Here is a 116,003-nt window from a genome sequence, read left to right as displayed (position 1 = left end):
TGATTAAAACATTCCAGGATTATTCTCCATATAATGGACTTCAACAGGCTCCAAACGGTTCAAGGTCCAAATTACAGTTTTAGTGCAGCTTCAAAAGGCTTTAAACGACACCAGATGATGAATAAGGGTCTGATCTAGCCAAACCATCAGTTTCTGAGAGAAACCCAGCAGTATTTATGCTATTATTTGACCTCTTATCAGACAAACGTTATCATCTCTGAGCTCAGCCATAACTTCAGCTAAGTGAGGTCAAAATACGAGTGTGGTCATAGATGTTTACGTAGATGCCTCATTAGCGACTGCACGGATCAGTAGAATGAGGCATCTACGTAAACATCTATGACCACACTCGTATTTTGACCTCACTTAGCTGAAGTTATGGCGGAGCTCAGAGATGATCACGTTCGTCTGATAAGAGGTCAAATAATAGTTTGGAGTCCATTATATGGAGAAAAATCCTGGAATGTTTTCATTAAAAACCTTAATTTCTTTTCGACTGCAGAAAGAAAGACATGGACATCTTGGATGACATGGGAGTGAGTAAACTATCAGCAAAAGATTATTTAAAAGTGAACTAATCCTTAAATGACTGGTGACATGTGTTGCAGGTTAGTATTCGGATGAGAGTGAACGAGTGGTCATAGGGTTTGGTACTGATGACATGGTTAAATCCGGAACAGAAGGGGGTATTGTCACCAACCATGCCATCAGCACCAGACCCTGATGACTGAGATGGCCGTGATGGGGATGACCTCTACCTCTGGATGTGGATCGGTTTGGATGACTGGCATGAAAGTCAAACAGAGCAGATCCAAGATGTCCTCTCGTGGTACCCAAGATCTTTAGTCTGGTCCGCAACCCTCCCAGTCAACCAGATACTCGATTTGGTTGCCCTGTCGCCGGGAGTCGAGGATAGTACGGACAGTGTAGATGAGGCCCACATCACGTCAGATGAACCAGACCTGGAAGGAGGAACAAGAGAATCATGGTGAGGTTTAAGGAGGGAAACATGAAAGGTTGGTACAATTCTGTGTTGTGGGGGTAGGTTTAACGGTACTTGACTTTGTTGATTTGCCTTTGGATAGTGAATGGTCCAATGTAGTGGGGACAGGGCAGCCGGAGGCGGATGTCCCTGGTGGAGAGCCAGACCTTCTGTCCTGGATGGTAAGTAAGAGTGATAGGTCTATGGGTGCAGGTTAGCTCTGCTGGTGGATGTGTGCTGACTCCCAAACCTTCTTGCTTGTTCTCCTCCTGGGTCACAGCTGGAACACCTGAAGGTTCACCTGACCAGGGAAAGAGGGGCTGTTGGTAACCGAGTATTCACTGAAAGGATGTGAGACCAGGGGTAGCATGACGGAGTAGTTTTGTATATACAAGGAAAGTATCTGTTCCAGCTGTGCTGATGATTGTGGCAGTATGACCTCAGGTAGCATCCAATCTCTTGAAACTTGTGCTCTGTTTGGCCCTGATTAAGAACATGTAGGGCCCTGGGGCTATGACAAACCCAAGGGCCCCTGTCACAGGGTAAGCCTGTGACTATGCATGGACTATACACACACATACACATGCACATTACGCATACACACCGGCGTCAGGTATGTCTGTTAGCCGACATATATTTATGTATGCATGGACCTTCAATGTCACTGTTGTAAACTGGAATGATGTCCTGTATGTAGTGTTACCTGAGTTATGAGAACTAGTAACCATAACACGAGTGCATATGATAACATGATAGAATTGTCTAGAGTTGGGGTACTCGGACTTGGACTCGGACTCGAGTCCGGACTCGAGTCCAATTTTGAATGAACTCGGACTTGTCACGCACTCGGGTGAATTTGTACTCGGACTTGAACATTTTGGACTCGGAAAATATCCCGAGTGCAGTCGAGTCCGAGTCATGTGTAACAACAAAACCGCCATAAAGATAAGAAATTAATGAACGTCTCCCCGCTTATGATTGTACTGCACCACACCGGCAGGCAGCAGTAGCATCATCTTATGCTTGCAGACAATACACACATCACACGGATGCAATGCGTGGCTAGGACAATGTCTTCAGAGTCAGCAATAATTTGTTTTGCTTTTGAAAATCATAAAGAATTTTTTGCAAGAAATCTAGTAAAAAGAAGCACAAATATTCAAGGCTTGACTGGGATAGGGGTTCAAGAAGAGCTTAAAAAACAGGAACAGTTAAGCAAGGAATCATGGTCACAAGATTAATTTTATTGTTAATTTTAATGTTAGTTCTTCAGTGGAATGCAAGGAGTCTACTGTCGAATGGGCAAGAATTTAAAGGATTTCTTGAGGCGTTAGAATACAAACCTGACATAATATGTGTTGAACTAAACCTAATTTAGATTTTGTGATACAGGGATATGTGTCTATAAGAAGGGATAGAGAAGGAGGTAATGGGGGTGGATGTGCTACTTTTATCAAGCAAGGGGTTTCATATAGAGTCATAGAAAAAGGGAAAGAGTTGGAGTATGTAGTTGTTGAAGTGTGGGTAGGGGATGGTAGGTTGGTTATTGTGAACTTCTATAATCCATGTCAGAGGTTGGAATTGGAAAAATTGGAGCATATAAAGGGACTAGATAGTAAAAGAATAATTTGGTGCGGTGATTTTAATGCTCACAGTACTCTTTGGGGAGGGGAAAGGACGGATAGGAATGGTTTGATAGTGGAGGATCTGATGGATACATTAGGACTGGTGTGTTTAAATGATGGGAGTTTTACAAGGGTTAATTGTAGTACAGGGAGTGAGTCATGTTTAGACTTGACATTAGAGTCACAGTCCTTGGCAGGTATTTGTGTGTGGGAGGTTATAAAACAATCAACTGTAGGAAGTGATCATTACCCCATTTTATGTAGAGTAGGTGGTATTAGAAGAGGCATCAGAAAGGTGGATATTTGGTAAAGCAGAGTGGGATAATTTTAAAGAAATAAGTGAAACAAGTTTTAAAAATATAAATAAAAAGCAGGATATAGAAATATTTAATGAAAATGTGAGGGAGGCAATAATTGGGGCTGCTAATCAGACAATTTTAAGAAAAGATGTTATGAAAAGGCGGAAGTTAGTTCCGTGGTGGAACGATGGGTGTAGTAAAGTAATAAGGAAACGCAATAAGGCTTTTAAGGTATTAAAAAATACCCATAATTTCCAAGATTTTATAGAATACAAAAGAATGCAAGCAGTGGTTAGAAAGACTATTAAAGAAAATAAAAGGACGTATTGGAGAACATTTTGTGATTCAATAGGGAGAAGCACACCAATTGAGAAAGTCTGGACAATGATAAAGAAAATGAGTGGAGTAAGACGGGAGTGGGGGTACCCAGTATTAGAAAATGGGGGGGTGGTGGCTAGTAAAGATATAGAGAAAGCAGATATGTTAGTTAAAGCATTGGTTGAGGTGCATAGTTCTAGTATTATGTCAGAAGAGGAGATAATAGGAAGGGAAAAAACTAGTAAAGATAATAAAGAATTGCTGGAAAGAGAAGAAGAGAGGGATAATGCTATTAATTCTCATTTTACATTAGAGGAATTGAAACGGCCTATCTTTAAATCAGGATTAACTGCTCCAGGAAAAGATCAGATCTGCTATATCATGTTGAAACATTTGTCAGATGTAGGGTTAGAGGTCATTTTACATTTATATAATACGATTTGGAAGGAAGGGAAATTACCAGGATGTTGGAAACAAGCAGTTATAATACCCATCAGGAAACCAGGGAAAGATCCAACGAATCCATCTAACTATAGACCAATAGCATTGACTTCTCATATGTGTAAAATAATGGAACGTATGATCACAGACAGATTAACATATTATTTGGAAGCAAGGAATATAAGATCAATATTTCAAAGTGGATTTAGAAAAGGTAGGGGAACAATGGATCCGATAGTATGTCTAGAATCAGAGGTGAGGAAGGCACATGTGAATAAAGAGGTAGTGGTAGCAGTGTTTTTTGATGTGGAAAAAGCGTATGATTTATTATGGAAAGAGGGATTATTGATTAAAATGAAAAGATTAGGAATATCAGGAAACATTTTTAGATGGGTGAAGGAATTTTTATATGAACGCTCAATAGAGGTGAGAGTGGGAAAAACCTTGTCAGCAAGCTTTTTGGTGGATAATGGAACGCCACAAGGAAGTGTTATAAGTCCATTATTGTTTTCAATAATGATAGATGATGTGTATAATAATATTGGGCAAGGGAGATCTCTGTTTGCAGATGATGGGGCACTGTGGAAAAGAGGTAGGAATGTTGAATATGTTGTGAAACAGATGCAGGAAACAATTAAAAGAGTGGAGCAATGGTCCTGGGAATGGGGATTTAAATTTTCGGTGGAAAAAACAAAAACACTTTTCTTTACAAGGAAGACAATTGGAGTAGAGGTCCAACTGTATTTATATGGCAAGAAGCTGGAAAGGATAGAATCATTCAAATTTTTAGGTGTGTGGTTTGATGCTAGGCTCACATGGAATGTACATATTAACAGTATTGTAAATAAGTGTAAAAAGGTATTGAATGTGATGAGATGTTTAGTGGGAACAGAGTGGGGAGCCGATAGATCTGCTTTGAAAACTATATATATATAGGTTTAATAAGATCTGTTCTGGATTATGGATGTGTGGTGTATGGGTCAGCAACTAAAACCTTGTTGAAAAAATTGGATGTACTTCAAGCACAAGCATTAAGGATATGTAGTGGGGCTTTTAAAACAACATCTGTGGCTGCATTACAGGTTGAAATGGGGGAAATGCCATTGGAGTTAAGGAGACAGCAAATCATGACAACATACTGGGTTAATTTACAAGGACATAATAACCATCCTGCAATAAGTGCAATTGAGCCGTGCTGGGAACATGAAAAAAGGCAAACAAAGAGCTTTGGTTGGGTTGTTAGAAAGAAGGCAGGTGAAATGGGTATACTAGATAGGAGTTACTCTCCAACTGTAGTTCTGCCAGCTATACCACCTTGGTTATTGCCACAGCCAGAGATAGATCTAAGCCTCCTTGAATTGATGAGAGATGTAAATGAGGGAAATTACAAAAACATTTTTAATGCATACATCAGAAGAAATTACTATGGGTATTTACAAATCTATACAGATGGTTCTAAAGACCCTACGACAGGTAGAACAGCAGCAGCAGTAATAATCCCTGATTTTAATGTGGTATGTGGAAAGAGACTCACAAATGATATATCTGTCTTTGCATGTGAAATGATTGCCATTGTTATTGCATTGCAATGGGTAGAGGAGGTCAGGCCAGAGAGAGTGGTCATTGCATCAGATTCATGTGCAGTATTAATGAGTTAAACATTTTGCAACTCCAGAAGTAGAGAGGATTTATTGTATGAAATACTACAATCATTATTTAGAATTCGACAAATGCACTTGTATGTTAGTTTTGTGTGGGTCCCTGCACATGTGGGGGTTGATGGGAATGAAAAGGCAGATAAAGTAGCAAAATGTGCATTAAAGAATGGGGATAAAAACATAAATGTAAATATTAGTAGGTCAGAAGCTAAAGTGCTGATTAAAGGACAAATAAAAAACATGTGGCAAAATCAATGGAACAAAGAAAGTAAAGGAAGATATCTGTTCAAAAATAATCCTTTAGTTGGGAGTACAGGGTATGGAGGACGAAATAGAAAAGAGGAGAGGGTTATTACAAGAATAAGGAATGGGCATACTGGGCTAAACAGTTCTCTCTACGTGATTGGAAAACATATTGATGGGAAGTGTGAATATTGTGGTGAGCAAGAAACAGTAGATCATGTTTTATTACATTGTCTGAAGTATGAATCAGAGAGAGAAGTTTTAAAGCATGCATTGAGAGAAAATGGAGAGGAAAATATCAGTAATATTCTTAAAACATCTGCAGGTGATAATGGTTGGAAACTTCTTCTAGAGTATTTAGGATCAACAAGATTAATGAATAGAATTTGAGTTATAATTTTATTTATATTTATATAGGTTTGTTTATTTGTTATTTTATTTATCAGTTTTTGTTTGTTTGTTTTTAATCTAATTTAAAATTATTCTCTTTGTCCTTATAATTTGGGTGTTTATATAGATCTTTAGTCCATACTCCAGATCAGTGGGTGGCGGTAATGCACCTGAAATTTGTTTGCCAACCGCCAATAAAAATTAAGGAAGAAGAAGAAGAAGTTGGATAGTTCAGAGATAGGAGGTGAGGAGAGGTCTAGGCAGACCATGGACAGTCTGAGTCTGCGACTGGAGACTCTGAGAGACTGTGAGAGTCTCTGAGAAAGTGCTGCTTATGTAGTGCAGTTGCACATACAGGTCAGGTTATGTTTTGTTTATAAAAATTGTTTTGACCTTATGTTTTGTTCCGTTCATATTCTGTTGCATCTGAGTTTTGATTTTTTGTTTTGTTTTTGTTTTCTTCCCACAAATTTGGAGTGACTGTTACTGTCAAACATAATAAAAGCACTGTTAACCACAGCAACTGTTTCCTCTGTCAATGGGAGCCTCCAACCGCTCAAGGCGTTCGTAACAGCCCCGTTGTAGCCGATCTTGGTGCCACAACGTTTTCTACTACAGAAATAATTAGTATTTTTAAAAACTAAATCTAGGGATACAATGAGTATATACTGTCTGAATTTTCCATATTAATATTAAGTAGGCCTATATATAAATATTCCAGGCTGCAACACATTAACAGCATAAATGCATTAACTCCAGATATGAGGTCAAACAAGCAAACTTTTGAGCATGCAACTGCCTTAAGGAGTTTTAAAACCTGTGAGGTCTCAAATTTGTGGTATTTTGGGGGGTTTGGGGGGCATGGTTTTTATTTCTCTGATCTATATATGTGCATTTTAAGATGTTTGAAGGCTAAAAAAATAAAATAATAAATAGCTTTTAAAACCATGTTAGTGGGTAGTAGATTATCTGTCATACCTACTCTCTCCTCATATCATCACTCTCTCATTCTCATTCTCATTTCCATCACTCTTTCACTCTTTCTTTTTATCTCAGTCTCCTTCTTTTGCCCTGTCTCTTCCCTTCCTAAAGCTGAGCTCTGGCTGATAGTCTCATTGTTTAACATTTCTATCCTAAAACAGCTGTCAAATATGAAATGTTTAGTTTAGCTACTTACATCTCACACCGTTTACTTAAAGGGTTAGTTCACCCAAAAATGAAAATTCTGTCATTAATTACTCACCCTTATGTCGTTCGAGACCCGTAAGACCTCCGTTCATATTCGGAACACAAATGAAGATATTTTTGTTGAAAGCTGATGCTGAGAAAGGCTTCAGATAGGCCTCCATTGGCATTCAGTACACTTATACTCCCAAGACCGATAAAAGGCACTTAAAATGTCGTTACAAAGTCCATCTCACCACAGTGACTCTACAATAATCTTACGATGCGACGACAATAGTTTTTGTGCGCAAAAAAAAATCAAAATAACACCTTTATCCAGCTTGTTATTGCCTTCCGCGTGTGCCTCCACGACGCATGCGCGAGAATATGACGTAGCGCCGGGGTTCGGGAATCCATGAAATGCACACTCTAACCCCATTTTGAGCACTACGCCGAGACCTAAAGCACGATCAATGTAGAATTCAACAGCTGAGATACGCGCGTCTTCCTCTGATTGTAAACAAATCACTTCTGGGTCATCTGTGCGAACGCCGGATCTGCGTCATATTCTCGCGCATGCGTCGTGGAGGCATACACGGAAGGCAGTAACAAGTTGGAAAAAGGTGTTATTTAGATTTTTTTTGCGCACAAAAACTATTGTCGTCGCATCGTAAGATTATTGTAGAGTCACTGTGGTGAGATGGACTTTGTAACGATGTTTTGAGTGCCTTTTATCCGTCTTGGGAGTATAAGTGTACTGAATGCCAATGGAGGCCTTTCTCAGCCATCAGCTTTCAACAAAAATATCTTCATTTGTGTTCCGAATATGAACGGAGGTCTTACGGGTCTCGAACGACGTGAGGGTGAGTAATTAATGACAGAATTTTCATTTTTGGGTGAACTAACCCTTTAAGCGTTGTGCGACTCGCGCAAGCAGCTTCTGTGTACATAAAGCACTCTATTGGTCAATTATTTCACAACATTTATTATGTAGTACTCCTCGGAAAAATACAGAGGTCCGGACCTCGGAGACCTCATAGCTGGCTTCAGCCCCACCTAGCCCTTAGGTTAATCCGGCCCTGGTGAATGGTACCTAGAAGATAAACTCAATGATACACCTAGGAATTGAAAAAATGCTTTCCACACTCAGGAAATTAACTGTGGTCTTCGATCTGACACAATGCCCTCAGGTAATCCAAAGTTACGGAACACATGGTGGAACAAGGCTTTAGCTGTCTCCATAGCAGAGGGGTTAGGGTTAGAGTCGACAAGCCTTCGAGAAGCAATCCACAGCAACTACGACGCAGGTGTATGAGTTGGGTGGAGGTAAGTTGAAGTTTGAAGGCCTCCGTGGCAGACGGATTCTAGGATAGAGACTTGGGTCTGTTATGAAGAAGGGTGGTGAGTGGAGAGGTAATCTTGCTGAAATTGGAGATTCATTTGTGGGATAAATTGGCAAACCCTAGGAATTGCTGTAGTTCTTTGATAGATGTGGGTATTGGCCCATTCTTTACTGCTTGTAGCTTCCCCTGGTCCATGGTGATGCCAAATTCATCAATGACATATCCCAGGAAGTGAATAGAGGGACGATGAAAGTCCATGGAACATTTCTCCAGTTTCAGGTAGAGTTATAAACTCTATGTTATACACAAAATAAAAAATTCACAATATATTAACATTCAGTGTTCTTTTTTGCAAACATACTTTGCAGACATTTTTTACAACTTTGAAGTACTTACTCTGCTCAGTTATACAGTACAATAAGTACAAATAAGTCGACCTGCCATACCAAACAAGATCACAGGGAGATGCCAAAGGACCGCAAAGAACTACTATACTTAGCCATCTGAAGTCAATGTCATCAGTGAACAGTTCCTCTGTCAGAACAAACAATATATGGAGCTGATGCCCGTGTGTCCTTCTCCAAAACACACTTCTTCGGCGAGCATCCGTTATAAAACTGTATGACTATGACTAATGTATGACTAATGTATGACTCCTGCATGTCACTGTAATCGTCTTTACCTTCATTACAATCGTCACCCAAACAAAACTTTATTCAGTGAGCAGAGAGCGCACATTCACGGTTTGCGCATCAATTATAACGGACACACGCGTGCCTATGTAGGCCTATGTCACTGTATGTCGTCTTTACCTTCATCAACCATCATCCATTAAAACTTTTTAGCGACACTGGTTTGCTTTATCCAACTGAAGTGTGTAGTTTGCGTATCCTGTGTTCATGAAGCGGATGTTTTGATCCGCCGTTCAGTCTGCATTTCACACAGCTCGATTAGAAATGCCTTGGGCCGCTCCGAATCCAAAACAATCACAGAATACGTACGAGAGAGGTGGTTCTTTGTTGTAATTTATATTTTATATAATTTATCTTTTATTATTAAATATATCAATAATACAATTATTGAATTATATTAATTAGTGCTGGTAATTGATTAAAAAATTAACTAATTCATCAAAATTAATCACAAGTGTGGCGAGGAGGGCGTGGTTTTGCGGGGTCTGCACGGACGGAGAGAGTGAGGAGACGAGCGGAGAGAAAGTAGGTCAAGTGCATAACAATGAACACCTGTGTTTGATTGCAGTGATTGGCGCGGAGAGACCGGATAAAGCCGCTCCCAAACAGAGTGAGGGGAGAGAGAGAGCTGGAAGGACACGGATGTGAGAGACGAGCTGCAGAGAGGAACTGCCGGAAACAAACCGTTGAGAAACCGAGAAGCAAGTTTTTGAGTTAAAGCCGTGCAAGGTGCACGCACGTTTAGTGAACTGAAGTTATATACAAATAAAGAGTGAGATCCGTGTCCAAACCAGCCGACCCCTTGCCTTCTTCCTCTCCCACACACGAACCTTACCACACTGGTGCCGAAACCCGGGAGGAAGAAGAGGGACGCCGCCGTCATGCAAACTCCGCCGGCAATCACGCCATTGGCGAGCCTCGTTGAGTCGCTCGCGGTCCTGCACCAGGAACACCATCAGGCCCTGCTGGACATGAGGGGGGACCAGGAACGGCGCTTCCAGTCCATCGTCAGCGCCCAGCAGGAGGACCGCGAGCTGTTCCGGGGCTGGTTGAGCCAGGGGGTTCGGACCGGGATACCAGCCACCGCTGCCACGCCGCCCGCGCAGGTGCCTTTGTTGAAAATGGGGCCCCAGGACGACCCTGAAGCCTTCCTGGACCTGTTTGAGCGGGCGGCCGAGTCCTGTGAATGGCCAAGGGAGCAGTGGCCAGTGAGGCTGATTCCCCTCCTGTCAGGAGAAGCACAGCGGGCGGCGCAGCAACTCCCGGTCCAGAACCTCCTCCAGTATGACGACCTGAGGAGGGCCATCCTCCAGCGGGTCGGCCTCTCCCCCGAACAACATCGGCAGCGATTCAGGTCCCTGGATCTGGGGGAGAGTGGCCGGCCCTTCCTGTTGGCTCAACAGCTCCGGGACGCGTGTCGCCGATGGCTGATGGTCGAGGGAAGCGACGTGGACCAGATTATCGACCAGGTGGTGCTGGAGCAGTTCGTGGCACGTTTGCCACGAGAGACCGCGCAATGGTTGCTTACTCATTGTAATCCTATGGCTGGGCATTTGGGTCAAACGGGCACGTTGAATCGTTTAATGGCCCGATTTTTCTGGCCGGGCATTCACGAGAATGTGCGCAGGTGGTGTGCCGCTTGTCGTGAATGCCAGTTGGTAAACCCACCGGCCACTCCAAAAGCGCCATTGCGCCCTCTACCGCTTGTGCAGGTCCCCTTCGAGAGAATTGGTATGGACCTCCTTGGGCCATTAGAACGATCCGCACGGGGGCATCGCTTTGCATTAGTGATAGTGGACTATGCAACGCGATACCCCGAAGCAGTAGCTCTCCGCACCATTTCGGCAAAGAGTGTGGCGGATGCGCTGTTTCGTTTAATCTCCCGGGTGGGAATCCCGAAAGAGATTCTCACCGATCAAGGCACGGCGTTTATGTCCCGCACCATAAGCGAGCTGTACGGATTATTGGGCATTAAATCCGTTCGTACCAGCGTTTATCACCCACAAACAGACGGTCTGGTAGAACGATTTAATCGCACGTTAAAAACAATGATTCGTAAGTTCGTTCACGAAGACGCCAAAAATTGGGACAAATGGTTGGAACCCCTGTTGTTCGCTGTGAGGGAGGTCCCCCAAGCCTCCACGGGGTTTTCCCCCTTCGAGCTACTGTATGGACGTCAGCCCCGAGGGGTCCTTGACGTCATGCGGGAGGTTTGGGAGGAGGGACCGTCAGAAAGTAAGAACGAAATTCAGTATGTCCTGGACCTGAGAGCAAAACTCCACACCTTGGGGCGGCTATCAATGGAGAATTTGCTACAGGCCCAGGACACACAAAGCCGGCTGTACAACAGGGGAACCCGACTGCGAGAATTTACACCGGGAGAGAAGGTACTTGTGTTATTGCCCACGTCCAGTTCAAAGTTACTCGCCAAGTGGCAAGGACCGTTTGAGGTCACACGACGAGTGGGGGATCTCAATTATGAGGTGGTCCGAACGGATAGGAACGGAGCACATCAGATTTACCATCTCAATCTCCTAAAAACATGGAATGAGGCGGAGTCAGTGTTGCTGGCGACGGTAGTCACCAACGAGGATGATCTCGGGCCAGAGGCGAACCTCAAAGGCCGATCAGTCGCGCTGGCCCCGGGGGGAGATCACCTCTCGCCCTCCCAGCTCACTGACGTTGCTAAATTGCAAGCAGATTTTGCGGATGTGTTTTCGTCCCTGCCCGGTCGGACCAATCTCATACAGCACCATATTGAGACCGAGCCGGGCGTGGTAGTTCGCAGCCGGCCATATAGGTTACCGGAGCACAAAAAGAAAGTGGTCCAAACAGAATTAGAGGCGATGCTGGACTTGGGTATAATAGAAGAGTCCCACAGCGATTGGGCGAGCCCGATAGTTTTGGTTCCTAAAACGGACGGCTCTGTGCGATTCTGTGTGGATTATCGCAAGGTGAATTCCGTGTCGAAATTCGACGCTTATCCAATGCCGAGGATTGACGAGTTGCTTGATCGGCTAGGTTCGGCTCGTTTTTATTCGACGCTGGATTTAACAAAAGGATATTGGCAGATCCCCTTAACTCCCTTATCCAAAGAAAAAACTGCTTTCACAACGCCGTTCGGATTACACCAATTCGTCACGCTTCCGTTCGGGTTGTTCGGGGCACCCGCCACCTTTCAGCGACTGATGGACCGAATCCTTCGGCCGCACACTGCATATGCCGCTGCTTACTTGGATGATATAATCATCTATAGTAATGATTGGCAGCGGCATGTGCAGCATCTGCGGGCAGTGCTGAACTCGCTGAGAGGGGCGGGGCTGACGGCCAACCCGAAGAAGTGTGCGGTTGGGCGGGTGGAGGTCAAGTATCTGGGCTTCCACTTAGGGCACGGGCAGGTGCGTCCCCAAATTAACAAGACCGCAGCTATTGCAACCTGCCCGCGTCCAAAGACCAAAAAGGAGGTGAGGCAGTTCCTGGGGCTGGCGGGATATTATAGAAGGTTTGTACCTAAATATTCGGACCTCACCAGCCCGCTGACTGACCTCACTAAAAAAGAGGCACCAGATACGGTCCAGTGGTCGGAGCCGTGCCAGCAGGCTTTTACCCAAGTTAAGGCTGCTCTGTGTGGCGGGCCGCTCTTGCATTCTCCTGATTTCTCTCTGTCATTTCTGTTGCAGACAGACGCGTCGGACAGGGGGCTGGGTGCGGTCCTGTCTCAGGAGGTGGAGGGTGAGGAGCGGCCGGTGCTGTACGTGAGTCGAAAGCTCTCCAAGAGGGAGACCAAGTACAGCACCATCGAAAAGGAGTGTCTGGCGATTCGATGGGCCGTTCTCACCCTCCGTTATTATCTCCTGGGGCGGGAGTTCACCCTCTGTTCGGACCACGCCCCCTTGCAGTGGCTCCACCGCATGAAGGATACCAACGCCCGGATCACCCGTTGGTATCTAGCTTTACAGCCTTTTAAGTTCAAGGTGGTCCACAGGCCGGGTGCACAGATGGCTGTGGCTGACTTCCTCTCCAGGAGGAGGGGGGGGGGGGGGGCTGCAGGCCGGATGGCTCCCCGGCCTGGAGCGGGCGGTGGGGGTATGTGGCGAGGAGGGCGTGGTTTTGCGGGGTCTGCACGGACGGAGAGAGTGAGGAGACGAGCGGAGAGAAAGTAGGTCAAGTGCATAACAATGAACACCTGTGTTTGATTGCAGTGATTGGCGCGGAGAGACCGGATAAAGCCGCTCCCAAACAGAGTGAGGGGAGAGAGAGAGCTGGAAGGACACGGATGTGAGAGACGAGCTGCAGAGAGGAACTGCCGGAAACAAACCGTTGAGAAACCGAGAAGCAAGTTTTTGAGTTAAAGCCGTGCAAGGTGCACGCACGTTTAGTGAACTGAAGTTATATACAAATAAAGAGTGAGATCCGTGTCCAAACCAGCCGACCCCTTGCCTTCTTCCTCTCCCACACACGAACCTTACCACAACAAGTTTTTTATATTTTAAGTTTTTTATATTTTGATATTGTAATAATTTCAGTTACTCTCCAAATTACTGTAGAAACAATTAAAAAGCGGTATATTTTTGTCACGGTTCACAGATGTATTGTTTCCTTCTTGTCGTGTGCTCTGTGTTGTGACAGCGGTGTGGGTGTAGTTGTGTGTGTGTCTGTGTTCAGGCCATGTGTGTGTGTGTCTGTGTTCAGGCCATGTGACTCATCAGTGGATCCAGCTGCCACTCATCATCTCACCACCTGCTGCTCATTCACTCACCCTTTATATACTCACCTTATTCTCATCTCCCCTGTCAGATCGTTGTGTGTGTGTGTGTGTGTGTGTGTGTGTGTGTGTGTGTGTGTGTGTGTGTGTGTGTGTGTGTGTGTGTGTGTGTGTGTGTGTGTGTGTGTGTGTGTGTGTGTGTGTGTGTGTGTGTGTGTGTGTGTGTGTGTGTGTGTGTGTGTGTGTAGCTGTTCCTGTTCCTGTTCCTGTTCCTGTTCCTGTTCCTGACCGGAGTTCCCGTGTATTCGTCTTCAGTTCCAGTTGGTTGTCTTTGTTCGTTGTCTGGATTTGGATCTACTTTCAGTTCCAGTTGGTTGTCTTTGTTCGTTGTCTGGATTTGGATCTACTTACCACTTCACTTCTCTTCACCACCACGAACCCACAGCCGATCATCTCAGTCCCTGCACCATTGATACCTGCACTTTAATGACGGTACATTACAGTATAAATGAAAGCTGCCAATCTCAACATTTATTAGGCTTTAAAAAACAACTTTTAATTTAAGTAAACTTAAAACAATCTTTACATAACCCCATTATAATAAGTGTTACATTTACCTGTGGCCTTCCCTGTTAGACATATACAGAAATGCAATAGTTATCAAACACCTTTCTTAACTGCATAAATAATAAATTAAATATAGATTAATCTTCATTAAAGCTACACTTTTCTTTGTTCCCGTTGTTCTGTGATGAACATTAATGACATCATCATCATCATCAGTGCTACTGTCACTTTAAGAACAGCCGCGCATCTCATCTCCTCACAACTCTAAGTTCATTTAAGACGTTATTTAACTAATTTAAGATTCCTAATATGAGAATACTCATAATTCTCTGTGTTGTTGTTATTGTTTGTTCAAGAGCAAAAGAGAACTCTATGTGAGCAGGAGACTGACGTGAGTCTGTCTGTGCGTCGAGTGTGTGTGTGTGTGTGTGTGTGTGTGTGTGTGTGTGTGTGTGTGTGTGTGTGTCAGAATGTCCCTCGATTAGCTGACATGAGACGCAACCACACACACAGGACATTGACATACAGCGAGTTCTCTTGTGTCTTGTCGCGCTTGGAAGCATTTACATGAATAGAAGCGTGATCATGTAACGCTGGGCAAAAATGGAAATAAAAACGGATGCTGCGTTATTTGCGTTAAATAGTTTTAATACGTTAAGCTGAAAAGATGAATCGCCCACGTTAACGCGTTAATTTTCCCAGTCCTAAAATTAATATATTCCAATACATTTTTGTTATCTCTCGGCCCACCCGGAGGATCAGTGAGGCCCTTAGTGGACCGCGGCCCACAGGTTGGGAACCACTGCTGTAGATGATGACGAAGTGATGGGAAAACTCCCAAAACACCTCAATCGTGAATCCCTGGAATACAGAAGGTGAGTTGGACTGTATTCATAGTGGCCTGATTTATTCTTTCCTTCCATTCATCACCCTTCTGTCTCCGGATGAGGTTGTAGGCACTAGGCAGGTCTAACTCGGTGGGCCTTGCAGCTGTTTGAGGGTAGCAGTACTCAACAGTCTGAACCTTGAGAACTCGGTAATCCATACAGGGCTTTAAGCCGCCATCGTTTTTTGGCCATGAAGAAGAAACTAGAAGAGGCAATGAGATCAAGGGATGGATGATATCTTGATGAAGAGCCTTCACAGTGTACTCCTTCATAGGCTTCTGCTCTTGGATCGATAGTGGATAGATTTGACCCTTAGGTAAGTTGGCACCAGGCAGCAATTCGAGGGCACAGTCCCATGGCTGATGAGGTGGAAGTTTGATTGCAGCTTGCTTACTGAATATATCCTGGAATGCCCTATATTCCCACAGGAACCTCTGGTTGGGATTCAGGTAGAGGACTCTTGGTGGTCATTGAGGAAACAGCTGTGGTAGTCGTAGTTAGTTGAGGATGTTGGAAGCAGTTCTTGAAACATTGTGGATTTCTCCTGTCGACCAGTTGACATGTGGTGAGTGGATCAGCATCCATGGGCATCCCAGGATGATGTCAGCGGTTGAGCCCTCCAGCACCAGAAAGGAAATCTTCCTCTTGATGAAGTAGGCTTCAGATGTAATAGTTGATCATGCAGCTTAAGCAGTTTGACCAAACACTTCCTTTAAAAGAACCACGGGTCACAGCAGGCTCAATTAACTGGAAGTTATGGCAGCCAAGAAAGATGCTATTGAGCAATCGGACCATAATAAAAATGATCCACACATTCGCTGCTCTCACGAAGAGAAGACACAGGTGATGCTCCTCATGAAAGACCATTAACTCCAAAAGAAAAACTTCCCTGATTCTCACAGGCTGCCTAACAAACAAAGACAGTGTAAAGTTACATGGGTTTGTAGTTTGAGTAAAGGACAGGATTTTCATTCAGCAGTATCACTTTTTATTAAAACTAATGTTTTATTTGCAGCACAGTAGTTTCTCAATTAAAACATATATCCTTGAATGACAATGAGGAAAACAAAATTGTAAATGTAAATGGGAAGCCACAAACTGGACTGCATCTGGTGCATCTGGATCCAGTTAGTTTGTCATATGAAGCAGCTGTTATCTTTTGGGAGCCGTTCTCACACTCCATTCCTTTCTTTCTCACAGTTACAATCTTTCATTCTCTCTCCTTATGCTACGTTCTTGCCAGTATTATATGTTTATATGCATGTATTATATATGCCTTACAGCACTGAAATGTGCTTCACGGTTCATCTCTACTCTTCCTTTCTCTTCATGAAGTTGGCCATTGTTTCTGTTTTCTGAGCATTCGGCACAGATTTGACCTCTTTCCCCAAACATCCTGTAGTGACGCCCCGTCCTTCCCTCCCTCTGTTTTCTTCCCTCTCTCATGTTTCTCTTTCCTGTGCTCTTGCACAACTGCCTTGTTTTCATCGTGGTGGTTCATTACAGACACATGCAGGTATTTGACAAGCTCTCACTTTCACTGTTTGATTAGTTGCTTGTTTTGATACGCATGACATGCTCATGAACTTCAGTTACAGTTTGCTGATTTTTTTATGAATGAATGTCAAAAATAGGAGAGTTGGTACAAATTGACTGGCAAACAGAAAAAGAAAAAGCTTTGAGGTGGGTATACAGCAGGAGCGGTTCTAGACCAATTCTGACCCTAACCCTGCCTCTCATATCAGCCCCCCTAAAACTATAAACTATCAAAATTTGTTGAAAGTACAATTTTTCATTTTTAAAATGAAAATGAAAATACAGGACATTGATAAGTACGGTTGGGTCAGCTGTGGAGTAGACCAGTACCTGAATGTCTCGTCATAGACTCAAACAGAGAGAAGTAGCTCCGGTTACAATGACACACGCAGCTCTGTTTATTAACCACTAGAGCGCCAAGAGCTTTAATAATCATCATCCAGTTTATAATTCAACATTGCTTTTGCTTAAAATTATACATTTCTTGAATACAAAGTCTATATTTTTTGCATTTAGTTAGCTAACAGTAATAGGCTACTGGTTGATGATAATAATGAGAGGGTGACCAACTGAAATTTCATGATTCTCAATACCAATTTTAGTACTACAGAATTTTTTTTAAGGCAAATAAATACATAATTCATTCATTCATTAATAATTGACACAAAAAAATAATGGTTTATGAACAAGTAAATGAGTGAAAAAGAAAAAGAAGGACTTTATAAGCAATAAAACAAAGACTGCAAAGTTTTAAAGCCATGAAAGTAAAGTAATTCAGCCATGAGCACTGATTTTGTCTTTATCTTGTGAATATTGCTTCATTAATGACTGCATTCATATTGTAACTACATATATTATATTAATTATATATTCACATATGTGATTGTTTGCATTAATATTTGTGCTTTCAACATTCTGCAATGCACAGCCACAACATTAGGTAGCGTTATCAGCAACAGCTGCAAGCAAGGGCTATACAATCCTAGATCCGCCCCTGGTATACAGTCTTGAGGTTTGAAGGTTGTAAGCATTAGAATACTTCAGTGCTTGTGTAGCATTCATGACATGTTATACAACCCCAAATCAGAAAAAGTTGGGACAGTATGGAAAACGCAAAAAAAAAGAAGTGATTTCTAAATTTACTTTGACTTGTATTTCATTGCAGACAATATGAACACAAAATATTTCATGTTTTGTCTGGTCAACTTCATGTCATTTGTAAATATGCATCCTTTCCTGTCATTCAGACCTGCAACACATTTAAAAAAAAGTTGGGACAGGAGCAATTTAGGGCTAGTAATGAGGTAAAATGGTTAAATAATGATGTGATTTGAAACAGGTGATGTCAACAGGTGATTGTAATTATGATTTGGTACAAAAGCAGCATCCAAGAAAGGTCTAATCCTTTAGGAGCAAAGATGGACCGAGGATCGCCAGTTTGCCAACAAATACGTGAGAAAATTATTGAAATGTTTAAAAACAATGTTCCTCAAAGAAAGATAGGAAGAGATTTGGATATTTCACATTCAACAGTGCATAACATAATTAAAAGATTCAAGGAATCTGGAGGAATTTCAGTGCGTAAAGGACAAGGGCGCAAGCCTAAGCTGAACAACCGTGATCTCCGATCCCTCAGGCGGCACTGCATCGAGAATCGTCATTCATCTATAAGCGATATCACCACATGGGCTCAGGACTACTTTGGCAAACCTTTGTCAAGTACCACAATACGTAGTTACATCCACAAATGCCAGTTAAAACTGTACTGTGCCAAAAGGAAGCCCTATGTTAATGTCACAAGGTGACGAAGTGAGGCGGAACTAAGTCCCGTCAGAAGTTGTTCCCCCCCGGAACGTTGTTGGTGTAACACCAGGCCGGTTCCGGTTGGACATGTGCCCCTACAAAATGGCGGCTAATGGCGGATGATGAGCAGGTGTGGGAGATGACAGAGGATAGTATAAAAAGGAAGTAGAGAGACAGTTCAGCGTTCTTCCTTCCCCGAGAGAAGTCATTTCTTCATTGGGTGTGTTGGTTCACGGAAGTTTCTGGAGGGTGCGCAAAGGCTCGGATGTACAAAGGGTGAAGTGGCATTTGTATGGATACGTTTGAAAGGAGTTACAGAGTTGAGTACAGACTGGAGAAACGCCATTAACATCAGAACGGAGATAAGTAGTATGAGTATCGGATTTCATTGAATGTATGCACCTGCACTGAACTGAATATGAAGTTGTGAAGTGTACTGATCACGAGTGTCATTGTCACCTGAGAGAGCGTTTGAACCAAGTCATCATTGAACTATTGCCTCTTCTTCTGAGTGTGATCGAGTGTTAAGGGAGTGTCCTCCACGCTTCAGTAAAAAGGCATCTTAATCCACCCAACATCTGAAGATAACGGATTCAGTACGACAGTGGAGGGATCGACCAACGGGTGAGTGCTGGCCTTATTGCACTGAGTGAGAGTGGATATGCAGTGCCTGAATTGATGTGTTGCACAGTATTGCGTTGAAGTGAGGTCGCAGTGTGTGGGGATTAAATTAACTGCTGTTGCACTCCCTATTTTTCCTATCCTTATCCGTTGTCACTGAAGAAGGATTTCAGGTGTTGAATGTGAATACCCCCTTTATGCAAATGTGGAAAGAAGATATGCATTGTATAAGGTACTCTGTCTGTCAGTAGAGAAATCCCTCGATCAGTGCTCATCTATGTGATGACTGCCCGAGACGAAAGAAAGTGAGCCACCCATTGAACCTACCTCTGCCTGTTGGATAGAAACACACCCAGCCGTAAGCCTGTTCTCTTGTCCCCTGGGGAAATATGTGTGCAGTTGAATAACCTATCCTGTTGTTAACAGAGCATTCCTCCGCCAATGGCCTTCCATGTGATGTCCGCCTAAAGTGAGCCACCCAGTGAACCTACCTCTGCCTGCTTGATAGAAGCACACCCAGCCGTAAGCCTGTTCTCTTGTCCTATGGGGAAATACGTGTGTAGTTGAATAACCTATCCTGTTGTTAACAGAGCATTCCTCCGCCAACGGCCACCCATGTGATGTCCGCATAGAGTGAGACACTCAGTGAACTTTCCTCATCTGCTGACCAGAACACGCGTCAGCCAACATTCTTCCGCCTGAAAGGGAGACCCTTAGTGAGCCTACCCCTGCCTGCCCTGCAGAAGTATACCCTAGTGGTAAGCCTTTGGCTTGTACTGAAGAAACACGTGCATGCATCGATAAAGTGACTCTGCTCTGTTCGATGTTCTAACAAATTCTACTTACCAGGAGACTCACCTGTCCGTCCAAAGGAAGGCCCTTCCCGATTAAAATCCCTGTTCTGTTCAAATGTTCTAACAAGTTCCACTTACCAGGAGACTTACCTGTCCATCCAAAGGAAGGCCCCCTTCGTCTAAAGACTCTGTTCGGTCCAAATGTTCTAACAAGTTCTACTTACCAGGAGACTCACCTGTCCGTCCAAAGGAAGGCCCCCTTCGACTAAAGACTCGGATTTGCTCACTTGTCCTACACCGTTCTTCTTACCAGGACACTCGCCTGCGTGTCGGACAGGTGACCGACTTCCCCTCCTCTGGTCAGTGGTTCGGCCCCCACATCGGTGGGTGGACCCAGAGGCCCCATTGAGACTTTTTATATAAAACTTTTAAATAAATAAAACTTGTTTTACTCTGATTCTTTGTCTGTCTGGTCTCTGGCACGCTCCTCGAGGTGGTCCTGGGTTTTAGGGGTGGGTGTAGACTGGTTTGACCCCCCCGACCTGTGACATTAACAGTGTCCAGAAGCGCCGTCGACTTCTCTGGGCTCGAGGCATCTGGGATGGACCATCACACAGTGGAAACGTGTACTGTGGTCAGATGAATCAGTATTTCAGGTAGTTTTTGGGAGGCAACAAGTCCAAAAGCCAGGGTCTGTCATGGTATGGGGTTGTGTCAGTGCCCTTGGCAAAGGTAACTTGCACTTCTGTGAAGGCACCATTAATGCTGAAAAGTACATAGAGATTTTGGAGCATAATATCCTGCCTTCAAGAAGACATCTTTTCCAGGGACGTCCATGCATATTTCAACAAGACAATGCAAAACCACAGTCTGCACACATTCTGCAGTCCTGGCTGAATGACAGGAAAGGATGCATATTTATAAATGACATGACGTTGACCAGACAAAACATGAAATATTTTGTGTTCATATTGTCTGCAATGAAATACAAGTCAAAGTAAATTTAGAAATCACTTCTTTTTTTTATTATTTGCGTTTTCCATACTGTCCCAACTTTTTCTGATTTGGGGTTGTAGTTGGTTCATAATCCGTTGCTAGTGTGTTCAGGTTGGCAGTCAATTCTATTGTCATGCGTTACAATATTGCATTACATTTAACAATTAATCATTAAGCAGATGCTTTTATCCAAAGTGACTTACAAATGAGAGCAATAGAAGCAATCAGACCAACAAGGGGCAACTGTATACAAGTGTTTTAGCAAGTCTCAGTTAATCTAGCGCAGTACACATAGTACAGTACAGTATCTGTTTTATAAATAAACAAACTTTATTTAACAAGATTTAACAAGAATTGTTAAGTGCTAGTCTTAATTAGTCAGGTGCTGCTGAAAAAGATGTTATCATGACCTATACCATTATTTGTTAATATTTGCCATTTGTTTGGCAAATCTTGAGCTAATGCCTACTATCTTCTCTAGAAAAGGCCTTGAGTAAAGATGTTATTGTAATTGTTGTGCAGTGATGGTGGAGGATCCAGCAGCCACAGGAGCACCAGAGGCGATCAGCATGGAGACGGGCGGCAGTAAACCTGTGCACCGCTTCCTCAGAGGACAACCCAAGTGCATCGGAGTGAGACACACAACACCTTCCTTTCAGATCAACAAAACTAATCAAGATCATTCAGGAACCAACAAATTAACAACTATTTGATTGCATCTCACATATGTAAAAAAAAAACAAGTCTGCATGCAAAAGTATTTGTCCACTGCTGTTTCCCTCCCATTACTGGTGAAGATGAGCAACATTATTTAGGAGCATCTCCTGAGAGGCGTCTCATGTGTGTTTGTCTGCTTCCATGTGTCCGGTGTAAGATTGTGCTGGTGATGATGGGCGTATGTCTGGTCATGTTTGGATTTAGCATTGTTTCGCAATCAGAAGCGTTCCTCTTAGATGAAACGTGGAGCCCCTTCTGGCTTGGAACCCTGGTAGGTTCTCTTGTGACTATATTAGCATGTTTTGCCTTGAAAGATCTTTAATTACATCAGAGAAAACTTCTAAGCCACAACAAACTACACCTCTACATTTGAAAACCACTGGTCTACAGATTATATGAGATTATTCCACTCAAAAATGTTCTAATCGTTATATTACTTTTACAACTGAACTTAGTTGGTACATATCATGCCCTATTCACTCATTTTAGTCCATTTTGCAATTCAACTGAAATGACATATCATTCAAATGACCATTTCACTCACAACAATGCCTTTCTTGCAGTTCTTTATCTGTGGCCTTTTGTATATACTGTCTGAACGCAACCCCTCCAAAAAGATCGTAAGTGTCTGTTTAGCCTTTGTGTGTCACTGTTTGTTCTCATGAATAATTTTGAGAATGCTTGCATCCTAACTACACAATTTTCTCTATGAATTAATCATTTTGAATGTGTTTGATATTTTGTTTACGCATTGCTGTTTTCTGAACTGATTGCTCACAGATCACAGCCAGCCTTGCTTTGAGTATCATCTCAACCATTGGAGTAATCTATGCTTGTGGGGATTTCATCTCTTTCATCACGATGATACATGACAAGACTTGGTTTCATTTCAATGAAAATCAAACAGTGGAGGAGAGACATTATCAAGTACAACGTTATGTGAGGGCTTTTATTGATTTATTTGGTAACACTTTATAATAATGCTCTGTTCTCAATGAATAACAACACAGGAACAAATGAGTAACACCATATTAACACTCTAGTAACTGCTATTTACTAACAAGAATCTCTGATTTAATGAATTAGTAAGTTGTATAGCTCAGTTGAATGAGGTAGTTCACTATTGGCTAATCAGTAACTTGTATTTTTTCATATCTACCAGAGAACTACTATATACATAATTAATGAGAGTAATGCACAATGTATAATTAATTCTAAAGTGAAGACCATGGTACCCTAAAAGTAATTACTCAAGTATTACCAAATCCTTCAGTAGGAATTACTAATTATTTGGAACAGCTTTCTAATGCTGCCCTATGGATGGGTGCTTTATAAGTCTCTATAGCATGACCCATGTTCAAGAACCTGCCAAATAGAGGTGGACTACCTGAGGGGTATCCCTCCTCGTTATCTGTTGCATATTATAGATAGCTCTGGGTTCTGGAGAAATGTCTTTATTTTCAACCCGTTCTCACTCCCAAGGCGTCAAAATCCGAAGCATGGTCAAGTGCCTTCCACATCACAATAAAGACGCTAAAGGTGCCCCTAGGCGTCACTATATCGACGCACTGGTGCTCCATTCATTTCAGTTGTTTACCTAATGCGTCAGATCAAGACACATTTTATTCTTTGCATTTGTAAAAGCAGACGTGATTTTATTAATGTTTTATTAATATTTAAAGGCTACTTTTATATTTTGGAGCAACTAACCCAACTCCTACCCTAAACCTACCCACTTCTAAACAATATAAAACACGTAACAGACAAATACAAGTACAGTCACAGGTATTTATTGCAAAAACTGTCCAAAAACAGTATAAAACTATTAACTCATGTTGCATTCCAAGTCTTCTGAAGTGATGTCTTCATGTAAAGAAAAAAGTTGATCTTAATGTTTTAATCACTGAGATGAACACACACACACACGCACTAATTCATTCAAATAATACACACAACTCTTGAGCATGAGGCAATCGGTCACGAGACATACGAGAGCCAATGACATTTTACAATCAAAGCTGACGTAATGACGCAATTGGTCACGAGACATACGACAGCCAATGCAATTTCAATATGAAAACTGACGTAATGAGTGGCAATTTTTGAAATGTGTGCATGATCTTCAGCGGATGGAGACGCTGGTCACTTTTGGGGATTTCCTTCACACAATTCAATCGCTTAGCCTCAGAACACTTGGAATATTTGTACTTTTTGAATAAATTGTGCATGCAGTCGTATCTGCCTGTTATATCTGTGTTTTATATCATATAACACACACATGAGTATGTTTAGGGATGGGATGGGGTTGGGTTACATGTTAAAACGTGTCTAAATAGCGTAAATGTAGATAAAATTATGCTTGCTGGCTGATTTAATTGAGAATCACACTCCAACTTGTCATAATGGCAAATCATAACCCAATATATGATCATCATGACGATAACGGTCCCATGCCCAATGCGTCTGTGTATGACGGCAAAAGTTTTTCATTGAAATGAATGAAGCACCAGTGCGTCGATATAGTGATGCCTAGGGGTACCTTTAGCGTCTTCATTGTGACGTGGAAAGCACTTGACCATGCTTCGGATTTTGACACCTTGCGAGTGAGAACGGGTTGTTATTTGAGTCAGTTGAGCTGCCCTCCCTCAGTCTATTGGGGTTTTTAAGTAGGGCATAAACTCTCCTGCTGCCTCCTTGGATTTGGAGTATGGTGGATGAGTAATTGGCAAACAAACAAACTTCTTTTATTTGTCTCCCTTCCTGAATAGTACTTAGGGTGTCCCTAAGAGTTGAAGCGGGGTAAACTTAAAGCTTCCCTCTTCTTCATTTACCTCCCTCCCCAACTACTGTTGGGTTTTGAAGTAGGAAGACATGCCACCTTTGGATGGGTATGAGCTGCTCTCCCCCAGTTACATTGGGGTTTTTAAGTAGGCCCTAAGCTCCTTGCACATCCCTTGGGGTTTAGAACCTGGGTGATGAGGGTTTTTGGGCAAACAGCATTATGTCCTGGTCTTGTTTGCCTCCCTTTCCTAAATAAAGGTAAGGATGTATGCTATCCCTTGGATGAGTGGCTATCCTGAAGGTTTTAGCCTGTGCAGGAAAATAAGTCACTCACTCTTTGTCTAAGCTGAGGTGCTAATTATTGAGGTTTTTAGCACTTTGCATGCTCCCCTTGGTAGGATGTATTTCCATTAGAGTACTGCCTATTATGATGGGTAGTTCACAAGAGTCCCTTTACTGTTGGGTCTTGAAGAAGGGATGTATGCTCCTCTTTGGATGGGTGTTTTATAGGTCTCTCCAGTATGATCAATGTTCAAGAACTGATGAGTAGAGGTAGATCACCTGGGGCGTCCCTCTGTTATTGTTGCATTCTATAGTTTAGCCAATAACTATAGTGGGTCCACCAGAAGTTCCTTTACTCAAGTGAGGGTATGAGCAGCTCTCCCATAATTACACTAGGATCTTTAAGTAGAGCATAATCTCCCTTGCATTTTCCGTGTAGTTTTGAGTTTGGGTGACAAGAGTATAATATGCCTTCTCTTGTTTGCCCCCTTCCTCAAAAGTGAAGGGTTGTATGCTCCCTCTTGAATGAGTGGTAACACTGAAGATTGTAGTTGGGAATGCTCCCTTCAGTAGTCGGCTCCCTAAGAGCCATAAGAGCTGAGGCTAGGTTGGGTATTTTTCCCTCAGAGCTCTGATATCTGTCCTGCATGGGAGGGAGGATATAGGTATGGGTATAACAGCCGGGACTTTCCTTGCTATGGAGTATAGAAGTTTGGGGATTTTCTCCTAGTATCTGGGGATATTGGCTTAGGGAGAAGCAGCACTATACGAGTCACATGGGGTTGAAGCGCTTCTGACTCAGATGAGTATCCGTAGAGTCAATTTATGCTATGCTCACTTTGTGCATATTCACAGCTTAGTGAAGCAGGCATTTCCTCTGCATTGTGTAGTGGGTTTTGGTTCCCGATAGCATCAACTCCATGACACAGCGTCAAATGCTCCACTTTGAGAGGGAACGTCTCCCTTGGGCTTATTCTCCTTCAGATAAAAGAGTTGATGACGTGTAACTCAGGAGCACTCCATGTGTGACACCATGGACTGTCATCTGTCAATTTTTATTAGTGTTGGTTTGCATGTGCATCAGACACATTATGAGAAATATAAATCAAAATATGAGTGTAACACCATTCGTTCTTACGGGAAGAAGGAGGGGTGTAGGTTCTTTATTTGCATTGACGGTTCCATGAACATCCATGGAAACTTTTGATTCCAAATCACTTTATTATAGAAAAAAGTTTCTTTAGGTTTTTAAAATGTTCTTCACACTAAGAAAAAAGCAGTTATTTTATGATCTGTTCACTGAAAATTTCTTTGTGTATCACTTTAGTTTAATCTCCATTCTCACTATTAACCAGTAGCTTATTATCATGCATATTCCTAGGATATTGGCTGTTTATTCAGACTTAAAAAGCACATATTAATGCCTTATTCAGCATGATCATATTCTACATCCCTTCATCCCTAAACTTAACAACTTTACTAACTAGTAATAAGCAGAAATTCGGTGTTTATTGAGGCAAATGTTGTAGTTTAATAGTAAGTTAATAGTGAGAATTGGACCCTAACCTAAAGTGTGTTTTGTTTATTGCATTGATGTTAAAACCCCCAAATGAGTGATTATGCCTGTGCAGTTTTAATACATTACTATATGAACAGAAACTCTCTTGTTTCTTTCCCTCAGATGGCCATTGAGAGAATGGAGGGAGTGTTCCTCTGTCACAGCTTGATAGGAGGGATTCTGCTTGTGACCATGACGTTCTTTGCCCGGGCAGCGCTTAAATCCAGCAGGACTCAGGTAATCTCACCTGCTCAGCCTCTGTTCAAGGTCCAACGCCAAAGAAGAAAAGCTTCTATATAGAGGGTTCTGTCAGGAGCTTCATATATAGAACCTTTTAGGGGTTCCCATAAAGTGATCACTTTATGGATTTAGTTTTAATTCATTAATTTAGTTTTAATTCACAGCTCGTAAACATACAACCACAAATCAGAAAAAGTTGGGACAGTATGGAAAACGCAAATAAAAAGTGATTTCTAAATTTACTTTGACTTGTATTTCATTGCAGACAATATGAACACAAAATATTTCATGTTTTGTCTGGTCAACTTCATGTCATTTGTAAATCTGCATCCTTTCCTGTCATTCAGACCTGCAACACATTTAAAAAAAAGTTGGGACAGGAGCAGTTTAGGGCTAGTAATGAGGTAAAATGGTTAAATAATGATGTGATTTGAAACAGGTGATGTCAACAGGTGATTGTAATTATGATTTGGTACAGAAGCAGCATCCAAGAAAGGTCTAATCCTTTAGGAGCAAAGATGGGCCGAGGATCGCCAGTTTGCCAACAAATACGTGAGAAAATTATTGAAATGTTTAAAAACAATGTTCCTCAAAGAAAGATAGGAAGAGATTTGGATATTTCACATTCAACAGTGCATAACATAATTAAAAGATTCAAGGAATCTGGAGGAATTTCAGTGCGTAAAGGACAAGGGCGCAAGCCTAAGCTGAACAACCGTGATCTCCGATCCCTCAGGCGGCACTGCATCGAGAATCGTCATTCATCTATAAGCGATATCACCACATGGGCTCAGGACTACTTTGGCAAACCTTTGTCAAGAACCACAATACGTAGTTACATCCACAAATGCCAGTTAAAACTGTACTGTGCCAAAAAGAAGCCCTATGTTAACAGTGTCCAGAAGCGCTCGAGGCATCTGGGATGGACCATCACACAGTGGAAACGTGTACTGTGGTCAGATGAAGCAGTATTTCAGGTATTTTTTGGGAGGAATGGACGCCGTGTGCTCCGGACCAAAGAAGAAAAGGATCATCCAGACTGTTACCAGCAACAAGTCCAAAAGCCAGGGTCTGTCATGGTATGGGGTCAGACCATTGGCAAAGACAACTTGCACTTCTGTGAAGGCACCATTAATGCTGAAAAGTACATAGAGATTTTGGAGCATAATATCCTGCCTTCAAGAAGACATCTGTTCCGGGGACGTCCATGCATATTTCAACAAGACAATGCAAAACCACATTCTGCACACATTCTGCAGTCCTGGCTGCGGAGGAAGAGGGTACGGGTACTTGACTGGCCTGCCTCAGTCCCGACCTGTCTCCAATAGAGAACGTGTGGCGCATATTGAAGCGCAAAATGCGACAACGAAGACCCCGTACTGTTGCCCACCTTAAGACTTGTTTGCAGGAAGAATGGGACAAAATTACACCTGAAACACTTCATCACTTGGTGTCTTCAGTCCCTAAACGTCTTTTAAGTGTTGTGAAAAGGAATGGCAACATTACAAAGTGGTAAATGCTTTACTGTCCCAACTTTTTTTGAAATGTGTTGCAGGTCTGAATGACAGGAAAGGATGCATATTTACAAATGACATGAAGTTGACCAGACAAAACATGAAATATTTTGTGTTTATATTGTCTGCAATGAAATACAAGTCAAAGTAAATTTAGAAATCACTTCTTTTTTTTTTTTGCGTTTTCCATACTGTACCAACTTTTTCTGATTTGGGGTTGTACTTTATAGCTAGAAAAATGGAAATAACCTGTTAAACTACTTATTTAGAACCTTTTTGGTATAAAGGATTCTTTAAAATTGTGTCAAGAACTCTAGAGTTCTATATAGAACCTTTTTTCTAATAGTGAAATCTGGGTTGTAGCTCTTTTCTGATTAGGTTGTGTTTTGATCAGGAGATTCTGTTCTCTTTCAGAAGATGTGTAATAGTAGCCTGGCTCCGCCCTCCTACGTACTTCCGCTCAATTTTCATTTTCCTTCAGTACTACGTCTGGGACTGCGGTGTATGCTTAGGTTTTCCCCCGAACAATTTTTTACCGGTCCAATCAGCGAACAGAGGGAGTGGCTGAGAGCGATGACGTTAATGTCGTGCGCTAGTTTGAGTTGTAGTTCAGTAATGGCGGCGGTGAAAGATGCGAGTGTGTGGCAGCGCTGACGAATGTCCAGAAGTTAAAACCGGAGTGTGGCGAGGTGGACGAGCGAGCGAGATCGGTGTGCGTGATTGAGACACACCGGTCTCGAGTCCTCTCATGAGGGAGCACGGAGGCATATAAGGGCGAGCGACACCGGTGAAGGACGAGAGAGGACCAAGCCTGGATTTTAAGATGCGTTTTGTTATGTTTGTGCGCGGCAGTCGTCCGTGAGGGGCTGCCGCTTTTACTTTCATTTTGTGTTTATTATTTGATTAAAAGTTGTTAAACGTTCGCCGGTTCCCGCCTCCTTCTTCCCTGAACAAACGAACTCCCGTTACACGGAGCAAGAACAATCACTGCTGTACTGCTGATGTTGTGGTCCGGGAAAAGTATTTTCCAGCTCACTCCGTTAGTGGTGAAGGAGTTGCTGAAGCCGTCCGTCTCCCACCACCCGCGAGAAAAACCCAGGCTGAATTATCGACTGCTTTTGACAAACACCAAGGTCGTGTGGTAATGTAATTGCTGTCCGAATCCACATCTCTGAGTTTTGAAGTGATATATTCTTGAAAACTCACTGTTTATATCCTTTATAGACCATTTCAGAGCACTGTACGGTTGCGTGAGCTGTAATTTGCATTTCTAGACTTGTATTTCTTTAAATACTGGCAAGTGTTTACAAGAGCAAAATATTTCATCACCGCTCAAAAAATGAAAGAAGAAAAGCACGTAAACATTTGAATTGGGCTGTTATTCACGGCAGTATTTATTCTTATCATACCAAGCATATGACATTTTATTGACAGCATACAATCATGTTATGATTGCACGAGATATGCACCACGAGAGCAGCGCGTTCAGATCACAAAACTCTCCTCTCCACCGTGAATAAATAACAATCCGAATTTTATCACTGATACTGAGGTGGTGTGCGCAGTTAATGTGAGAATCAAAGGCGAACGGCGCGTGACATTCGTCACGACCAAACGTTAGCGATTGGTTAGGCAGATCCAGAGTGACTCTTGGCAGATCCAATAGTTTTAAACTTCAACAGAGAACCCGCCTTCAAGGAAGTAAACGCTTGTCAATGGAGAGTGGCCAGACTCTATGTACAAATGAAATGTACGAGAGTCTGGTAAAACCAGGCTAGTGTAATAGCGCCCCTACCGTAAAGCAGTGAAAACATGGATTGCCAAAAATTGTCCATCAGTGGCAGGGAAAGAGTTAATAGTCACGACAAGGGTAACACTTTAACCATGGGTTAACATGGGTTATTTCATTAATGGACTTATAATGAACAATATATATTTTTACAGCATTTAATATCTAATGTTAATAAAACAACCCTTATTGTAAAGTTAATTCACAAAAACTACATTAAGACGTGAACTATAGAGTGTAAAACAAAATTCCTTTCCTTTACATTAATACAATGTAGACTTTATAATATAATACACAACTCTCTGGAATACTTGAATCATAGCATTCATCAAACAATAGTTCAGCCGGGAAACCTGTGTTTGTGTTCCATCTCTACACGTAAACTAATGAATTAATTCAACTCAAATCAATATTTCATGTCCTTTTAATTATATAATGCATCGTGATCACCTTTTTCTGTATTTTGCCATAATGACCGTCTGGCTGTACGCTTTCCTGACACGAATGACCGAATGTTTTTGGGTGATTTCCTCATCTCTACAGGCTGTTGTTGTCATGAGGAACCTGCCATCAGTGGAGTGAACAAACCCAGATCATCTGAACATCCACCTAATGTACCTGAAGAAGGAGCCGGGACATTTCTCTGATAATTTAGTGATGATTTAGTGTTATTGATACCAGTGTTTTGTACTGAGACCTACAATACAACTCCTTGGACTTCATGGCTTGGTTTGTGCTCATGCACTGTTAACTGTGGGACCTTATATAGACAGGTATGTGCCTTTCCAAATCATGTCCGATCAGCTGAATTTACCACAGGTGGACTCCAGTCGAGCTGTAGAAACATTTGAAGGATGATCAGTGGAAACAGGAGCACCTGAGCTCAATGAGTGTCATGGCAAAGGCTGTGAATACTTATGTACATGTGATTTCTTTTTCAAACAAACTTCTTTCACGTTGTCATTATGGGGTATTGTTTGTAGAATTTTGGGGAAAATAATGAATTTAATCAAATTTGGAATAAGGCTGTAACAAAACAAAATGTGGAAATAATGAAATGCTGTGGATACTTTCCGGATGCACTGTACCTACAATATCTTGTTTTCCAGCACAAATATCTAAACATTCTTAAATCAAGATACATTTATACAATAAACAAAATGTTTTCCTTTGAGTTTAATTCATTTACGGACCCCATTGGCAGATATTTGTTCTTGTTTTAAGACTCAATTAACTCAATTTTAATACATTTTTCATTAAAAAAGACTTAATATCTGAAGTCATTTTGCTTCTCCAGTAAATGTATCTTGATTTAAGAATGTTTAGATATTTGTGCTGGAAAACAAGACAAGAGGAAGAACATCATTGGCAGTGTGAAAAGCAAAGCAATTGGCTATTTTTCAATTCTTTGGCACATTGACCAAAAACACATTGAATCTTAGATATATACTGTGCCCAGGTAGCAAAAATTGTGCAGGCCGAAAGCGGCCCAATTAAGGCTAAAACACTCGGCCGTTCCTCGGCTTGAATCTAGGTCCGATTGCTCTGCGAGCGCTCGGTTTCAAAGCGGCCCGATTGCGGAACCCCGAGTGAGGACGTAAAGCCCCCCCTCCTATCCAGTTCCATGTTCGGGCTTATTTAAACTTTAATTATTTACACTCATGTCAGGTTAATAATTACATTTCTGAGCAGCCGTTCATTATGCAATATAAACTGAAAATAAAACAGCACAAGAGAGACAGTTTTCATGTTCAATGAATTTTTTTATTGAAAAAGGTAAAGTGTGCTTTATTTAAAAACGGGGCTTGTGATTCAGACCAAAAAAAATATATATATATTTTTAATAACATTGAGATAATCACAGAATTATTGTAAATTCAACATGGAGTTCAAATAGCTACTATTTTACAATATTTAACTTTAAAACATTTAATTCTGGCACTCCGTTTGAGTTGTCTCTAGGTGGTCTGCCTGTGTTCGCCCTCTGGCTTCGGCCACCATCCCGATCAGAGGCTCGCTGCAGCCACCTGGTGATGAGGAGCTCAATTTCCTTTTCAGTAGAGTCTTTGGTCAGGGCATTCCGGCGGACTGCATCTGAGAAAAACAAAAGACAGAAGAGGGCAGCATGACCATGATGTTACTCAGCAACCACCAAAACTTAATTTGGATGTATATTATTGTTCAGGATTCTTTGGGGGGAAAAAATTCAATGAACAGCATTTACTTGTATGTATCAAAAATATTACATGTATTAAAGCATTGATTAAATATACATTTTGTAACATTTTAAAGTCACTTATCACTTTAATGAATGATGAATTAAAGTATTAATTTCTCTCTTTTAAATCTTTCTACAAATGTTTGATTGTTAGTCTATCATTGTTTCCACAAATTAAGCAGCAAAAAATGTTTTTTTAACACTGATAATAAATAGTAAATGTTTGAGCATCAAATCAGCATACGAGAATGATTTCTGAAAGATCATGTGACAAACTTTGTTAATACCAACATATTTATAAACGATTCTAATGACGAAATTCTGATTAATGCATCATTTAACTCACCAAATTCTGGATTCTTTAATGTCTCTTCCAAACGTTGTAGCTCCTCAATAGTTGAAAGTGGGAGCCCAAAATGTGTTGGGTCTGGCATGATGTCTGCAACCGCTTGACTGCTGGACATTTTTTTTGGGGTGTGCTAAAAGAAAAGAAGAAAACTATTTTTTAATCTCATCACACATATACCAAAGTGTCATCACAGTTTACAACAACGTCTAAATCATGTACAGTGTTGTCATCAGTCAGATCATCATCAACAAGATTATCAAAACCTTGCAGCAAGTTAGACACAGATTTAACTGCCTTGCGTCTCAGATTAGATTTGAAAGAATGTATTTGATCAGCCATTCTTACCTTAGAAGTGTTTGTTAAAATGGAACAGCAAAAGCAAGATTACCTGAGGAAAAAAAGAAATTGTCATTGATTTAGTCCATTTAAAAGATATTAATTTGAACTAAATAGAAAATTTGAATTGAATAAGTTAACTTCTTATTCATCAAGACTTTGTTTCATTATTGGATTGAAACAGTATTTGTTAATACATTTTTAAAAGTCTGCAAGGTGCAACAAAAAAAATGCAGTTAAAAGTAAAACGTCTCGGTTACGTATGTAACCCTCGTTCCCTGAGGAGGGAACGGAGACGTACGTCAGTGACTGACGAATGGGGGTTTCGCTTAGAAGCCAATCATCTTCGAGTATTCAACAGCGCCCAATGGCAGTGCCAATGCCATGGGCATGCGGAATTTGCATGCGTAACTCCGCCCCACCTGGTGGGTATATAAGGAAGTACGCTGGCAACATCGCATTATGTTACTGCTGCAGGAGCCAAGACTGAACTCCGCGTTCCAGTGCAGCACAGCTGACGTGGCAAAGGAACGTACGTCTCCGTTCCCTCCTCAGGGAACGAGGGTTACATACGTAACCGAGACGTTCCCTTTCGTTCAGTCACTCCGACGTACGTCAGTGACTGACGAATGGGGGTTCCAATATAACCGCGCCACTCAGCTGTCGTCCAGTGCCCTGCGTAAGTGTGAGATCCCGCCACTTAAGGCCGTAGGACTCCCACTTATCACAGGATTACCAAGGTACACTGGGAAGCATATCCCAGTGAGGGAATGCCAAGATGCCTACCGTAGGGAGGACTTAGAGAGTACACATATGACCCGCTGCGGGCTGAATATGGAAGAACTCTAGGGTACCAGCCGAAGGTGGATTTTTAACCCTAGGGGTGGCAGGGCTTGCCAAGGGAAAGACACCTGCTCACTGAGGAGGCTTACGGTGGAAATACGGTGTGGGGGTCGCCGGAGGGAACCATGCACACGGGGCACCTGGCCGGACATGAGGGTCTGGGCTCGAGAGGGCAGACTGAACTGATGTCGGCGTCGACAGTGCTGGAGGAGCTCAGGGCTCTCGGGGAGATTACCTGAGGAATATATCGCACGTATCCAGTCCGTGGAGTGGAGTGGCGAGCAAGCGAAGACACCTAAGCCTGGTCCATTACCGGCCCCTCGGGGGGGCGAGTACATAGTCGGACACTGGCTCCACTCGGAGATTGTAGAATCTGGCGAATGTGTTGGGTGTCGCCCAGCCTGCAGCTCTGCAGATGTCTGTTAGCGAGGCGCCATGCGCTAGAGCCCAAGAGGAGGCCACACTCCGGGTGGAGTGTGCCCTCACACCAAGGGGACATGGTCTACCTTGCTGCTGGTAAGCCAAAACAATGGTGTCTACTATCCAGTGAGACAACCTCTGCTTTGAGAGAGCACTTCCCTTCCGCTCTCCACCATAACAGACAAAGAGCTGGTCTGAGGTCCTGAAACACTGCGTCATGTCTACGTAAGCGCGGAGAGCGCGTACTGGACAGAACAATGCCAAGGCTGGGTCTGCCTCCTCCAAAGGCAGCGCTTGCAGGTTCACCACCTGATCTCGGAACGGAGTGGTGGGAACCTTGGGCACATATCCGGGCCGGGGTCTCAGGATCACGTGAGAGTTAGCCGGCCCGAACTCAAGGCACGCTTCGTCAACCGAAAATGCTTGCAGGTCCCCGACCCTCTAAAGCGAGGCCAATGCGGTCAGCAGAGCCGTCTTCATAGACAAGAACTTAATCTCAGCCGACCGCAAAGGCTCAAAGGGAGGCCTCTGCAGAGCACTTAAGACTACTGAGAGGTCCCAAGAGGGAACGAGAGGAGAGCGAGGAGGATTCAGTCTCCTCGCCCCCCTCAGGAACCTGATGATCAGGTCGTGCTGACTTACCTTTTTGTCTCCCAGGAGATCGTGGTAGGCAGATATTGCGGCCACGTACACTTAAGGGTGGAAGGAGACAGCCTTCGCTCCACCCCCTCCTGGAGAAATGAAGCACAGACCCGATCGGGCATTTCCAGGGGTCTTCCTGGCGGGAAGAGCACCATGTGACGAAGAGGTCCCACTTCAACGCATAGAGGTGTCGAGTAGACTCTGCCCTAGCGGAAGTGATGGTAGCGACCACCGCAGGTGGAGGGCTACTCAAACCAGCCGCGTCCCGTCCAGAAGCCACACGTGGAGCTTCCAGAACGCTGGACGCGGGTGCCAAAAGGTGCCCCGTCTCTGAGTGAGGAGTCTCAGAGGAATAGGCCAGGGAGGGGCTGTCGCAAGGAGTAGCAGTTCTGAGAACCAGGTCCGGCCGTGCCAACGGGGCGACCAACATGACCTGCTCCTTGTCCTCCCTGATCTTGCACAGTACCTGTGCGAGAAGGCTCACTGGGGGAAACGCATAATAGCGTAGCCCCGACGACCAGCTGTGCGCCAGTGCATCCGTGCCGACCATAGGTCAGGGAATAATACAGGGAGCAATGGGAAGAGTCCTGGGAGGCAACAGGACTACCTGTGCGTCGCCGAACCGTTCCCATATCAGCTGGGCCGTCTGGGGATGGAGTCTCCATTCTCCAGGAAGTGGCTGAAGCCGTGAGAGCTCGTAGGCTGCACGGTTCAGGACTCCCGGGATGTGGACAGCATGAAGGGACCTCCGATGCTTCTGACTCCATAAAACGAGATGGCGGGCGAGTTGAGACATACGGCGGGAGCGTAGACCGCCCTGGTGATTGATGTACGCTACTACGGCCGTGTTGTCTGTCCTGACTAGTACATGTTGACCCTTCAGCAACGCTCGGAAGCGGTGCAGGGCGAACCGTACTGCCAGTAACTCGAGGCAATTGACATGCAGAAGGCGCTGGGGTCCTGTCCAGGAGCCCGCGGCTGCTTGTCCATTGCACATGGCACTCCAGCCCGTGGATGATGCATCTGTTGATACAACAAGATGCCTGGAAACTCGTTCTAAGGACACACCGGTCCGTAGAAACCTGAGGTTCGACCACGGGGTGAGAGTCTGTAAGCAGGCCCGAGTCACTTGTACCCGGAGCGTGCCAGACCGCCATGCCCATCTCGGGACTCGATCGCGTAGCAAGTGCTGGAGCGGTCTCATAAGTAGCAATCCGAGCGGCGTCACCGCGGCTGCAGATGCCAAATGCCCAGGAGCCTCTGAAATAGCTTCAGTGGGACCGCATTCTCGCCCTCGAATTGACGAAGGCAAGTCAGCAGAGACTATGTGCGCGCTCGCTGGTAAGCAGCACGCACCTGCGACCGAGTTGGAAACCAGACTGAGAAAGGAGATCCTCTGCACGGGGCAGAGTCGCTCTTCTCCCAGTCGACCCGAAGGCCCAGACGGGCTAAGTGCCGGAGCACTTGGACTCTGTGTCCGCAGACCTGCTTACGAGAGTGACCCAGTATGAGCCAGTCATCAAAGTAGTTCAGGATGCGAACCCTGTGCTGCCGAGTGGCGCAAGGGCTGCCTTGATAGACTACGTAGAGTCACGAGGGGACAGAGCTGCCCGAATGGGGGGACTGCGTACTGAATGTCCGCCCCTCGAAGCAAACCGTAGGAACGGTCCGCGTCGAGGAAGGAGACATGAAGTAAGCGTCCTTCAGGTCGATCGCTGCAACCAATCTACCGGACGAACGCGTCCAAAGAGGCGTTCGCTACCGACATCCTGAACGGAAGCCTGAGAAGGATCGGTTCAAGACGGGCAGATCCAGGATTGGCCATAACCCACCGGTTTCCTAGGGTACAATGAAGCAAGGGCTGAGAAGCCGGACTTCACTTCGGCTGGAGGGACAGGCTCGATCGCACCCTTCGCCAGGAGGGTGACGACCTCCGCACGCATGACAGGGGATAGGCCCCATCATAGCGGGCGGCCTCCCCAGAGCGGGGAGGAACCTGCGCGAACTGAATCGCATAGCCGCACCTGATGGTCTTCGCGACCCAGCGGAACAGTCCCAGAAGCTGAAGCCAGACTCCCAGGAACTGCACCAGCGGGGTCATTCGGACCACAGACGTACCCAGGGTGGGGCAGCGAGGCAGCGTTACCGGCCCGGACATGGGAGGCTGTTGGGCGTCCCGGTGCGGGGGCACGGTTAACTGCTGCGTCCTGACAGAGGAGACCAGGGAAGGACGCACGTTCCACTGGGGTCTGCTCTGAGAGGAGGCTGGCGAGAGAGAGGGACGAGAGTGGCGCGGCCCGGAGGCGGCACACACTGCCATCGCCGGTCTCTGGGTCCTCAGAGACAGGGACATGAGTTCTTCCCAAGCACTGCTAGCCCGGGGGCCAGCAGTGGAAGGATTTTTCCCCCGGCCCTCCACCGGGGGAAGGAGAGGTCCTGCTACCATCCCCTGGGAAGAACTGGAACCCATCTCTGAGTTGTCCACCTCCAGCCTGGCGTTTAACCAGGCTGGGGAGCGGACTGGGCGTCATCCTCAACCACCTCCACGGTGCGGCCTGGGTGAAGGCTGCTGCTGGGGCCGGGCGGGAGGAGGGAGGGCGCCCTCGGCGGCGAGCGGACTGAGGCGACTGAGCCGGCGGCTGGTGCAGCAGCTGGCCGCCGGGGCAGTACGTGTTACAGCCTCAGTCTGCTCAGGGTGCGGCCGAGAACCGTTGGGCGCAGTTCTCAGCCGCGCCGCCGAAGAGGCCAGCCTGGGATATGGGTGAGTTGAGGAGGCGGGCCCGCTCAACGTCCTCCACATCACCAGGTAAGGCCAGGTGTTCTCCCGGACCACAGCTGTGGACATCTCCCGACCCAGGGAGCGTGTGGCCACCTTCACCGCCCGGGGTAGGGGTCAGTTGCGGCACGCAGCTCAATGAAGAGCCCTGGGTCGGCTCCACCCTTGTGCATGTGCAAAGGGGCGGCGGCCTGCCCGTAGCTCTGCAGGACCACGCCACCGAAGTAGACGAGCCCACAGGCTTTGGGAGGGTGCTTAGGACAGCCACACCACGCCACGTCAAGCCCTCTGTGGACACCGTAGTGCGCAACAGAGAGTTCAACAGTGGGGGTGAGGGGGCCCCAGTGTACCCTAGGCCGCGGCCCCATCAAGGGCAGAGAAGGCGGAGGAGGCCACCAAACGATCGCGGGAAGCACGGGGACTTCCAGGACCGCGTGATCTCCTCATGCACCTCGGGAACGAAAGGCATTGGGGGCGGGGCCCAACAGCTGTCGGGTGCCTCCCCCAAAACCAATCGCGCAACCACGAGCACTCGCGACTGGGCGGAGTTCCACACCAGCGCGCGACTCGCGGCTGCCCGAGATAACATGGCTGTCAACTTTAGGTCGGATCAGGCAGCGCTGACACACCCGGAGGCGGAGCACAACCTAATCGTCATCCCCAAAGGACTCCAGCCCACCTTGGGATGCGGCGATCGACATCTCACTGCTATCTGGAGCGTGAACGAAACGAACGAGGCGTCAGAGACGGGCCGCTGTTTCAGTCCAACACTCGCGGGTTTAAGCAATGTGCAAGAGGGGGCGTGGCCCGAGGAATGATCGTCGGGGTTCTTAATACCACGGCACCGCACTCAGGTCACCCTGGCCACCAGCCAAAGTACCACCTCTCTCGGAGATGGTAGATTGGGGTGTGGCAGAGGGGACTCTCTCTCCTCACGGAGATAGAGTCTCGACCGCGACATCGCGATGGTCACGTTCCCGCAGTGGGAACATGACGCATCCACAAACACTGCCCGAACGTGCTGAAGTGCCCAAACACGTCGAGCAGGGAATGTGCCCATAGACAGCAACGGAGATCGATCGCACCCGGAAATGCACGGGCGAACCGTCTTGAAAAAGACGTGCCACGCGCAAGCTCTTTTTGTGAGAGGAAAGCTCTGCAGAGTGCCGAAGCGCCCAGGGAAACACACACACAGCTGTTGCAGATCACTGCACAGATCAGCAGGCAGTAGTGCTGGGCGGTATGACCAAAAATGTATATCACAGTATTTTTCTAAATTATATCGGTTTCACGGTATATGACGGTATTTTTTCCCCTGCTATGCATGACCAGGTGTTAATCACATTTTCTACTGATTGAGAGAGGAAATACTGCAGTAGATTGACTAGAATACCCTATTTTACTGTCATGACGAGAGAATTGTAGAAGAATTCCACACTAGAGTTAATACAGGTTTGCAAAGCCCCACAAAATAATGCTATGGAGAGACAACCAATAAAACACAGACCTGCAACACACTCATTACAGGCACATGAATATTAAAATATGACCACGGAGAGAAAATAAACAGAGTTGAGGGCACCGTGAGCATTTAAAAAATCTTATATTGTTGTTATAAAAATCCTATTTAAGAGCACTCTCTGAACAAATGACACACTTCAGAAACACAGAAATAATAAAGCAGTTACTTTTTTGCTAATTCTTCTTTGAATTGTCAGTTTATTTATTAACTTACATCATTCATTGTCTTTTGTATGGCAGAATAATCCATCGTGTCGTGATCAGATGGTTCAGTGTAGCCAAATCAGTGCACATTTCATTTGAAGAAGACGTGATGAAATATGTGCGCATACACGCTTCGAGTTCACGTTTAAGGCACTATAGTATATGAAATATGTCCATAAAAAACTTAAACGCGCTCGCTCTGGTCTATATCAGATATATGACCCATGTGGTGAGCGTTGTTAATCTCATCACGGTGCTCCGCGCAGAAACCGCTCTCTCGCGCGCCGCGTGTAGTTTGAATTCTGCACTGTGATCAAGGGCTGAATCCGAAATCGCCCCTTTTAACCTCAAATAGGGCATTATTTGGAGGGGACAGCACTTAGTGGTGTCCGAAACCATAGTGGACGTTATTGAGTGCACTCATTCTATCCCACATCGCACCGCGATAACGAGTGTACAGCTGATGTACACACAACGGTTGTCCGACTTCACGCACTCATTTTCATTCACTCCTTCAAATAAAGTGATAACGTAGGGAATAGTGAATGAGGGTATAGGAGGCGATCTCGGATTCTGTAATGTAATCTCAGCGGTGCTCTGACTGCTCAGTGCTCTCACTAGTACAGTGCAACAGTGAAATGTGTCCCCTCTCAAACAATGACGCGCTGCGCCGCGTTCCGAACGTTGTTTAAGCGACATACCGGTATTGCGGTATCATCAAAATTCATATCATAACAAAAATAAATACCGGCATTCGGTATGAACCGGTATACCGCCCAGCACTAGCAGGCAGGCAGCATGAGATCGCTGGAACGCGCCGTAACACCAACACCCTGGAGAACCGCTGGTCTCGAAGACTGAAGAGAAGACTTCAGAATTCAGGCTTGTAGGAGTGAAGAGATCCTCTTGGCTCCAAAGCAGAAACATAATGCGATGTTGCCAGCGTACTTCCATATATACCCACCAGGTGGGGCGGAGTTACGCATGCAAATTCAGCATGCCCATGGCATTGGCACTGCCATTGGGCGCTGTTGAATACTCGAAGATGATTGGCTTCTAAGCGAAACCCCCATTCGTCAGTCATTGACGTACGTCGGAGTGACTGAACGAAAGGGAACTGAAATATCCGAATGTAAAGCAGCTGTTATCTATGTGAAGAGTTAAAATATTTATAATTTATTCCTGTGATGAGCTGAAATTATCATCATTACTCCAGTCTTCAGTGTCACATGATCCTTCAGAAATTATAATATGAGGATTTGATTATTAACAAACATTTATGATTTTTAGTGTTGAAAACAGTTGTGCTGCTTCATTTGTGGAAACCTCGATACTATTCAAACATTTGTAGCAAGATTAAAAAAATACATTATTCAAACATGCATTAAATTGATCACAAGTGACAATATTACAAAACATTTCTATTTAATGTTTAAATAAAATGAACTTTGTTCATTAAATCCTGAAAAATAAAATGCATCATGGTTTCCACAACTTAAGCAACTGTTTTCAAATCAAATCCTCATAGGAAAATGATTTGTGAAGGATCATGTGACACTGAAGACTAGAGTAATGATGAAAAATTCAACTTTGATCACAGGAATAAATAAATTACATTTAACAGCTTTTTATATTTGTAAATATATTTCGCAATATTACCGTTTTAATCATTTTTGATTAAATAAATGCAGCCTTAGTAAGCAGAAGATACTAAAACATTAAAAGGGCTGTCAGTTAGCACTGATTTATTCATATACTTTGTCAATAAATACCTTGAGATGGCTTGAAAAACACAAAATATATATTGTCGCAATCGTGCGCCAATCAGTCATAACGAACATAACATGCGGAACAGCTCCATCTAGTAGCTAGTCTTTAGCTTCTGGCCAAAAAATCCTCCGATGACGCAAAATTACTATATTTGCGTCATCGGAGGATTTTTCCCAGAAAAAAAATTGCATAATTCTCTTGTCTCAGGGGGATATGAGGGGGGAAAGTACCATAATTTGAATAAACTACCGGGTTTCTACTGATACTAAGCCTAATGCTAAATCACTGAAGTTACCCTTTAATGGTTGCCGTCTTTAGTGCCGGTTCGAATCCCGGCGACCCGCTAAAAGTGTGGGGAACTAGTTTGTTAAAATCTCGTCCCCGTAATCTACGCCAATGGGCAGCGGCAAAATATGCACTGTCCATGCATGATCACAATGTGAAATACGAGCATAAAAGACATAGGCCTAAACATTGTCATTTAAGAATATTTTAACCAGATAATCGTGCAGCTACTTAGCGAGTGCGACAAATTCTTTGCCAAGCTAGTCAATGTTTGCCACGTGCTAAATAGTGTTAGCTAGCTTCGTTCGCGTCAAGTCGGACTACTTTACTCTCAACTTGCACTACTTTACTCAGACATGATAAACAAGTGTTCTGTTGTTGTTTTAATAATTAGATTTGTGAATCATTTCTTTTCGTTTCATCTGGAGGGAAGGACATGTCGAATTGAACTAACGTTAACGTTACACGAACAAATTTAAACGGATCGATAATCAACATTTAATAAGCAACAGTTCGAAATACGTACAATTCATAGGATGTTAAGAGAACTCTATTGAAACCATGCTTGGCGTGAAATATTGATGTTCTCTTAAGGAAATATGGAACACAAGACTTACCTCAGTTCACCGTAATGGCGCAGGATCGAAAAGGGAATCCCGGATGATTTACGGATGATTCACGTCTGTCGTTGAGTTTTATCCAAGCCTGTAGTGCTCCTGTCAGAAACTGAAGCCTCCGCGCCTCGATCGCCCCCTGGTGGCCGGTCCCAGTATAGCTCATAAACCCCACCCCTCCATGTATTAGAATGGACGCGAGACACACTAAACAATTCAAATACACTTCAAATAATTGTTTCTTAAAGATGGTTTCTGTCATTTTAGGCAGTTTTTTATTACGATGATTTCATTTCAAGTGTTTGTTTTTTAAATAAGCTTAGTTTTAGTGAGTTATTTGATGCTATAAAAACGGGGGGGGGGGGTGACGTCATGACAGCTGAGATTGACGGCTTCTCTGAGAAGCTGTCACTAGTCTCTAACTAGTTTTTTCGGGATTTTGGGGAGGAGATTGGAGCTTTAACTTTAATTTCTACATTTCTATAACTGTTGATTTCACACCAACATAATGAATTGTTCTGCATGAGTGTGGGCGGGCTTTTGATAAACACAGGATTATAGTTTAACTATACACCTTAAAAATAGAAGGTAGAAAAATATTTTGACATCTTAAAACTGATGTTGGCCGGTAAAAAAATATTTTGGCCGGCGTTTTGTTTCTGTTATGAGCCAAAAGTGAACAAGTGCCTGTCTGCAGTTGGCAAAATGGCGTGGCCCAATTGCGGTTGCCACAACTCAGCCGATGCCGCGACTCAGCCGACAGCGCCGCAGGTTTTACGGAAGCGGCCCGATCATAATTGCTAGCGTGAGTGAGGACATTTATCACAATTTCACAATATCAAATTTTTAATGTTGTTAGTATTTTTTCTGTAGAAAGACAAATATAAATAGTGATGAAAGCCAAAATATTAAATGTCACTGTAATCACTGTTTTGTAGGGGGGGGGGGTCAAAATTACAATTTTCACCATTTGGAGCCAATTTACAGGGGTGTAGACATGACTTTAGAAAGATGGCAGCATCATTTTATTTTCACACAGAGATTGGCAGGTCTATTAGGAAAATCTGTTGACTTTAACAATCTTTGTTTTAACAATTATATGCCAACGGTGAAAAAAATATTTTAAAGGCCCTTGATGGTTCAAAGTCATTTTGACCCCCTTTTACAAAATAGTGGATTACTCAATCAGTAAGTATTCTGTTATCAGTCAGAGATGAGTGTGTCAATATGGCAGTGATATACTGATATAATATAGTACAGGTTATGTTGTTAGTTAACGTCATGTATTGAGTCAAACAGACACAGCAAATATGTTGCAATTACAACTTGTGCTCATAATAATATTCATTATATTCAGGTACTGCTTTCTTTTGAAACATCTAAATCTCAACATTATCATCATATGTATTATCATATATAGTGTCTCTTCACACTTGTGATCGGATCACTCATGACGGATGTTAATACCAGCTGAAGAACTACATTCTGTCCCAGATATTAATATACTGGCTTTTTACAGCAGGAATACTCCTGTACACATGTATTTTTAAGGTGATTTTTAATTTCTCATTTGCTATTTTGTATTGATTACATAACTTGATTAAATCAAAATCAAATCAAATCAAATCACTTTATTGTCACACAGCCATGTACACAAGTGCAACAGCAGGTGAAATTCTTGGTGCAGTTCCGAGCAACATAGCAGTCATGACATGACATGTACAACATTTAGAGCAGCATCAGATTACACTGATGCGCCCACAATTACTCACAGCACAGTAAACTCTACAATAAACAATAAATAATTTACACAATGTGAGTGTGGTTCTCACAGCTTTAACCAATATACACATACTTACAATATACATATACTTTAAACAATATACTTTAAACAATATACTTTAAACAATATACACACTAAAACATACATTAAACAATATACATTACGCTATAATAATAATAATAATAGTATACAATGTACAGTATACATTATTATTCACAGTAGAGATCCAATGTGCAATAGGTGCTATATGATAATAATAAATTATATAAATGTGTATATAATGTGTGTGTATCGACAGTGGGTTGTGCTGAGTGATATTCTGTCCAGTGTGTGTGTTATGATCCTGATGGATCAAGAGTTCAGGAGTCTAATTGTTTGTGGGAAGAAGCTGTTCTGGAGTCGGCTGGTGCGTGATCTGATGCTGCGGTACCGCCTGCCTGATGGCAGCAGTGAGAGCAGCCCATGGCTCGGGTGGCTAGAGTCTCTGATGATCCTCTGAGCTCTCTTCACACACCGCCTGGCGTAAATGTCCTGGAGGGAGGGAAGCTCACCTCCGATGATGCAGCTGGCCGTGCGCACTACCCTTTGCAGGGCTTTGCGGCTGCGGGCGGTACTGTTGCCGTACCAGGTGGTGATGCAGCCAGTCAGCAGGCTCTCTATGGTGCTGCTGTAGAACCGTGTGAGGATGTGGCGGCTCATTCCAAACCTCCTCAGCCGTCGCAGGAAGAAAAGGCGCTGATGAGCCTTCTTCACAACGGCCTCGGTGTGGACGGACCATGAGAGTTCCTCTGTGATGTGGACACCGAGGAACTTGAAGCTGCTGACTCTCTCCACCGGTGCTCCATCGATGGTGATGGGGCGGTGTTCTCTCTCATTCCTCCTGAAGTCGACCACCAGCTCCTTGGTCTTGCTGACGTTGAGGGAGAGGTTGTGTTCCTGACACCACCGTGTCAGAGTGTGCACCTCCTCTCTGTAGGCCGTTTCATCATTGTCAGTGATGAGACCTACCACCGTCGTATCGTCAGCAAACTTGATGATGGTGTTGGAGCTGTGGGTTGCCACACAGTCATGTGTGTACAAAGAGTACAGGAGTGGGCTGAGAACACAGCCCTGAGGGGCTCCAGTGTTGAGAGTCAGTGGTGAGGAGATGTTACTGCCCATTCTGACCACCTGGCGTCTGTTTGACAGGAAGTCCAGGATCCAGCTGCATAACAGGCTGTTTAAGCCGAGAGCCCGGAGTTTCATGTCAAGTATGGAGGGCACAATGGTGTTGAATGCTGAGCTGTAGTCTACAAACAGCATTCTCACATATGTGTTCCTCTTTTCCAGGTGGGAGAGAGCAGTGTGAATAGTGGATGAAATGGCATCATCAGTGGAGCGGTTTTTGCGGTATGCAAACTGCAGTGGGTCCAGTGAGGGGGGGAGAACAGAGCAGATGTGGTTTCTGACTAGTCTCTCAAAGCATTTGCTGATGATGGGGGTCAGAGCAACAGGACGCCAGTCGTTTAAGCAGGTGGTTTTTGCTTGCTTCGGTACAGGAACAATGGTGGACGTTTTGAAGCATGTGGGGACCACAGACAGGGAGAGGGACAGGTTAAAAATGTCCGTGAAAACTCCAGCCAGTTGGCGCGCGCACGCTCTGATGACGCGGCCCGGAATGCCGTCTGGACCCGCGGCTTTACGGACGTTCACCCGCCGGAAGGATCGGGTAACATCCGCTACAGATACGGAGAGTGCACTAACCTCTGTATCTTCAGCCACGAGCTCTCTCTCCGCGAGGGCGGTGTTAGTTCCCTCAAAGCGAGCATAGAAGGTGTTCAGCTCGTCCGGGAGAGAGGCAGCGGTGTTCACGGTGGAGTTTGTGTTCCCTTTGTAGTCCGTGATGGTGTTAATTCCCCTCCACATGCTTCTAGAGTCGGTGGTGTTGAACTGTCCTTCAATCTTGTCCCTGTACTGGCGTTTTGCTGCTCTGATGGTTTTCCGGAGGGCATAACTTGCTTGTTTATGCTCCTCCGCATTACCGGAGTTAAAGGCGAAGGTCCGCGCATTGAGTGCCGCGCGAACATCCACATTTAGCCACGGCTTCTGATTGGGGTACAGCCGTATTGTTTTGGTCGGAACAACGTCTTCTACGCACTTCCTGATGAAACACGTTACGCTATCGGCGTAGACCTCGATGTCGTCATCAGAGGCCGACCGGAACATCTCCCAGTCCGCGTGATCAAAACAGTCTTGTAGCATAGAGTCCGATTGGTCCGACCAGCACTGGATGGTTCTGAGGGCGGGTGCTTCCTGTTTCAACCTCTGCCTGTAAGCGGGCAGAAGGATGATGGAAGCGTGATCCGATTTGCCAAATGGTGGGCGCGGGAGGGATTTGTAACCATCCTTGAAGGGAGAGTAACAATGATCCAGAACTCGGTTCCCTCGTGTGTTGAAGCTAACATGTTGGTGGTATTTGGGTGCGATGCGCTTGAAGTTGGCTTTGTTAAAGTCCCCGGTCACAATAAACGCAGCCTCAGGATGCGCGGTTTCCTGCTCACTCACTGACCTATACAGTTCCTTCAGTGCCCGGTCTGTGTCGGCTTGTGGGGGAATATACACCGCTGTGATGATGACCGCTGTGAATTCCCTCGGTAGCCAGAATGGTCGACACATAACCGTGAGAAATTCCAGATCAGGAGAACAGAAAGACTTGATAGAATGTACGTTCCTCTGATCACACCAGGATCGGTTGATCATAAAACATACACCCCCGCCTTTGCTTTTCCCGGAGAGATCTTTTTCTCTGTCCATCCGATGCACGGAGAACCCCGTGGTTTCGATGGCCGAATCTGGAATCTCAGCGGACATCCAAGTTTCTGTAAGGCAGATAATGCAGCAGTCCCTCGTGTCTCGTTGGAAAGAGATCCGTGCTCTCAGCTCGCAGAGTTTATTGTCCAGAGACTGAACATTTGCCAGTAAAATACTGGGAAGCGGGGGTCGGTTTGCGCGGCGTCTTAATCTGATGAGCACGCCGGCTCTGCTTCCCCTTCTCCGGCGGCGTTTCCGTGGTCGGGCCGCCCAAACAAAAGGATCCGCTGCTGTGTTTGTAAGCAGCGGTTCGTCACTGGAGAATTTAAAGTCCGGTTTTCGGTGTGCGATTGCCGAACCAATGTCCAAAAGTGTCTGTCTGTCGTACGTAGTGAGGCAGACAACATCCAAGACAAAAAACACAAAAACTATAAACAGAACAAACAAAAAACTACAATGTTTCAGCAGAGCTTGCGACGTTGCGGCCATCCTCGGCGCCATCTCGACTCGACTAGGCATATTCTGAATTTCGGGATTTAAGTGATAAGTGATATCCCAGTGTGGAAGATGAAGAATAAACTGTTGCAGGTGCAATTCAGAAACACTATCCACAGGTTTCCGATGCCCCATGAGGCCTTGCATCAAAAGTGGGAAGTTTGAAGTAAACAAGCGGGACTTTATGCATTTCCATCATAGTTTATGCCCACGTTTTCATATCGGATAGAACATTTATCCGACTCAAACGAGCACAAACGTTTTTATTCATCTTGGTGTTTCCATTCAGCATTTTTTAATGCGATATCCCAAAATGTGCATAAAAAAAAGTGGATGGAAACATAGCTTATTGACATTCAACAGTCATTCAAGCTCTCCAAATGTGCTAACGATGTGGGAACACAGCCTCAGCGAACTTTCCAAAAGGTGGAACAACAGCACCTTTACCCTCCGCGGTTGGTTGGGAGGATGACTGAATAACATTTTTAGCTGTTTTCTACATTCAGGAGCCTGTGATGGTAAGGATGAGCCATCTGAAAAGCTCAGAGGCGTATCAGTGTCTGTCAGAAACCATCTAAACGCAGAGCTGAGCCGAGTCTACAACTTTCCCATCTCAAGGCATGTGTGCTAGCAATTATCTGTACTTTCTACTACTTACATTTTAATGGCCTCGTTACTCCTATTCCATTTCGGCTTGTTTTCATTCCGGCTTGTCATCAACCAAAAAAAAAGAAACCTGATAAATCGCCCTCCGGAAAGAGTGAATTTGATTGTGGTTGGATGAGAAGGATAAACATATACCATTCCGACACCCGATTGGTTTGTATGCAACGCATTACTTGAGTTACGTAATAATATTACTTTTTCCAAATAACTAGTAAAGTAACGCATTACTTTTCACATTTACAACAAAATATCTGAGTTACTTTTTCACAATAGTTTGACTGACAGCTCTCCTGTCCTCATGTTGAGTTAGTGCAGAGGTGTGTGTGTGTGTGTGTGTGTGTGTGTGTGTGTGTGTGTGTGTGTGTGTGTGTGTGTGTGTGTGTGGGTATGTTTTTGTGAAATATCAGGACACAAATGTGTATAATGACATGGGTATTACAAAAAGAGGGTGAAATATGAGGACGTTCCCCATGTCCTCTCTTTTCAAAATGCTTATAAATCACAGAATGAGGGTTTTTTTCACAGAAAGTGAACTGTGCAGTCTCGTGTGTGTGTGTGTGTGTGTGTGTGTGTGTGTGTGTGTGTGTGTGTGTGTGTGTGTGTGTGTGTGTGTGTGTGTGTGTGTGTGTGTGTGTGATGGGTAGGTTTAGGGGCAGTGTAAGGGGATAGAAAATACGGTTTGTACTGTATAAAAACCATTACGCCTATGGAATGTCCTCACATTTCACAAAAACAAACATGTGTGTGTGTGTGTGTGTGTGTGTGTGTGTGTGTGTGTGTGTGTGTGTGTGTGTGTGTGTGTGTGTGTGTGTGTGTGTGTGTGTGTGTGTGTGTGTGTGTGTGTGTGTGTCTGTGTGTGTGTGTGTGTGTGTGTGTGTGTGTGTGTGTGTGTGTGTGTGAACATGATGGTTATTGTAGTTCTAGACTAAATGTGAGCATTTATTTTTCTCACTTGCACAATAAAGATTCTGTCCTCCTCAAAATGAATAAAATCAGAGAACTATGCAAACCACCAATAATTAAATGTTAAATAAAACAACTATTTTTATGCATAATCTACCTTTATATTTAATTGACCAATGTCTTGCTGCTGACCTTTGATGATGAAAATGACTAGATGTTTTGTTTTTATAGGTAAAACTTTTGGTAACACTTTATTTTGATAGTCCACTTTAGACATTCTACTAACTATAAGTAACTTTGCAACTACATGTCAACTAACTGTCATTAGAGTATTTGTGGACTGTCTGATTAATATTTACTAAAACTTTATTTTGTTGGTCCCCCAACAGTCATTCTACTGACTATAAGTAACTTGGCAACTACAATTCAACTTATTCTACTAACCCGAACCCGAACACCATAACCATAACCTATCAGTCTACTAATACTCTAATGACAGTTAGTTGACATGAAGTTACTTATAGTTAGTAGAATGTTTAAAGTGGACTATGAAAATAAAGTGTAACCAAACTTTTTTCTCCTGCATCTCTTCTACATTATCCAGAGCTGCGCCCTCTAGTGTTCATGAGGGAATCTGCAGTTTCACCTCAGCCTGGGGCGCATTATTTACATTTTGGTATGAAGAGGTCTTTACCGTTGCACACAAATATCACTTTTTTGTTATAAAAACAAAACAAAAACAAGCCCAGCCCAGGTGAGAAAAAGTAACGTAACGCATTACTTTTCTTAAAAAGTAACTAAGTAACTCAATTAGTTACTTTTTAAGGGAGTAACACAATATTGTAATGCATTACTTTTCAAAGTAACTTTCCCCAACACTGACCGTGATCTCCTGTCCATCGTCATACACACACTTACGACATCTGCAGCTCAACCCCAACAGCTGCTGAAAGACGTTTAAATCAACCATTAATGCGTTTTGACTGTGCTAAGTGGATGTGCGTACTTATCAACCTTGATTGGTATTGAAATAAAACAATATCACATTATTTTGGCAGTTAACGTTTTGGAAATTTACATTCCAATAAAGGTTATTGATGACATTCCTCTGAATTTGGAGTTTTTGCACCTTTATAATATTTATAGGCAACTAGTCATCAAATCTCCCGCTCTATGAAACACATGCTAATGCTCAGTAGAACACACATATGGTTCTTTAATGTATTTGCATTGCACTAAAATGCTTTCATTTTCAATGGGCATATATGCGCTGGAACAGCCTAGTGCATCTAAAATATTTTAACATTAACATTTGAATATAACATTATAGTCATTATGGCCTTTAGATTTTCCCCCTACTATGGTAGTCAATGGTTGCTCAATCTGCTTGGTTACAAACATTCTTCAAAATATCTTCTGAATAAAGAAACTCTTACAGGTTTGGAATAACTTGAGGGTGAGTAAATGAAGACAGAATTTTCATTTTTGGGTGAAGTATCGCTTTAAAGTGATCGCACCACCAAAATATTACACCCACTGACTTATGTAGCTAGTTTTAACATCTACGTTTATCTTTGATTATTCAAATTCTGTACCTGAACTGTTCTCTCTTTACGGCTGACGGGTCACCTTTATTCAATAATGTTTTACATCATTCCTCCAGTCTTCAGAGTCACATGACCCTTCACTGATGAGGATCTGATGATCAACACACACTTATGATTATTATCAGTGTTGAACACAGTTTTCAGGATTCTTTGATGAATATAAGATCTATAAATCTTTCTATATAAGATTATATTTTTATACTTATTTGGTTTCTGATTGTCTTGCGTGAAAAGCTTCTCTTTTTTTCACATGTTTTTTGGCGCGTCTGGCGTTCCGTACAGCGTGGCGCGTTTAAAGCCTCGCATTGATTCTACACAAGAAATAAACACAAACGCGGGATCCGCCGAGGGCGGGGCCTTTCACCGAACCTCCTTCCGATAGGTCAACCACACCGCGGAAGTGTTTTCTGATTGGTCATCGCCTTTTTTATAATAACACCTCAGTCGTTTGCAGTTTTATTTTTAATCGTCTTCATCAGCGGTTAATCTATTTTACCTTTATAAGCATTTTTAATAAGTTCCTCTCATTAATAAGCTTCGCGATGTAAACACGGCTCCGCCTCCTCGAGCCCTCTGTCATCGAGCTCTTCCTCTCCCCGCGCGCCGCTTCCGGCTTCGGTCCTTTCGCTCGTGTGTGAGCCCCGTCCGGTCGCACATGTCTATCTGCGCCGCAACACCGGAGATGCCGTCGAAGCTGCTGCCCGAGACCGAGCCCAACACACAGATGGAGGAGGTGGAGAACGGCCTGCTGCTGCTGAAGGTCAGAGAACAGCCACCGGGCACGCGTCCGCGGGCACGAGCGCTTTAACGGACGGCGACGCGAACACGCGCCATTACAGCTCTTCAGATTCAGATTAGCCCTTTCTCTCACTCTTTCTGTCGTGTGTGTGTGTGTGTGTGTGTGTGTGTGTGTGTGTGTGTGTGTGTGTGTGTGTGTGTGTGTGTGTCTGTCTGTCTGTCTGTTTGTGTGTGTGTGTGTAGTGTGTGTGTGTGTGTGTGTGTGTGTGTGTGTGTGTGTGTGTGCGCCATATGAACACGTGTGTGTGTTTTGCTAGTGAGCTTCCATGCTAACGGGAAGTGTTTAGTTTCTATAATGTTGTCTATAAGACATTATGTGTATATGTTTCTGTATTGCTGCTCTACTGTAACGTTAGGCCTTTTTAATTTAACTCAATGATTTATTGATTTGCTGTGGGAACAATGTAAGGCCAGATCTACATTTGAGTTAGAACTATATTGATATAAAGAGTAAAATAAACCCATATGACTGTAGAGTCAGTCACTTTATATGAGGAGCAGGTTTTAATGTAGTCTTTATTCCCATAGTCATATTTAAGAAAACTCAATATATTGTGTGACAAAATAAGTTACATAAAATATATGCCTAAAATCAGCATTAGTTTATGAGACGATGGGCACAAATATCGATTTCCATCTTGATTCAGTATGAATTCATATGGCCTACTGTACATATAAGGGAAAATAAGATTGCCTTTTAGCACTATTTTAAACTTTTTTGGGGTGTTAAATTATATTTGCTTGCATTCATTATTATTAACATTTTAAAATTTCACAAATAAGTCAGCAGTTATGATCTGCAATACCGTTTTGAGCAACTAGACTACATATATATTTATTAAAGAGCCACACCGGCTCCAGTAATGGCTTTACAGATTAACATTATTTTTCCATCCACAAAATGACTCTAATTTGCCTCTTTGCATTGGAATTCTCTATTTTAACCTTAATTACTACACTAATTGTAATATAAATAAGAAAAATATTAGAAGAAAAATATGTGAAGTGGTCATTAATGGACCATGATTATTGCACATAGTAAAAGATCTCCTCAAAATATTATTGAACTAATATATAGGCTATTAATTTTATAAATAGTTCAGATGTATAGTTACATTTGATGACCAATGAGTGAGTGTGACTGATTAGTAAGGAATACCTGAGGGCTGAATACGAGATAAACTTTAACATTAATGTAAACACACATCTCCATCTCTCCATAATAAGATGATGCTGTAAATATGGTTGATGTAATAATCACTGCACACTTGCTGTTTCCCAGAAGCTGCTGCAAACGCCTGTTCAGTGAAGCTGATGGAAAGAAGAGATTTTATCACAGTTTTTATTTTATGCAAAACATTTTAGTCTCGTCTTTTTTCGTCAACAATAATGCATGTTCATTTAGTCTTAAGGCCCTTTCACACCGGACGCGTAACGAAAAAGCGAAGCGGAAAAAGCGAATATTTTGTGTGCGAATAGTTCGCGTTAAAACCATTCACACCAGCCGCGACGCGAGTTAGCGACGTTTCAGAGCTCCAACATTACAAAACATTCTGAGAAACACGGACACGTAATCATTCAGTGGAGACGAGCTTTTAATTTTCTTTAAAAGACAGAGAAGAAGGTTTTGAGTGCCCTCAGTCTTAAAGAACAGAGTCTGAAGGGGAGGATGCGAATCTTCTACAGGAGCTAAAACTTCATCATGGCCGGTTACGAACTTACAAATGTCCGTGGGACAATTTGAGGAGCTCCTCCAGACAGAGACGGTAGCAGCGCATCTGACGACACACACACACACACACACACACACACACACTCTTCAGGAACGGCTCGATCCGGAGCGGCTGTGTTTCCAGTTGAGTCACAATGTAAACATTTAAGTGCCACAGTCGTACTGACGGAAACACATTCACTTTCTATAGTCGCGCACACAATTAGATTAAAAAAATAAAATAATCAATGTATTGATTATAATATCTGTAGCCTATAGTGGGCAAACACATCTGCATCTGCACAGCTGTAAACACAACTACAGCTGTAATCTCGTGAGAAATGCGACACCTGGCAAAGGTTAATGTTGATTGAATGGCTAGTGACATCAACTGGACATTTCGTCACCTTTGTTTCCTTGTATGTGATTGGTTTAAGCCTTTTCTGACGCTGCGAGGGTTAAAAAAAATCGACATCGAAACGAAAAAAATAAACATAGTTTTTTCGCCGCAGCACATTCGCGTTCAGTGTGAAAGCTCTCATTACACAAACAGCTGATCAAAAAATAAAACCATTGCGCGAATTATTCGCGCGTCAAAATCGCGTCCAGTGTGAAAGGACCTTTAGTCTGTGTTTTTGGAGATTGGAGCAGCCTCGCCTTCATCATGGAAAAAAAGGTTGTTCGTCTGGTCTAATAAAATTAACACGCGCGCGCCTGTGTGTGTTTATATGAAGCGTTCAGCCCAGAGGAGCCTCAGATTCTTATGGCTTTGTGTGTTTTCTCGTCCTCCAGAAGAAGAAGAAGAAGATGAAAGAAAAGGCTGCAGAGGCGGAGGAGTGTGAGACACCGGCTCCTAAAAAGAGGAAGTCTGAGCGGATGAAGATCGCGGAGTCTGCGGACGCCAACGGGAACACAGACTCCGCCCACATCACGGACTCCACCCACATCACGGACTCCACCCACATCACGGACTCCGCCCACATCAAGGTGATCCTCCGCTTCCCACAGCTCCCACTCTTCTCGCAATACTGACGCTTATCTCGCCATTCTTTTTTATCGCAGTTTTGACTTCTTGCAATTTTGAGTTTCACAGTTTCGGACTTTATTCACAATTTTGAGTTTCTCGTAATTCTGAATTTTTTTTTTTTAGTGCTGTTTTGTTTTTGTGCAAATTTGAGATTCTCATAATTCTGACTTTTCCTTGCATTGTTTACTTTTCTTTTCGTAATTATGATTTTATCGCAATTGAGTTTGTTTTTTTTACTTTCCTTGCAATTTTTGCGTTTTCTGCGATTCAGATTTTTTTCAATTCTGACTTTTCTTGCTATTTATGAGTTTATATCTAGCAATTAGGGATGGGCATTTTCCGAAAATATTGTTTTTGAATATTTGTTTATTTAAATGACGTTATTTTGAGAAAATAATGTTGTTGTTTTTTTTTTATTCATCAAGTTGTCACCATGTCTGAACAAATGTATGGTAATCTACACTACAAGCTTACCTTACATCTCACGCTTTTCATTCGGTTCATAACATTGAACAATCTCAATAACTGAGAGTTTGTGGATTTATCGTGAAGTCACTGCGTTTACGGCCAGTAAAATTAAAAACGTAGTAAAATTTGAATAGTATTTTAAATTTTTGAATATTAATTTCAGATCGAATATTCATATATTCCGACACACCCCTAAATGAGATTTACATTTTTCTCGCAATTTTGATTTCTTACTTTCCTTGCAAATTTGAGATTTTCGCAATTTTACGTTTTCTTGTAATTTAGAGTTTATAACTTGCGATTTTTACTTTTTTCTCGCAATTCTGACGACTTGCAATTTTGAGTTTCAGTTTTACTTTTCATGCAATTGAGTTTTTTGCGATTCAGACTTTTTTCTCAGAATGGTCAGATATAAACTCACAATTAACTTTTTTTTTCGTTTGTGTGTATAAATGTGTGTGTTTACGTGTCATGTGCTGACATCACTGTACAGCAGAAAAAGAAAAAGAAGGTAAAGGTAAAGGCGGAGGTGGAGATGGAGATGGACGGAGCAGATACGACTGAACCCACACCAGCTCCCACTCCAGCGGACACACCCACACCATCCAGCGAAGACTCGGACAGCGACCCTGAGAAGGTGTGTGTGTGTGTGTCTGCTGTCCACTGACGGCTGTGTGTGTGTTTGTGTTTCTGCTGTCCCCTGACGGCTGTGTGTGTGTGTGTGTGTGTGTGTGTGTGTGTGTGTGTGTGTGTGTCTGCTGTCCACTGACGGCTGTGTGTGTGTGTGTGTGTCTGCTGTCCACTGACGGCTGTGTGTGTGTGTGTGTGTCTGCTGTCCACTGACGGCTGTGTGTGTGTGTGTGTGTGTGTGTGTGTGTGTGTGTGTGTCTGCTGTCCACTGACGTGTGTGTGTGTGTGTGTGTGTGTGTGTGTGTGTGTGTGTGTGTGTGTGTGTGTGTGTGTGTGTGTGTGTGTGTGTGTGTGTGTGTGTGTGTGTGTGTGTGTGTGTGTGTGTGTGTGTGTGTGTGTGTGTGTGTGTGTGTGTGTGATGGGTAGGTTTAGGGGCAGGGGCAGTGTGTGTGTGTGTGTCTGCTGTCCACTGACGTGTGTGTGTGTGTGTGTGTGTGTGTGTGTGTGTGTGTGTGTGTGTGTGTGTGTGTGTGTGTCTGCTGTCCACTGACGGCTGTGTGTGTTGTAAGGCCCGTGAAATTGGTCCAATCTGCCGGTTCGCCAATACACAGGGAAGGTCACACGTGTTCTGTCCTTATTCATGCAAAGTATTGGTTGGTTAAATTTGTCATATATTAATCATATATTTACTCGTTTATTTCATCTGACTCCATAAATGAAAGGTTTTAAAAATATCTGTGCCTCACTAAAAGTGAGCGAATGTTTGACTATTCCTTTTAACCATCAAGTGAACAAAGTCAAAATCAGTTTGAATAATCAAATGTAACAATTTATTATGTCAGGTAAATGTATCATGCCAATTCCATTATCAATTCAAAGATAATCGATACAAAACATCAAATGCTCAGGATTAAGTAAAGAGAAGATGTTCACCCAACTTTAAGAAGTACATGAGGCTGAGAGATGTCTTTCTCCCAGCCTCACGGGCCGACCTCAAGTACAGGAAAGGCCTCGAACTCTCTGCTGCATCTCCTTAAATAGCCAGACCTCTTTTACATGGAAACATGTGCTAACAAAAGAAATTTACATGCAGTGGTCGCACCTTAATGGGGGTTGGTGAACATTTGCTTGAGATAACCACCTTCTTTTCTAAGTCAGTTGTCCATAAATTCTTAAAACCTTATTACCTTTTATTTTATCTATCTGGATATGAGATATCTGTACCACTCACTTTGAGACATTTCAAATGACACCAAAAACATAACAGTCAATGATAAAACATTCACATTAAACCATATTCCTGTGTGAGTTATTAGTAGTTTGTGGAAGTGAGGTTGTGTGGGGACCCTTTGTCTCAGAATAGGGCCTCAACCAGTATTTTCAGTCTTACAGTTTCCCTCCTTGATCCCGTGGGTCACATTCTGATGAACACTTACGGGGTCACAGTAAGACGTTTGTTATAATCCTTGAAGATGCAGCACAAAAATTGTTTTTGCAATGTTGGCATCTGTAGAAGCTCAGTGGGCTGTGTTCACCTGCAGTACACCTGTTCTCACCAGGTGTATAGCTTGAGTCCGGCAGGTGGATGGATGCGTTCAGGTTCTCTTCCTGTATTCCTGTGACGTGAGCAAAGTTCATAGAGTCAATCTGGACCTCTTGTGACTTGATCAGTTAACGTGTCATTCCTTCATGGGGAAACTTCCGCTTCCCTGGCACCTTCTCAACGATGAGGATCTGACCCTCCTCGACCCATCCTGTCACCTCCAGCGGTACGGTGGTCTGGGCAGACCTCAGTGGATGAAGGGGTTCTCCTTTGACACCTGAAAAGCATCTTAAATGTCCGATTCACGATTGAGCACATATATGAACTTACAGTCGTAAGGAAATGCATAGGAATGCATAATGCAAAATCATGTCATGTTCAATGTAAAATACCATGTTCATGTCAGCAAATGTGAGTGGTACATTTGGTCTCATTAATTACCTGATTTTTAATTACCATTCCAATAGTACTCCTATAGTGGGTCAATGAAGGACAAAGGAAGATCTTATAAGCTCTTATCCTGTTTCTAGAAATATTTCAATAAATGGCATTCTAACAAATCAACCAGTGCTGGGTTAAATCAACATTTCATGAAGAGTGTCAGCTAAATTTTGGTCTAACCAAACATAGAGATTCAATTGAATTGATGTCCAAAAACATTGTTGTGAGTAAAATGGACAATATACAAATAAGCAGAAATCAAAATAAGTTTCAGAAATTAAAATCAAAAGATTCAGAAATGTTTTCTGAATTACTCAAAGAAATAAGCAGAAATCAAAATTAAAATCAAAATAAGTTTCAGAAATGTAGCAAGTGGTCGGTGTAAACCAATCAATGGTTTTGTGTGAGAGTGTTTTTTAGAATGTCAGAGTGTGTGTGTGTGTGTGTGTGTGTGTGTGTGTGTGTGTGTGTGTGTGTGTGTGTTACATTAGTTGGCAGTTTGTTGTGAATAGCGTATGCTGTTCTTTGTGTCTCTGTTAGACAATGATCATGAGATCAACTCCACCCTGTGTGTGTGAAGCTATCTGGTCTACCCCAGGTGATGATGCTGTGAGGGTATAGTGATGGAGGGGTGTGTTCAGTGTTCATGTCTAGGAGATGGGTGGAATCTAATCTATAACAATTGTGTTGCAAATTTCGATCCAGTTCTAAACTGGGAGGCCATATTTATGCAGTGATGTGACAGTGTGACGTGTGAAAAGGCCTTTTATAATGTCTTTTCACCCATCTCCCGAGTCTCAATTCCGCTGTCATGGATTTGCTCCAGGTGGACTCCACCATTTTGCAGAAGTAAGCCTGAGACAGAAAACAGAGGAGAGCGAACCACAGATAATTCCAATATTTTAAAGCATTAAATTCAGACGTGTGGAATTCTTTTACTTGTTCCATTATCATGTAAGTTGCCATTTTAATTCCAGATGTCACATGAAACCTAGTTTCATTGACCAAGTCTGAATTGTTTATTATATTACATTTAGTTGTTGCACAATTGTTTGCTATTACCTGTGCCACAATTCTAGCCGTGTTTTTTAACGGTGAAAAATAAATGCAGACCTCTACCCTTTTTTGGCACTGGGTAGCACACAAACGAAATTCTGTTTCAGAAATTGACGATTTCGAATTGACGAAAGTCACACTTCTACAATTATTGTCCTGCTCGGCGAATGTAATATAATGTTTATTATAATTCAAGTTATAATATAATTATAAGATCTACATTCGCTGTTTCTCTTTTTTCTTTTCTAGGTTTCAAAAACCTTTTCTTCTCATTTAGTCTTTTTAAATGGCTATTTTAACGTTTGATTCTTCTATTTACTCTTTTTAATTTGTATTTTACCCGCTCAATTTAGGAAACTATATCGCTCCGAGTTCCTCACCAAGGTCTCCTTAACAAGTGGTCAGTTCCGAAGATCAGGAGCTGAGGCAGTTGGCTAAATATCTAGGACTTTGCCGTACACGCGCAACAATCAAAGATATATTATATAGCTCCCTGGATGCCCTTCAAGAACTCAATTCAATATTATCATTAAATTAGAACCGAAGTCATCGGAAGCGTCCAAGCTAGGTTAACCTAGTCAGACTAACCCTTCCCCTCATCCGAGTCGCCCGCACACTCCCTGATATCAGTTATTAGCCGTCGCTAACCTCTGACGCACCCTTGTAGCAATATACGAATCCATTAATCTTATTTGGGAAAAACAAATCTCAGAGTAATTCAGAATAAATTCAAACGTGAGAATTTATGATTTTTGTTCAAAATTCAGAGTTGTTACGTTCTCTGACGCGTCTCTGGAACGTTGAATATGACAAGGTTTTGTTTTCAGATAGACACACGTGTTTAATTCAGTTTACACAGGACACATGGCCTAGAATACAACATCTACAACCTTTTTACCTAAGTGTTCCAAACACCCACAGCAAACCAATAGAATACAACATCTATATCACCTTTGCCTAAGTGTTTCAACTACACTTACAGTAAAGTAATCCTGTGTTTAAAGAATAAACTTTAAATTAGCCTATGTGCATGTTGTAGCACAAACAACCAAATTGTGTTCTATTGATGTGTTAAGCACAATTTTCTGATACTTCGAATATCTGTTGACACACGTGTTTAATTCAGTTTACACAGGACACATGGCCTAGAATACAACATCTACAACCTTTTTACCTAAGTGTTCCAAACACCCACAGCAAACCAATAGAATACAACATCTATATCACCTTTGCCTAAGTGTTTCAACCACACTTACAGTAAAGTAATCCTGTGTTTAAAGAATAAACTTTAACTTAGCCTATGTGCATGTTGTAGCACAAACAACCAAATTGTGTTCTATGTGCTTTTCTGATACTTCTAATATCTGTTTCATACAATTCATGCAAATGGAGACTTTCCCTCCCAGTCAGCCAGTGACACAAAACAGGGGTTAAGCGTTTTGGGCGCAGCATGGTTTTAGCATTTAGCATTAGCCTTGAGCGTTTTGAAAACAACATGGACAATAGCATTTAGCATTAGCCTTGGGCGCAGCATGGCTTAGCATTTAGCATTAGCCTTGGGCGCAGCATGGCTTAGCATTGACACTAGAATTTTGCATTAGCCTTGAGCGTTTTTAGCCTGTAAATCATATCATCCTGTTTTCCCAAAATTTTATTTTTATAAACAATGCATCGATCTGCCTTTTATTTATAAAATCACGTGTTTTCCGATCGTTTACAAACTTAGATTTTTCTTTCTCTGTTTTCTGTTAGTTTGCTCATTCTCTTCACGTGTTTCTGGTTTGTCTTTAACAAGCCGAGATACAACAATGGCCGGAAAACATGCGGTTGATTTTAAAACTTTTAGGCTTTACTTTTTCGGCTCTTCATCGAGTTATTAATTATTTGGAAGATGTTATTCTCACTTTAGGTTTCGCTTCCTGTTGCTTCGGCAAAACAGGGAGATCTTTACAATCTAATCTTTCTTCATCTGGCTGCGGCCTCACGCTTCTAAACAAAGGGTTTTAATTCCAAACCCGTAAACAATGCAAACATTTCTTCAACACTTCTAAAAATGCAAAGAAAATTGACTTACCACAGCCACGGAAGAAAGAGAAGATGTTCAAAACCTCTTGTTGATTTTAAAATCCCAATACTTGCTGAAAAGGACGTTTCTCGTGAAACTGCTTTGTTTTGAGATCACGTCGGGGTCACCATTTTGTAAGGCCCGTGAAATTGGTCCAATCTGCCGGTTCGCCAATACACAGGGAAGGTCACACGTGTTCTGTCCTTATTCATGCAAAGTATTGGTTGGTTAAATTTGTCATATATTAATCATATATTTACTCGTTTATTTCATCTGACTCCATAAATGAAAGGTTTTAAAAATATCTGTGCCTCACTAAAAGTGAGCGAATGTTTGACTATTCCTTTTAACCATCAAGTGAACAAAGTCAAAATCAGTTTGAATAATCAAATGTAACAATTTATTATGTCAGGTAAATGTATCATGCCAATTCCATTATCAATTCAAAGATAATCGATACAAAACATCAAATGCTCAGGATTAAGTAAAGAGAAGATGTTCACCCAACTTTAAGAAGTACATGAGGCTGAGAGATGTCTTTCTCCCAGCCTCACGGGCCGACCTCAAGTACAGGAAAGGCCTCGAACTCTCTGCTGCATCTCCTTAAATAGCCAGACCTCTTTTACATGGAAACATGTGCTAACAAAAGAAATTTACATGCAGTGGTCGCACCTTAATGGGGGTTGGTGAACATTTGCTTGAGATAACCACCTTCTTTTCTAAGTCAGTTGTCCATAAATTCTTAAAACCTTATTACCTTTTATTTTATCTATCTGGATATGAGATATCTGTACCACTCACTTTGAGACATTTCAAATGACACCAAAAACATAACAGTCAATGATAAAACATTCACATTAAACCATATTCCTGTGTGAGTTATTAGTAGTTTGTGGAAGTGAGGTTGTGTGGGGACCCTTTGTCTCAGAATAGGGCCTCAACCAGTATTTTCAGTCTTACAGTGTGTTCATAGGAGACCCCCGAGCAGAAAGAAGGAGCCTTTTCCAACTTCCGGATCTCACCCAACACCATCAAACTCCTGCAGGGTAACTCTACTCAATCATACAATCTCCAACATTTCCCATGATTCACTGCAGGACCGTAACCATGGTATTGTGGCAGAAATGTGGGATTTGTTGCCAGCATTAGTATAGAACCCTAACTGGAGTATATATGACCATCTTTATCTTCCAGTGTAGTTGCGTGAATCTACTGATGTGGTGAACGTGTTTGTGTGTGTTTAGCGCGTGGAGTCTCGTACCTCTTTGACATCCAGGTGAAGACCTTTAACGCAGTGTATGATGGGAAAGATCTGATCGGGCAGGCCAGAACCGGCACAGGGAAGACGTTCTCCTTCGCCGTTCCTCTGGTGGAGAAACTGCAGTCCACAGATGAGCGGAGGAGAGGCCGGCCGCCCAAGGTACTCACATCAGCGCAGTGCATTATGGGTCCTGCTGGAGAGGAGGGCTTTAGATGCCATGACATGGGAACATGTTTTTAGGGATGCTCTGATCAGGACATGTTGAACGTGTCAAACAGAGTTTGGGTTAATGTGCTGTTTCCTGTCAGGTGCTGGTTCTGACCCCGACCCGTGAACTGGCCATTCAGGTGACCCGAGACTTCAAGGACGTCACCAAGAAACTCTCCGTCACATGCTTCTACGGAGGAAGCTCTTACAACCCGCAAAGTAGGAGTTGTGTTAACACACTAGTAGGGCCCTATGAAACCCGGTTTATTTTTTCCCAAATTCAGTTTTATTTTTTTCCCAAAATCTTTTTTTTCTGTTTTAATTTTTGGGAATTCAGTTTTTTTTACCCTAAACCTTTTACCCTTTTACCCTAAAACTGTTATTTTAGTCGTAAAAAGAGTGTTTTTAATGTTAATATAATAGAACATAAAATAGGAATGACCTTAAATTTATTGAGGTAACAAACATCACATTTACTTTTCAGGACAAATACTGCAACATGACACTGCACTCTGAGCTCTTCAACAAAATATTAGTGCTGTGAATTGATCATTTAAAAAAAAAACTAATTGCATTTTTTCTGTAATTATTCATGATTAATTGCAATTAAAAACATTGGAGTTTTTTATATTTTGATATTGTAGCAATTTCAGTTACTCTCCATGTTAATTTAAAAACAACTTAAAGACGGCATATTTTAAATGTGTGTAGTAATGGCATGTTTTTATGAATGAAGGCCAGTATCACTGATACTAATGTCTCTATGAAACATTGATGACGTTACATTACAGTATAACCGAACGCTGCCAATCTCAACATTTATTAGGCTTTAAAAAATAACAACTTTTCAATTTAATTGAACTTAAAACAATCTTTACATTAACCCATTATAATATGTTATATTTACCTGTGGCCTTCCCTGTTAGACATAGCCTACACAGAAATTGAATAAAGTTATCAACACCTTTATTAACAGCATAAATAATAAGTGAAATATAGATTAATCATCATTAAAGCTACAATCTTCTCTATTCCTGTTGTTCTTTGAACATTAATGACAGACATTATCAGTGCTCCTGTCACTTTAAGATCAACCTCAGCCAAACATGATGTGAATCAGACGCGCATCTCATTTCCTCTCAAGTTCATTTAAGACATTATTTTCCATACAGTGCATTAAAGTGCATTAAAAACCACAAGTACTCCGCGAGGGAGCTGCTCTCGGCTCTGAGGGCTTAGCGTTGAGTTTCTTAACGTTTCCGCCGATGAAAGCAGAGCCGCTTCGCCATACTCTAGTTGTTGTGAAGGCGGAGCTGAAATGACGGGAGGGGTTGTGTCGCCCAGATTTGCTTCCCCCGGTCTGCATTTTCCACAGACATTCGTTCTTCTCCCACACAAAACAGCATTTCATTCCAAATATGTGAAATTCCGCGTTAACAATAGATTCCGTGTTAATATGCCAATTCCGTGATCGCGGAAATCATAGGGCCCTACACTAATGATTGAAACCGTTTGTTCATTGACACATTTAATAATAACTTGTTGTGCATCAGTCGATGCGATCCGCAGTGGCATCGACATTCTGGTGGGAACGCCGGGCCGAATCAAAGACCATCTGCAGAACAACAAGCTGGACCTGTCTCAGCTCAAACACGTGGTGCTGGACGAGGTGGACCAGATGCTGGACATGGGCTTCGCGGAGCAGGTGGAGGACATCCTGTCTGCCTCCTATAAGAAAGGTACCCCAGTCCTGCGGTGCTCCAGCGGGCCGGGCCGTGGTTCTGACTAGGGCTGAACGATATATCGTTATCGTATCTATATCTAGATATGAACTTTCAAGATATTACTATCGGAAAAAGCAACGATATAGACGATATAGATTTCCCCTCTCCGCGCTCTGGCCGTCACAACACACATCAGTTCGGCGAGTGCCCTTGAATGCTCCGCTAAAGCCGGGGGGGGGGGGCGTTTCCATGGTGACGTGTCATTGCTTGTCACGTGACACAGCGCTGAATGAATGATGATCTGCTTTTGTAATTTTTTCCTTTTTTATTCAGAATATTCACAAATGTGTGTTCCGATTGTCAAGTACATGCAAGTGGGAGAATATTGTTGTTTAAACACCTTTATAACGATGGCGTTAGTTGAGCTGAATCGCATCTGTTGGATTTACAACCTCTTATGTTTACAACACGTGAATTCCTCCACTTCTCCCGAAATACTTAAAAGTAAGTGGCTGGTGAAGTGGGAATAGAATAGAGTAAACATTGAAGTTACTTACACAATGTGTATCTGATATGAATAAAACGTGTCGAATTATAATGGAAAGGATTATTATTACCTCTTCATAGACATCAGTGTGTATTTTACAAACTCTAAATGTATTGTTTATTTAGTACTTATGTGAATTGATGTGTTTGAAACCTAACATAAACAGTATGTGGTTGAAAACAGTGAAAAGTTGTGCTATATGACAGCTCTGAGCGCGCCTGTCTCTGGCTAAATTCAACATTTGATCATGTGATGCTCTTGATCATCCGCTCCAGGCCCAGCCTAGACTGATCACACCTGTGTGATCGTATGTGCCAAAGGCTTAAAAATAACACATTTTCCGACACAAATTTTTGAAATGTAGGCTTAAATCAAACACATTTTAATTCAGATTCTGGTTTTCACTGAACACGTAGTCATATCGTATTGTATCGATATCGAGATATCTGGCATGAAAATCGAGATATGAAATTTTGTCCATATCGTTCAGCCCTGGTTCTGACCCACTCTTACTGACCTCTCTCTGGACTCTCCCTCTCAGACGCAGAGGACAAACCGCAGACGCTGCTCTTCTCCGCCACGTGTCCGTCCTGGGTTTATGACGTGGCCAAGAAATACATGCGTCCTCAGTACATCCATGTGGATCTCATCGGGAAGAAGACCCAGAAAGCCGCCACCACAGTCGAGGTAACCCTCAGATAGGATGTTTTTAAAGCAATATCTGGGACATCAGCTCTTAAAGGGATAGTTCACCCAAAAATGTATCCCATAATTTACTCTCCTTCTAGTCATCCGAGGTGTGTATGACATTCTTCTGTCAGACGAATATAATCTGAGTTATATTACAAAAGTCCAGGCTAATCAAGCATTAGAATTGGATTATTAGTTGCTCTGTTTTTGAAGTCCATTAAAAGTGCATCTGTGCGTCATATAACTGCTCCAGCGGCTCTGGGGTGTTAATAAAGGCCTTCTGAAGCGAATCGATGCATTTGTGTAAAATATCCATATTTATAACTTAATCAAGTAAACTTTCGGCCTCCGCCTTCTGTGTAAAAGTGTTGAATGTTGAAAGTGAAACTCCAGATGTGTTCGTGACATCATGACCTGAGCGTTAGTCTTTCCATCCGCAGGAGAACTTTACACACTTTCTCCAAACATTGAACAAGGAAGGCGGAGGCCGAAAGTTTACTTGATAAAGTTTTAAATAGGAATATGTTTCTTACACAAACGCGTTGATTCGCTTCAGAAGGCCTTTATTAACACCCCAGAGCCGCTGGAGCAGTTATATGACGGACAGATGCACTTTTTATGGACTTCAAAAACAGAGCAACTATGAATCCAATTCTAATGCTTGGATTAGCCTGGACTTTTGTAATTTAACTCAGATTTTATCCGTCTGAAAGAAGAATGTCATACACACCCAAGATGAGTAAATTATGGGCTAATTTTAATTTTGGGGTGAACTATCCCTTTAACGTTATCCGACAAACACCTAATGTTGGCGAACTTGGCATTAGTGTAAATTAAAGCAATATCTGGGACATCAGCTCTTAATGCTGTGACCAAATGTTGATATTTATTAGGTAACCAACGTCATGAATCTGAAATCAATAACTATATAGACAAAGCTCGAAGCTGGTTTGTAGCAGAGCAAGAACACAGATGACTGCTGTTATTACTGTAAGTGTTATTTAGAGTTATATTAGGCTTGCTGTAGTTGGGTTAGGTGGCTTAGGTTTTACTGTGAATTTGTAAATAAGTAAATTATAATTTGTAAATAAGTAAATTGTGTTTTGTATTTATTTATATTCATACATTTAAGTATACATTAAACTTTTAATAAATGGTTCAATTTAAATAAAAAATAAATAAATAAAAAGCCATTTAATGTCATTCACCTCGTTTTGTGGCCTTTTTTTTTTTTTTTAAGTATCGGTTCAGGCACCGTTTAGGCACCGGAACCGTTTTAAAAGTATCGGTTCAGGCACCGTTTAGGCACCGGAACCGGTTTAAAAGTATCGGTTCAGGCACCGTTTAGGCACCGGAACCGGTTTAAAAGTATCGGTTCAGGCACCGTTTAGGCACCGGAACCGGTTTAAAAGTATCGGTTTGGCACCGGAATCGAAAAAACCCCAAACGATACCCAACCCTAATCTGCATTGTTAAAAGCGCTATATAAAGTTGAGCTGATGTTTAAGCTCTTGTGTGCAGCACCTGGCGATCACCTGTCACTGGTCTCAGAGGGCGTCGGTCATCGGTGATGTCATCCAGGTGTACAGCGGCAGCCACGGCCGAACCATCGTCTTCTGCGAGACCAAGAGAGAAGCCACAGAGCTGTCCATGAGCACCTCCATCAAACAGGTACAGCTCTGACCCATCTTACCCCTTCTCCACTAAGGCAGAGCTAGAGCTAGAATGGGAGCCAGAGCCTAGTTTCAAATCGCTTCTTTGTGTTTCCACACCCAAAGCCCAGCTCAGAGCCAGGAGAAGTGGTTCTTAAGTAGCACCAGAACATTGCTGGGCTAGAACAGGGCTAGAAGTAAGACCCGATTCCGTCAGGCGCTGGGGGCGGAGTCAACAAGACCAACACACACTGGAGATCCGCCATTGTTGAATTAGCAGCTAATGGAGCTAACAGCTGCTGCTCGTTTGTAATCTCCGTCTATACACAGGGTTCCCACTCGTCCTGGAAAACCTGGAAAATTAGAGAAAATGTAAAATGTCCTGGAAAATCTTGTTGTTGTCTGGGAAAAAGTTATTTCTTTAGCCGAGTATTAAGAGTTATCGCTGGGCCAAACAATTAGCGCTAGCTGCAGAAAGCACATGTTCATGAATGCTGAGTTTGATGTGTGTGAGTAGTATTTGAATAATGATGTTTAATAGCTAATGCTATAACTGCTCTAATGTATGCAGTGAATGTTAACTCGTAAGCTGCTAACTAATCACATCATTTTGATATAAAGTCACATTTGTGTGTTATAAAGTCAGAATTGCGTGATATAAACTCGCAAGTCTTTTCTTCACAATTGACTTTTTTGCGCAGTTGCGAGTTTATATCTTGCAATTCTGACTTCTTTTCTCAGAATTGTGAGATCTGAACTGCAATTGCAAGTTATAAAGTCCAATTCTGAGGAAAAAAGAATCGCGACAATTTTCGCGTTTATATCACAAATATGTAAACTCGCAATTGCGAGAGAGTCAGAATAGCGAGAAAAAAAGTCTCAATTACCTTTTCTTATTCTGTGGTGTAAACAAGCTTCCATAGTCATAATGTATGATTAAGAGCTCATATTGAAAAATGCTGGATTGTTAAGTAATGGCGATAAACTGGACGGCTTTTAAAGACTTAGAAAGCAATATTTGGCATGATCCTTGTCTTTTATTCCCGCCTTAGTAAAATTGAAAATGTACTGGAAAATGGTTGCTGAAAAAGAGTGGGAACCCTGTATACAAATTACGGCGATCTGCATGAATGCGTTGGATTCGCTGTGTTTTCGTTGTTTTGATGTAGGATCGTAAAGCCATGTGAATCAATAGTAACGCAACGTTTGCTTTGTTGATGGAAGGCTTGTTCGATCGCAGTATGATAACGAGTCCAGCGAGAGCAAACGACTCCTTATGCTTCTGATTCACTCATGCGCTTTTTATCATACGTGGATCGGTCTGCGCAGCGCCGATGCATCTCGAACAAGCCTGGTGTGTGTGTTTCGCTGCCCAGGGTTGCCAGGTTTTCACAACAAAACCCGCCCAATTGCTATTCAAAACAAGCCCAATTGCGTTTCAGGGGGGCTTCCCCAGTAAAAATCACATTTGGGGGTAAAATGTGTGTTTTTTGGCATGGTTGCCTACTAAAATTTGCATTCCCGGGGCTAAATATCACATAATTGGGGTCGCTTCAACCCGCGGACATGAAAAAAAGCCTGCGGCAAAACCGCTGACATGGCAACACTGCCTCGCTAGCGTTGCTGAGAGAGATGAGGCGGATACAGTGACGTAAGACATGGCTCTGTTGTGGCTCTCAGCAGGTGGAAAAGCAAACGGTTCTTAGAAGAATCCTCAGTCGAACCAACTATGAACTGGGACTAGCACTGGCTCTGAATTAGCTCTAGCACTGCCTTGGTGGAGAAGGGGTATCTGTGACCTCTGTGACCCCTCTGACCCCTGTGACCTCTTCTTCAGAGTGCGCAGACGCTGCACGGGGACATCGCCCAGAAGCAGAGAGAGATCACGCTCAAGGGCTTCAGGAACGGCACCTTCGAGGTTCTGGTGGCCACTAATGTGGCGGCCCGAGGCCTGGACATCCCTGAGGTGGACCTGGTCATTCAGTGCTCTCCTCCAAACGTACGCCAGCTCCACCATCACCTTATACTGCAGACATTGATCAAATCACGACCCGTAGAGCAACAATACACTTATAGTGTTGGGGCGTTTTCACACCTGAGAGTCCGAACCGAAGTTCATGTTTTGAAACATTTTATACATTCGGTTAGTTTTGGTTTGGTTTCACATTGCAATTATGCGAGCGCACTAAAGAGCTTTACATGACACTTTTTATTTTAATTTTTTTTAGGGCTTTCAAAAGATTAATCGCGATTAATCGCATCCAAAATAAAAGTTTGTGTTTACATAATATATGTGTGTGTACTCTGTTAATTATTATTTATATATAAATACACACACAAGCATGTATATATTTAAGAAAAAAAATATTATTTTTTATATATAAAACATTTATATGTATTATAGATTATATAAATGTATATACATGCAAATATGTCTTAAATATATACATGAATGTGTGTGTATTTATATATCAATAATAATTAACAGAGTACACACACATATATTATGTAAACACAAACTTTTATTTTGGATGCAATTAATCGCGATTAATCTTTTGACAGCCCTAATTTTTTTTTACTATTGATGCTCAAAACAATACACGTTGTAACAAAAAAACAAAAGGAATACAGACAAAACAAACAATTACATTACAAAGTTGCATCAAGCTGCAATGGCTCGGTCCAAAACCTCTGGGAGAAGGAGAGAGAGAAAAAGAGATGGAGAACAAAAGAAAAACCAAGAGAAAGAGAATAGAAATAGAGTTGTAGTAGAAGTAGTAATCATAATAGTAACAATAATTATAACAACAATAGTAGCAGTAGTAGTGGTAGTAACAACAATAATATTCATGATAATATTAGTAATAGTAGTGATAACATTTCTAATTTATAATAACAATAATGGTATTAATAATAATAGTAGTAATAGTATTAGTAGTAGTAATAATAATATTCATGATAATAATAAGAGTGATTGTTGTAGAAACATTCGTGATGTAGAATAATAATAATAGTATTAATATTAGTGTAGTAATAATAACAGTGGTGGAAGTTACAACAATAATGTTCATAATAATAATAGTATTAATATTAGTAGTAATAATAACAGTGGTGGTAGTTACAACAATAATGTTCATAATAATAATAGTATTAATATTAGTAGTAATAATAACAGTGGTGGTAGTTACAACAATAATGTTCATAATAGTAGTAGTGGTAGCATTAGTAATTTATAATAATAGTAACAATAATACATTTTATACTATTCTTGTGTCCACTCGTCATCATCATGTGGGCGGCATCTGGACATTGATTGGTTTGTAAACAGACGTGCGTCTTTGACAAGAGTGAATGAACGGACGCATATCGTTGCCACTATTGATCAGTCGCATTGACTATTTTCTTTTCGTTACGTTTAAAAGTGGACATTTCAAGCTTTATATTCACATATTTCTTATGTTTGTGAGGCAGTATCTGCTGAGTTTGGGTTAATTTGAGACGCTCCAGTTCATGTGTAAAGCATGTGATCGCTCCCGCCATTATGGTCTGCTATAGACTATTTGCTTCTTATTTATTAAATCCAGGCAATTATCTGATTAAACATTGATTAAAATTAAGATACAATTTATACGAAATTCACATTAAAGAAAGGCTTTCTACACAAAATCATACAATTTCTTTCAAAATCATTTCTGTCTTCTGACATATTGCGCATCTTTTCACTTTTCATAATCAATGTAGCCTAGATTGAATTTAAAAAGAACATCATAATATTTAAACATAAACAGGATCTTCCTGTAAATGCTCTGAAAGTACGAACCGTACAGAAAATACTTTCACACTAGAAACGAACCGAACCTTTGTTCACTTTGATTCGGACCAAACTGAAAAGTCAGAAAATCCGGACTAAAGAAGGCAGGTGTGAAAACGCCCTAAAAATCAGACCATAACTATAACAACACAGAGGAATGATGTCCATTGGTGAATTTCCAGCTGATTATCGATAAAAACATTGACAGCCAATCAGAATCCATCCTGCTTTTATTGCGCTGGATCATTTAAACACACAGATATAATTAAAGCTATTATAGTGTGTACTTCAGTGGCTGTCTGAAGCCTGTGCTGGATTCTGCTGTGGCTTCTCTTCCCTGTTGTAACGCGTGATCTGGTGCGGTTCTGCAGGATGTGGAGTCGTATATCCACCGATCCGGACGGACTGGCAGAGCCGGGAGAACCGGCGTCTGCATCTGCTTCTACCAGCGCAAGGAGGAAAACCAGCTCATGTATGTGGAGCAGAAAGCGGTGAGATGACACGCCATTCACACGCTAAACACACAAATCCTGCGGAAAACAACACACACACGTGAGATCAGACATTAAAATCACTACTTGCTTTAAAGTCATTGACAAAATAAATCCAAATGCTTTCTTCTCTCACAGATCTTTGATTTCTGTTCAGTGTGTGTGTTTTAATATGACTAGTTATGATGAGCCTTTCTAAGATTGTGAAATGTAAATAAACTAGCACACTTTAGATTAACCCTGGGGACACTGTGGGCAAATTCACTAGCCTTTCATTACCCTTGTGGATGAAAACATCCACTAAATTAAACTGCTGTTAAAATCTATCAGATTTTTTTAATTTTTGCATAAATCTGTTAATCAACCTCAGTCCTGATCAAAACTACTGAACTTTTTTTTTTTTTAAATCAAGAAATCCATAGAAAAGCCAGAATCTAAGCTTTTTATTTTTGCACAGTCCTATCTAATTAATGATGCCACCTGGTTAAGAAAATTATAAATTTGACCTCTTCCCAACAGGGAAAACCATCAAAAATGCATGAGTTTATGGTGTCATGGCGTTGCAATTAAAAAATGTGGTTAAAATGGAGCAATGGGGCAAAAACAGCCACAAGGAGGAAATAAAATAAAAATGTGATGCTGCACAAAAGCCAATGTTGTTTCTGATCTGTGTCCAAGACTGTGATAAAAGGTTAAAAAAAATCCAGTCCGCAATTACATTTTATATTGAAAATAAGTCTTTTAGTGAGTGTGTGTGTCCCCCCCCCCCCAAATCACTGACATCATTTATGAAATTGGCAATTAAAGAGTTAAAGTCCAGTTTGTTCGTTTTTTTAAAAAAGGACTGAGGTTGATTTAATAGATTTATGCAAAAAAAATGAGAGAAATATTTGATAAATTTTTACAGCAGTTTGATGCTTAAAGGAACACGCCACTATTTCTGAAAATAGGCTCATTCTCCGACTCTCCTAGAGTTAAACTGTTTGACCGAATCCATTCAGCCGATCTCCGGGTCTGGCGCTAGCACTTTTAGCATAGCTTAGCATAGATCATTGAATCTGATTAGACCGTTAGCATGAGTGCAGCGGCGCAGTGATATTGTCAGTCGAGCAAATGATGGCTGTTTAATGTGTGACGCTAACTCTACCAGTTCTTGTGTTCCTGTCCTTCAGGGAATCACCTTCAAACGGGTCGGGGTCCCGACGGCCAATGATATCGTCCAGTCCTCCAGTAAAGACGCCGTCAGGTCAGAGACGCTCATGATGCGCACTAGCCTCTGATGCACTGACACTCGCTTTGAGCAGAGGCGGTGTTGATGACAATTCAAAGCATATCGAGTTAAATGTTCTGAGAGATGTGGCTGTTGTGAGGAACGTGTGTGTGTGTGTGTGTGTGGCCGCCTCATGTGTGTGTGTCTCTCACAGGTTCTTGGACTCTGTCCCGCCGGCGGCGGTGGAGTATTTCCGTGAGGCTGCGCATGAGCTAATCGAGGCGCGCGGGGCGGTGGAGGCGCTAGCAGCTGCGCTAGCTCACATCTCAGGAGCCACTAGCCTCGAGCAGAGATCGCTCATCAGCTCAGACATTGTACGGCCACATCACACCATATCACTGCCTACTATATCACCTAAACACGCTTTACAACAGCTCAAACGTTTGGAGTAATTCAGATTATCAATGTTTCTGAAAGAGTCTCATGAATCTGATCATAACTCCAGTAAATCAGTGTAATATTCCTCCAGCTGTTCTGTGTGAATATATATATTTATAGTCAAGTGTCATTTATTCCTGTGATCAAATCATCATCACTCCAGTCTAATCATTCTCATATGAGGATCTGATGATCAACACAACAGTTATGATTATTATCAGTGTTGAAAACGGTTGCAAAAACATTATGAAATCTGAATAATTCCAAACCTTTGACCGGTAGTGTATGTACAACATAAAGCAAATACTAGATGTGTTAGAAATATTAGACCAGTACATAATAAAATCTGCAAATATTGCTCTAAGTTCAGTCAGTAATGCACAGCATCTGCAAACATTGATTTTAATGCACCAAAGCTCAGTTAATACAGTTATTAGACCAGGCCTTGAGTGGAGGAGTTCGTCCGTCTGTAGATCCAGTGATGGGAGTGTGTGAGACAGATCTTCATGAGTGGTTTGTAAACTGTCCTGTTCTCTCAGGGATTCGCCACTATGGTGCTGAGCTGCTCTCAAGAGATGCACAACATCGGTTTCGCCTGGCGCGGACTGAAGGAGCATCTGGGAGAGGAGATCGACGACCACATCCGACGCATGACCTTCCTCAAGGGCAAGAAGGTGCTCGCTCCTCTTCTCATAGGCTTTCAAATACAGATATAGCTGCGAGCATCATCAGACCAACTCCAACAATGAGTATCAGACCTCAGATTGGCATCATGCCATCAAATTCATTGATGTGGTATTCGAGAACAGTTTTACAATAAAGTAATTTTTATTGGGCGTGGGCTGAAGATGATCTGATGCAGTTTTGGTGAAAATCATACAAACGGTATAGGAGGAATTAAAAAGGCTAAGTTGGGCCTACTATTGCAAAATTGGTATCTATGTTCTTGGCATGACCTGTGGAATCCATTAAGACCAGTTCCATTACAACAGGCACGCTGCACTGAATCTTAAGAGACCAGTCTCGTGATATTTGCTCAAACTGTTCAGAAGTTAAAAAAATCCATATCTCCTGACCACTAGGTGGCACTGTGTCAACTGTACAGGTACTCAATTCATGGTTGTCTTAAAATGCACCAAATTTGATAAGAATATGCTAAAGCGTTGCGGAGATATAGCCTCACTTCCATTTTTGCGTGCTGTTAGTCGAAATTGTTGGCGAGTAAACTGAGAACGGTTTGGCGAATTGACTTGAATTCCATGTTTTTTTGTTGGCATGGTCTGAAGTGGATATAATATTCAATATTTGTGAAAATTTTAACAATGGTCTAGGAGGCGTTTAAAAAAAAAAGTGTTTTTAAAGATCAAAATGGCGCCCAGGAAGTTTGACTGACTATGGTAAAATGGGTATCTATGCTCTCGGCCTGACCCAAGGAGACATTACACCAGGCAAAACTAATCAAAAACTATTTTTTAAATTCATAATTTAACACAAGGTGGTGCTGCCCTGAAACGGAGTGCCTTCAAGGCATTGTGCCGAAGAATGAGATTAGCAATGATAGGCCAATGCGTCAAAATGGCCGACATGGGAAAATCGGATATCGTTCGACTCAGTATGCTGCACCAATGTTTTTGGGTTTTTTTTATAATTTAGTTGTATCTCCGGACCACTAGGTGGCACTGTGCTGAAACCGTGTCAGTAGCCTCAGGTCGTGGTTGTTATAGCACACACACGAGTTTAGTCAGAATACAGTAAAGTGCCGTTATAGCTTCACGTTCATTGTGGTGGGCAATTCGTCAAATTCATTCGTGTATTAATCAGAAAACGGTTTGACGGATCAACTTGAATTCCATAACTTTAGTGTCAGCAAAATTATCTGGTTCAATTTACATAAATATGAGCAACGGTCTAGGAGGAGTTCGAAATTCAAAATGGTGGAAACATTTTCATTGCAATCGAATCATCTTGAGCCAAGATTTTTTTTTTTTTCTAGTCCTTATGGTTCAAAAGTTATTAGCATAGACGACTTAACGGTCGCTCCTCGCCTAAATACGGCAACTGTAAAGGAACATTTATTCTCCAAGGACAATCATTTTATCAAAATTAATGTTGCTCACAAGAGAAAATAATACTCAGTTTATCAGTTTAGCTGCCACTTTAGTTTGTTAAATGGAGAATACTGCATTTCAAACGTCTACGGACAATATAAGCATCAAATGCAAGAGATTGCTGGGAGAAAAAGTAGTGACTGTAAAGCTTTCTTGTGCTTTAGTCAACTATTATTGTTAATATATCACATTTAAAAACCGTCAGATTTGAGACGCTCGATGTCCTGAAGGATCACTGAAATGGAGTTTAAGGGTTAGTTCACCCAAAACTGTAAATTGTGTCATTAATGACTGAGCCTCATGTGGTTGGACACCCGTCAGACCTCCGTTCATCTTCAGACACAAATGAAGATATTTTAGTGTAAATCTGATGCTCTGAAAGGCCTCCATTGGCTCAACTTTACACTCTCAAGACCCTTAAAAGACACTAAAGACTAAAGTTACAAAGTCCATCTCACTACAGCGGCTCTACAATAACTTTATGAAGACGAGAATAGTTTCTGTGCGCAAAAAAACCCTAAATAACGACTTATATAGTGATGACGATTTCAAAACACAGTCTCATGAAGCTTCGAAGCGTTATGAATCAGTGAGTCGACTCAGCGGTTCAGAGCGGTATGAATCAGTGAGTCGATTCAGCGGTTTGGATCGGCAAATTTCAGCAGTTTGGCGGTTTGACACGCGATCCGAATCATGAATCGACTCACTGATCCATAATGCTCCAAACCGCTGAATCGACTCACTGACTCATAACGCTCCAAACCGCTGAATCGACTCACTGACTCATAACGCTCCAAACCGCTGAATCGACTCACTGACTCATAACGCTCTGAACCGGTGAGTCGACTCACTGACTCATAACGCTCTGAACCGGTGAGTCGACTCACTGACTCATAACGCTCCAAACCGCTGAATCGACTCACTGACTCATAACGCTCCAAACCGCTGAATCGACTCACTGACTCATAACGCTCTGAACCGGTGAGTCGACTCACTGACTCATAATGCTCTGAACCGCTGAATCGACTCACTGATTCATAACGCTTCGAAGCTTCATGAGGCCGTGTTTTGAAATCGTCATCACTATAGAAGTCGTTATTTAGGGTTTTTTTGCGCACAGAAACTATTCTCGTCTCTTCATAAAGTTATTGTAGAGCCGCTGTAGTGAGATGGACTTTGTAACTTTAGTCTTTAGTGTCTTTTAAGGAGGTCTGACGGGTGTCCAACCACATGAGGCTCAGTCATTAATGACACAATTTACATCTTTGGGTGAACTAACCCTTTAAGCTGTATTAGCAGAGACTTTTTGTTGTGAGGAGTTTCAGAAGAAATGTGCTTGATTTCCTGCATGGGAAAATGCGTTTTGTAACGTGTCCTGTGTTTGTGTTTCTCTCAGGGTGTGTGTTTCGACGTCCCAGCCGCTAACCTGAAAGAGATCCAGGTATGAAGACGCTCTTGTGTGTTTGGAGTCGTTTGTAAAGCGACTCTCGAGGGACGTGTCTGTACAAACGTCCAGCTGATTCCTGTTTCCCAAGCCACTCGCGGCTCTCGGGTTTCACTAATGGAGGCTTGTCAACAGACGCTCCTGGTTTCGCTGACTCGGCTGGTTTTTGTCTTTCTGCAGGAGAAATGGAAGGACGGCCGGTGCTGGCAGCTCGCTGTCGCTACAGAGCTTCCAGAGTTGGAGCAGAGCGAACGGTCGTCGGGCGGATTTGGCGGCCGGTCGTCGGGCGGATTTGGCGGCCGGTCGTCGGGCGGATTTGGCGGCCGGTCGTCGGGCGGATTTGGCGGCCGCGGTGGAGGAAGAGGGCGAGGAAGAGGCCGTTTCGGCTCCAAAAGCAACAACGGCTTCGGTGGTAATCGAGGAAGAGGAGGTGGTCAAAAACGCAACTTCAGCCAGGCGTTCGATTACTGATCGTGGACTGTGATGGTCTGTCAGACTGTCGTGTTTTTACTACCGTTCCATATTCGCTCTTTACTGGAGCGGTAAAACCCATTAAATATGCCGATTGCTTTTACTCGCAGTTCTGCTATTTATATGATGAGTTCCACTGATATTAAAGTGGTGAAACTACACCAATTGTGTTTTGGTCAAAGTCATTGGCTCATGTTCTTATGTGGACCATTTTTATCTTCCATTTTAGAAATTATTTAAAACTGAATCAAAGCCTTATTTTACAGTCAATCCTATGGGAGATTGTTTCCGCTGTGGACAATACAATTATAAAGAGGGGAAAAGTTTCTCACAATTCACATTTAATGCTCGCAATTACGAGCGTCACAATCCTGAGGAAGAAAATCTGAATTTTTACGATTAAAGGCCAGTTTTTTGTTCGACGTCATCATGGAAAAGAGCTTTGATATGTTCCTGTAGTTTCGCTTCAGTCCCAGTGAAACGCACCTTAACCAGCTAATCAAGGTCTTCAGGATTCACTAGTAGAAACGCTTCAGGGCAGGATCGAGCGCTCCTGCGGTTCTTAAAGGGTTAGTTCACCTAAAAATGTAAATTCTGTCATTAATGACTTCCCCTCATGTCACCCGTCAGACCTCCGTTCATCTTCAGACACAAATGAAGATATTTTAGTGTAAATCTGATGCTCTGAAAGGCCTCCATTGGCTCAACTTTACACTCTCAAGACCCTTAAAAGACACTAAAGACTAAAGTTACAAAGTCCATCTCACTACAGCGGCTCTACAATAACTTTAAGAAGAGACGAGAATAGTTTCTGTGCGCAAAAAAAACTAAAGAACGACTTATATAGTGATGAACAATTTCAAAACACACATCATGAAGCTTCGGAGCGCTATGAATCAGTGAGTCGAATCAGCGGTTCAGAGCGTTATGAATCAGTGAGTCGAATCAGCGGTTCAGAGCGTTATGAATCAGTGAGTTGATTCAGCGGTTCAAAGCGTTATGAAGCAGCGAGTCGATTCAGCGGTTTGAATCGCCAAAGTCACGTGATTTCAGCAGTTTGTCACGCAATCCGAATCGTGATTCGACTCACTGATTCATAACGCTCTGAACCGCTGAATCGACTCACTGATTCATAATGCTCTGAACCGCTGAATCGACTCACTGACTCATAACGCTCTGAAGCTTCATGATGCCGTGTTTTGAAATCGTCATCACTATATAAGTCGTTATTTAGGGTTTTTTTGCGCACAGAAACTATTCTCGTCTTCATAAAGTTATTGTAGAGCCGCTGTAGTGAGATGGACTTTGTAACTTTAGTCTTTAGTGTCTTTTAAGGGTCTTGAGAGTGTAAAGTTGAGCCAATGGAGGCCTTTCAGAGCATCAGATTTACACTAAAATATCTTCATTTGTGTCTGAAGATGAACGGAGGTCTGACGGGTGTCCAACTACATGAGGCTCAGTCATTAATGACACAATTTACAGTTTTGGCTGAACTAACCCTTTACCGTTTCTACATCACGTGTGTCCTGCTGAATGAAGGCCACACTAATGTTATTAATCCACAGCATGAACTTTATTTAAAGACTTGGAAAATAAAATGGCTAATGTCTTCTCTGAGAACCTTGTTTCGTGTTATCAGTGACTCGGCTGTAAGTCTTTCCCTCGTGTCCATTAATGAGTGTGCGTTTCCTTCAGTTGAACAGAGCGGGTGGTGAGGTGTGATGATCTGGTTGGGTTGCTCTAGTATTGGCCCGATGAGGTGTTGTGAATGTTACAGTCTGTCTGGAAGGAGTAACCGGAAAACTCCATCGTCTCACCTGAAATCAGAGGCACATCTCGTACATTAGCTTGCGTCTCATTGGGAGGATCAAATGGTTTGTTTGTTTGTTAGATCATTGAGTTCTCCAGGACACAAGTTTATGATGTGAAGGAGTTTTCTTACACAGGGATCCCATCCACATTGAGTTCGGTCTCCAGCCTCTGTCGCTCTCGTATGACGGACTCCAGTGATCCAAGTTCTTCAGGTGATCCACAATCTGCAGAAGAAGTGCGCATGAATCACAACTGTGTTCATTTTTAGAAAGAAACTGCAACTTGATCCTACAGAATTAGTCAATTACAGGCCGATCTCAAATCTACCCTTCCTGTCAGAAACACTAGAAAAGGCAGTGTCTTCACAACTATGCTCCTGTTTAGAAATAAATGGTATCTGTGAGGATTTCCAGTCAGGATTTAGAGCGTATCATAGCACTGAGACTGCTCTCATCAGAGTTACACATGATTTACTCTTATCATCTGATCGTGGCTGTATCTCTCTATTAGTGTTACTCGATCTTAGCGCTGCATTTGATACTATCGACCACAACATTCTTTTGAATAGACTCGAAAATTATCTAACCGTTATCAGTTTGTAGCAGTAAATGAAGAGATGTCACAGCGAGCACAAGTTCAGTATGGAGTACCACAAGGCTCAGTGCTAGGGCCGCTACTCTTCACCCTGTACATGCTACCACTGGGAGATATCATTAGGAAGCATGGCGTTAGTTTTCATTGTTATGCTGACGATACTCAGCTCTATATTTCTTCATGCCCTGATGAAACTTACCAATTCATAAGTTTAACGGAATGCAGAGCTGATATAAAACATTGGATGACTAGTAATTTCCTGCAACTCAATTCAGAATTTAGTTTTTTTTTTTTATTATTGGACAAACAACCTCACACAAGTAGTAACCTAGAAAACTGTCTAACACTTGATGGCTGCTCTGTCCAGTCCTCTGGTCAGTGAGGAACCTGGGTGTGCTCTTTGATACCAATCTTTCTCACACACACACACACACACACACTCGTGGTCAGTGAGGAACCTGGGTGTGCTCTTTGATACCAATCTTTCTCACACACACACACACACACACACTCGTGGTCAGTGAGGAACCTGGGTGTGCTCTTTGATACCAATCTCTCACACACACACACACACACTCGTGGTCTGTGAGGAACCTGGGTGTGCTCTTTGATACCAATCTCTCATTTGAAAGCCACGTTTCTAGCATCTGTAAAACTGCATTCTACCATCTTAAAAATATATCTACATTACGGCATATGCTTTTAGTTCATGTTTTCATGAGCTCTAGATCAGGGGTTTTCAAACTTTATGATGCCAAGGACCCCCAAATATGATGAACCTTTTATGGGGGACCCCCTTCCTAAAATATATTTTTAATGTATGGTAAAAACCTTTAAAATGTTAAACAGATAAATAGTAAGTGTGACATTATAAATACAACATATTGTTTCCTAAATGAAATTTGCTATACGTAATGTTGGAAGTTTAAACCTGAAGAAGAACATTTTCAATGAAAAATTATTTGTATAAGCAACTTTCACAATAATTTTATGTAAGCATCTTACGTACTGCGTTAAGAAAACTGCCTTACAACCCCAGTGAGCGAGACAAAGGGGACGATGTGAGAGAAACTCACTAGAAAGATACAATTCTGGAAAGTATGTATATGGCAAGAAAGGTGAGAAATATTAAGAACTGAAACAGTTGGATGTTTGGTAGACTTTATCCATTTTTGCTTTGTCTTTTTTTTTTTTTTTCTGGGGACCCCTTAGAAACTTCTGGAGGAGCCCAGACCCCAGTTTGAAAACCCCTGCTGTAGATTATTGTAATGTTGATGAGCTGTAGATTATTGTAATGTTGATGAGCTGTAGATTATTGTAATGTTGATGAGCTGTAGATTATTGTAATGTTGATGAGCTGTAGATTATTGTAATGTTGATGAGCTCTAGATTATTGTAATGTTGATGAGCTGTAGATTATTGTAATGTTGATGAGCTGTAGATTATTGTAATGTTGATGAGCTGTAGATTATTGTAATGTTGATGAGCTGTAGATTATTGTAATGAGCTGTAGATTATTGTAATGTTGATGAGCTGTAGATTATTGTAATGTTGATGAGCTGTAGATTATTGTAATGTTGATGAGCTGTAGATTATTGTAATGTTGATGAGCTGTAGATTATTGTAATGTTGATGAGCTCTAGATTATTGTAATGTTGATGAGCTGTAGATTATTGTAATGTTGATGAGCTGTAGATTATTGTAATGTTGATGAGCTGTAGATTATTGTAATGTTGATGAGCTGTAGATTATTGTAATGTTGATGAGCTGTAGATTATTGTAATGAGCTGTAGATTATTGTAATGTTGATGAGCTGTAGATTATTGTAATGTTGATGAGCTGTAGATTATTGTAATGTTGATGAGCTGTAGATTATTGTAATGAGCTGTAGATTATTGTAATGTTGATGAGCTGTAGATTATTGTAATGCTCTACTGGGTGGTTGCCCTGCTCGCTTAATAAACAAACTCCAGCTGGTCCAAAACACAGCAGCTCCAGTTCTTACTAGAACCAGGAAGTATGACCATATTAGCCGCTTCTGTCAGCGGTTCCGCTGTATAAATGACGTGACTTAATAATATAGAGAATTATACGCAATTAAACAAGCCGGTCATTTTTGACCCGGAACACCTCATCAGATGAAGGCTTGACCGCATTGGCTGAAGCTGAAGAGCATAAACGCTCATGTGGTGGTGGACGGACAGAGGCAGGAAAACCTTGATCTGAGAGGGATTCCAGAAAGCAGGTTAAGCAGCGTAACCGGGGTAAGTTTACTCAAGAGTCCAGCGATAACCTCCACTTTCAGTTCCAAAATCTGAGGTAAGTGTCAGGGTTAGTAGCTACCGCAACTCTGAACCATAGACCGTAAAAAATCTGGACGACGCGACTTCATTGACCAGAGTTGAAGTTTTCGTAGAGAGCAGGAAGTAGAGGCGTGATTATCAAAACCCCGCCCACACTCTCACAGATGCAGAACTATTCATTATGTTGGTGTGAAATAAACCGTTATGGAAATGTAGAAATGAAAGCTAAAGCTCCAATCTCCTCCCGAAAATCCTGATAAAAGTCAGTTAGTGCCTCAGTGACTTCACTCAGAGAAGCCGTCAATCTCAGCTGTCAATCATGAGGCCACACCCCCCGATTTTATAGCATCAAATAACTTAAAATTTGCGTAATTCACGCCGCGTGAAACGCATTTATCGCGCCACTGGACCTCCAGACAAGCGTCAACACGCCTTTACATCGACTTAACATTGAAATCACTCGCGCAGACGCTCTATTCACGTCTGGTGTGAACGCAGCATTAGGGCCAGAGATCCATTGAGCAGTGTTGGGGAAACGCATTACAAGTGGCTTGAGTTATGTAATAATATTACTTTTTCCTAGTAACTAGGAACGCATTACTTTTCACATTTACAACAAAATATCTGAGTTTCTTTTTCACATTAGTTTGACTGACAGCTCTCCTGTCCTCATGTTGAGAGTTAGAGCAGAGGGGTGTGTGTGTGTGTGTGTGTGTGTGTGTGTGTGTGTGTGTGTGTGTGTGTGTGTGTGTGTGTGTGTGTGTGTGTGTGTGTGTGTGTGTGTGTGTGTGAACATGATGGTTATTGTAGTTCTAGACTAAATGTGAGCATTTATTTATCTCACTTGCATAATAAAGATTCTGTCCTCCTCAAAATGAATTAAATCAGAGTACTATGCAAACCTCCAATAATTAAATGTTAAATAAAACAACTATTTTTATGCATAATCTACCTTTATATTTAATTGACCAATGTCTTGCTGCTGACCTTTGATGATGAAAATTACTAGATTTTTTGTTTTTATTGGTAAAACTTTTTTCTCCTGCATCTATTCCTCCATTATCCAGAGCTGCGCCCTCTAGTGTTCATGAGGGAATCTGCATCTTTACCTCAGCCTGGGGCGCATTATTTACATTTTGGTATGAAGAGGTCTTTACCATTACACAAAAATATCACTTTTTTGTTATAAAAACAAAACAAAAACAAGCCCAGCCCAGGTGAGAAAAAGTAACGTAACGCATTACTTTTCTTAAAAATTAACTAAGTTACTCAATTAGTTACTTTTTAAGGGAGTAACACAATATTGTAACGCATTACTTTTCAAAGTAACTTTCCCCAACACTGACCACTGTGATCTCCTGAGGGTCTGTTCAACCAATCATACTGTTATGAGGATTATTTTATTTGATTGCTCCAGTTTCCAATGAACATAGCCTTTGAAATGTCGTCATAGTTGTGTAAACGTCTATAGTGGTGCACAGAAAGAAGCCGTCCTCAATTATGAGTTTATATCTCACAATTGACTTTTTTCTCAATTATGAGTTTATATCTCGCAATTCTGACTTTTTTCTCAATTATGAGTTTATATCTCGCAATTCTGACTTTTTTCTCAATTATGAGTTTATATCTCGCAATTCTGACTTTTTTCTCAATTACGAGTTTATATCTCGCAATTCTGACTTTTTTCGAAATTACGAATTTGTATCTCGCAATTCTGACTTTTTTTCGAAATTACGAATTTATATCTCGCAATTCTGACTTTTTGCATAATTACGAGTTTATATCTCGCAAATGACTTTTTTCGAAATTACAAATTTTAATCTCGCAATTCTGACTTTTTGCTTAATTACAAGTTTATTTCTCACAATTCTGACTTTTTGCCCAATTACGAGTTTATATCTCGCAATTCAGGCTTTTTGCTCAATTACGAGTTTATATCTCGCAATTCTGATTTTTTGCTCAATTACGAGTTTGTATCTCGCAATTATGACTTTTTGTGCAATTACGAGTTTGTATCTCGCAATTCTGACTTTTTTCTAAATTACGAGTTTATATCTCGCAATTCTGACTTTTGCTCAATTACGAGTTTGTATCTCGCAATTCTGACTTTTTGTGCAATTACGAGTTTGTATCTCGCAATTCTGACTTTTTACTAAATTATGAGTTTATATCTCGCAATTCTGACTTTTTGCTCAATTACGAGTTTGTATCTCGCAATACTGACTTTTTTCTAAATTATGAGTTTATATCGCAATTCTGACTTTTTGCTCAATTACGAGTTTATATCTTGCAATTCTGACTTTTTGCTCAATTACGAGTTTGTATCTCGCAATTCTGACTTTTTGTGCAATTACGAGTTTGTATCTCGCAATTCTGACTTTTTGTGCAATTACGAGTTTATATCTCGCAATTCTGACTTTTTGCTCAATTACGAGTTTATATCTCGCAATTCTGACTTTTTGCTCAATTACGAGTTTATATCTCGCAATTCTGACTTTTTGCTCAATTACGAGTTTATATCTCGCAATTCTGACTTTTTGCGCAATTACGAGTTTATATCTCGCAATTCTGACTTTTTGCTCAATTACGAGTTTGTATCTCGCAATTCTGACTTTTTGCGCAATTACGAGTTTGTATCTCGCAATTCTGACTTTTTGCGCAATTACGAGTTTGTATCTCGCAATTCTGACTTTTTGTGCAATTACGAGTTTGTATCTCGCAATTCTGACTTTTTGTGCAATTACGAGTTTATATCTCGCAATTCTGACTTTTTGCTCAATTACGAGTTTGTATCTCGCAATTCTGACTTTTTTCTAAATTATGAGTTTATATCTCGCAATTCTGACTTTTTGCTCAATTACGAGTTTATATCTCGCAATTCTGACTTTTTGCTCAATTACGAGTTTATATCTCGCAATTCTGACTTTTTGCGCAATTACGAGTTTATATCTCGCAATTCTGACTTTTTGCGCAATTACGAGTTTATATCTCGCAATTCTGACTTTTTGCTCAATTACGAGTTTGTATCTCGCAATTCTGACTTTTTGTGCAATTACGAGTTTGTATCTCGCAATTCTGACTTTTTGTGCAATTACGAGTTTATATCTCGCAATTCTGACTTTTTGCTCAATTACGAGTTTGTATCTCGCAATTCTGACTTTTTTCTAAATTATGAGTTTATATCTCGCAATTCTGACTTTTTGCTCAATTACGAGTTTATATCTCGCAATTCTGACTTTTTGCTCAATTACGAGTTTATATCTCGCAATTCTGACTTTTTGCGCAATTACGAGTTTATATCTCGCAATTCTGACTTTTTGCGCAATTACGAGTTTATATCTCGCAATTCTGACTTTTTGCTCAATTACGAGTTTGTATCTCGCAATTCTGACTTTTTGTGCAATTACGAGTTTATATCTTGAACATAATGAACATAGCCTTTGAAATGTGGTCATAGTTGTGTAAACGTCTATAGTGGTGCACAGAAAGAAGCCGTCCTCAGGTGTGAGAGAGAGACAGGTCTCACCTTCAGCACTGCTTCGGTCTGCTCGTGCTCGTCTGTTCTGTTCATCTGCAGCCCTGCGGAGGGAAAGGGGGACCGTAAACCTCTGAGCTGAACCCTCATCCCCCCTCTAGCCCAGGACTGAGGCCTACCCTGAGAACAGAAGAGGGCGGGTCTATCCTCTGGCTCCTCCTCCGGCCTCAGCGCTCCAGATCCTCCATCCAGCTTCCAGAAGGCGTCTGTGGCCACACGGGGAACATCAGGCACAGCATTGCGGACGGAAGTGTGTGTTCCAGGCTGTGATTGGTTCATACCTGTGAATCTCTCCAGCGGCGTGTTCCTCTGTGTCTGCGGTGGAGGTGAGGCGGCTTTACTGGCGCTGTCCAAACATCGTAATGCTGGAGAGAAATGTCTTATTTATACTGACCGAGATCGCACAATTCAGGAAAACAGTATTGTTGGCTATATTTGACAAAATTGCTTTTGTAAGTCGCTTTATGAAAGCTTGTTTCCACCACGGAATAAAAAATTAAATATGCAATTACGTGTTTATATCTCGTAATTATGACTTTTTCCGCAATTATGAGTTATATCTCACAATTCTGACTTTTTTCTCAATTACGAATTTATTTCACGCAATTCTGACTTTTTTCTCAATTACGAATTTATATCTCGCAATTCTGACTTTTTGCGCAATTATGAATTAATATCTCGCAATTCTGACTTTTTGCGCAATTATGAGTTTATATCTAACAATTCTGACTTTTTAGAAATTATGAATTTATATCTCGCAATTCTGACTTTTTGCGCAATTATGAATTATATCTCACAATTCTGACTTTTCTCAATTATGAATTTATATCTCGCAATTCAGACTTTTTTCAAAATGACGAATTTATATCTCGCAATTCTGACTTTTTGCGCAATTACGAAATTAAATCTTGCAATTCTGACTTTTTGCGCAATTATGAGTTTATATCTAACAATTCTGACTTTTTAGAAATTATGAATTTATATCTCGCAATTCTGACTTTTTGCGCAATTATGAATTATATCTCACAATTCTGACTTTTCTCAATTATGAATTTATATCTCGCAAAGGACTTTTTTCGAAATTACGAAATTAAATCTTGCAATTCTGACTTTTTGCATAATTACAAGTTTATTTCTCACAATTCTGACTTTTTGCGCAATTACAAGTTTATTTCTCACAATTCTGACTTTTTGCCCAATTATTGCAATTCTGACTTTTTTCTCAATTATGAGTTTATATCTCACATTTCTGACTTTTTGCGCAAATACGAGTTTATATCTCGCAATTCTGACTTTCTGCGCAATTACGAGTTTACTAGTCACATGTTTGTGAAAACTAGAAATATGAAATAATGTTCCATGTTCATATGTGCACAAACCTTTGCGTCTCTTCATAGTTTTGCTGTGTGGAAGGAGAATATAAACTCTGAAAGCGTTGTGGCCTTTCTTGATGCTTTTGTCCTGAAGCTCTTTGACGTCCGTCAGGGAATTGAGTGCGCAGCGGAAGTTTGCTTTCCATGTCTTGGGGTCGGGTTTGTCTATGCCAGGCTTGTATCTCCCTAAGACCCATGAAAGAAGAGCGGTTTGCATGATTGGCATCAGGCCGTCCGGATCTACAGAACCAGTCTCAGGATTATTGTTTAACTTCTCTGAGAATATTCCGAGAACAGAGGCAGTATTTCCAGTGTTTGGTCAGAATGCGTGCAGTATTGCAGACGTTCACATTAATGAGCTGATCTTGAAGCTGTTTCTCGTCAGACTTCTCATGTTTGATCAGCTCAGAGATACAGTGACCACATGTATTCAGACATAAAGCGTATTTAGAAAGTTATTATATATCAAAACAAGTCACATTTATTTTAAATACAGCACTTTTCTTGGTCAAACATTTCACAACATAAAGTGTGTTCGCTTTCCCAAATATCAAGCAATAGATATACTAATAAAAGAAGACAGAGAGTCACTTTGATAACATGTTTATGGTTATGATTCTCTTCACATCGAGTCGATTAAAAGTGACTCGTCAAGTGAAGATCATTCATTCTGGGAAAGCTCTTGGGCCACGTGGTTTGTATTTAATGGAAAGCCACTTTAAGTTCCACTTTCTTGACAATTTGCAAGTACTCTCTTAAAATAAAGGTTCCAAAGGAGAGTTTCTGCAGTGATGCAACAGAAGAAGCTTTCAATGGTCAGTTCCTGTTTTTAGTGTGAAGAACATTATCCAAAGAATCTTTGGTTACACTTTATTCTGATATTATACGAACTGTAAGTAAAGGTGCACCTACATGTATTAATAGAGTATTAGTAAAGTATTAGTAGACGTTTAACAGTATCGTTTCAAAGTTTGCGTTCTCAAGCCACCAAACACTGTTGCCATGCAAATGAACGGCATTAAGTTTTCTATTTTAGTTCAAATGGTGTCGTGTAAGTGTCTCCAAAGTAAATAACTAATGATTTTTTACAACAGAAATTAATCAATCAAAACTTTTTTCTAGAGCTGATGTACACAATCTCTGATCCATTCATTTCCTGTTATCACTGTAAAGCTGCTTTGAAACAATCTATATTGTAAAAAGTTCTGTATAAATGTTTGGGCTGTTTTAGTCCAGAGATTGGGCTGTTTTAGCCCAGAGATTGGGCTGTTTTAGCCCAGAGATTGGGCTGTTTTAGCCCAGTGATTGGGTTGTTTTAGCCCAGTGATTGGGTTGTTTTTAGCCCAGAGATTGGGCTGTTTTAGCCCAGAGATTGGGCTGTTTTAGCCCACAGATTGGGTTGTTTTTAGCCCAGAGATTGGGCTGTTTTAGCCCAGAGATTGGGCTGTTTTAGCCCACAGATTGGGTTGTTTTAGCCCAGAGATTGGGTTGTTTTTAGCCCAGAGATTGGGCTGTTTTAGCCCAGAGATTGGGCTGTTTTAGCCCAGCGATTGGGCTGTTTTAGCCCAGTGATTGGGCTGTTTTAGCCCAGTGATTGGGCTGTTTTAGCCCAGTGATTGGGCTGTTTTAGCCCAGAGATTGGGCTGTTTTAGCCCAGTGATTGGGTTGTTTTAGCCCAGTGATTGGGTTGTTTTTAGCCCAGAGATTGGGCTGTTTTAGCCCAGTGATTGGGCTGTTTTAGCCCAGAGATTGGGCTGTTTTAGCCCACAGATTGGGTTGTTTTTAGCCCAGAGATTGGGCTGTTTTAGCCCAGAGATTGGGCTGTTTTAGCCCACAGATTGGGTTGTTTTAGCCCAGAGATTGGGTTGTTTTTAGCCCAGAGATTGGGCTGTTTTAGCCCAGAGATTGGGCTGTTTTAGCCCAGCGATTGGGCTGTTTTAGCCCAGTGATTGGGCTGTTTTAGCCCAGTGATTGGGCTGTTTTAGCCCAGAGATTGGGTTGTTTTAGCCCAGTGATTGGGCTGTTTTAGCCCAGTGATTGGGTTGTTTTAGCCCAGAGATTGGGTTGTTTTTAGCCCAGAGATTGGGTTGTTTTTAGCCCAGAGATTGGGTTGTTTTTAGCCCAGCGATTGGGCTGTTTTAGCCCAGTGATTGGGTTGTTTTAGCCCAGAGATTGGGTTGTTTTTAGCCCAGAGATTGGGCTGTTTTAGCCCAGTGATTGGGCTGTTTTAGCCCAGAGATTGGGTTGTTTTAGCCCAGAGATTGGGTTGTTTTTAGCCCAGAGATTGGGCTGTTTTAGCCCAGAGATTGGGCTGTTTTAGCCCAGTGATTGGGCTGTTTTAGCCCAGAGATTGGGTTGTTTTTAGCCCAGCGATTGGGTTGTTTTTAGCCCAGAGATTGGGTTGTTTTTAGCCCAGAGATTGGGTTGTTTTTAGCCCAGTGATTGGGCTGTTTTAGCCCAGAGATTGGGCTGTTTTAGCCCAGAGATTGGGTTGTTTTAGCCCAGAGATTGGGCTGTTTTAGCCCAGAGATTGGGTTGTTGTAGCCCAGAGATTGGGCTGTTTTAGCCCAGAGATTGGGTTGTTTTTAGTCCAGCGATTGGGTTGTTTTTAGCCCAGCGATTGGGTTGGTTTAGCCCAGAGATTGGGTTGGTTTAACCCAGCGGTTGGGTTAAATGTTTGTCCAATGTGCTGGGCAGTTTTATTTCACTCAACTGCTGTTTAAAAATGACTGTATGGCTGACTGAAAATGAACCCAAAATAGATTGGAAATTAAAAATCAGACACAGAATTACTAGAGGCAACAATAATAATCAAAAGGTGAACATGTATTAATAAGCAATGTATTATTGTTTAATTATTATTCATTAATACTGTTAATTTATTAAACATGAATAAATGCTCATTTCCAACATACTTTGGGTTCAATTGAGCGAGCAATACAGTGATTTTAACAGTAGTTATTAGCAGGATCCGCAAACATTCAACCCAACCGCTGGGTGAAAACAACCCATTCGCAGGCTGTTTTGGAGTGCAGGCTGGACACCTGATGTGAGGTGTGTGTGGATGAAGCTGTGCTCACCTGTGTGTATGGCCCAGTTCCGGAACAGCGTGGCGTCCTTCTCGATGTTCCAGCCGTGCCGCGCCGCATGTTTCCAGGGAATCTGGAAAACTCTGGCCGACTTCAGCCATGCAGAAACACAGAAGCACAGAAGCTCAGATATCTCACATCCTCTTCATCTTCTGATAGATTCTGGTCAAATATCAGCAGAGCCGGCCCAAGGCATAAGCGAATAAAAGCGTCTGCTTAGGGCCCCCAGGAGCACATGACATGACCATCCGCCAATGTTATTTTATGATGATTGAAATCGCGAAATGGCCTTAAACAATTACTACATAAACTGCAAAATTGTAAGTATTCTAATATATGCACGGGTTCAAATATTAGCCAGGGTTCAAAGTCCAAGTGCGAGAAAATCTGCGCGTGTACTCGTCAGTTGCTCGGTAACCTTTTTATGATTGGATGGATGTGAGGATGCTGTGGTTTAGTGTGAATATGTTGTCTGACGTGCTCATGTTTTGGACGGAGCAGCTTCACTAGCACAGCTTCAGTTTCTCAGCAGATGTGTTTCTGCTACTGCGATATCGTCCCCTTGGAATGAGAAGCTGTGTAGCCTACATTTTGGAAGTTTTTATTTAGAAAATAAAAAGGTTCTTTCTACACAGTCGAATGGAATGCAAAAAATCTTCCACCAAAATAAAAGCTCTGTTTAATGTTGGAGAGAAATCAACATTTCTTGTTTTTAAAAGAAGTGTCTTCTGCTCAGCAAGGCTGCATTTATCTGATTAAAAATACAGTAGAAACAGTAATATTGGGAAATAATATTATAATGTAAAACAGCTGTTCTCTATGTGAATATACAGTAAAGTGTGATTTATTCCTGTGATCAAAGCTGAATTTATCATCATTCCTCCAGTCTTCAGAAATCATTCTCATATGAGGATCTGATGATCAACACACATTTATGATTATCAGTGTTGAAAACAGTGTTTTTAAGGATTTTTTGAAAGCTTTCTATTTCAGATAAATGCTGTTCTTTTGAACCTTCGATTCATCAAAGAATCCTGGGGGAAAGTGAGCAGATTCAGCATAAGAAACTACTTTAAAAAGCACATATCCCAGTGTGAACTGTAGTACTGTAAGACTTACTGTAAGGCTTTGAGTATTAACACTGAGCTCTCCTGTGGGTTTGCTACTGTTACAATAAAACAACGAATAAGGGAAAAACATGCCAGGCAGACATGATGAAAGCAACACAGCTAAATATTAATATTGATACTGGGTGTGCGAATGATCAAGAATTGGCTTTAGTCAGTCGTATTGGTGGCACTGAGGGCCCCAAATAAACTTCTGCTTAGGGCCCTTAAGGGCTTGAACATCAGAATCCTAAACCCGTTCGGTAACACTTTATTTTGATAGTCCACTTTAGACATTCTACTAAGGATATCTGTCATTAGAGTATTTGTGGACTGTCTGATTAATATTTACTAAAACTTTATTTTGTTGGTCCCCCAACAGTCATTCTACTGACTATAAGTAACTTGACAACTACAATTCAACTTATTCTACTAACCCGAACACCATAATCTACCAGTCTACTAATACTCAGTTGACATGAAGTTACTTATAGTTAGTAGAATGTTTAAAGTGGACTATCAACATAAAGAGTAACCATCCGTTCCACAGTCTGAGATTAATCTAGTCCCAGACTAAAATGCATGATTGAACTGAAAGCATGTCAGTGTCATTTGTCTCACCAGTGATGTTTGTTTCTAAAAGCTTCTGAAATGCCCAAATTGAGCCGAGTTGAGTTTAAAGCAGCCGATCTCACCTCGTCCAGCCACACGACTCCAGGATATCTGCCCGACTCGATCTGCTCCTCCAGCCACGGCCTCAGGCGCAGGCGTCCCTGGTGCATCTCTGTCTCCGCTAGTGTCTCCGCTAGTGCTGGGCTAGCGTCTCCTCAGGGCTAGCGTCTCCTCAGGGCTAGCGTCTCCTCAGGGCTAGTGTCTCCGCTAGTGCTGGGCTAGCGTCTCCTCAGGGCTAGCGTCTCCTCAGGGCTAGCGTCTCCTCAGGGCTAGTGTCTCCGCTAGTGCTGGGCTAGCGTCTCCTCCACCGTGCCGCAGGTGTTTACTCACGAGCAGCTCAAACACAGAAGGAAACCTCACACCTCACATCAAAAGTGAAATCTCAGCTCCTCGTACCTGCTCAAACAGGTTTGGAGGGTTTCCTTCCAACCGCAGGAGGATTTCTGTGGTATTCTGTCGATATGACGCTTCAGATGTCAGTTACTCCACAGAAACCAGAATACACACCAGTGTTGGGGAAGATACACTCGGGGGGAAAAAGCAAAGTAATCTGCCAATGGGCTAAGCAAAATAATCTTGTTTTCTGTTTGAATTAAGATTATTTTTCTTACCCCATTGGCAGATTATTTAGCTTATTTTAAGTAAAAACTCACTTAATTTGGAGTTATTTTCCCCAAAACACGACCAAATCTTTTGCTTGTCTAGTAAATGCTTCTTCATGTAAGATTTTTTTTAGACATTTGGACTGAAAACAAGACAAAAATACTAAATAAGAAAAGCATTTTTTGCAGTGTACACACAAAAAAAGTTTCTATGTGGCACCAAAAATGGTTCTTGGCTCGTAATCATAGGGGAACCTTTTTAAGTGCTATATAGCATCAAAAGTGGTTCCCCTATGATTACGACAAAGAACCAGTTTTGGTGCCATCCACATGAAAAAACTAAAGTATCTTTACTATAGTATGGTTCAAAAGCACTATAGTATTTACTAGAGTAATTGAACTATAATATACTGTAGTATTTTGTGGTTATTACGGCTCAGCAGAAACCCTGCAGCATCTGTGCAGCTCAATCCTCTGAGATTTGTTATTGTGGCATATTTTGAAGAGTTAGATCTTATCAGTCTCAGTAATGTTGGCGAGTCATTCTTTGCTTCGCCTTATTTCCTGTGAACTTCATACATCTCAGGTATTTTCCGATGAAACGAGCATTGATCTCGCTCTTTTCACATGCAAAGTGTTTTGTTATAATCAAACTAATCCAGTAAACAAACAACAGCTTTTCCTCAACCAGTCAGAAGGCTGTGGGGAAACCATTGGGAATCTGGACCAGCTGTGATTGGCCGTAATGCAGGTCAGTGGTGAAATCAGTCCACACACACACACACACACACACACACACACACACACACACACACTTGAATTAGCTACACCTGTTCACCTGCTGGTTAACCCAACTATCTGATCAGCCAATCACAGGCCAGCAGGTCGATGCATGTAGGCATGTAAACAAAGAGTTCTGCTGAAGCTCTGAGCATCAGAATGAGGAAGAAGATGATTTACGTGTGGTGGCATGGCTGAGTATTTCACAAACTGCTGATCTACTGGGATTTGCACACACAACCATCTCTAGGGTTCACAGAGAACGGTCTGAAGGACATATCCAGTGAGTGAAAGAGGTCAGAGGTCAGAGAATGGCCAGGCTCAGCTGATAGAAAGGCCAGAGTAGGCGTGTTTTCATCACCCTTCAAATTGTGCACATTGAAATTACGGGCAATGGAAATTTCTCAAAAGCTCCCATAGGTTGTTACCCTGGTTTTTCAGGCATTTCAAAGGAAACTGGGATTTTTCAGGTCAGCTGGTGCACGTAAAAGTCTGTCATTCTTCACAGATGAGGCCGTATGCCGGACAGAAGACGAGACAGAGCTCTTTATTAAACTCATAAAACACAATAGAATTACCGGAATACTGGATTATAAACAACAAAGAAATGCCACAGATGATCATTAAGACCTTGAAGCAGATATGAGGGAGACACACACACACACACACACACACACACCTCATAAGTATAAGGTACTTTCCTTGCCATTAATGCTTGGATAACACACACGTCTCCTTGTTTTTCAGGGGTTAGTTCCAGTGAAAGGAACTTTTAATGCAAGACATTTTGGACAATTTCATGCTCCCAACTTTGTGGGACCAGTTTGTGGACGGCCCCTTCCTGTCCCAGCATGACTGACCAGTGCTCAAAGCGTCTCCATAAAGACATGGATGAGGAGTTTGGTGGAGGAACTGGACTGACCTCAACCCGATAGAACAGCTTTGGGATGAATTAGAGCAGTCATTTCGCCAATAGTTTTTTATCAACATTTAGAAACTATCGTTCTAATCGGCCATAGGGTCATGGAGGACCAGTGGAGAACCGGCCATAGGGTCATGAAGGACCAGTGGAGAACCGGCCACAGGGTCATGAAGGACCAGTAGAGAACCGGCCACAGGGTCATGAAGGACCAGTGGAGAACCGGCCACAGGGTCATGGAGGACCAGTGGAGAACCGGCCACAGGGTCATGGAGGACTAGTGGAGAACCGACCACAGGGTCATGGAGAACCAGTGGAGAACCGGCCACAGGGTCATGGAGAACCAGTGGAGAACCGGCCACAGGGTCATGGAGGACCAGTGGAGAACCGGCCACAGGGTCATGGAGAACCAGTGGAGAACCGGCCACAGGGTCATGAAGGACCAGTGGAGAACCGGCCACAGGGTCATGAAGGACCAGTGGAGAACCGGCCACAGGGTCATGAAGGACCAGTGGAGAACCGGCCACAGGGTCATGAAGAACCAGTGGAGAACCGGCCACAGGGTCATGAAGGACCAGTGGAGAACCGGCCACAGGGTCATGAAGGACCAGTGGAGAACCGGCCACAGGGTCATGAAGGACCAGTGGAGAACCGGCCACAGGGTCATGAAGGACCAGTGGAGAACAGGCCACAGGGTCATGAAGGACCAGTGGAGAACTGGCCACAGGGTCATGAAGGACCAGTGGAGAACCGGCCACAGGGTCATGGAGGACCAGTGGAGAACCGGCCACAGGGTCCTGAAGGACCAGTGGAGAACTGGCCACAGGGTCATGGAGGACCAGTGGAGAACCGGCCACAGGGTCATGAAGAACCAGTGGAGAACCGGCCACAGAGTCATGGAGGATCAGTGGAGAACCGGCCACAGGGTCATGAAGGACCAGTGGAGAACCGGCCACAGGGTCATGGAGGACCAGTGGAGAACCGGCCACAGGGTCATGGAGGACCAGTGGAGAACCGGCCACAGGGTCATGAAGAACCAGTGGAGAACTGGCCACAGGGTCATGAAGGACCAATGGAGAACTGGCCACAGGGTCATGAAGGACCAGTGGAGAACAGGCCACAGGGTCATGAAGAACCAGTGGAGAACCGGCCACAGAGTCATGGAGGATCAGTGGAGAACCGGCCACAGGGTCATGAAGAACCAGTGGAGAACCGGCCACAGGGTCATGGAGGACCAGTGGAGAACCGGCCACAGGGTCATGGAGGACCAGTGGAGAACCGGCCACAGGGTCATGAAGGACCAGTGGAGAACCAGCCACAGGGTCATGAAGGACCAGTGGAGAACCGGCCACAGGGTCATGAAGGACCAGTGGAGAACCGGCCACAGGGTCATGGAGGACCAGTGGAGAACCGGCCACAGGGTCATGGAGGACCAGTGGAGAACCGACCACAGGGTCATGAAGGACCAGTGGAGAACCGGCCACAGGGTCATGAAGGACCAGTGGAGAACCGGCCACAGGGTCATGAAGGACCAGTGGAGAACCGGCCACAGGGTCATGGAGGACCAGTGGAGAACCGGCCACAGGGTCATGAAGGACCAGTGGAGAACCGGCCACAGGGTCATGGAGGACCAGTGGAGAACCGGCCACAGGGTCATGAAGGACCAGTGGAGAACCGGCCACAGGGTCATGGAGGACCAGTGGAGAACCAGCCACAGGGTCATGGAGGACCAGTGGAGAACCGGCCACAGGGTCATGAAGGACCAGTGGAGAACCGGCCACAGGGTCATGAAGGACCAGTGGAGAACCGGCCACAGGGTCATGAAGGACCAGTGGAGAACCGGCCACAGGGTCATGAAGAACCAGTGGAGAACCGGCCACAGGGTCATGGATGACCAGTGGAGAACCGGCCACAGGGTCATGGAGGACCAGTGGAGAACCGGCCACAGGGTCATGAAGAACCAGTGGAGAACCGGCCACAGGGTCATGGAGGACCAGTGGAGAACCGGCCACAGGGTCATGAAGAACCAGTGGAGAACCGGCCACAGGGTCATGGAGGACCAGTGGAGAACCGGCCACAGGGTCATGGAGGACCAGTGGAGAACCGGCCACAGGGTCATGGAGGACCAGTGGAGAACCGGCCACAGGGTCATGGAGGACCAGTGGAGAACCGGCCACAGGGTCATGAAGGACCAGTGGAGAACCGGCCACAGGGTCATGAAGGACCAGTGGAGAACCGGCCACAGGGTCATGAAGGACCAGTGGAGAACCGGCCACAGGGTCATGAAGAACCAGTGGAGAACCGGCCACAGGGTCATGAAGGACCAGTGGAGAACCGGCCACAGGGTCATGAAGGACCAGTGGAGAACAGGCCACAGGGTCATGAAGGACCAGTGGAGAACTGGCCACAGGGTCATGAAGGACCAGTGGAGAACAGGCCACAGGGTCATGAAGAACCAGTGGAGAACCGGCCACAGAGTCATGGAGGATCAGTGGAGAACCGGCCACAGGGTCATGAAGAACCAGTGGAGAACCGGCCACAGGGTCATGGAGGACCAGTGGAGAACCGGCCACAGGGTCATGGAGGACCAGTGGAGAACTGGCCACAGGGTCATGAAGGACCAGTGGAGAACAGGCCACAGGGTCATGAAGGACCAGTGGAGAACTGGCCACAGGGTCATGAAGGACCAGTGGAGAACAGGCCACAGGGTCATGAAGAACCAGTGGAGAACTGGCCACAGGGTCATGAAGGACCAGTGGAGAACAGGCCACAGGGTCATGAAGGACCAGTGGAGAACTGGCCACAGGGTCATGAAGGACCAGTGGAGAACCGGCCACAGAGTCATGGAGGATCAGTGGAGAACCGGCCACAGGGTCATGAAGAACCAGTGGAGAACTGGCCACAGGGTCATGAAGGACCAGTGGAGAACAGGCCACAGGGTCATGAGGGACCAGTGGAGAACAGGCCACAGGGTCATGAAGAACCAGTGGAGAACCGGCCACAGAGTCATGGAGGATCAGTGGAGAACCGGCCACAGGGTCATGAAGAACCAGTGGAGAACCGGCCACAGGGTCATGAAGGACCAGTGGAGAACCGGCCACAGGGTCATGGAGGACCAGTGGAGAACCGGCCACAGGGTCATGAAGGACCAGTGGAGAACCGGCCACAGGGTCATGAAGGACCAGTGGAGAACCAGCCACAGGGTCATGGAGGACCAGTGGAGAACCGGCCACAGGGTCATGGAGGATCAGTGGAGAACCGGCCACAGGGTCATGGAGGACCAGTGGAGAACCGGCCACAGGGTCATGGAGGACCAGTGGAGAACCGACCACAGGGTCATGAAGGACCAGTGGAGAACCAGCCACAGGGTCATGAAGGACCAGTGGAGAACCAGCCACAGGGTCATGGAGGATCAGTGGAGAACCGGCCACAGGGTCATGAAGGACCAGAGGAGAACCGGCCACAGGGTCATGAAGGACCAGTGGAGAACCGGCCACAGGGTCATGAAGGACCAGTGGAGAACCGGCCACAGGGTCATGAAGGACCAGTGGAGAACCGGCCACAGGGTCATGGAGGACCAGTGGAGAACCGGCCACAGGGTCATGAAGAACCAGTGGAGAACCGGCCACAGGGTCATGAAGGACCAGTGGAGAACCGGCCACAGGGTCATGGAGGACCAGTGGAGAACCGGCCACAGGGTCATGAAGGACCAGTGGAGATCCGGCCACAGGGTCATGGAGGACCAGTGGAGATCCGGCCACAGGGTCATGGAGGACCAGTGGAGAACCAGCCACAGGGTCATGGAGGACCAGTGGAGAACCGGCCACAGGGTCATGAAGGACCAGTGGAGAACCGGCCACAGGGTCATGGAGGACCAGTGGAGAACCGGCCACAGGGTCATGAAGGACCAGTGGAGAACCGGCCACAGGGTCATGAAGGACCAGTGGAGAACCGGCCACAGGGTCATGGAGGACCAGTGGAGAACCAGCCACAGGGTCATGGAGGACCAGTGGAGAACCAGCCACAGGGTCATGGAGGATCAGTGGAGAACCAGCCACAGGGTCATGGAGGATCAGTGGAGAACCGGCCACAGGGTCATGAAGGACCAGTGGAGAACCAGCCACAGGGTCATGAAGGACCAGTGGAGAACCGGCCACAGGGTCATGAAGGACCAGTGGAGAACCGGCCACAGGGTCATGAAGGACCAGTGGAGAACCGGCCACAGGGTCATGAAGGACCAGTGGAGAACCGGCCACAGGGTCATGAAGGATCAGTGGAGAACCGGCCACAGGGTCATGAAGGACCAGTGGAGAACCAGCCACAGGGTCATGAAGGACCAGAGGAGAACCGGCCACAGGGTCATGAAGGACCAGTGGAGAACCGGCCACAGGGTCATGAAGGACCAGTGGAGAACCGGCCACAGGGTCATGAAGGACCAGTGGAGAACCGGCCACAGGGTCATGGAGGACCAGTGGAGAACCGGCCACAGGGTCATGAAGGACCAGTGGAGATCCGGCCACAGGGTCATGAAGGACCAGTGGAGAACCGGCCACAGGGTCATGGAGGACCAGTGGAGAACCGGCCACAGGGTCATGGAGAACCAGTGGAGAACCGGCCACCGGGTCATGAAGGACCAGTGGAGAACCGGCCACAGGGTCATGAAGGACCAGTGGAGAACCGGCCACAGGGTCATGAAGGACCAGTGGAGAACCGGCCACAGGGTCATGGAGGACCAGTGGAGAACCGGCCACAGGGTCATGGAGGACCAGTGGAGAACCGGCCACAGGGTCATGGAGGACCAGTGGAGAACCGGCCACAGGGTCATGAAGGACCAGTGGAGAACCGGCCACAGGGTCATGGAGGACCAGTGGAGAACCGGCCACAGGGTCATGGAGGACCAGTGGAGAACCGGCCACAGGGTCATGAAGGACCAGTGGAGAACCAGCCACAGGGTCATGAAGGACCAGTGGAGAACCAGCCACAGGGTCATGGAGGACCAGTGGAGAACCGGCCACAGGGTCATGGAGGATCAGTGGAGAACCGGCCACAGGGTCATGGAGGATCAGTGGAGAACCGGCCACAGGGTCATGGAGGACCAGTGGAGAACCGACCACAGGGTCATGAAGGACCAGTGGAGAACCAGCCACAGGGTCATGAAGGACCAGTGGAGAACCAGCCACAGGGTCATGGAGGATCAGTGGAGAACCGGCCACAGGGTCATGAAGGACCAGAGGAGAACCGGCCACAGGGTCATGAAGGACCAGTGGAGAACCGGCCACAGGGTCATGAAGGACCAGTGGAGAACCGGCCACAGGGTCATGAAGGACCAGTGGAGAACCGGCCACAGGGTCATGGAGGACCAGTGGAGAACCGGCCACAGGGTCATGAAGAACCAGTGGAGAACCGGCCACAGGGTCATGAAGGACCAGTGGAGAACCGGCCACAGGGTCATGGAGGACCAGTGGAGAACCGGCCACAGGGTCATGAAGGACCAGTGGAGATCCGGCCACAGGGTCATGGAGGACCAGTGGAGAACCAGCCACAGGGTCATGGAGGACCAGTGGAGAACCGGCCACAGGGTCATGAAGGACCAGTGGAGAACCGGCCACAGGGTCATGGAGGACCAGTGGAGAACCAGCCACAGGGTCATGGAGGACCAGTGGAGAACCGGCCACAGGGTCATGAAGGACCAGTGGAGAACCGGCCACAGGGTCATGGAGGACCAGTGGAGAACCGGCCACAGGGTCATGGAGGACCAGTGGAGAACCGGCCACAGGGTCATGAAGGACCAGTGGAGAACCGGCCACAGGGTCATGAAGGACCAGTGGAGAACCGGCCACAGGGTCATGGAGGACCAGTGGAGAACCAGCCACAGGGTCATGGAGGACCAGTGGAGAACCAGCCACAGGGTCATGGAGGATCAGTGGAGAACCGGCCACAGGGTCATGAAGGACCAGTGGAGAACCAGCCACAGGGTCATGAAGGACCAGTGGAGAACCGGCCACAGGGTCATGAAGGACCAGTGGAGAACCGGCCACAGGGTCATGAAGGACCAGTGGAGAACCGGCCACAGGGTCATGAAGGACCAGTGGAGAACCGGCCACAGGGTCATGAAGGATCAGTGGAGAACCGGCCACAGGGTCATGAAGGACCAGTGGAGAACCAGCCACAGGGTCATGAAGGACCAGAGGAGAACCGGCCACAGGGTCATGAAGGACCAGTGGAGAACCGGCCACAGGGTCATGAAGGACCAGTGGAGAACCGGCCACAGGGTCATGAAGGACCAGTGGAGAACCGGCCACAGGGTCATGAAGGACCAGTGGAGAACCGGCCACAGGGTCATGAAGGATCAGTGGAGAACCGGCCACAGGGTCATGGAGGACCAGTGGAGAACCGGCCACAGGGTCATGAAGAACCAGTGGAGAACCGGCCACAGGGTCATGGAGGACCAGTGGAGAACCGGCCACAGGGTCATGAAGGACCAGTGGAGAACCGGCCACAGGGTCATGAAGGACCAGTGGAGAACCGGCCACAGGGTCATGGAGGACCAGTGGAGAACCGGCCACAGGGTCATGAAGGACCAGTGGAGAACCGGCCACAGGGTCATGAAGGACCAGTGGAGAACCGGCTACAGGGTCATGAAGGACCAGTGGAGAACCGGCCACAGGGTCATGGAGGACCAGTGGAGAACCGGCCACAGGGTCATGGAGGACCAGTGGAGAACCGGCCACAGGGTCATGGAGGACCAGTGGAGAACCGGCCACAGGGTCATGAAGGACCAGTGGAGAACCGGCCACAGGGTCATGGAGGTCCAGTGGAGAACCGGCCACAGGGTCATGGAGGACCAGTGGAGAACCGGCCACAGGGTCATGAAGGACCAGTGGAGAACCGGCCACAGGGTCATGAAGGACCAGTGGAGAACCGGCCACAGGGTCATGGAGGACCAGTGGAGAACCAGCCACAGGGTCATGGAGGACCAGTGGAGAACCAGCCACAGGGTCATGGAGGATCAGTGGAGAACCGGCCACAGGGTCATGAAGGACCAGTGGAGAACCAGCCACAGGGTCATGAAGGACCAGTGGAGAACCGGCCACAGGGTCATGAAGGACCAGTGGAGAACCGGCCACAGGGTCATGAAGGACCAGTGGAGAACCGGCCACAGGGTCATGAAGGATCAGTGGAGAACCGGCCACAGGGTCATGAAGGACCAGTGGAGAACCAGCCACAGGGTCTTGAAGGACCAGAGGAGAACCGGCCACAGGGTCATGAAGGACCAGTGGAGAACCGGCCACAGGGTCATGAAGGACCAGTGGAGAACCGGCCACAGGGTCATGAAGGACCAGTGGAGAACCGGCCACAGGGTCATGAAGGACCAGTGGAGAACCGGCCACAGGGTCATGAAGGATCAGTGGAGAACCGGCCACAGGGTCATGGAGGACCAGTGGAGAACCGGCCACAGGGTCATGAAGAACCAGTGGAGAACCGGCCACAGGGTCATGGAGGACCAGTGGAGAACCGGCCACAGGGTCATGAAGGACCAGTGGAGAACCGGCCACAGGGTCATGAAGGACCAGTGGAGAACCGGCCACAGGGTCATGGAGGACCAGTGGAGAACCGGCCACAGGGTCATGAAGGACCAGTGGAGAACCGGCCACAGGGTCATGAAGGACCAGTGGAGAACCGGCTACAGGGTCATGAAGGACCAGTGGAGAACCGGCCACAGGGTCATGGAGGACCAGTGGAGAACCGGCCACAGGGTCATGGAGGACCAGTGGAGAACCGGCCACAGGGTCATGGAGGACCAGTGGAGAACCGGCCACAGGGTCATGAAGGACCAGTGGAGAACCGGCCACAGGGTCATGGAGGACCAGTGGAGAACCGGCCACAGGGTCATGGAGGACCAGTGGAGAACCGGCCACAGGGTCATGAAGGACCAGTGGAGAACCAGCCACAGGGTCATGAAGGACCAGTGGAGAACCAGCCACAGGGTCATGGAGGACCAGTGGAGAACCGGCCACAGGGTCATGGAGGATCAGTGGAGAACCGGCCACAGGGTCATGGAGGATCAGTGGAGAACCGGCCACAGGGTCATGGAGGACCAGTGGAGAACCGACCACAGGGTCATGAAGGACCAGTGGAGAACCAGCCACAGGGTCATGAAGGACCAGTGGAGAACCAGCCACAGGGTCATGGAGGATCAGTGGAGAACCGGCCACAGGGTCATGAAGGACCAGAGGAGAACCGGCCACAGGGTCATGAAGGACCAGTGGAGAACCGGCCACAGGGTCATGAAGGACCAGTGGAGAACCGGCCACAGGGTCATGAAGGACCAGTGGAGAACCGGCCACAGGGTCATGGAGGACCAGTGGAGAACCGGCCACAGGGTCATGAAGAACCAGTGGAGAACCGGCCACAGGGTCATGAAGGACCAGTGGAGAACCGGCCACAGGGTCATGGAGGACCAGTGGAGAACCGGCCACAGGGTCATGAAGGACCAGTGGAGATCCGGCCACAGGGTCATGGAGGACCAGTGGAGAACCAGCCACAGGGTCATGGAGGACCAGTGGAGAACCGGCCACAGGGTCATGAAGGACCAGTGGAAAACCGGCCACAGGGTCATGGAGGACCAGTGGAGAACCGGCCACAGGGTCATGGAGGACCAGTGGAGAACCGGCCACAGGGTCATGAAGGACCAGTGGAGAACCGGCCACAGGGTCATGGAGGACCAGTGGAGAACCGGCCACAGGGTCATGAAGGACCAGTGGAGAACCGGCCACAGGGTCATGAAGGACCAGTGGAGAACCGGCCACAGGGTCATGGAGGACCAGTGGAGAACCAGCCACAGGGTCATGGAGGACCAGTGGAGAACCAGCCACAGGGTCATGGAGGATCAGTGGAGAACCGGCCACAGGGTCATGAAGGACCAGTGGAGAACCAGCCACAGGGTCATGAAGGACCAGTGGAGAACCGGCCACAGGGTCATGAAGGACCAGTGGAGAACCGGCCACAGGGTCATGAAGGACCAGTGGAGAACCGGCCACAGGGTCATGAAGGACCAGTGGAGAACCGGCCACAGGGTCATGAAGGACCAGTGGAGAACCAGCCACAGGGTCTTGAAGGACCAGAGGAGAACCGGCCACAGGGTCATGAAGGACCAGTGGAGAACCGGCCACAGGGTCATGAAGGATCAGTGGAGAACCGGCCACAGGGTCATGAAGGACCAGTGGAGAACCAGCCACAGGGTCTTGAAGGACCAGAGGAGAACCGGCCACAGGGTCATGAAGGACCAGTGGAGAACCGGCCACAGGGTCATGAAGGACCAGTGGAGAACCGGCCACAGGGTCATGGAGGACCAGTGGAGAACCGGCCACAGGGTCATGAAGGACCAGTGGAGAACCGGCCACAGGGTCATGAAGGACCAGTGGAGAACCGGCCACAGGGTCATGAAGGACCAGTGGAGAACCGGCCATAGGGTCATGAAGGATCAGTGGAGAACCGGCCACAGGGTCATGGAGGACCAGTGGAGAACCGGCCACAGGGTCATGAAGAACCAGTGGAGAACCGGCCACAGGGTCATGGAGGACCAGTGGAGAACCGGCCACAGGGTCATGAAGGACCAGTGGAGAACCGGCCACAGGGTCATGAAGGACCAGTGGAGAACCGGCCACAGGGTCATGGAGGACCAGTGGAGAACCGGCCACAGGGTCATGAAGGACCAGTGGAGAACCGGCCACAGGGTCATGAAGGACCAGTGGAGAACCGGCCACAGGGTCATGGAGGACCAGTGGAGAACCGGCCACAGGGTCATGAAGGACCAGTGGAGAACCGGCCACAGGGTCATGAAGGACCAGTGGAGAACCGGCCACAGGGTCATGAAGGACCAGTGGAGAACCGGCCATAGGGTCATGAAGGATCAGTGGAGAACCGGCCACAGGGTCATGGAGGACCAGTGGAGAACCGGCCACAGGGTCATGAAGAACCAGTGGAGAACCGGCCACAGGGTCATGGAGGACCAGTGGAGAACCGGCCACAGGGTCATGAAGGACCAGTGGAGAACCGGCCACAGGGTCATGAAGGACCAGTGGAGAACCGGCCACAGGGTCATGGAGGACCAGTGGAGAACCGGCCACAGGGTCATGAAGGACCAGTGGAGAACCGGCCACAGGGTCATGAAGGACCAGTGGAGAACCGGCCACAGGGTCATGGAGGACCAGTGGAGAACCGGCCACAGGGTCATGGAGGACCAGTGGAGAACCGGCCACAGGGTCATGAAGGACCAGTGGAGAACCGGCCACAGGGTCATGAAGGACCACTGGAGAACCGGCCACAGGGTCATGAAGCACAGTAAAACATTTGTTTTACTGTGAAGGCAAAAAACACAGAAAATGCAAACTAAAGTCCCAGAACAGCCGAAACGTGACAGTGATTCAGTAACTGGTTTATTAACTGAGCGTTTACTACATGAGCCTTATTGATTCACTTCACACTGACCCAGTAGAGCCTTTTCACCGACTGATTTCACTGCGTTTTATCTCTAATGCCTAAATCCTCATCGCTCGATCAGCGTTTCAACCGCGGGAAGGCGTCAGTAAAACAGCTCATAAACGATGTCACATAACGTCACATTTACCTCAGAAAAACCATATCCAATGTCCATACAAACATTTACTTTAGAGAGGAGCATTTTGCTAAATATATGCCCCATATCACATATTGATTATAAGTTTTAATGTTCTTCAATATTTAATGCATGTTTGCCATGTACTGTACCTGATATATATCCTCATTATATTATTTATTGTATTATAATGCTACTGGAAAAACATTTGCTGATAAGTGTGAGAGAACATTCTGTGTGAGCTGGTGTTGTTCATCTGACGGCCACCAGGGGCTCTCAGTGGACTGTGTGTTTGCATCACACACACACACACACACACACACACCTGTGCAGGAGATGAGTATGTCTCTGAGTAACCTTTGGTTGAGTAAACTAAACATCTCTACTTGTAGTTATGGCTTCCAGAAGCTCGGCTTGGAGATTAGAAGCAGAAAGAGTCCAGGAGTCTCATGGAGGTTTATTGGCCATAGTATAATCCAGTGTGTGTGTGTGTGTGTGTGTGTGTGTGTGTGTGTGTGTGTGTGTGTGTGTGTGTGTGTGATGGGTAGGTTTAGGGGCAGAGGCAGTGTGTGTGTGTGTGTGTGTGTGTGTGTGTGTGTGTGTGTGTGTGTGTGTGTGTGTGTGTGTGTGTGTGTGTGTGTGTGTGTGTGTGTGTGTGTGTGTGTGTGTGTGTGTGTGTGTGTGTGTGTGTGTGTGTGTGTGTGTGTGTGTGTGATATGGGTAGGTTTAGGGGCAGTGTGTGTGTGTGTGTGTGTGTGTGTGTGTGTGTGTGTGTGTGTGTGTGTGTGTGTGTGTGTGTGTGTGTGTGTGTGTGTGTGTGTGTGTGTGTGTGTGTGTGTGTGTGTGTGTGTGTGTGTGTGTGTGTGTGTGTGTGAGAGAGAGAGTTTAGGGAGTTAGCACGAGAAATCACATTGTGTTGATGTGTGAGATCATAAACACTGATAACTACAGCATGCATAACTGTTAGAGAGGTTATGATTTACATGATTCACTGCTGAAGAGATGCGATGGAAACATGACTGACGTGTCCAATCACTTCATGTCAACACTCGGCCGTGTGTGTGTGTGTGTGTGTGTGTGTGTGTGTGTGTGTGTGTGTGTGTGTGTGTGTGTGTGTGTGTGTGTGTGTGTGTGTGTGTGTGTGTGTGTGTGTGTGTGTGTGTGTGTGTGTGTGTGTGTGTGTGTGTGTGTGTGTGTGTGTGTGTGTGTGTGTGTGTGTGTGTGTGTCACGCTTCAGCTGTCAGTTAATCATCTTTATCTGCTTCTCATTATGGCCAGATTTACGGTGTTTCCCATCAAAGTGTTCATTGGGACGGGAACAGGAAGCATTTGTGTGGAAATGTGATCAGAATTAGTGTTCATGGACACTTGGTCTTCATTAGGAACGTTTCAATCAAGCGGCTCGATCAAAAACCAAAAACGGTTTATTTTGATGCTCCACTTCAGACATTATGAGTAACTTCATGTCAACTAATTCTACTAATACTCTAATGACTGCTAGTAGACATGTAGTAGTAGAGTTACTCACACTGAGTCAGAGGGGGAGCATCAAAATAAAGTGCAGCCTAACTTTTAATAAACTTTTATGATTTCCATTGAATTTTTCAATAGGACTGTGAAGGTTTATCATAATAACATGTTTATTTCACCACGTTCGCCCTACATTTGACATATTTTTACTATTATTTTGTTGTAAACTTTTTTAGTCCCCCTGAGGTGAAAAATCAAGTTTTTAATGTTGTTTTTAATGTTAATGTTGTTTTTAATGTTAATGTTGTTTTTAATGTTAATGTTGTTTTTAATATGCTTTCAGACAAACCATGTCCAGTGTTTTCTCTTTAAAACTGCAGTGAACTCAGAGTGAACTCACTGGTGTTTCTGACATCACTAACTATAAACCAATCACATCACCTGTGGGCGGGGCTTTAGCATATCATTATCTATTCCCTGAAGCAGTGGGGCGAGTCTCAAGAGAAGCAGATTATCCTGTTATATCTTTCTGTTGATATGAATCATCAGGTATCAAGTATTGAATTATGTATGTGATGTTTATTATGATGTTATGATGAACTATATGCCTTTCTGTGATGTTTAGAGCGTTTCTAAGGATGCTGAGACTGAGATGGAGAACAGGAACATGGTTTGTGTAACATTAGCAACACATTATTAGCAGTTCGAGAACATGACAGCGAAGCCATCGTGCAGCCTTTACCAGTGTCGGGCAAGTTACTGAAAATCACTCATTAGTTACAGTTACTAGTTACTTCTTTTAAAAGTAATGGAATTACTTTACCAATTACTGAATATCAAAAGTAATTAGTTACTAGGGAAAGTAACTTTTAAGTTACTTTTATGTCTGCTTTTTAAATGTAAATATGAAGTCAAACACAATAAACATAATTTTTAGACCTATTTATTGTAATCAACAGGGCAAAAGGCCTTCAAATCAAGCAGTAGTGCAGTGTTTAGTGTCCAGCTGGGAGAGTATACTGGGAGAGAATACTGGGAGAGAATACTGGGAGAGTATACTGGGAGAGTATACTGGGAGAGAATACTGGGAGAGAATACTGGGAGAGAATACTGGGAGAGAATACTGGGAGAGAATACTGGGAGAGTATACTGGGAGAGTATACTGGGAGAGTATACTGGGAGAGAATACTGGGAGAGAATACTGGGAGAGTATACTGGGAGAGAATACTGGGAGAGTATACTGGGAGAGAATACTGGGAGAGTATACTGGGAGAGAATACTGGGAGAGTATACTGGGAGAGTATACTGGGAGAGTATACTGGGAGAGTATACTGGGAGAGTATACTGGGAGAGAATACTGGGAGAGTATACTGGGAGAGAATACTGGGAGAGTATACTGGGAGAGTATACTGGGAGAGAATACTGGGAGAGTATACTGGGAGAGAATACTGGGAGAGAATACTGGGAGAGAATACTGGGAGAGTATACTGGGAGAGTATACTGGGAGAGTATACTGGGAGAGAATACTGGGAGAGAATACTGGGAGAGTATACTGGGAGAGTATACTGGGAGAGTATACTGGGAGAGAATACTGGGAGAGTATACTGGGAGAGTATACTGGGAGAGTATACTGGGAGAGAATACTGGGAGAGTATACTGGGAGAGTATACTGGGAGAGAATACTGGGAGAGAATACTGGGAGAGTATACTGGGAGAGTATACTGGGAGAGTATACTGGGAGAGTATACTGGGAGAGAATACTGGGAGAGTATACTGGGAGAGTATACTGGGAGAGAATACTGGGAGAGAATACTGGGAGAGTATACTGGGAGAGTATACTGGGAGAGTATACTGGGAGAGAATACTGGGAGAGTATACTGGGAGAGTATACTGGGAGAGTATACTGGGAGAGTATACTGGGAGAGAATACTGGGAGAGTATACTGGGAGAGAATACTGGGAGAGTATACTGGGAGAGTATACTGGGAGAGAATACTGGGAGAGTATACTGGGAGAGTATACTGGGAGAGAATACTGGGAGAGTATACTAGGAGAGTATACTGGGAGAGAATACTGGGAGAGTATACTGGGAGAGTATACTGGGAGAGTATACTGGGAGAGAATACTGGGAGAGTATACTGGGAGAGTATACTGGGAGAGTATACTGGGAGAGAATACTGGGAGAGAATACTGGGAGAGTATACTGGGAGAGTATACTGGGAGAGTATACTGGGAGAGAATACTGGGAGAGTATACTAGGAGAGTATACTGGGAGAGAATACTGGGAGAGTATACTGGGAGAGAATACTGGGAGAGAATACTGGGAGAGTATACTGGGAGAGTATACTGGGAGAGAATACTGGGAGAGTATACTGGGAGAGTATACTGGGAGAGAATACTGGGAGAGTATACTGGGAGAGAATACTGGGAGAGAATACTGGGAGAGAATACTGGGAGAGTATACTGGGAGAGAATACTGGGAGAGAATACTGGGAGAGTATACTGGGAGAGTATACTGGGAGAGAATACTGGGAGAGTATACTGGGAGAGAATACTGGGAGAGAATACTGGGAGAGAATACTGGGAGAGAATACTGGGAGAGTATACTGGGAGAGAATACTGGGAGAGAATACTGGGAGAGTATACTGGGAGAGAATACTGGGAGAGTATACTGGGAGAGAATACTGGGAGAGAATACTGGGAGAGTATACTGGGAGAGTATACTGGGAGAGAATACTGGGAGAGTATACTGGGAGAGAATACTGGGAGAGTATACTAGGAGAGTATACTGGGAGAGAATACTGGGAGAGTATACTAGGAGAGTATACTGGGAGAGAATACTGGGAGAGTATACTGGGAGAGAATACTGGGAGAGTATACTGGGAGAGAATACTGGGAGAGTATACTGGGAGAGTATACTGGGAGAGAATACTGGGAGAGTATACTAGGAGAGTATACTGGGAGAGAATACTGGGAGAGTATACTGGGAGAGAATACTGGGAGAGAATACTGGGAGAGTATACTGGGAGAGAATACTGGGAGAGTATACTGGGAGAGAATACTGGGAGAGTATACTAGGAGAGTATACTGGGAGAGAATACTGGGAGAGTATACTGGGAGAGAATACTGGGAGAGAATACTGGGAGAGTATACTGGGAGAGAATACTGGGAGAGAATACTGGGAGAGTATACTAGGAGAGTATACTGGGAGAGTATACTGGGAGAGAATACTGGGAGAGAATACTGGGAGAGAATACTGGGAGAGTATACTGGGAGAGTATACTGGGAGAGTATACTGGGAGAGAATACTGGGAGAGTATACTGGGAGAGTATACTGGGAGAGAATACTGGGAGAGTATACTGGGAGAGTATACTGGGAGAGAATACTGGGAGAGTATACTGGGAGAGTATACTGGGAGAGAATACTGGGAGAGTATACTGGGAGAGTATACTGGGAGAGAATACTGGGAGAGTATACTGGGAGAGAATACTGGGAGAGAATACTGGGAGAGTATACTGGGAGAGTATACTGGGAGAGAATACTGGGAGAGAATACTGGGAGAGTATACTGGGAGAGTATACTGGGAGAGAATACTGGGAGAGAATACTGGGAGAGTATACTGGGAGAGAATACTGGGAGAGAATACTGGGAGAGTATACTGGGAGAGAATACTGGGAGAGTATACTGGGAGAGTATACTGGGAGAGAATACTGGGAGAGTATACTGGGAGAGTATACTGGGAGAGTATACTGGGAGAGAATACTGGGAGAGAATACTGGGAGAGTATACTGGGAGAGTATACTAGGAGAGTATACTGGGAGAGTATACTGGGAGAGAATACTGGGAGAGAATACTGGGAGAGTATACTGGGAGAGTATACTGGGAGAGAATACTGGGAGAGTATACTGGGAGAGTATACTGGGAGAGAATACTGGGAGAGTATACTGGGACAGTATACTGGGAGAGAATACTGGGAGAGTATACTGGGAGAGTATACTTGGAGAGAATACTGGGAGAGTATACTGGGAGAGTATACTGGGAGAGTATACTGGGAGAGAATACTGGGAGAGTATACTGGGAGAGAATACTGGGAGAGAATACTGGGAGAGTATACTGGGAGAGTATACTGGGAGAGAATACTGGGAGAGAATACTGGGAGAGTATACTGGGAGAGAATACTGGGAGAGAATACTGGGAGAGTATACTGGGAGAGTATACTGGGAGAGAATACTGGGAGAGTATACTGGGAGAGAATACTGGGAGAGTATACTGGGAGAGTATACTGGGAGAGTATACTGGGAGAGAATACTGGGAGAGAATACTGGGAGAGTATACTGGGAGAGAATACTGGGAGAGAATACTGGGAGAGTATACTGGGAGAGAATACTGGGAGAGAATACTGGGAGAGTATACTGGGAGAGTATACTGGGAGAGTATACTGGGAGAGTATACTGGGAGAGAATACTGGGAGAGAATACTGGGAGAGTATACTGGGAGAGAATACTGGGAGAGTATACTGGGAGAGTATACTGGGAGAGTATACTGGGAGAGTATACTGGGAGAGAATACTGGGAGAGAATACTGGGAGAGTTATGGCCTTTTTACACCTGCTCACTTCATTCGTTTTCTCTGACCAGATATCTATCCGATTGGGAAAAGACCAGACCAGTAAATGCCTTCTGAGATTTTTTCGAGACGGATTTAAATCCAATCACTCAAACAAACCCATTCAGAAGGTGCAACACGCGAGTAAAGCAAGCCAACACGCAAACCGCCGCCAGTGAATCTGAAAGTAAGTATTATATGCTCAAAAACACAATCATCTTCATTAAAATTAATGAGACTAAATTATCTTAGCAGTGCTTATTCGCTCTCTCTCATATTGCGGTCTTTGATCTTTTAACTGGTAAATGAAATGCAGCTCATATCTGTTGCTTTCGTTGATGTGAACTCTGTTAAATGTGCATATAGTGCGGGAAATGAAGATCGGATTATATTTGTTTTGTGGAGAGGTGTAAGGCAAGACAACCTGCATGTTTTTATTTTTATTTTTTTAGATTGTGTAGCCCGTTTCGTTTGCGAGCGCCTACGCCTAACCTCAAGTTATAAAAAATGCCTTTTACTGTGGTGGTGGTGTTCAGGGCTGGCTCTGTAAAGGGCCCTAACCAGGATAATTTTGGGGCCCTGCCTTGCAGTGAATAATGGAGTATTGCACCGCAAACCAGCAACTGTATACAATCTAACACTTACAATTTCATCTGTATATCTTTTAACATGATTGCCTACAATTATTTTTCTGCTTATTAAAGTACACTCACTGAAACAGTAAAAGTAAAGATTACAGATTTGCAAATTTAAGGTCAATTTGTTGTAAACAAATAAATATTAATAATTTAGCATTAACAATATATAGCTAACTTACAACATTAGCCATAGTGGTCTGCGGCTCGCTATGCTCTACTGAAGCAGCAGTAGAGTCGCCTCCTCCAGCTGTTGAGATTATAATATAATTAATAATAAATACAGTATGCAGAGTAGATAAAACACATTCATTTTAAATTAATATTAAAGTACAATTAGACAACACAGTGAATTTTGATTATAAAACTAAATTTTTTATTGGCAAGAGGAAAATTAGCTATGTTGAAGTTGCGCACAAAACTATTCAAAAGAAAGGCAGTGGGAAATATTTCCTTGTGTCATCTCTGGTGTCAGCCTCCTGAAATGTTTCTCCACGACCACTAATATATTAAAGAATGGCTCCTCCTGAGAAAGTGACATTTAGTTTTTTTACAATTATGTTAAGGGTAAATTAAAAGAAATCCAATGTTAGATTATATTATTTAATTATTGGTTGATTAACTCTTACATACTGTTCATATTTGAAACCTTCACAGCATGGAGTGAGATATTTTTGACCTTTTATGATTACATACAGTAATACATTCACTGTAAAAAAAATCAGGTGCCCAATTGAAAATGTTCTAGTGAGCGATCACATCTAAAATGTTCAGTTGGCCAAATTTAATTTCTTGAATTTTAATTGAATTAAATTGCATCAATTCACATTAATTCAATTTGGCCAACTGAAAAATTTTGATGTGATCGCTCACTAGAAAATGTTCAATTGGGGACCTGCTTTTTTTTACAGTGTTCTTTACTAAAATTGACCACAAATCCATTTTGCTTTTAGGTGTCTTGTATCGATCATCATTCAATAATGTTTCAGAGAGGACACTGTGTTTTCTTTAGGTTTAAACGGTCTGGGCGATTTAGCTTAACAATATATAAAATATTTCATAATAGTATATAGATTAATATTTATTAATAATCTTTAATTGCCTATTCAATTAAGACCATAAGAAAAAGCTTGTATTTAACCGCTTTATTTTAAACTTAATTTTGATTTTGACTGTCAAATGATTGCTCTTTCTCTTCCTTTTTACTTTCTTTCTCTCGAATGTTCAATAATTAAACAATTTTTTATTGTAATAAGCGTCTATTGAGACAAAGATTTTTGGTTTTTTTCTTTCCCAGAACTAGTGTAGGTCATGTAACGTTAACTGTTAAAAAGAAAATACATTCATAGGAGGTGGGTCTGTCTCTACGTGTTCTGTAGCCCAGAGCTGGGGCCGACGGCTGGACCCTAGCGCAAGCAATGTTGATTCAGCATAATCGACGGACAGCTAACGTTATGCTGCGCTCACACCAAACGCAAATAGAGTGTCTGGCGCGAGTGATTTGATTTCAATGTTAAGTCAATGGAAAGGCGCGTTGACGAGCGTCTGGAGGTCCCGCGGCGCGGAAGGCGCTTTTCGCGCGGTGCGAATGACGCGAATTGAGCGTCTTGCGTGATAAACTGCGGCGACGCTGGCGAGTGCAATCTGTAGTTAGGGGCCCCCTAGTGGCGGCGGGGCTCTAAGCAGCCGCTTAGTTCGCTTATAGGGAGAGCCGGCTCTGGTGGTGGTGATAGTAGTTTAAACTCACATTGTGATGCTTGAAGTGTTTGATATCTATGGATTTTATTATAGGCAAGACGAGTCCAGTGTTGATTTGAGAGGCTAAAGCGTTGGGTTAACTCACTGTCAGCCGCTTGGTCGTCACCTTGAAAAACAAAAACTTTAATTTAACAAACAAAAAATGCTCCAAACATTTTTCTAAATTAACTTAATAAAGAAACGAAACGAAATATAATTACTTTGACATTAAAAACAAAACTGAACTATTTTAATGGCTGCAAAAGTGTGTAATAGGGAGGATAGAAAGTTTTTAAAAAACACGGGCTTCTTGTAGATCTCTAGATCTGAAACTCATTTAAATTTCAGTAATTGTAATTGCATTACTTGATTAAGAAAAAAATATTTAGTTACTTCTGCGTTACTGCTGAAAGTAGTGGAATTACAGTAATGCGTTACTTTGTATCGCGTTATTCCCAACACCGGCGTTTACTACAGTAAAGTTGAGCGAGGGGATCCAGTAATGGAGTGAGTGAGTGGAGGCGGGGCTCATTTGCATATTCATGTATCCGTGAATACTAAATGAGGCGAGGGTGTAGAGTTACATTCAAGCCATCACAGGAAAAAACATTTAAATATGTCATTTTGATGATTAAAGATGAGTTTTCAGGGATTAAATGATTGACTGTGTTGGGACTTTAAGTATACTTAAAGTAATGTTCAAGTAAATTAAATAGTATACATTATTTGGTAAGTATACTAATATCAATGTGCACTAGTAGTAAACTTGTAAGTGTACTATTTCAATACTGCTTGGGACTAAATTGACACTTGAATGTGGGTAAACTTAATGAAAAAGCAACATTTTGAGGCAAAAGCTGAGAAAATCATGTTTTTTTTTATCAGATTGAGAGCGATGATCAAACACAGATGAAGTCGATCGAGTCCATCAACACCTCAAAGCTTCAGTCGTTTCCTCTTCATGGGTTCATCATCTCATTCAGTAACATTAGGCAGTATAGATTTAGAAGATGATGTTTAATGTTGTTGGTTATATATCACGTGCGTCAGCGATGCTTCTATCACTTGTTTCTGCTTCTTCTTCTTCACCTGTGTTTTGATCAGGAGACTCTGTACTAGACGATGTGTAATAGCGCCCCCTACCGTATAACAGTGGAAACATGGACAGCTCAGTCAGTGGTGGGAAAGAGTGAAGTAGATGTGAAGTAAATTCCTACAACACTACCAGTGCCTACACAACACACAGATACTCACTCATCAAATCTGTTTTCTTTATAAATCAATATTTTCAAACTATGTAAGTTTAATAAGACTGTATGTAAAGCTATGATGTGAATATATTTAATAGGCTACTTAATCAAAAGATTAAACACAAGCCAAGAATACTTATAACACCTAATTATACGAAGTATATCTGGATCAAAAGATTGAGCACGAGTATAGGCCGAATATACTAAAAAATGGTGCTTTTAAGATCTGATCCTTGAAAGGTTCTTCATGGGACCAAATGTGGCTCCTCACACAGGTGTTTAGTGATCAGCTGATGTTCTTCCATCTCTGAGCCTGAAGCCATGAACACCGCTGGCCTTCCCATCCTTCCTTTCCAGCGGAGGACAAGCACAAGCGCTCCCGCAGCACCGGCTCTGGGACAGCAGTGAAGGGATGCTTGATCCGCTCATGATCCCAACATCAGGACTAATGAAGCTGGAGTTTGAGAGGAAGCGGCTGAAGGAGAGAGGGGGATATCCTGCTGGTTGTGTAACTGATGTGTTAATCAGAGCACATCTTTATCTGTGCGCCTGCTGCGTTCTCTCAGTGATAAAGTGTGTGCGTCACGTCTCATATTAGTTATAAAACTCGGCTCATCTTCTCCACCCTTGGATTCAACCCATGAACTCAAGACGATTTAGTGTGTGTGTGTGTGTGTGTGTGTGTGTGTGTGTGTGTGTGTGTGTGTGTGTGTGTGTGTGTGTGTGTGTGGGCATGTTTTTGTGAAATATCAGGACACAAATGTGTATAAATGACATGGGTATTACAAAAAGAGGGTGAAATATGAGGACGTTCCCCATGTCCTCACTTTTCAAAATGCTTATAAATCACAGAATGAGGTTTTTTTCACAGAAAGTGAACTGCACAGTCTCCTGTGAGGGCTAGGTTTAGGGTGTGTGTGTGTGTGTGTGTGTGTGTGATGGGTAGGTTTAGGGGAAGTGTGTGTGTGTGTGTGTGTGTGTGTGTGTGTGTGTGTGTGTGTGTGTGTGTGTGTGTGTGTGTGTGTGTGTGTGTGTGTGTGTGTGTGTGTGTGTGTGTGTGTGTGTGTGTGTGTGTGTGTGTGATGGGTAGGTTTAGGGGAAGTGTGTGTGTGTGTGTGTGTGTGTGTGTGTGTGTGTGTGTGTGTGTGTGTGTGTGTGTGTGTGTGTGTGTGTGTGTGTGTGTGTGTGTGTGATGGGTAGGTTTAGGGGAAGTGTGTGTGTGTGTGTGTGTGTGTGTGTGTGTGTGTGTGTGTGTGTGTGTGTGTGTGTGTGTGTGTGTGTGTGTGTGTGTGTGTGTGTGTGTGTGTGTGTGTGTGTGTGTGTGTGTGTGTGTGTGTGTGTGTGATGGGTAGGTTTAGGGGCAGTGTGTATGTGTGTGTGAGTGTGTGTTAAAGATTGCAAGTGTGTTGGTGCTTCCGCATGCAGGGCGTGTGATGCATCAGGGATGGAGTAGTAGTGCTTGTATAGCAACATTCTAAAAAACTCCAAGGCCAAGCCGAGTTGGGGCTCCATATTTCCATATTATGGGGTAAGGCGATCCCAAGGACAGACCCCCCCCCGAGATGCACCCGGTCAAAGTCCCATTTTTTATCCCACCGGATAGAGACGTGGCATGCAGGCCCATCGGAGAGTGGAAATGCCCTGATGCCCGTCAGCCACTGTCCCAGCTCTGGGGAAATAGTGAAGACCCCGACGGCAGCGCAGGCGAAGATGATGGTGTGAGAACCATCACAGCGGAAGAAGGAAACCCCACAGCCATAGGGTAACTCATGAGGGTACAGGGGCTCGGGGAGCAAACCCAGAAGACAAACCTGCACTTTGGGGCAGGCACAGGCGGAGTCCAGCTGATCCGACCACCAGCAACTTCCCGTCAGACGAAGGTCGTCATGGGATCCCTCATGCCACTGGAGATCCCTCATGCCACTGGGATTCCTCATGCCACTGGAGATCCCTCATGCCACTGGAGATCCCTCATGCCACTGGAGATCCCTCATGCCACTGGGATTCCTCATGCCACTGGAGATCCCTCATGCCACTGGAGATCCCTCATGCCACTGGAGATCCCTCATGCCACTGGAGATCCCTCATGCCACTGGGATTCCTCATGCCACTGGAGATCCCTCATGCCACTGGAGATCCCTCATGCCACTGGAGATCCCTCATGCCACTGGAGATCCCTCATGCCACTGGGATCCCTCATGCCACTGGAGATTCCTCATGCCACTGGAGATCCCTCATGCCACTGGAGATCCCTCATGCCACTGGAGATCCCTCATGCCACTGGAGATCCCTCATGCCACTGGAGATCCCTCATGCCACTGGAGATCCCTCATGCCACTGGGATCCCTCATGCCACTGGAGATTCCTCATGCCACTGGAGATCCCTCATGCCACTGGAGATCCCTCATGCCACTGGAGATCCCTCATGCCACTGGAGATCCCTCATGCCACTGGAGATCCCTCATGCCACTGGAGCCCCCAAAAAAAGTCCTGTGGCGATGTGGAATGGTGGTGGGCACAGGGCAAGGATGTGGGTGAGACACAGGTGGCAATGGTGGTCTGAAAAACTGTCTGCTCCCCACACTCCGGACGGTCAGCCGCCACCTTCAGAGCATCAAAGTGAACAATAAGCTTAGCATTGCTTCGTGGAGCGTTCGCAGACCTGGCCGAAACTCCTGACCCCACATTTACATTTAGTCATTTAGCAGATGCTTTTATCCAAAGCGACTTACAAATGAGAGCAAAAGAAGCAGCTAGAGCAGTCAAGGGCAACAGTATGAGAACCCCACCACAGCACTGGTGGAGCTGGAGCTCGCAGGATATAACATCTCTCAGAGAGACCAGATACAGGCGGAGGACTCCTTGGCAGAGGGTGGTGCTGGTACACCTTCTTCTGGAAGGAGGTCTCCGAAGACACTCGCCGTAATCATGGAGTGAAGTCTA

The 116,003-nt window shown here is 43.8% G+C and overlaps 3 protein-coding genes across 6 annotated transcripts; 2 read left to right on the top strand and 1 right to left on the bottom strand.

The window, feature by feature from the left end:
- The first annotated feature begins 16,776 nt into the window (after nt 1-16,776).
- On the top strand, nt 16,777-32,478 carry LOC307141872 (uncharacterized protein). Its single transcript, XM_079842331.1, has 7 exons — nt 16,777-16,830; nt 21,587-21,696; nt 21,939-22,052; nt 22,345-22,401; nt 22,562-22,720; nt 26,526-26,639; nt 30,489-32,478. The coding sequence occupies exons 2-7, from the start codon at nt 21,589-21,591 to the stop codon at nt 30,525-30,527; spliced, it is 591 nt and encodes a 196-aa protein (XP_079698457.1). The 5' UTR covers nt 16,777-16,830; nt 21,587-21,588; the 3' UTR covers nt 30,528-32,478.
- An 18,293-nt stretch (nt 32,479-50,771) lies between these two features.
- Nucleotides 50,772-76,121, top strand: ddx21 (DEAD (Asp-Glu-Ala-Asp) box helicase 21). Of its 3 annotated transcripts, none has more exons than XM_079842326.1 (16): nt 50,772-50,927; nt 53,469-53,663; nt 54,665-54,808; nt 60,880-60,952; nt 61,151-61,326; nt 61,476-61,593; nt 62,928-63,113; nt 64,187-64,332; nt 65,857-66,006; nt 67,825-67,986; nt 70,170-70,289; nt 71,462-71,535; nt 71,714-71,873; nt 72,477-72,611; nt 75,442-75,486; nt 75,670-76,121. In XM_079842326.1, exons 1-16 carry the CDS (start codon nt 50,823-50,825, stop codon nt 75,958-75,960), a joined length of 2,280 nt encoding a protein of 759 aa, XP_079698452.1. In that variant the 5' UTR covers nt 50,772-50,822; the 3' UTR covers nt 75,961-76,121. The 3 variants fall into 3 exon arrangements, with proteins under 3 accessions (XP_079698452.1, XP_079698451.1, XP_079698453.1); XM_079842325.1 differs by having other exon boundaries at nt 50,780-50,927; nt 54,668-54,808; XM_079842327.1 differs by having other exon boundaries at nt 50,794-50,927; nt 53,472-53,663.
- A 1,392-nt stretch (nt 76,122-77,513) lies between these two features.
- irf1a (interferon regulatory factor 1a) lies at nt 77,514-90,842 on the bottom strand. Of its 2 annotated transcripts, XM_079842330.1 has the most exons (8): nt 90,468-90,842; nt 88,658-88,757; nt 85,584-85,763; nt 84,486-84,569; nt 84,324-84,410; nt 84,196-84,248; nt 77,903-77,996; nt 77,514-77,777 (listed from the first exon to the last, which is right to left on the bottom strand). In XM_079842330.1, the coding sequence occupies exons 1-8, from the start codon at nt 90,552-90,554 to the stop codon at nt 77,701-77,703; spliced, it is 762 nt and encodes a 253-aa protein (XP_079698456.1). In that variant the 5' UTR covers nt 90,555-90,842; the 3' UTR covers nt 77,514-77,700. The 2 variants fall into 2 exon arrangements, with proteins under 2 accessions (XP_079698456.1, XP_079698455.1); XM_079842329.1 differs by having other exon boundaries at nt 77,517-77,777; nt 84,324-84,569.
- Nucleotides 90,843-116,003: the final 25,161 nt, after the last annotated feature.

Source organism: Gobio gobio, assembly GCF_949357685.1.
Source record: "Gobio gobio genome assembly, chromosome: 18".
NCBI classification, from domain to species: domain Eukaryota; kingdom Metazoa; phylum Chordata; class Actinopteri; order Cypriniformes; family Gobionidae; genus Gobio; species Gobio gobio.
This window is presented reverse-complemented; position numbering and strand designations above follow the sequence as displayed.

What these genes read in the sequence shown, in the direction of transcription:
- ddx21 (XM_079842326.1), top strand. Translation starts at nt 50,823, where the DNA reads ATGTCTATCTGCGCCGCAACACCGGAGATGCCGTCGAAGCTGCTGCCC. An exon ending in TGAGCACCTCCATCAAACAG is followed by an intron (nt 66,007 to 67,824) that starts GTACAGCTCTGA and finishes CCTCTTCTTCAG; the next exon opens with AGTGCGCAGACGCTGCACGG. An exon ending in CTAACCTGAAAGAGATCCAG is followed by an intron (nt 75,487 to 75,669) that starts GTATGAAGACGC and finishes GTCTTTCTGCAG; the next exon opens with GAGAAATGGAAGGACGGCCG.
- irf1a (XM_079842329.1), bottom strand. Translation starts at nt 90,554, where the DNA reads ATGCACCAGGGACGCCTGCGCCTGAGGCCGTGGCTGGAGGAGCAGATC. An exon ending in GAGTCGTGTGGCTGGACGAG is followed by an intron (nt 88,758 to 90,467) that starts GTGAGATCGGCT and finishes GCATGGCTGAAG; the next exon opens with TCGGCCAGAGTTTTCCAGAT. An exon ending in CGCCCTCTTCTGTTCTCAGG is followed by an intron (nt 84,249 to 84,323) that starts GTAGGCCTCAGT and finishes TTCCCTCCGCAG; the next exon opens with GGCTGCAGATGAACAGAACA.
- LOC307141872 (XM_079842331.1), top strand. Translation starts at nt 21,589, where the DNA reads ATGGTGGAGGATCCAGCAGCCACAGGAGCACCAGAGGCGATCAGCATG. An exon ending in ATTATCAAGTACAACGTTAT is followed by an intron (nt 22,721 to 26,525) that starts GTGAGGGCTTTT and finishes TCTTTCCCTCAG; the next exon opens with ATGGCCATTGAGAGAATGGA. An exon ending in TTAAATCCAGCAGGACTCAG is followed by an intron (nt 26,640 to 30,488) that starts GTAATCTCACCT and finishes TCATCTCTACAG; the next exon opens with GCTGTTGTTGTCATGAGGAA.